The sequence below is a fragment of the Mesoplodon bidens genome (genome assembly GCF_964165515.1).
Source record: "Mesoplodon bidens genome assembly, chromosome: 3".
NCBI lineage: Eukaryota > Metazoa > Chordata > Mammalia > Artiodactyla > Ziphiidae > Mesoplodon > Mesoplodon bidens.
The window spans coordinates 93,467,114-93,585,165 of record NC_138178.1 but is presented as its reverse complement, the minus strand read 5'-3'; the positions used below and the strand labels follow the sequence as shown (position 1 = coordinate 93,585,165).

Sequence of the window (118,052 nt, the reverse complement as noted above, 5' to 3'; positions counted from 1 at the left end):
CCCCAGTCTTGTAATTCTGAGCTAGGAGTTAGTTTCAGCTCTGGTTCCTCGGGTCTATCAAATGCCAACCGTAGCACCCTGGGGGCGTGGTTACCGTTTTGTTGGGGCTCTGGGAAGTGCACTTATCTGGGGGACCGGGCCTGATAATACCATAAAAGGCTTGGTTTTCTCAGTTCTGAAGCCGTGTTCTGCCGACCTTCCTCTAGCTAGGAACCATAGTCGCGACTGCATTGTGCGGAATCCGTGGTTCGCAAGTCCCCTGCCCTCTACTTCCTAGACCCTTTCATTGGCTCCGCCCCTATAAGCAGTACCCGTCCACTCTGGTAACGCCCTCCTGCGTAGAGACCGCTCCCCCTCGCCTCCGCTCCTCCTACCCAGCTCGTAGCTGAGCCCAGGCGATAGTTCGCGTTTTGAGCCGCTCGTGCCACCATAGCTGTTGCTGCCGCTGCCGCCGCGGAGCTGAAATCGCTGAGCGCGATGCCTGAGGGCGCTGCGAGCCGGGCGGCCCGCGCGGCCCGGGGCTGGTGAGGCTGGGCCCGAGTGGGGGCGCTGGCGAGTAGCAGGGGCTTCTGAGGGAGCGGAAAGTGAAAGGTTTAGGGCTCCTGCGGCTGGCCGAGAGCGAGCTCAGGAGGGTCGTGGGTGGGGGAGGGAGGCTCCCGTGGCAGAACGTGTTGCAGGGCCACAGCGAGCCCCGCCACGCTGAGTGTCCCTGCGGCCGCCAGCGCAGGTGCTCAAGAACCCCGTGGGACTCCTCGGTGGCCTCGGCGGCCTCCTTCTTTGGACACTGCAGATGCCATGAGCACAGTTGGGAATTAACGGGAATCAGACCGGCCACTAGCCCTTCTAGGGCCCATCCCATCCTTTCAGTTGAACGCCTCTGGCAGGTGTGGCCCTGCGTTTCTTCTCAGCTCAGGCTTTTTAGACCCCCTTTACATGAGTCTGTCCTTCAGGCGTTGTAAGAAACCGCACTGGGCTTGAAGGTGGGGATGAGGCGAAGGGAGAGGGCAGTACCTAGAGATAAGAGCTGCAGACACGGCTAGGCGGAAGGTAAGGTGGCTTCTGCCATCTCAGGTCAGTGAGAGGGCATACTGGAAGGCCCTGTGGAGTGGGAAAGCAGTGCCGCTGTTGAGACAAGTCCTAAGATTGCGCCAGGAAGTGTCCCAGGGGGCTCCTCATCATGATGGCTGTGGAAGGGTCAACCATTACCAGCCGGATCAAGAACCTTCTGCGATCCCCATCCATCAAATTACGCAGGAGTAAGGCAGGAAACCGGCGAGAGGACCTCAGCTCCAAGGTGAGTCCTAGTATTGGGAGCCAGCCCTTTCCTCCCCTACCCTCCTCTGCTCCATGTACGTCTTTTACCTTACTCTTTCTTGGGAAAGAGGAGAACTAGAAGCTCACTTTGGCTCTAGAGGACCAAGTGTGCCCATCTCTGCCCCTCAAGAAAGCAATGAGCAAGCAGGGATGAGCATGCTGAGATTCATCTATGAAAAGGGAAGAACATGAGGAAGGCAACCCGGGTTCAGTTGTGGCCTCACTACAAACTTAAGTCTGTGCTTGGGGAAGCCAGTTGATATGCTGTGACTCAGTTTTCCTTCTTGGAAGAGGGTAGTGGGACCACATATCCTGTGAAGGGCTAAGCTGCCACTAATGTAGCCACAAGTGTTAGTGTCACAGCTGGGGTTATGTAAGACAGTGGTAGCAGAAAGAAATATGCTAAAACACCTAGTCCGAGGAATCGGCTAGGTAAATGCTCTTCCCTGGTGTCAAAACAAATTTACTTATCTATTCAAGAGACCTGAATTAATTTAACTGGAGTTTCTTGGCTTTTTAGGAATGGTAACATACAAGGGGCCAAATATCTGCCAGCCAAGCAATTCTGGTTTGCCCTTGAACATTGCTTATCTCATTCACTATATCTCACCCTGCTGCAGAAGTTCCTCAGAGACCAAGTCCCTTTCCATCCTCTCCCACGTCTGGGTGTAGATGTTTATGCTTTCTTCAACTTTGTAGAGCTCCACAAGTTTGGGAATACAAAAGTAGACTAATTTATTTAATCCCTGAGGGAACCTGGGGCCTTGTTCCCACAGGATCCGATTAGGCTTTTGTGTCTTATAAGCAGCCTGTAAACACAGTAGCCTTGTGTAGTGCAGGGTTGCTACAGGGAGAGGCATTTGAGACAGCAGCATTTTGTTGCCTTGCTTGTATCTCTTCAGAGATGAGTAAACCCAATGAGGAATGATTTAGAATGCTAATATACAGTATGGCAGAGTTCTGGGAGGACTTAACTCAGATCCCTGTCCCTTAGCAAAACCTTACGTGGATTTGGTCAGAAGGTGAACACCTTTGCTGTATATTTCATTCAACAGGAATCAAAATGGGGCACAAGGTTCCATGGCTGTGGAGATAGTGACTTTTCCGAGGGCTCTCATTAATCATGGTTCTTAGTCTCCAGAGGCAGGAGAATGAGCCTGAAACATAGACACTGTCTTAGATTTGGCTCCGTTCACTCATTTGTTGCGTTGGATCATTCTTAGTACTGTAAGCTCTCATATTCTTGGCTGGTAACTTGGCAATGACCAGCACTATTAGAGCCATCTTCGTGTATCTTTGGCCTCTTTTTCTGAACAAGAATGGTACAGGTAATAGAAATGTATGATGGGAGTTTAGTCTTCAGTATTAATACTTATTGTAATTTTGGTCTGGAATCTGGATTGTACGGTTACCATTCTTTAAAATTTACCATGTCGTTCATCATCAATGCATTCTGCAAACGTTTATTGTGTGCCTGTTATGTGTAGAATCAGCAATGAATAAAACCTTATATCCTTGCCATCAAAGAGCTTGTGGCTCTTCAGACATGTAAACAAGTAATTACAACATGGTGTGGTAAATGCTGTCCTAGAAGTATGTATAAAGGTGTTAATGGCAGCACAGGGGAGGGAAGCTAGATCAGCTTAGGGGGATTAGAAAAAAACTTCACAGAGAAAGGGATGCTTGAACTGTGAGTCTTGAGGCAAGAGAAGAGGAGAAGCTCTCAAGGAAAACCGTGAAAAAGGGAATCCTTGGCATCACCATTAAACATCCCTGCTTCAAATAGGAATTCAGTGCTTCAGACTGCTTTAAATGGCTTTGTTTGTCCTAGAGCTGTGAATGAAGGAAATACTTAGCTGAAGTTGAATGACTCTTGAACAGTCTGACAGAGCAAGAGTGCTGGTGCATATCTTTAGCACCCAAAGTAGTAGCTGCCTTTGTGTGCCTCGGACCTTGCAGATGCCTGTCTCCCCACACTCCTTACAGAAGACTCTACCTGAGATGATTCTAAAAGCCTGCCTTGTGGTAACTAACATTAAGACCTGGTGTACAAGGCTTTGTGAGCTGCTCTAATATGTGGTAGCTGTGGTAACAGTCAGAGAGTTTGTGCTTCATGGATAAATAACTCTGAAAATTTGAAGACCAAAAGACATGTGCCTTTTGTGTGGGGTGGGGACAAAGAAGGGAGCGACAGAGGGCCTTTCTGCAGCTCTTCCCTCATATGGCCTGCTGCTTTGAATCATAACTGTTCCTGCTGTCTAAAGTAGGCTTTTCACCAAATTCTCCACTTATTTTTAGATGCAACTCTATATTTACTGGAGCCACAGGGCCTTCTCTGACTAGCCCTACTACCTTGGAACCAATCTCTAATTGTTCTTTTATGTATGTCTTCATTTCCTAAGGTCAGGGCCATGTTCTTTATTTCCTTTACATCACACTGTGTAGTACAGTGTAAGGAATGCACTAAATACTAAATGAATAAATGAATGAGAACAATTTAAAGATGTCAAATATAGTGGGGATAACCTTGAAATTCCAGAAGAATAGCAAAAATGATAGGGAGGAGCTTGTGACCTCTTTAGAAGAGAAATCAAAATTAGGAAGAATAAAATGTGAAAAAAAGAAATAGAGATGTAGCCTATTTAGGTGTGAAGGGCATTAGAGAGAAAGGAAAGTAGTGCTCATTAAAGGCTTTTTTTTTTTTTTTTTTTTTTTTTTTTTTTTTTTTTTTTTTGCGGTAAGCAAGCCTCTCACTGTTGTGGCCTCTCCCGTTGCGGAGCACAGGCTCCGGACGCACAGGCTCAGCAGCCATGGCCCACGGGCCCAGCCGCTCCGCGGCATGTGGGATCCTCCCAGACCGGGGCACGAACCCGTGTCCCCCGCATCGGCAGGCGGACTCTCAACCACTGCACCACCAGGGAAGCCCTCATTAAAGGCTTTTTAATTCAGGAGAGACCTAGTTAAAAATATGGTTAAAATATGGTTAAAAGCCAAAGTGAGAGCCAGTAGAGATGGGGATTTAAGTTATTAGAGAGAGTAGATGAGAGCTGAGGTTTGTATTAAACTTTCTGTAAGGGAGGGAAGGAAGTCTCTGCAGTGTAACAGAATTGGAAAAGAGTAATTTGAGGTTTTCTGCCAGATCTGCTGAGTCTTGATGAAGTGTAACTCCAAGTTATCAGTTGTAAACACTCTTCAACTTCAAATCCTGTGCAATTGTCAGTTCTTTCTCTCATCTCAGTTGAACTGTGTTTTCCTTAAGAAGCAAATGTGTGTGCTCTTGGTGGCTAACCCTCCCCCTCTTTTCTTAAAGTTTCTGAAAGATTTTTATGTGGAAGGAGCTGGGTTGTTTTTCATTTTAACAAAGGACAGAAATGGACTGAAGCCAAGCAGGCAAGATTTAAATTTAGGGAGACAAAAGGATTGCCTGTGCTGGAGGGTTGTTAGGTTTTGAAAAAGTGAGTGAGGGAGGTTTTGAAATCTTCTTCCTTATTAATAGCCATTAATACAATCCGAGTTATATATTGTCCCTTTGGAAACAATGGACAAGGTGACTGCAACTTTCTTCTAGTTCTCAGTTTTTATGAATATAAGTCTAATTCATATCCTCCCCCCACCCCACCATTTCTTCCCCCAGTGTTTCTCCGGCCTGATTGTATGGTAGTGCTTTGAGCCTTTTAGTATGTGGCTGTAAGAAGAATTCGTGTAGGTGAGTTTCATAGGGAAGAAAAAACTGGATTAGTGTTTGAGCCCAGGTATTAGTACTGAGACTCTTTATTATGCCTATTTGGCAGTGAGGAGTCATATTCATTTTTTTAGTATAAATTTATTTATATACTTATTTATTTTTGGCTGTGTTGGGTCTTCGTTGCTGCGGGTGGGCTTTCTCTAGCTGTGACGAGCCGGGGCTACTCTTCGGTGCACGGGTTTCTCATCGCAGTGGCTTCTTGTGTTGTGGAGCACGGGCTCTAGGCATTGTGGCTCGCGGGCTCTAGAGCGCAGGCTCAGTAGTCGTGGCGCGTGGGCTTATTTGCTCTGCTGCATGTGGGATCTTCCCGGACCAGGGCTCGAACCTGTGTCCCCTGTATTGGCAGGCAGATTCTTAACCAGTGTGCTACCATGGAAATCCTTTTTTCAAAGCATTTATGGATCACTGGCTGGCTCTAGCTTGATGGCGCTCAACTTGGGGGAGAGGTCAGGAGGGCAGTAAGACATGAGAATACCTGTGCAGCTTTCAAAAAAATACGCATTCCTGGGCCCCATCCTATCTATATGGAATCAGAACCTCTGGGGGTAGAGTTTTTTAGTTTTGTATATATTAAGTTCCACCAGAAGCCCGCTGCTGGTTTCAGCCCACCTTGAAATCTGTTGGCTTCATACCCAAGTCCTCACTGAAGCTTCTTGAGAATATATAAAGCTAGCCCAGTAAGTATACTCTTCTCCTTGAGTAGTTTTTTTAATCTCCATTGTATCTTCTGGACTGATTGCTCTGTTAAACTGCTGTATCAGGGATAGATCTGAGAGAATTGCCCTGTTGTAGGGTAAGATGTAAGGAGCTGGTCATTGCCTTACTTAGATCAGCAGAAATTTCCCTTGGGGGCAGAAATAGGAAAACTTTATGATAATATCCCTGAGTCCTAGCCAGTTTTTTTTGTCACCATTCCACTACCCACTGCCCTTGGGACTCATAGCAACCAAGAGTTTTTAGTGTTCAATACATACTCTCTGGGCTCCCCACCTAGAATAGATGACCAAGAGTAGAGGCCTCTGTGGCCAGCAGCCCTGCCCCTCACCTGTCTTTGTGAGTGAACTTCGGCAAGTTCTTGTTGAGTTTTCTGTCTATGATGTAGTCTTCAGTTAAGGCTTGTGAAATGTCTTGAGCTCCTCAGAACAGGTGGTGTACAGGGAAAAGTGTGAGGTGTTCTGGTCTTGTTCCTTTGATCTCCATTTCCTTTTCCTTCCGGTGCCTGCAGCTGCCCTCAGCCTTCAAAGTAAGTCTCACTGGAGAGAGAGGATTCTTCTCTCTGCAGCCCAACACCTCTTGCTTTGCTGTCTAAAATAGCCCAGCCTCTTCAGGCTTTAAGTTGTCTTGCAAAGCCTGCCCTCATCTATTTGGCCTCACTTATTTCGGAGTCTAACAGGACTGCTGCTTTCCAAGTTTCTTTTCCCTCTCTCAGCTTGTAATTTAGGGCAAGTTTCCCCTGTTGGATCTGTTTGAGTCACTGTCTTCTTTCTTGCTAGTATTTTGACTGTCTTTGGGGCCATTGGTATTTCTCTGACTTCACTTCTCTCTTCTGTTTGTTATCTGTGTGTTTTCATTTCTTGACTAATGAAAAAACATTCATAGAAACGAGCCTTCAGCCTGACCTCTATAACCTCTCTGTCAACCCCCTGAGTCTCAAGTTGGACTTGTGGCTGTTATCACTGCCTCTTTGTTTGGAAAACAGTCTAGGGCTTGAAATTTGGGACTATGTTTATTCAAACTAAGCTTCTCTGGGAACATGGTCTGTCCCACTGTTGTTCTCAGAGTATCTGTTGGTTTTTACTTCATGTCCAGACTGCCCTGTTGGTAGGAAAAAAAAGCTACAGTGTTTCCAGTAGGATTTGTTATATTATGAATCACATTCCCACTGCTACAAGCTAAGCCTCTCCTCTGGGCTCTGTTGTTTAATGCAGGACAGGGCCAGGTTTCTGTCAGCTTTCTTTCACATCAGTTCTCAGTAGAGGTGTGGAGTGAGAGCTGCCCATCTGTTTGGAAGTTTACTGAATCAAATCCACATTGTGGATTTTAGTTTAACTTCTGTTACCTCTTTTTAAAAAATGGGGGGTAGGGGGAGGGCAAGAAATAAAGTGAGTGTGGCAGACAGATTGGGCAGTGTAGATCTTTAGGGTTGGTATTTTTGGTTGTTCAGATTTTCCAAATCTTGGTTTCCTTCCTCCTAACTGTTGTATCAGCAAGTTCACAGTGCTTCTTAATTGGCCACAGCATTTTCCTCTGGTTTTGAAGGACGCTTACAGAAGAATGAGTTCATATTATGGATATCTCCTCTTAGACTTCTAGGGAGTGAATTCCACCCTCTCTCATTTTATCACAGAGAATGTTTGTAATGCTCTGTGTGTTGTTTCCCTAGTCTATAAAACAATCTCTTTTTAGGTTAGATTTTTAAATTTATACACTTTATCTTCCCCCCTAAACCTGGAATGGAGCTAAAGATACTTTCCCTTCCCTGCCCCTTCATTCATAGTTGAGATTTAAATGTAGTGAGGGATCTTGGAACAACACTTTGTGAGACCACGTGGCTGTTTTATTTTGGTTTTTTTCCCCACTTTGTCACATTCTCTTTTGGAGGAATCCTGAGAAGGAATTCCTCAGGTTCTTCTGGGTTTGAACATTGCTTCTCACTTGTGCTGAGCTCAGTAAGTTTCTGACTTCCCGTCATACCTCTCCTCTGTCTTTGCTTTCTTTGTTCCTTTAGTGGTGCTTCTGGTCATTTCCCTGTGAGTTCAGCTGACCCATTAAAGGTGCTTGCACTTAAAAATGAAACGTAAAAAAATTGTGAAATATAACAGACATTGAAAAGTTTATGAAATATAATAATATAACCTTGTATTGTGAATACTTATAAAATGATTGCTCACGTAACCACCACCCAAGTCAAGAAATAGAACACTGCCAAGTTTCTGAAGGATGTGATGCTAATGGTGTCATTAAGGTGAGATGAGATTTTTGTCTTATGTAATTAAGATGATTTTATTGTTAAAAATTAAAATACTCAAGGACTTGATCTTGACTATTTGTTCTTTTCAAGTTTCTTCTTCTCTATCCATTATAGATTTGTGCTATTCAACATTTCCAAGTAGTATGCTTATTGGAACCACCCCTTTCCAGCCTTTGTTGTCAGTGCTTCCTGTCTTTATCTTACAATAATAATACTAGAAATAATAATATTTGTAGTGGTAATAATGGCTAACATTTATTGAGTTTTTTGCTGTGTACTGTGCTTAAGCATGTACGTATATTATCTCATTTAAGTTTCACACCACCCTCCTATAAGTACTATTACTACCCCCATTTCGTAAATGAGGAAACTTGATGCTCAGAGAGGTGGTTATATAGCCAGTAGATGACTGAGCTGGGATTCAAATCTTGGCTATCTTAACTCCAAAGCCTGCTCTTAATCTTTAACCTGTACTCCTCCCAGGGAGTCTTCATGTGCAAAACATGACACTGAGCACAGAAGTATGCCCAGTATTGCGATAGCCAAGAGTCACGTCTGCGATCAGCTTGGAAAAGGGCAGTACCTTAAAAAATATACTTTTCCCCCAACATTCCCCATAAAAGTTAATTTAATGAACTTCTTAGAATGTTATTTTAGAACCATCATTCAGTAACCCTTGTCCCTTGCATCCTTGCTCCTCTTCCCACTCCCAACTCCAGTTTCGTGAACTGTATCCCAGCTTCTCATTCTGTGGTACCGTTAGGAACTGTACAGCTCGTGGTTCTGTGGGTACGTGAATGTCAAGTTGACAGGGCACAGCTGTGTGGTTCCAGATGACCATAAGCCACAAGCAGTTGCTGCTTCTCTCTTGGGGTTGGAGTGAGGTGGGGGAGTGAAGTGGAGACCAACAGATGCCTCGGTTGTTTTTGTGTGTGGGTATCATGAGGCTTTAAACTGTTCTGCTCTTAGTTGGCGGTTGATTGTGTAGCTCACACTCCTGACTGCTTGTTAGTGCCACCTCCCCCAAATCTCTCCTTCTTCATCCCCATTCTCCACCTCTTTATTACCTCTGTGGCTGTCCCTACACACAACTGACCTTATCTTTGAAGCTGTGGAGAGTCGCTGAGTTGAGATGCCTGTTTTCTGTGAAAGAAGCTTCATCTAAAATACCCTGTGCCAGGGCTGACCTGGATGATGACAGTTGGGGCTCAGTGAACATGAAAATGAGGTCATTTGCCCACCTGAGTCTGTTTGGCTGGGTGGGCTCTGGGGTTGCTAAGTTCCTTGAGCAAGTGCCTTGCCTCACCTGATCTCAAACTTGTATTATTTTGATTTATTTCCTCAAATAGGCAACAGTGATAACATTATGGTTGCAAAAGCATGGGATCTTAATGCGTGCTTTCCTGCAGCTGCCCCAGTTAGTCCTGAGGAGAGGAAGCCCCAAGCTAGTTTGTGATCATGGGGGAGGAGCTCGGAGCATGCTCAGAAATCTTGACTCTTGCCACCATTCAGCTACTGCCTAGAGAAAAGCAAGCAGCTGCTTGTCAGGACTAAACATGCAATGGACAGGCTGCAGGCTTGCCTCTGGTACCCTGACACTATCGGTCAGCTTCTATTTGGGAAAGCACAGTATCTTTGTACACCATGATGGTTTTCGTATGACATAATAACCTGCTGCTGACTTTTCTGAACATGCCCTTTCTCCTTATGCTGTCCTTCCTTCCCCAGGCTGCTTTGGTCTCCCTTTTGAGGCCTCCACAGCAGCTGTGGTAGAGACTTTCCCTCATAGTTGACTGGTGAACAGGGCTTCTCTGAGTTGAGGTGTAGACAGATTAGTGGGTGGGGGCAAGAGGCCCTGTTAAAATGCAGATTGAGATTCAGACCCACCCCGAGACTCTGCATTACTACCAGGCTCCCAAGTGATGCCCATGCTACTCTTCCTTGGGCCATACTTTAAGTAGCCATGCTGATTGTGTGTGTGTGTGTGTGTGTGTGTGTGTGTGTGTATGATGGCTTTCTCCTAGGGCTGTTGTGAGGATTCAATGAGATTTAATGAATGTGAAAGCACATTGTAAGATCTAAATAAGTTTACAGCTATTAAGGGGTTGCTAATATTATCAGGGTCCACATATTTCTAGAATATCCAGGAATTTTCTTCTAATTTGCTGGCAAGATTTTATTCCTTCAAGTTTCCATTTGTGAGAAGTCCTCTTTTGCAGGTTCAACCTCTTCTGTTCCAACACTGAATCATCCTCCCTGTGCAGCTTTTTATTGTGACCTATCTTCAGCCCCTTTTTCTTGCCAATATTAACTTGTATCAACTATACTTTAACTACTGACCAAAAGAAAGGTTTAGCAAATATTCTTTTTGATACTACCTACTGTGTAATTTATTTCAGGGCTATGGATATGATTTTGGGGAATTAAAAAAGGCAAGCTAGTGAACCAGGAGTGGGGGGAGCCCTAATTTACTGTGTCTGATTGGAAATCACTGGAGTAGTAAGGATGCTTTTTTTTTTTTTTTTTTTTTTTTTTGCGGTACACGGGCCTCTCACTGTTGTGGCCTCTCCCGTTGCGGAGCACAGGCTCCAGACGCGCAGGCTCAGCGGCCATGGCTCACGGGCCCAGCCGCTCCACCACATGTGGGATCTTCCCGGACCTGGGCACGAACCCATGTCCTTTGCATCGGCAGGCGGACTTTCAATCACTGCGCCACCAGGGAAGCCCAGTAAGCATGCTTTTTAACAGCAGTAGCTTCTGTAGAAATAAATATAACTTTTTTCTTCTTTTGGGGCTAATTCATTTATACTGGGAAATAATTTGGGAAGTGAATTAGTCTTACTGCATCCTTTCAGACTAAGAATTTAAAGGCAGAGTGAAAACGCATTAATTTTATGACCCATTGTTTTACGTTTCTAATGTTGGGATGAGAGTGAAATATTCTATTTAAATAATTTTTGCTTAAAGAAAATATATGAAGATGTGGGAAAACAAGTGCACTCATACCCTTCTGCTGTTGGTGAAAGCAGACATTGATCTAACCTTTTTTAGAGGACAACTTGGTAATATCCATTAGAAGAAAAATTTACATATTCATATCTTTTGATTTAACAGTTATAATTATGGGATTTTATTCTATGCAAACACTTACACCACACAAAAGTGTATATAACTGAATTTTTCTGTTGTTGGGGAGCGTTATTCACAGTAGTGAAATCTTTGAAGTAATCCAAGTAACCATCAGTAGGAGATTGGGGTACATCCATAAATGAAATACCTTATACTTGTTGAAAAGAATGAGTTCAATCTATATATACTGATATGAGAGGGTATACAAGATCTATTAAGTGACAAAAAGCAAACTATATAACAGTTTTTATGTTAATGATTATTTATATTTTGTTAAAACATGTATGTTAGTATATGCATAGAAAAAATTGTGAGGCTATAAATACCAAACTGTTGTTAAAATTGGTTACCTCAGGGAGGGATAGTAGATTATGGTGGACATTCACTATCTACATTTCTATATTTCTGTAATGTTGGAATTTTTTACGATGAGTGTGTGTTATTTTTGTAAGTAGAAAAAAAACAGTAAAGATAAAAGTCTCTCCAATTTAAACATGTGTATTTCATATTTAAATCTAAAATGTTTAAACTTAAAAATCTGTATACTCATTTTATTAAAGAAGTTATGTACAAATGTTGGAAAATATATCTGGTATAATAAACTTTGTTTTTTTAGTAATAATAGGACATAAAAATATTTTCTCACAAATTCATCATTAACTTCTTGAATTTGAAATAATTCATTTCTTTTTTTAAAAAAATATTTATTTATTTAGGCTGTGCCAGGTCTTAATTGCGGCATGTGAGATCTTCGTTGCTGCATGCGGGCTCTTTAGTTGCGGCATGAGGAATCTTTAGTTGCGGCATGTATGTGGGATTCTAGTTCCCCGACCAGAGATCGAACCTGGGCCCCCTGCATTGGGAGCGTGGAGTCTTAGCCACTGGACCACCAGGGAAGTCCCAAGATAATTCATTTCTGATACTCAAAAATATTTCCTTGGTTAGCTTTGGTAAATAAAATGTCTTTTTATACTTTCTGAAGTACATGTGCTTTCTGAAAAGATTTTTTTACACCATATAGAGAAACATAAAGAAGAAAACAGGTCATTCATAATTCTAACATCCAGAATAACTACTTATAGCTCCATTCATTTCTGATTAAAAAGGACAGGTAAAGCTCTTTTTAAATAATAGTATTGTTACTTTTATTAAACAAAAATTATCTCAATCTTTTTGGACTTACTCGTTAATTATAATTTAAGTCAGATTTATGAAGAGCCATGCCATGCATGTATTTACTAAAGCCAGGGGTAAAACTGTTTGGTTTGTAATCATGCAAGGCACATGGATTATTCCATTCAGACCTTCCCCAGTCTTTCTGGAAAGGCATTAGAATCCTGCTTCCTGCTTCCTTCTCCAGCTTCTAGGTTTGGCTATGATAGATGGAGAATTCTCTAGGAGGTTAAAGAATTTACTAAGTAAGATGCACCAAAGAATATTCACAAATATTTTTAAAGTATTAAAAATGGATTCAACAAATATACTATATTAAACATTGTGTGTTGTGCTATAAGCATAGAGTTGTATGAGATACAGCCTCTGCTTTACAGGAGATTATAGAGTAGCAGGAGAGATAAGACAGATCCTTAAAGAACTTCTGTACAAGGTACTAAGTAACACGTGCCGTGTGAATGATGAAAATTAAGTGCTGCTGTAAGAATTCCAAGGAGGGAGGAGTCACTTCTGGCCAGGTTGATCACAGAAAGAATCATAGGGGATGTGATATTTGAGCTGGTTCTTGAAGGAAGGGTAGGGTTTCAGTATGGGATGGTGGAAGGGAAGGGCATTCCAGGCAGAAGAATATAAACAAAAGCCCCAGAGCTCCTTTCCAGAATAATGAATAATCCAGATTGACAAAAGCACATCATTCATATGGTGAGTAGAAGGAAATAGAATTAGAAGAACGATAGGGCCCATTGACAGGTGGATGCTAGGCTAAGACATTTATAATTTATTTAGTTGGCATTAAGGAGCCATTGAAAGTTTTTGAGCAGGTGAGGGACATGATCATAGCTGTACTATGGAAAGATTATTCTAATGGGTTGGGGAGGGGAGGGCAGGGTCTACAGTAAGGAGCTTGATTAGAAAGCCATTGCTGTATCCAGGAATATGGTGCCGAAGGCCTCACCCAGGGTGTTGGCGTTAGGAATGGAAAGGAAATGAGAATTTTATAGAGAATAACACATTGAAGAGACCTTCCTACTTCTAGGAGAGTCTCATGGAACAAGTTGGCATGATTGCAGGGACACTGAGAGTCCTCTCCACTCCCCTTGTCCCAGAACACACATTCACGTTGCACACTTAGTCCAGATAAGGAACAGTTAGTATTCTCCCTGGTTACAAAGTTTGGAAACCAAGAGATTAAGCTAAGAAAACTCAGGCATGTAGAGGTGGTGAATGAGGAAGAATTAGACCTTTCTTGATGATCAGATTTTTAGGTCATAAAGCTTTGTGGTTCTGGTCTTGGTATACCAAGGACTGACCTTAAAGAGGAAAAGAAAATTTTTTTTCCTCTATTCTGGTTGCTTAAATTGAGATGTCTCCTATCCTTGCGTTTCTGATAACCGGAAGAGAAAGGGAGGGTAGGAGTACCTGCTCTATACCAGGCACTGTGTTATTCAAGCTGCTGTTTGGACTTGGGTGCCCGCTGTTGGCTGTATTATAATTGAGTCCTTTGGCTAGAGGCTTCTCATTTGTTCCCTACTGGTTTGAGGTCTGATGCCATCCTTACCTCTTCCTCCATCTGCACATGAAATCATAATCCCCTGCTTCTAACACTGTAGTTTTAGTTGCCTTGGAAATGGGTGTCAGCTGTCTGTGTTGACTGTAGGTTCTAATGCCAGTTGGACGTGAACATACTCTGACCAGGTGGGGTACTCTGACATTGGAAGACCCTCTGTTACTCTTTCTCTGCAACCATCTCTGTGAGGAGAGGTCAGAACGCATTTTTAGACCTATTTAAGCTACTGATAAGACTTGCTACTTTTTAAAATACATTAAGGCTAGGAGGAGAGGACCCTGTTGCCCCTCTTCTTCATCCTGTGCCCTTTGCCTTCTACCTTGGTTCTCAGACCTGTCCCTGATGCCTCCATGATGGCATGGTGACTTCCCTGTGTGCTCTTTCAGAAACTGCAACATTCTGGTGGTTTTGGAGAGCCTGAACTCCCTCCTTGGTCACCATGGTTTCTGGAACCAGACAGACTTAGGTTTGAATCCTGGTTCTTCCACTGACTACTTACTTGACTCCGTCATAACTAAAATGGAAATAATACTAGTCCTTCATAAAGTTGTCAAGAGTATTCAATGAGATGGTCTTACAAAGCGTTTAGCACAGTTCTTGGCGCAGAGTACACATTCAATAAATGGTCTCTATTATGGCTGTAGGTCCTCTCTCTGCCCAAGACCTTTTGCAGCCCATGGGTGTGGGTATTCTTGTAAGAATACTCAGAACATTGTTTTCTCCCTAGTCCCAGGAGGGGTTGAAATTTGGAAATAAAAAGGCAAAATGCTTTAATTGAATAGTTCCCCACCTGATTAATCACTAGAACCACCTGGAGAGCTTTAATATGCAGATTCTTGAAGCCTGCTCCATAGCTGTTGATCAAGAATCTTGCAGAGGCAGGGGATGGGTATAGGGTAGGGACTGCTATCTGAAAAAAAAAAAAAACTTGTTAAGCCCTCTGAGTAATTCTATTGATCAGCCGGAATTGGGAACCTCTGTTCTCTAGTCTCCAGGGGCTTATGCTAAAGGATCTCTAAGGTCACCTCTTCCCAAGCAGTGGCAGACTCACCTTCCTTAGAAGCTAAGGCTATTTTAATCTCAGCACAGCAGAATTGGCTCAACTCCAACAAATCTTGATCTCTAGTGAGAGAACTTGGTTTTTCTGTCATACTGGAAGTTATTTGTTTCTGGGAGACTTCATGGTATAGAAAGTAGAACCATAAATCAGCCACAGAAACCAGGAGCAGAGTAGAGAGGCAAGGTCTGTTCTACAGTTTTGGAGTGGCCATTGTGTCTCTTCCTGCCTCTGACCAGATGGCACTTTGGTCTCTGAAGGAGCAGGAGTGAGTGAGCTTGGGCATGATACCCGCTTCCCCCTCCCCCCTCCCAGGGCTGGTCACTGGGTCTCTGCCCAGCTGGCTAAGTCTCTGCACAAAGCCTCCTGGCCTTGGCTTCCTCTGTGGCTTTTGCATAAGTGGCAGTTCTCAGAATCTGGTGGAGAATCTGCTTTGTGAGATTAGAGTGTAGTGTGTGGGCAAGAGGCAGGCATAGTTATTCTTAACCTGCAGGAAGGGAGGGAAAGGCAGAGAGGGCTCTGCCTCGGACAGGTCTGTGACATGCTTGTTTATAGAAATAGCAAGCCCATAGTTTGGCTGGAATGACTTACAACTCAGGTATTTATAACTTGTATTGAGTGGGGTTAAGAAGTAGAGAAGGGGAGAAGGGGGAAGAAAGAAATGGGTGGCAACAAAACATGGCAACCAAAACAGAGATTGGCTTCCTCCCAGTTGCTGGGGTTTCTTTACCAGTTTGAGATCAGCTGAATCCTAGATGACCCTTGGCCTTTTGTGGCTCTGGCCCCTTAGTTTTCTCTCTCGAGGGAGCAGCTGCTTTCTCGCCACTGCAGACTCCCTGTAGTAGTCCCTCGCACTAAGAAAGCAAGAACAGATTCGAATCGCGTATGCTGTGGGCTCAACAAGAAACCCTTCTCTAGCAGTGCTGTTGTCTTATGTGTGTGTTGGCTCCACACACGGGATCTCTCATTGGCTGGTGCCTCTCCTCTAGCTTGTGGGCTGCTCAGATCTAGGGACTGGAGAGAGAGATACCAGAAGAGTTTAGAAGGCCTTGCTTAGAGTTACTGAGATCATGTGTTTAGGGGGTTGGGACTGCTGGGGACCCTGTGCTATGTTGCAGATGGCTTTGGACTCTGGAGAGTCCATTTCTTGCTTCTTCACTTCTTTTTAGCACTTACATTGACTACCCCATCCTTCTGGGAACTCTCCGCTTCACTGGCTTCCTGGTTCTCCTTCTCCCTTTCTAACTGCCTGAGCCCTCATCTTCTCCATATTCTAAAAATAGCTACAACCCCATTTCTGTCCTCAGACTCACTCTCTCTTCCCTCTGTCTTCTCCTGCCTCATTGTACTTTCAGTGGTGGTTTTCATCTCCATGTTGTGAATAATTCTTTTTTAAAAAAAATATTTTATTTATTTTTATTATTATTACTGTTTTGGCTGCATCAGGTCTTGTTGCGGCACACAGGATCTTTCATTGTGGCACGCAGGCTTCTCTCTAGTTGTGGCGCGCAGACTTCAGAGTGCATGGGCTCAGTAGTTGTGGCACGCGGGCTCCCTAGTTGCGGCACACAGGCTCTCAGGTTGTGGTGCGCAGGCTCAGTAGCTGCGGCGCGCAGGCTTAGTTGCCCCATGGCATGTGGGGTCTTAGTTCCCCAACCAGGGATTGAACCCATGTCCCCTGCATTGGAAGATGGACTCTTAACCACTGGACCACCAAGGAAGTTCTGTGAATAATTCTTTTTCTTTCCATAGATTTTTAAAAATTTATTTATTTTATTATTTATTTTATTTTTGGCTGTGTTGGGTATTCATTTGCTGCACTCGGGCTTTTCTCTAGTTGCGGAGAGCGGGGGGGCGCTGCTCTTCATTGTGGTGCATGGGCTTCTCATTGCTGCGGCTTCTCTTGTTGCAGAGCACGGGCTCTAGGCGTGCGGGCTTTAGTAGTCGTGGCACATGGGCTCAGTAGTTGTGGCTCATGGGCTCTAGAGTACAGGCTCAGTAGTGGTGGCGCCCTGGCTCAGTTGCTCCGCAGCATGTGGGATCTTCCTGGACCAGGGCTCAAGCCCGTGTCCCCTGCATTGGCAGGCGGATTCTTAACCACTGTGCCGCCAGGAAAGCCCCCGTGAATAATTCTTAACTATCTATTTCTGGTCCTCACCTCTCTCTCAAGCATCAATTCCATGTGTATGTTGCTAAGTTGAATGTTCTGTGGTTCCTACTAAATATTCCTGAAGCGCCTTAGATTCAACATGTCTAAAACCGACATCATCGGTTCCCATCCTTCCCCCCTTTGTCCGGACCCAGGTCCTCTTTCTGATCATGGCAGCATTTCTTTTCATACCACCTCCTTGTTCCCTGTCTCTGAAGTTCAAAATTTGAGTCTTCTGTCTTTTTCCTCCAGAGTTGTACAGTGCCCCGTCTTGCCAATTCTATTTGCTTCGTCACTTTTTTCTTTGTCATTATTTCTTTTCTACTCTCTCTATCTTCATGCTGGTCTAGATCCTTATTACCTCTCACCTGAACTGTTGTAATAGCCTCCTAATTGGGCTCCCTGCCTGTGCTATGTGTCTTATATACATCATCACCAAACATAGCTTTGATTGTGTCCCTGGTTCGAAACCCTTCAGTGGCTTCCCAGAGCCTCCAGATGACCCCACTTAGTTTGGCAATCAAGGCCCTGCCCGGTCTGGTTATAGTCTACCTCTCCTGACCTAAGTCTCCTACAAAAGATCCTTGCTTTCACCGTTGCTCACCTACTCTGTTGTTTCCTTCTGTCGAACTCATTCATGCAACTTCTTCTACTGAGAATTCCTTTCTCTGTATTTCCACCTGTCAAAATCCTATCCTCACTGCAAGGACCAGGCCACATTCCATCTAGTCTTCCAGGAAAGCTTCATTGTTTCCCTTTCCTTATCCTGTTCAGAAATCATCTCTCTTCCTCCTTTTTGAGTACTTTATATCTTTCTTATGACCCTCATCACATACTGGATTACTTTGTAGTATGTCATTCATCTTCCCTAATGGATTTTGAGGACCCCCATAGCATCCCAGTGACTTTCAAACATTTTTGAGAACAACTCACAGTAAGGAATACACTTTACATTGTGACCCAGGGTACACACACACACACACACACACACACCCCTGAAATAAAGTTTCACGTTCAGTACTTACCATTACTACATGCCATGAGATCTATTTTTTGCTCTATTTTAGTTATTCATAACTTATTAAATCAATTTCAGATCCCATTAATAGGCTGCAGTCTGCGTGTTGGAAAATACTGTTCTATCTAGTATGAACGAGTAGTTCCGTCTGTCGCCTCTGAGCCACCTGTTTTTTCCATCTACTTTAATGAGAGCCAGAAGAGCTCTTAAACAGTTGGCTTTATTCTTTCCTTCTCTCTTGGGAATAGGCTATTATGAAGTTATCCCTTTATCTCATTACAGTGAGGGATGATTTTGCTTTCCTTCTTTCTCTTAGGAGGATACAGTACTGCCCTGCCTAGTGCATGTTGGGAGGGGTGGGTATTCAAGCCTTCCTTTGCAGTGTGTCTGTAGTAATTCTGCCCTCCTGCAGCCTTGCTTCTGGGGAAAGATGACACTCTCTTTCAGGTTGGTGTAGGCTTTCCCCCATCTCAACACTCTCCACCTGTCCAAGGAAAGGCTGGGTAACAACTCGAGTATTCTCCCTGCTTCTAGGCTGTGTTGCAGATGTGGAGGAGATCACTGCAGAGTACAAAGTGGGTGCCCTCTTCTTAATTCTGAGTTTTCATTGTGCATGATGTTCCTAGAACTGTGGATGTATCAGGCTGCCAGCTGCCTGTAGCAGTTGTGTCCCAACTCACCAGCCAGAATCATTTACCTGGTGTGTCTTTTGGGCTATATTTCATTGGCATTTGGGCCATGAGGATTTGGAACTGAAGTTCCTGTCAGAACTTGGGGCCCCATCCCTGACTTTGAGGACAGCTATTTTCTCATAGGGCCTCTTCCCTGCCTCATTTTCCTCAAATGATGCTTGAGGCCAGAACTCTCATACTAGTGGGCTTGCTTCCTTATGAAGAGAGATGCTGTAGTATACAGGAGGGGCTAGGTTATTGGTTGCCAAGGTGTAGTCACAAAATCCCTGGGGTCCCCAAAACCATTTTAGGTGATCTCTGTGATCCCCTCTTCTCCAATTACATATCCAAATGAGGCCAACTTTTTTTTAATCTTCACCTAGAATAACATATCACAACAGATTGAATACAGATGCAGTTATGAGAATCCAGCCGTTTTCTGTTAAGCCAGACTTTAAAGAGATTTGCGAAAATGTTAAACAGTGCCACTCTTCTCACTAAATTTTTTTGGTTTTGTTTTGGAAACTAGAGTTACTTTTCATAAAAGTGTTAACATGTAATGGGTTTATTATTAGTTTTGAATGAATTAAAGTTATTTAAGTATTTCCATTGTAATTTCTAATATAGTAAATATTGATAGATATAACTTGTATAAACGAAAGCTCTTTGAGGTCCTTGATAAATTCTAAAAGTGTTAAGAAACCAAAGAGTGTAAGAGACCAAAAAGTGTGAAAATTGCTGGGCTAGGTCATGCTGTGGTAACAAATCGCCTCAACAACTCCATAACTTAACAGATAGTTTATTTCTTGCTCATACTTTTGTTGCAGTGTGGGTCAGCGCAGGCGCTCTGTTCATCAGAGTTACGCAGGGACCCAGGTTGAGGGAGCCCTATCTCATCCCCTGCTGCCACACTTAGCAGTCAGGAGAAGGGATGTGTGCAGTGGTCCTTGAAAACTTCTGCTGGAGGCAGCGTGTCAGAGCATCATAAACATGTGCAACCTTATAAGCTCTTAATGAGAAACCTAAATCAAATAAAAACAGATTCTTGAGCTCTCTGTACCCCTTCCCCTCACATTGCTGGGTCAACGAGTGTCAACGAAGTGGCTTTAGGATAAAGAGAAGTCAGGGATGTGAACTATAGAAGGATGTTGCTCATGAGGTGCTGAGCCCCACACCACATCCTGGATCATATTTTTTCTCTCTTTTAAACATTCACTGTGCAATATTTAAGACATACAGTAAAGACATGTAGAATAATAGACTGAACCATTGTGTGCCCACTGTCAGCTTAAGAAACAAAATGTTACCGGTACCATTAACCTCCCTTTATGCTTATCCTCATCTGGACGTGGTCTTTCTGTCACAACCAGTTTTATTTTATTTTATTATTATTATTTTTGGCCACATAGCTTGAGGGGATCTTAGTTCCCTCACCAGGGATTGAACCCGGGCCACGGCAGTGAAAACGCCTAACCTCTGGACCTAAGAGTCCTAACCACTGAGCCGTCAGGGAATTCCCACACAACCAGTTTTAGATACTTTGTGGAGAGCAACTTTACTGGCCTGAAATACCCCAGTTTTCTTGTGCTTCCCATCTCTGTCCTTTCACTGTTCCTGAAGCCTCTGCCAGACATTCATTTATTCATCAAATATTTATCAAGTGCCCATTTTGTGCCAGGCACTGTTTAAAGTGCTAGGGATGCATCAGTGAGGGGTAACAACTTAGGCCTTGCCCTCAAGGAGCTCATATTCTGGTAGAGGAGACGGACAGTAAGTATGTGGACAAAGATATAATCAATATTGGGTCACTATCTCACTGTAAGTACAATGAAGAAAAATAAAGCAGGATAAGTTGGGTATAGAGTGATAGCAGTAAAGCCAGTCTGGAAAGCCTTCCCCGTGGAGAAGACCTTTGAGCAAAGACCTGAGTGAATTAGCTGTGCGAGTAGTTGAGGCAAGGGAGTTTTAGTGGGAGGAATAAAAAGCCTATGCAGAGGACCTGAAGCTAGAATCCACTTGAGGTGCTTCAGGCGCCAGGGTGGTTGAGGTGGAGTAAGTGAGGGAGAAGTGTAGGAAACGAGGTCAGAGAGGCAGCCAGAGGCCAGGTGACTTAGGGCCTTCTAAACCGGGGTGAAGAATCTGGATGGGGAGCCGTTGGAGACTTTTGAGCAGCATAATGACATGATCTCCTATATTTCTTGAAAGAATCACTGTGGCCTGCCATGTTGAGAAAAAGAAAAGACTATAGGAAGCAAGGCCTGAAGCAGAGGGAACACATGGGAGTTACAGCCATAGTCCGAGGGAGAGAGAAAAGTTGCTTGAGCTTAGCGGTGCATTGGTAAATGTTTACATGCTCTCTGAGGGGGAGGAAGGGCCCTGATTTGTAGCGTTGTCTGATTTCATGGCGTAAGTGCTCCCGCCATGGTGATTTCAAGCTACCAATGTGCTCTCATTGAATGTGGAGCTGGGAAAAGAGGTGCACAGTCAGCTCTCCTGAGCCAGCGTGAACCAGCTGCAGCACACCGCTACTTGAACTTGGGCACTTTTAGCCCGGGGTGGGTTTGCAAGGAGGTGTCCAGGTTTGTCTCCATTTCTTAGGGTAGATGGAAGCAGTACCACCTTTTTGGAAAGAAGTAATATGGAGAGGGTTATGAAAGGGAGAGAGTCAGTTTATAAAGTCCATCGTGGGGCTTCCCTGGTGGCACAGTGGTTGAGAGTCCGCCTGCCGATGCAGGGGACGCGGGTTCGTGCCCCGGTCCGGGAGGATCCCACATGCCGCGGAGCGGCTGGGCCTGTGAGCCATGGCCGCTGAGCCTGTGCGTCCGGAGCCTGTGCTCCGCAGCGGAGGAGGCCACGACAGTGAGAGGCCCGCATACCGCAAAACAAAAAATAAATAAATAAATAAAAATAAAGTCCATCGTGCAGCAGCCTTGCAGGACAAGCCTAGACATTGAAGGCCTTGCAGGAGCTCTGGACTCTCAGATCCTTTGAAAGTGGAGCTCAGCCCCAAACCTCCCTGCAAACAGGAAGCTGGTTTGAGTTAGAACATAAAATAAAACCCAGCTGATGCCCCTGAATGTTTTTCCCCTGCTCTTCCCCCTCCACAGAGTCAAAGGAAACTGCCTTTTTTTCCCTTGGATAGCTGCTCAGAAATCCAGAGGAAGCCAAAAACCGTAAATCCTTTGAAAATCATCCAAGTTTTGAGCCCAGGCAAACTCCTGTCTGTGGGGTTTCCTAGCCCGGATGTCTGCTCCACTGTGGAGAGTCCTAGGAGGAAACTGACAGACACAAAGATGCCAGGGACCAGAGATGAATCCCATGCCCAGCGGGGAGAGATGGTCCTTAGCAGGGTTTCTCAAACTGCAGCTTCCAGTCCACTTGTAGGTCACGAAATCAATAAAGTGGGCCATGACCAGAATTATTTTTTTAATGAAATAGAATATAATAGAAATTGGAGTTTATCTCATGCAATGAGAGTAAGTATTTTTCTGTGAAACTTTTATTTCAGTTTTATGAGCATGTATGTTTATACTGGATCAAGATATAAAATGTGTCTCTTACGATGGGTTGTGGTCAAAAACGTTTGATAAACACTGATCTTTCGGGTCTGAGTAACTCACATCTCCTTCCTGCTTTAGATTGCTGTCGAAAACTCCAAGCTAGGTCCAGAATTAATTCTCTGTGGAACTGGATCATCTACCCACAAAACACCTACCCAAATTCCTGTCAGAGAGAAGGCAAGCTGAGAACCCACAGACTGATCTGATTCTTTGGGACCAAAGCTGAAGCATAAGGGAGGGATTGATGCAAATATGAATCCAAAGGATTTGCCTGAAATCAGATTAGCTTGAAGAGAACAGAAGTTGAGTTGGCCTTTTAGCTCAGTGCTTGCTTTGGTGACCTTTCTCATCTATGTGGGTAATGTTGGCCTCAGGCTCCTCTTTCTCTCTTCTCTGCAGTAGGCAGTTGGTGCAGCAGGAATGTTCCTGAGTACCCCTCCCTCGGGGATAGCCAGAGGCACAGTGCCAGGATAGGGTGTGGTGCCCTGAACTGAGTATCTCCCGGACTTCTCCAGGGTTAGTTTGTGCTCTCCAGTTAGTGTGCAGTGCTCAGCCCTTTCAGAAAGGTGACTGGATGCCAGAGAAGGGGGAAGGGGTCGTTAAGCTGAGAAAAAGTACGGAAAGAGGCATAAGTTAGGGCAGAATATCAAGAATGTATAGAGTAGGCTAAAGTTAGTTTATCCCCCACTAGGTTTAGTGCCTCAGAAAGGCCCAAGGGTAGCTGGCAAGTTTGGTGCGTGCCAGGTGGTTGTGGGTAGGTGTGGTGCCCTGGAACTAAACTGCCTCTGTCAGTGAGTAGACACTTGTTGGAATTCCTGGTCCACATCCCCAAGAAGCACAGAAGACTCTTGGGGACCTTCCAGGGTAATAGCTTTAACTACAACACCCCAGGGGACTTATTTTGGTCTCTGGCCACCTCAGGGCATTTCTTTCCAACCTAATTCAAACTAAAATGGTCCTTGGAGATAAGAATTTAAACAGGCCCTCTAGAAGCACTTGGAATTCTCCAGTTGGGAGAGTAAGACAGAAGGAGAGATCCTAAAACTACCGTAATTGACTATGGGCTTCCCCTCTCTAGATACCGGCCTGGACTAGGAGCAGACCACAGTGCCACTGATATGAACACCCCTGAAGTGTTTCTGGTTCACATCGCCCTCTTAAGGCCCCCAAGACTCTCTTAGCAGAGTACACTCTAGCCTGTTTACATGGCCATTCTACATTCAGAAGCCCCTCTGTCTGAGCCAGCGAAGGCCGAGGACATCCCTGAGGAGGGCCAGTGCAGGGAGTCCAGACAGTGCTAGAGGAAACTGGGCCAGGAGTGACATGCAAGACATTTTATAGCAGTGGGTGAGGGAGTGATGAGGTTACAGGGCAGTCTGAATCTTACATGGGATCATCTAGCAGAAAGATCAGGGAACTAATTTGAGGTTAGTCCAGTGTGTCCCAGGGCCTGCAGACAGTGTGGGGTAACAACAGTGATGAAGAGAGTGATGGTGAATGTCTCCCATGGCCATGTCCTCTCAGAATCTCTGAGCACTTTACGTATGTTTCCCTTTCATCTCTGTGGGAGTTGTGGCTTAATAATAACAATTAGAGTACTCTGAGCTTCTGTGCTTTGCAAAACACAGCATTAAGCCATGTCTCTGCCTACTAGACTTGGAGTCTGTTTGAACTGGCAGACATCTGATGGAGGGGAAGAGTGTGATGGAATGCATAGATCAGGGATATTATGAGTCACCTAATTGATACCTAACATTCTTCTGGCTCTTGGAGATCAGAGTGGCCTTTGTTTCATGCCTGCCAAGGTAAGAAGATCAGTGACCTCTCCTGAGTCTCATACACCCAAGAGGCCAGTCTGGGGACCCAAGACTTTATCTTGTAAATGGAGCCTTCCTGGATTGGGAGAGTTCTTGTCCCTCTGTGGCCATGAGCTGAGTTTTAACCATTTCATTTTCTTTTCCATGGGCCTAGCAGTTTGATCACTGTTAAAAGCTGGCGATGTATACTGGCTTTTTCCCATGTGATCAGGGGGCCTATGGCCAGATCAGGACCTGGATAAGTCAGAAGACAGGGCCATCAGGAAACAGTCAGCGTGGAAGAAGGTCCCGGCTACCTTCAACTCCTCCTTCCCAGCCCCACTCCATCCATAACATAATACTTCTCTGTCTTGCTCCAACAGGTGACCTTGGAGAAGGTGCTTGGAATAACAGTGTCTGGAGGCAGAGGACTTGCCTGTGATCCCCGATCGGGTTTAGTTGCCTACCCAGCTGGGTAAGTGTCTTGGAAGTGGTCTTATTGCATGGAAGTTTATAGCTATGCTAAACCAGTTGGAGTGGGCAGGGGTTTTCTGGTATCTTCTGGGAGATACATCCAGGTTAATGTTTTGGTGCCATTTTTATAAATGAGGTACGGGGCCACATAAAGGCTCTTTGTTGACTGTTGTCTATGTTGCCATCCTGTCCTGCTTTTTGACCGCCCACACCCACCCACACATACAGATTCACACTTTGTATTCATACAGCTCCCAACACCATCTTCAATATCTTTAATATCTACCTTTTAGTCATTTTTATTTTTATTTTATTTTTTAAAATTAAAAAAATTATTTTATTCTGGAATATAGTTGATTTACAATGTTGTGCTAGTTTCAGGTGTACAGCAAAGTGATTTAGTTATACATATATCTATTCTTTTTCAGATTCTTTCCCCATATAAGTTATTACAGTGTATTGAGTAGAGTTCCCTGTGCTATACAGTAGGTCCTTGTTGATTATCTATTTTATATATAGTAGTATGCGTATGTTGATCCCAACCTCCTAATCTATCCCTCTCTCACTTTTCCCCTTTGGTAACCGTAAGTTGGTTTTCTAAGTCTGTGAGTCTGTTTCTGCTTTATAAACAAGTTCATTTGTATAGTTTTTTAGATTCCATGTATAAGTCATGTCATATGATATTTGTCTTTCTCTGTCTGACTTACTTCACTTAGTATAATAATCTCTAGGTCCATCCCATGTTGCTGCAAATGGCGTTATTTCATTCTTTTTAATGGCTGTGTAATATTCCATTGTATATATGCACACAGCTCCCAACACCATCTTCAGTATCTTTAATATCTACCTTTTAGTTGTTTTTGAAAACAGCTTTATTGAGATGTAAGTCACATACCACGCAATTCACCCATTTAATATGTACAATTCAGGGACTTCCCTGGCAGTCCAGTGGTTAAGACTTCGCCTGCCAATGCAGGGGGTATGGGTTTGATCCCTGGTTGGGGAGCTAAGATCCCACGTGCCTCATGGCCAAAAATCCAAAGCATAAAAAAAAAAAAAAAAAAGAGGGCTTCCCTGGTGGCACAGTGGTTGAGAGTCCGCCTGCCAATGCAGGGGACACGGGTTCGTGCCCCGGTCTGGGAGGATCCCACATGGCGTGGAGTGGCTAGGCCCGTGAGCCATGGCCACTGAGCCTGCGCGTCCGGAGCCTGTGCTCCGCAACGGGAGAGGCCACAACAGTGAGAGGCCTGTGTACTGCAAAAAAAAAAAAAAAGCAATATTGTAATATGTGCAATTCATTGGTTTTTAGTGTATCCACAGAGTTGTGCAGCCATCACTACAATCAATTTTAGAACATTTTCATCACCCCAAAAGGAAACCCCACACCCATTAACAGTCACTCTCTATTTTCCCCCAAGGCTCCCAGCTTTTAGGCAGCCACTAATCTATTTTCTGTCTCTATATATTTGCCTGTTCTGAACATTTTATATACATGGAATCATATTTTTTGTGAATGGCTTTTTTCACTTAGCATAGTGTTTTCAAGGTTCATAACATGTCGTACTGGGTATCAGTACTTCATTCCTTTCTATGGCCGAGTAACATTCCATTGTATGCATATACCACATTTTCTCTGTTAATCAGTTGATGGGCATTCTGGTTGTTTTCACTTTTTGGCTGTTATGGATAATGCTTCTCAGAACATTTGACTACTCTTGTCACGTTGAGAGATGTCAGTGCCATGGAAGAGAGGAAGGGTTCCAGCGCTGGTGTTCTTCTTTCCCTTGCAGCCTTTTCACTCCTCTCCTCCTACTGATGAGGAACCCCCAACCATAGTTGCTTGAAGCTTCTGCAGAAGTGTTTCTTTTGGAGGCTTGGGGCTTTTCCTGCTTCTGGTTCTCCTTCTCTGTCTGTTCTCTCTGGTTCCCCGTTCCTTGCTGCTGGGCACAGGAAAGTGAAAATGGGAAGGCCACTGCTCTGCCTCTTTCCCCACCATCAACTTGGGATGCTGAGTTCCCTAGTGTGATTTGTCACAGCAACTCCTGTAGTTTTTGTATCAGATATACGATTTTTCTTTAGTTTTATCATCCCTACCTTTATCAAGAACCTTTTCTGTGTCAGGCACTTTGTTAAGCACTTTACAGGAATTATTTTATTTAATACTCAGAGCAACCCTGTGAGGTTGGAACTGTTTTCATCCCATATTTTAGAGGAGGGAAACTAAGATTCAAAGAGGGTAAGCAGTTTGCTCTAGGTCACACAGCTAGTACGTGTCTGTATTGGGACTCCAACCCAAGAAGTCTGACTGCAGAGCTCTTACTCTAAAGTGGCATGAGGTGGAGGGAGACCAGACTTGCTGCTTATTTTTAAAAGCTGCTTTTCCCCTAAGCTGTTTACCTGCTCTTTGAATGAGAAGAGCCAATGTACGGGCAGCTCAGTCTATGCCAGGGACCCTTCTGCCCCTAGGTTCTGGGGTCTGTCTCTTCTGAGTGGCTCTTTGGCATTTGACGTCTGTGGTAGAGGACTGTGGAAGCTGCACTGACTTTACCCTGAAGAGGCTGAGCTGGCCTACTTCTCCCCCTCCAGAAGCAAGTTGATGAATGATCTCTGTTGCTGGATACCCTGTGCAGTCTGCCTCCGGGGAATTCCACTCATGCCTGCCTCAGCCCGGGAAAGCCAGGTTCCTTCTTGTTGGAGGTGGGACTGGGGCTGGATGTGGGATGGGCCGGAAAGGCCTGGGCTGCTGCTCTGTGCGTGCTGAGTCCTGTGTCCCTGCTCTGGGGAGTGTGGAACCCTGGTCCCTCTCTTCCCCATCCGCCCCAGACCCCAGACCTGGCGCCTTTAAGGGTGTGTGCTTCTGTTTATGGGCAGGTCCCAGCCTGGCGTTTGTGCCTTGGGGGTCATTATCCTTCCAGGTGGTGTACGGAAGCTTCCCTGCAGTCACCTCTAGTAGGTTTCCTGAGTGTGTTTGGCTTGGGCCAGCCCTGGGCAGTGCCCTGATCCACTTCCTGACCTTTTGATTTCCTAGAACTTGGAGATCTCTCTTTGCAAATGGCCCTTTTCTGGGTGTTTTAGTTTTGCTCTGTGCTAGAGCTCCCTGATGTGCTTCTGCGGTATCTGGGGGCCACCAAAGTCCGTGTGAGCGAAGCAGGCTCTTTCCCTCCCCTCTGTCTTCCTTCTCTTCCTATCTGGTGATCCCAACCCCACCGCCCATCCCCCACTCTCTAGTTCCTACTTCGCTTGTTGCTCTAGGAGCAGTTCAGGTATCCTAGAAACAAGAAGAGAAACAAAGCTCAGAAAATTCTCCCAGAGGCCTAGAGGCAAATATCAAACCAAAACAAAGTTTTCTGAAAGGAAATGAAACAGCTCAGGGAGGGTGGGGTGGAGAAGGATGTGTGTCAGGCAGAGGTGGGTTGAGGTCTCTGGGTAGAGACCCCTCGGTTTTAGCACCTCCTGCATTTCTTCTCCAGAGCTCTCCCTTTGCTGTTGTTTTCCCACAGGAAGCCCACCCTCACCTGTCACATTTTAAGCCCCCTGCCCTAGGAGGCCAAGCTGGTCCCCAGATAGCTTTGAGGCACTCAGTTTAGTTAAACACCCATAATTAACTTGGGCCCCTTCCCTGGCTGGCTCGGTAGAGGGTTCAGGGCCTTTAGAGCCCAGCACAGCCCCTGTTGCCACTGTGGAGTCAGTGAGTTTGGAGAGTGGGTTTCTCTTGACCCCTAACGCCAGGGTGCAGGGCCTGGCCTGAGTGCAGAGCCTCTTTGCAGAGCAGCTACTGGCGTGAGAGGTGCCCTATGCAGCAGCCAAAAGGAGACCTCTTGGTGGTTTAAGCAGGGAGGAGGAGGGGAAACCCATCTCTCCTGAGAAGGCCCTCCATTTACTCAGCGCATATTGGAATTTATGCTGAGATCCAGCTCCAAAGCTTTGGACTGCACGCGAAAGCACAGTCTCCTCCTGGACTGTGTCCTAGTGACATCTGAGCTGAAGGAGCATACAGCTCCCTTCTTCCTCTCTGTGGTAAACGCTGTGTGTGGGGTTGCCGGGGAGTGTGTGGAGTGGTGGACAGACCGGGTGGACCTAAGGGAAGAGGATGCTTGGACTTGGTGCCCTGATGGCTGTGAATCACATGCAAGGGCACTCACAGGCACCAGTCCCCTCAGTGCCTTTTCTCCTGGTTTCCCTACAGATCTCACACCTAAAACTGGGGCCTTGTAGTTCTTCCCAAAACAGCTTGTTCATCGATATAGTCATTCATTTGTTCGGCAGATACTTGTTGAAAATATACTTTGGACCAGACACTGTTCCAGCCGCAGAATATATATATACAGCAGTGAATAAGACAGTGTCACTGCCTCTGTGGGGTTTAAGGAGGGGCAAGCAGACAGTAAGCATGTGAACAAATAAATGAGCAAGGTAATATCAGAGAGTGGTAAGTGTTCTGAAGAAATGAACCGGGGTGATGGAAAAGGAGAGTAAATGAATACCTGGGAGTGGGGTGGGGTGGGGCTACTTTGAGACTGGCTGGTCAGGGCTCAGTGGGAGGTAACATTTGAGCTGGTGTCTGAGTGACAAAGAGGAATCTATGTGTGAAGATCTGCACTTCCAGGTGGAGGAGACCTCAACTACAACGGTTCCAAAGAAAGGAGGAATCAATTCACTTGTTTGAGTAGCTAAACAGCAGCCATGGTGGCTAGACCATAGTGAGTGAGAGGAAGGGGGCTCAGACACTGCTTTTGGACCTGGCTTGTGAGTCTTGCAGCTCACAGACATCCACCTCTTGTCCCAGAAGGGAATATGTTTAGAGTCCTCTGGACAGAGAGAGGTGTACTGGTAGCTCTACACCAGTGACCACATTATTCACTGGGTTATTACTGCCAAGTCTTTTCTCACGCCTTTGATGGGGGGAGGGGTGTGTGTGTCTCATAGAGCATCCCAGAAACAGAGATGCCAGTGGGTCTCATGGGCTGGCCTAAGAGGGTTACTTGTTTGGACGGCATTGGGTTCCATGTGGGTCCTGAAGAGGACCACAACCAAGGATGCCCTAGGAAACGTTCTAGACCCATTATCTCTTAGAATAATTAAAGCTATAAGATTTCCCCTTTGGGAGTGAATCGGGAGGGACAGTTTGTAATTCCACACCTGGAGGAGGACCCTAATGAGTCACTAGTATCCTGCAAGTCCTATATGGATACCGTAGTTGGGGTTCCTGTTGCAACTGCTGAACCCCTGGATAACCCTTTCCTTGTTATTGGTGCCCCAGAGAACCCTTCAAGAAGATGGCTAGGAGCACCCAGCTGGTTACTTTGCATATTATTTTTTTCAGTTCTCACAACAATTCTGAGACATAGATACTATTATTCCTGCTTTATAGATGAGGAAACTGAGGCTCAGAGAAGTTAAGGAATATGCCCAAGATCACACAGTATGTTAGCAGACAGGTCTGCCTGACCCCAGTTTTCTTATTCTTTCTATCATCACAGTGCCCTCGAGCATCAGTGAGTCCTAGAAGTCTAAGGTTGGACAGAACTGTGGACCTGCCGCGGGGCCTGCTACTCAGGAGGTTCCTTGGGAGTTAGGGCTTTGAGATCTGGTAGCTAATGACTTAAAGATTTATTCACAAATATTTACTGGGTGCCAGTTTTCTAGGCCTTTGGATGTAACAGTAAACAAACTCAACAAACACTACTGTTACAGAGCTGGCAGTCTTAGTGATGAATATAGATCATCTCCCCTCCCCAAACGTAAATTATATGGAATATTATAAATTGATGTGTGCTTTGGGAAAAGTATAAGCAAGAAGCAGTGAAAGGGGATAGGGAATGTGGGGATGTGGGGTTATAATGTTAAGTAGGGGTACAGGGTGATGTATGGGCAAGGCTTGAAGGACCTTTGGTGTGCCTCTGTGAGTCACCTTCTGATTTTTCTTGGTCTGAAAGAGGAAATTCTAAGGTGCAGGGTCCCTGCTCAGACCTTCTGTGTCCTGCTCCCTGTGTGTGTTTCTGCATTCTTTGCTCATCCCAGGGTTCATTCGTTTCTGCCTTCTGGAGGATGGAGAGTCATAAGAGGTGGATCCTGTGGGAATGTTGGGCTCTTGGTGATGGTAGCGGGCCTGGACCTGTCCAGGGACGGGGGCTGTCGAGGGCTTGGCCCTTCCTGGTTCAGAGAACTTCCTGGGCAGTGGGCCCAGCACCTGGTATGGGTGCTCCACCACATGACTCCCAGGCTGAGGCCCCGAGGGACTGAGGCCTCACTGCTTCCCTATGAGAGTGAGCAGACTCCCTGTGCCTGTACCCTGGGGTTCTGAATTACGGGACTCAGCCGGTTGGGCCAGCCCAGTCCTATCATATGGAGGATTGCAGCCAGTACTGCTGCAAGGGCACGTGCCAGTGACTGCCTGCTGTGCTGGCCAGGGGTCAAAGGATGTGGAGACCAAGGGCCAAAGATTGGTACAAACTGCACCCCACCCTTCCCTCCCTAGCAGACTGAGAAACTTGCTCAAAGGTCAGAGAAGACTGACGAGGCTCCCACATCAGCGTTTTTGAGGCCTTTTCTCTTGGGAGGACCTCAGCAAGCTGGGCACAGGGGGACCTTGGAGGTCTTTGCCAAGTTCTGCCTTCACCATCTGCGTTGTTGTCCTCACAGTTGGAGCTGTGACCGAGGGTTGGTCTCTTTTTTCCTCTTTCTCTGTGTTGGAAGGTTTCCAAATTTGAATAATTAGAAGTAAAAATTTCAGCTTGCCCTACCTGTGTGTGTTTCCCTCCTCTGCTTAACTCTCCCGTCCCACACATGAGAATTTCCAGGCTACACTGGGAGGTGGGGGTTGGGAGGTGTTAGAGAAGGGAGAGGTTGCCTCATAGCTAGTCATCCTCTGTCTGCATTACCTTTTTACACACACATGCTGCTCTCCCTCCTTCTTCCGCCATGGAGTCCACCCTAGGGGAGACAGGAAACAGAGGATGCTATGGCCCAGCAAGACTCAGAATTTATGTGCGGTGACTTGGGGAGTGTTCTCAGCCACCCTTGAAAGGCCACCATGCTGCTTCGGGTTTAAAGGAGCCCTCATCACCTACTTTTTCTGGATTTGGAATGTGGCTATCGGAATCTGCATCAGTTCATTTCAAGTCAGATCAGCTCTGAGCTGAACCCCTCTGCTGTGGTTTATCTGGAGCTGATCCGAAAGCTAGGTAACCCAGCACCATTCAGACTGGAGGCCATCACCAGAGAGGATGAGCCTGCAGGGGACCACCTTAGCCGGGCGGCACAGATCACAAGAAAACGTCAGCTCTCCCGAAAACTTGGTGGGCTTTGCGTGATGGTGGCAGGCCTGGGGGTTATCATTTTTCATACACTGAATAAAATATTAAAATCTAAATATCTAGATCTATGAACTTTGAACTATAACTGCTATAATTTTCATGTGCCCTGTTATGATTTCCAAAGATTCTGTAGCCAGAATCCTTTTTCCCTCCAAGCGCCCCAGTCTTCTCTGCCTCTTCTCAGAGGCTCCCGCCCTGGTGCTCTGTGCGTTAGGTCAGTGTGCTTTCTGTGTTTGTCTCTCCTTTTCAGCTTCAGTTTTCTCTCCTTTCTCCCACTCACTCCACTCTGCTTTTCTGAGAGCACAGCTTCTGGAATGTTTTGCTTTAGCTGAGAGGCCTTGAATAAGACCTCTGAACTCGTTTCTCCACATTGAAGTGGGGCTGATTGTCCCAGCATCACAAGCTTGTCGTAAGGATTAGCTAAGACCAGACCTCTAAGGTGCTTAGCAGAGTGCCTGCTACACAGAAAGTGCTGGATAAATGGTAACTCTTATTATTGGGCCCACTGTGTGAAGAGCAGTAGATCGGTTATGAAAGGAAGTGAAGGCCTTCGTGCTTAGAGTTCATTGAAACTCTCGTGTGGTGCTTTTTAACTTAGCCAGGAGGTGTCACTTCCATTCTCCTTCTGTGCTTCTGTGCTGCTGTCCTAGTCACTTGAGGTAGTTTCTCCCTCAGCATTTCCCCCATCCCTTCCTTGCTACCTTCCAAGCTTATCATCTCCTAAGTGGATGAAGATGTAGATATTTTCTTTCCCCAGGCTTAACCCAGCTCTCCTTCCTTGGTTGCCTTCCCAGAACTTTAAAGGAAGCCTCCTTTAGAGTTTTTACCATTACTCAGATCCTAACAGGACTCACCTCCGTTTTTCTGAAGAAATAACCTGACACAGTCCCTGAGCACCTTGTTCCCCTCTGCCAGGAGTCCCTTTTGGCTTCCTGTCCATGCTCCAGGGGGAGTAATAGTAAGATTTGCCGTTAGTTTGGCTCCCACTGTGTGTCCAAAAAAAATTATTTGATCTTCACAGAAGTCCTGAGAGCTTGATCCTAGTGGCTCCTTTTTAACAGATAATGAAATAGGCTTGCGACTTACCCAGGGTCACAAAGCTGTACATGGCAGAACAAGGACTCAAACCCTGGTCTCTGACTCAAAAGCTCACAGTGTTCCCACCGTCCCACACTGCCTCTGAGGATTTGGAGATCCTCGGTGCCGCCTTCCATAGAAGACAGGTGGAGCATGCAGTAGGGAGGAGAGCTGGGCCTACAGATACCCCAGTAGACCCAAGCTAGTGGACCAAGGGAGGCATTCATCCATTCAATAAACGGTTCTTGAACAACTGTGATGGGCCAGACTCTGCTAGGCACAGGAGACAAAACAGTGAGCAAAACCAGGCACCGTTCCCACCCTCATGGAAGACACAGTCTGGTGGGGGAGGCAATCAACAATAAATATCCTACTGTATAGCACAGGGAACTATATTCAACATCCTGTGATAAACCATAATGGAAAAGAATATGAAAGAGAATATATATATGTATAATGAGTCATTTTACTGTACAGCAGAAATTAAACACAACACTGTAAATCAAGTACGCTTCAATAAAATACATTTTAAAATTAAAATATTGCAAAATTGCAGTTGTGATAAATGTCACAAAAGATGGATACAACTGTGTCGTGAGAGCATATACTGAGGCCATCTGACCTGAGATCTGAAAGAGGACTATGTGTTAACTGGTTGGACAAGGGAGAGAAGAATACTGTAGACAAGGGAAGGCGCGCTAGCAAAGGCCTGGAGTCAGAGAGCATAGCAAGCTAAAGGGAGTGAAAGGATGTGGTTGCAGCATGGTGCAGGGTGAGGCTGGAGGGTGGGCGGGGCCACAGCACCCAGGGCCTTCATGGTACCTAAGGGGTTGGGTCTTAGAAGCGCCCCAGGGATGTTCAGCAAGGAAGGGGTGACACAGAGCAGAGTTGCGCGTGTTTGATGTAAGGAGGCCTGGACGCTGGAAGCTATGAGCAGAGCCGGCTCTGCTCTTTATAGGAGCCTAGGTTTCCTCACCTCAATATTTTGGAGGGTTGGACCAGGTGATCTTTAAAGTCACCTAGCACAGTGCGTTTAATTCCTTCCATCCTTCCTTCCGACTCTAAGGTTTTATGAATCTTACCTGTTTTGGAGGAAGTAGGCCCCTTGTGTCCTGGACTGCCCCTCACAGAAGCTGGACAAGTGTGCTTGTGTGTGTGTGTTTTGGGATGGGGGAGGGAGAGTGATGGGGCACAGAGTTTCCAAAGCCATCTGATTTGGGTCATATTTTTAAAAACCCTCCTGACGTGGCATTCTAGAAGGGAAGTGTGAGACTGGAAGTTGGCATAAAGAGAGAAGGAGAAAGGAAACAAAGATTAGGAGACGGAGAGAGAAGAAGAAAGAAAACAGTGAGGAGGGATTTGGGGGAGGGGACTAGAGGAAAAGATGATGTGACTCAGGAATTCCAAGGCTGTCCGTCAGCCTGGCAGTTCTGGGCAGAGCTGGTGTCCCTCCGAGATCCCAGTGTCCCCAGTGATTACCTGTGGCGTTGGCATGTGGAAGTGGTTTACTGAGCCTGAGATGCTGAGCCCTCACTAGCGGCTTGTACCTGCCTTCGTTTCAAGTTTCTGGCAAGCGGTGGGTTTCAGATGTGGGGTCTGCAGTGCCTTCCCACTAAACCAGGCTGAGTCTGGAGGACGTAGCCCTCTCATCCTTCTCTCCCCATCCCCTTACCTGGTGTAGCAGGCTCCACGTTTGCTGCTGTCAGCTAGTTACAGTTCTGATGAAGCAATGGGGCAGAAGGGCTGTGGGCCCCTGGGCATGCTGATAGCCGGGGAGCCTGAGGGAGAACACTGCTGTCCATAGCTTCCCGCTTCTTGCCCCCAAGTCCTACCACCTGGCCTCCCCTCTGGAGCTGCCTCTGGAAGGTCAGTCTGAGCCCGATCCCATCCAGCCTCGCCTTCTGGCTGCAGAGGGTGCTCCCAGCCTTCTCCCATTGTCTTCTGGCAGTCCGGAGGGTCCGTCTCAGGTTCCTCGGGGCCAGGGATTCTCGGGGCTGGGCTTCCCCAGGCCCTCTCAGGCTCTCTCTGCCCCTCCTGCTAGTCACTAGTCGTAAGGAGCCTGCTAGCAGTTCTGGTTCCGTGCCTCCTGCCCGCTCTATCACCTGACACATAGAGGGTGTGTGGGGGGGCTGGGGGGGTTGGCTCTTGCCAAGTACACAGGTGGGCACACACGTGCTTGGAGCTCAAACACTTGACACACGTATGGCTCCATGTCACACTGGCTGTATGTATACCTGTGGCCTGCTTTGCCCAAATCACATGAGTTCTTCCCTCCTGCCCCGCTTCCTGGGCTGTGCAAGGATTGTGGGAAGGCCTGGGTCCCTGCTGCCCTTTGTGGCAGAGATGGCGCTGGTGCTTAGGGACCTGGTGGGGCTAGGCTTGGAGAGAGCCCTTTCACCCTCATGAGGCTGCAGAGATGGGCCCTTATGGGTGGGAAAGGAAGTGGGAAGAGCAAATTGCCAGAAGAAAGCGGTCAGTTGCCCTCAGTGGCAAGTGGAGCCCCCTTGAGCTGGCTCACCCCAGCTCCCTGGCCTGGGGGCCTGGAGCTCCTAGGGGAGCTGTGGTTTGGTGCTGAAGTCACTTGTCTCACTCATCTCCCCAGGTGTGTGGTCGTGCTGTTCAATCCCCGGAAACACAAACAGCACCACATCCTCAACAGTTCCAGGTAAATGGGTTTGGGCCCTCAGGGGGCATCTCCTGGAGTCTGTGAGAAGGGCATTGTCTGAGGTCTCTGTGGCTCTGGGGACTGGGACTGGGCCCCAGGGCCAGCTAGGGAAATGTCACATGTGCCGTTGGTGTCTGCTGGTCTTGCCTTTCGAGGGGACTGTGAGGGAGCCGGGCTTAGGCCGGGCTGCCAGTGCCCCTTTGAGCCTGCCTCATTTCTTGCAGGAAGACCATCACGGCCCTTGCCTTCTCCCCTGATGGCAAGTACTTGGTCACTGGAGAGGTGAGTGTGGAAAGGGGGCCGCAGTACTCTGAAGAGGGTGGGTGGCCTGGCCTCAGCAGAGAGCTACAGTCCTGGGCCTGGTTAGGGCTGCTGCCGCTCTGGCTTCCTGAACGGATGCCAAATCCCGGGTTTGGCTGCACCTTAAAACAGTGGTTCTGAAGCCTTAGTGGGCATCAGAATCAGCTGGAGGGCTTGTTAAAGTGCACATTGCTGGGCCTGCTCCCAGAGTTTCTGGTTCTATAGGTTTGGGACGGCGGGGGGACCCCAAAATTTGCATTTCTAGCAAGTTCCCAGATCATGCTGATTCTGCTGGTTTGGGAAGCACACTTTGAAAACCACTGCCGTAAGATATTCCTTGTGCCTGGGGGCCCCCTGCTGGGCACGTGAGGGACACCTCTCCCTTCTCAGTCTCTTACAGGGAGGCACAGGCATGGGTGGTGGTGGTTCTCAACCCTGGCTGCCCATCAGGATCCCTCTAGGAGCTTTGAACAAACACAGAGGCGCAGACCCTCACCCGGAGATACTGAACCAAATCTGGGGGTGTTCTCTCTCTGATAATCGTTGTTATCCTGAGATATTTATCATGTTTCCTCTACACCTTTGCCCTGTGTAGCACTCTGCTTTGGGCCGGGGGCTCATTAGAGAGACTGTGCCCAGTAGCTGGAGAGGTAGGCCCCACCCTGAAAGGCTAGGGGAGGCTGTGTGCCTCTGGCCCTCACTTCCAGTTCTTGTCTCCCTGCAGAGTGGGCACATGCCTGCCGTGCGGGTTTGGGACGTGGCCGAGCACAGCCAGGTGGCGGAGCTGCAGGAGCATAAGTATGGCGTGGCTTGTGTGGCCTTCTCCCCTAGTGCCAAGTACATTGTCTCTGTGGGCTACCAACATGACATGATTGTCAACGTCTGGGCCTGGAAGGTGAGTGGGCCGGGTGGGCCGGCCTCACAGCCTCATGGGGGTCCAAGGGCCAGTTGGGGACCTGAACCCCTTCATTCCACCCTGCTGATGTCAGTTTTATTCTAGAAAATGACCTGAAGCAGAAAAGAGCAACTGTGTAGCCAAGCATGTTGGTAGAAAGAGGCTAGCTTTGTGCCTCCGAGGACCTCCAGAGGCAATGAATCTCTTCAACTCCTCTGGAAAAGAATTCTCCTTCCTCCCTTCTTTTTCTGACCAGTAAATCCTGGAAAGAAACATATTTTAAAGTACAAATCCTATCTAACCCTCCTTCATCCTCTGAGCCTCTTTCATCTTAGCTCCAAGAGGCAGAACTTCGATTCTTCCTTTGGCTTTCCTTCCAGAAAAACATTGTGGTGGCCTCCAATAAGGTGTCCAGTCGGGTCACTGCGGTGTCCTTCTCTGAAGATTGTAGCTACTTTGTCACTGCTGGCAACCGGCACATCAAATTCTGGTACCTTGATGACAGTAAGACCTCAAAGGTGAGGTGCTCAGGCTGGAAGTAGCCCCCAGGGCCAGGGTCTACTCAGCCCACCCCAGGAGACTGCTCCCCTTGGGCCCCTCTGCTTTCTCAACAGCCATCCAGAAGTTCTGGATGAGCCAAATGCCGTCTGGGCTGAGGGGTAGTCTCAGAGGGCAAGGGAGCCTTGCTGCACCTCCTCCCTCCCTCTCCCCAGGGCCTGGTTTCCAGGGCAGCCCCGGGGCGATGGGTGGGTGACAGTGTCCCGTCTCTGCAGGTGAATGCCACCGTGCCCCTGCTGGGCCGCTCCGGGCTGCTGGGGGAGCTGCGGAACAACCTGTTCACCGACGTGGCCTGTGGCCGAGGCAGGAAGGCGGACAGCACCTTCTGCATCACATCCTCAGGGCTGCTGTGCGAGTTCAGTGATCGGAGGCTCTTGGATAAGTGGGTGGAGCTGAGAGTAAGTACCTCTGTCCCGGTGGGTGGGGTGGGTGGGGGCTGCCTGCGTCTCAGCTCAGGGGAGGACTGTCCGTACAGGGGCTGGGCCCTGCATGCAAGAGGGGACCCCAGGAGGAAGAGGCCTGAGGGAGCCAGAGCTTGGCCCAGTTCCAGCCCGAGCAGATCTGTGTAACTGCCTCCTCCCTGCTCTTTCTGTCTTTCTTTCCCCGCTTTCCTCTTCTGCTCAGAACACAGACAGCTTCAGAGTAAGTGGTGCTAGACTCTCCTCTCTTTCTCATGCTGTTCCTTTCTCTTTGCTGGGCTTTTCCTATTTTGTCCTCTTTGCCAAAACCTCTAGTGCCTTAGAGGGCTCCCGGACTCCCATCCCCCATCTGCACGTGGCTGTGAGCCCTCGGCCCGCCTGCTGCTGGAGGGCGGGGCGTCTCTAGATAACAGCTGAGGGGCTCGGGCCAGAGCAGCTGGGCTGCTTTCCCCTCGCCTCCTGCCTTGGCTGGTGTCTCCTCTTGGCAGGTGACTGTTGAGGAGGGGTGGAGCGGGTGGCCATACTGACTTGAGCCCCTCTGCCTGCAGACCACCGTGGCCCACTGCATCTCTGTGAGCCAGGACTACATCTTCTGTGGCTGCGCTGATGGCACCGTGCGCCTCTTCAACCCCTCTAACCTGCACTTCCTCAGCACCCTGCCCCGGCCCCATGCCCTGGGGACAGACATTGCCAGTGTCACAGAGGCCAGGTGAGCTGTGTGGGCCCCCTGCCTCCATTTCAAAGCCTTACTCCACACCCAGCCTTCCTTGCCTGTGCTTCAGAGATTAAGATGAAGGGTGTATCAATACCCCCAAAGATTACAGGAACATCTCTGCACAGACACAAATGTGGCTTTATTGGTACACAGCGCACTGTGGGGGACCATGGAGTGTCTCAGTGTGTAGGCGTTAGGAGGGGCTTAGTGTCAGATTTGGCCTTGTGTTAGATGATTTTAGGATTGGTTCCAGGGACTGAAGTTTTGCTCTGGTTGGGTGCTGTGAGGAAGTGGGGGCAGTTCTACAATTGGACATTTAATTTTATTTGAAAGGTGGAAGGAAAGGTATGGAGCTAAAGCTGTAACTGGTAAAGAAGTTGCAGTCAGTCCTGAAAGGTGGAAAACGGTGATGTTTGGTCATTTTTGTGGTTTGTACAGTGATCTTGTTTTCATCTGTCTCAGACGCCACTACAGAGTGGTCTTGTTTTTGTTTCACTCCGTCATGACCGCAGAGTCACCTTGTCTCACGCTGGTGTTCTGTGATCTCGTTTGTGTTCATCAGGAGAGCACCCTGGCCCAGCAGCTAGTGCTGGGTCAGCTCCCAGCTGAGAGCTGTCAGAGGCAGCTTCTTCCTCTCGAGCAGCTGCTTCCAAGCCTGCGGGTCTGGGGAGGGCTCCCGCGCTCTGCCCCTTCCTTTGTGGGGGGGGCTTCTGTTGTCACTCCCCTCGAGCCCTCGTTCCGTCAGCTCCTCACTCACCAGTTTGCTCTGTCCTCTTCCCCACAGTCGCCTCTTCTCTGGAGTGGCGAATGCCAGGTATCCAGACACCATTGCCTTGACCTTTGATCCTACTAATCAGTGGCTGTCTTGTGTATACAACGACCACAGCATTTATGTTTGGGACGTGAGGGACCCCAAGAAAGTGGGCAAGGTGTACTCGGCTCTGTATCATTCCTCCTGCGTCTGGAGTGTGGAGGTAGGTGGGCTGACTCGAGACTGACCCGGTTTGCCGGGACACCATTGTGAGGACAGAAAGTGGGGATCCCCAGGTAGAACGTTATGTTCCCGCTGCCTCCTCATTTCTCCAGCAACATCCCTGTGTGTCCACATACCTTCAGATGGGTCCTGAGGGTTGAGCTTGAATTTTAGCGCTTATATGTCTCAGGCTTCTTCCAGTGTGTCCCCGTGCATCCTTAGCTTTGCCTTGTCCTGGGCTGGGTGATCTTGGACGAGTTACTGAACTTGACCGAGCCTCATTTCCTCAGTGGTGAAATGATGTACCTGATTCACCTAATTGTTTTAAGAATTAAGTAAAATAATGTGAGTGGGAAACATAGAAGAGTGCCTGGTACATGGTGGAGGCTTGGTTAATGTGCTTTCCCGCAGTGATTTGAAGAGTATCTAGTAGTTACGGCTTGCTTACCATGTGACAGACAGTGGGGCTAAGCCTTGGCCAGCATCAGCTCCTACTGTCATCCCCTTCCATCTCCGTGGGCAGGCACGGGACTCTCCCTAATTGGAGCTCTGACTTCGCTCCCTCTGCCCCTTCAGGTCTACCCCGAAGTGAAGGACAGTAACCAGGCCTGCCTGCCACCCAGTTCCTTTATCACCTGTTCTTCTGACAACACTATCCGCCTGTGGAACACAGAGAGCTCTGGGGTGCATGGCTCCACCCTGCACCGAAACATCCTCAGCAATGTGAGCCATGGGGCCCCCACTCCATGCCTAGCACCCACGTTCCTTCGCCTTCACACCGCCTTCTCAGGAGCTGGGTCCCCAGACCTTGATCTTCCACCTCTTATTTGGCCGGCCCCTGCGAGCCAAGGCTTTGTCTTGTCCAGCATTCCTCTCCCCTTGCCTCTGTACTGGGTCAGGGCTGCCTTATCCACTTCTCCTGACCTGCTCCACTAGGACCTCATTAAGATCATCTATGTGGATGGGAACACTCAGGCCCTGCTGGACACTGAGCTGCCCGGGGGAGACAAAGCTGATGGGTCCCTGATGGATCCCCGAGTGGGCATTCGCTCTGTGTGTATCAGCCCCAATGGACAGCATCTCGCTTCAGGGGACCGTGTGGGCACACTCAGGTAATGCCAGGTCTGGAATGGGTACTGCCTGCCTCTCATGGTCTGGGCTGGGGGAGTTAGTCCGCAGGGATAGAGCTTTTGAAAAGTTTGGCTCTAAAAGATTGGGGAAAAGATATTCATATACAATGGAAGGATAATTATAGTGAAGAAAGCCCAGCAGAAACCATCCTAATCAAGTAATCAGGCTTAACATCCTCATATCAACATCACAAAGCCCATAATGGTGCACTAAGAAGGACATAGCATCTTTTCTGTGGTATTGCCAAAAATGCAGAAAACTCAGTCCTGTCATGAGAAAACAACAGACCAACTCAAATTGAGGTACGTATGACAGAGCATCAGTACTCTTCCAAAGTGTCAAGGTTACGAAAGGTAAGCAAAGACTGAAGAACTGTTACAGACAGGAGACTGAAGAGGAATAACAACTCAGTGCAGTCTGGGCTCTGGGTAGGATCCTGGATCCAGAAAAATGATGTGGCAAAACTGGTGAAATTCAAATACAGCCTTTAGTTCATACTATTGTACCAACGTAAATTTCCTGGTTCTGGCAACTGGACTGTTGTTATGTAAGGCGTTAACATTAGGGAAAGCTGGGTAAGGGAAATATGGAAACCCTCTGTACTCATTGCAACTTTTCTCTAACCTGAAAGTTCAAAAATAAAAAAATAAGCTTTCAAAAAGGTCAGGGGAGGGCTTCCCTAGTGGCGCAGTGGTTGAGAGTCCGCCTGCCGATGCAGGGGACATGAGTTCGTGCCCCGGTCCGGGAGGATCCCACATGCCGCAGAGTGGCTGGGCCCGTGAGCCATGGCCACTGAGCCTGCGCGTCCAGAGCCTGTGCTCCGCAACGGGAGAGGCCACAACAGTGAGAGGCCCGCGTACCGCAAAAAAAAAAAAAAAAAGGTCAGGGGAGAAGATGTAGCAGAGGAAGCGGAGTGAGTCTCTCCTCCTGCAGCCTGGCAGTGACCCCCTCCCTCCTCTCTCATCTTTGCAGGGTGCACGAACTACAGTCCCTAAATGAGATGCTGAAGGTGGAGGCCCATGACTCAGAAATTCTATGCCTGGAGTACTCTAAGCCGGACACAGGTAAAGAGGGATGCCTGGTACCCAGCCCAGAATGGCACAGGGCTCCTCCAGTCCTGCTAGTGCCACTTACATCTATCCTGGCTGTTGGATGTGGGACTGAAAATCCTTTGACTCATTTGGTGTCATTACAGGTTTAGAGGAGGACAGCTCTATCCCTTCTCTGTGGTTCTCTTGGCTTAGGGATATGGGGCTCAGTTCCTTTTTGCTCGACCCAGATAGGGGCCTGCTCTGGGCACTCGTGGGCTGATGGAGTTCTTCCAATCCCAGGTCTGAAGCTCCTAGCATCAGCGAGCCGGGACCGGCTGATCCACGTGTTGGATGCTGGACGGGAGTACAGCCTACAGCAGACGTTGGACGAGCACTCATCCTCCATCACAGCTGTCAAGTTTGCAGGTAGGGGCAGCGCAATTGAGATACATTCTTCCGCCTACTACTGACATCTCCCCTGCCCAAACCCCACTGCCACCTGCGTCCTGCCTCCATGGGAAGGGTATGCCCGTCACAGTGGCATGTGGGACAGCAGCTGGCTGGCCCGGGGCTGGATGGGAAGACAGGTGGAATATAGACTCTTAGTCCAGGGGACCCTGAGCAACCAGGTTGGCTGAGAATGGGGAGAAAGGAAGGCCTAGGTTTGGAGGGAAGCATCCTGATGTAATTGGTTGTCTCAGCCTTGTAGAGTAGCTCCATAGAGGGAACATGGGGAGGGAAGAGGAGGGAAGGCTGGCCTGCTTGTGGTGAGAGCAGTGGGAACAGCTAGGCCCCTTTCCTCCATAGCCAGCGATGGGCAAGTCCGCATGATAAGCTGTGGAGCAGACAAGAGCATCTACTTCCGCACTGCACAGAAGGTGAGGTTACTGGGTGTCCCTGAATGGGGCAGTGGGTTTGTGGGTGGGGCGTGGGGTCGCTACGATTCCCCTACCTGAGGTTACGAGAGGTGAAGGGCGGCAAAAGCAAGGCTCTCTGGGTCTGGTGAGGCATTTGGGCGTGGGGTCTGCCCTCATGCTCCACCCCTGCAGTCTGGAGATGGAGTACAGTTTACACGGACACACCACGTGGTACGGAAGACAACCCTCTATGACATGGATGTGGAGCCCAGCTGGAAGTACACAGCCATCGGCTGCCAGGATCGAAATATTCGGTGGGCATCCCTTTCTCAGGCCATCTGACCACATTCCTTCATGCCCGAGGGGGTCAGCTCTAGGCAGCTCAGCCCTGTGTCTATCTTTTTGTCCAGGACTTTGTGCCCCCTTGAGCCTACAGAATGAGCACTTTGCCTCACCCAAGAGGTGGTAGCCCCTTTGGTGTTGGGGAGTGGCTTCCAGAGAGAGCTGCGGGTGAATGCTGGCTTTGCTGCCACCCAAGTGACCGTGGCCTCCTCCTCATGTGAATGAGTGTGTTTCTTCACAGGATCTTTAACATCAGCAGCGGGAAGCAGAAGAAGCTGTTTAAAGGGTCGCAGGGTGAGGATGGCACTCTGATTAAGGTAAGGGCCCAGTAGGATGGGTGTTGGGCTAGAGAATGGGAGAATGGGGTGCTGGGTGGAGAGAGACTGGTGCTTCCTGTCCTCGTCCAGCTGTATGTCCCACTCCTCAGGTGCAGACAGACCCCTCAGGGATCTACATTGCTACCAGCTGTTCCGACAAGAACCTTTCCATTTTTGACTTCTCCTCAGGCGAGTGTGTGGCTACCATGTTTGGCCACTCAGGTGAGTGTAGCCCTGATACTCTCCCCCTGGAACTTTCCTCTTTCTTCCTTTAGTTTCCTGGGTCCCAGCAAAACTGTCTGTCCCTCCCCTCTAGCTAACCGCCCCTGTGTTGGGACAGACACTTGGCTGGGACTTCAGGGGGGCTCATGGACTCTATTCTTTGTTCTTCACAGAGATTGTCACTGGCATGAAATTTAGTAATGACTGCAAACATCTCATCTCCGTGTCAGGGGACAGGTGAGCAGAAGCCAGCTTCCCTGAGACACAGATTCTTCCTCTGTGCCACAAACACACCCTGTCCCTCCCCTCTCTTCAACTCAGTGATGTCTTGGGAAGTAGGGCTGAACAGGGATATTTCTTGACTGGGCCTGACCTGGCACTGGAGGGTGGCTCTGGTCTCCTTGCCAGCCTGTGGAGAAAGGGGTACTAGAGGTGTTGCCACCCACAGAGACCTACCTACCTACTTCTCCCTCACCCACCTCTGTGGCTCTACCCTAGCTGCATATTTGTGTGGCGCCTGAGCTCTGAGATGACCATCAGCATGAGGCAGCGTCTGGCCGAGCTGCGCCAGCATCAGCGAGGGGGCAAGCAGCAAGGACCATCCTCTCCCCAGAGGGCTGCTGGACCCAACCGGTGAGAACAGAGTGTGGGGTATGGACAAGTGGTGGGTGGGCATCCAGACTGCTCGCTGTGGTGGCACGGCTGCTCCTCCTTGCTCTGGACCCGCCATTCAGAAACTCTGTATCTCCCAATACCTGTTTCCCACATGAACACCCAAGATGTCGGCCTCTTTCCCTATTGAGTCTCCCCTCCCCCTGACCTTCCTTGTCTTGGACTCAGGCACGAGGCCCCATCGATGCTATCTCCTGGACTAGCTCTGTCATCAGACAGTGACAAGGAGGGAGAAGACGAGGGCACTGAAGAAGAAGAACTTCCAGCTCTGCCCATCCTCGCCAAGGGTACCAAGAAAGAGCCAGGTCTGTGGAAGTCTGATGTGGACCAGACAGGCACCAGTTGGTGCAGTGGCTAGATGTGCCCTTTCGGGGGCTGCGGGAATGAGAGCAGTGTGAGCTGAGGAAACTGGAGCATTGTCGTAGCCTCGTAGGGTGTGGGCTGCTGTGGGACCAGCGCTGCACGGTGGGTGGGTGCGAAACTCTCTCTGACTGCCGGTCTCTGTCTAGCCTCGGTGTCCAGCGCTGCCCTGCCCCGAAGCCTGTCCCACTGGGAGATGAGTCGGGTGAGTCACTGTCGTTAAAATGTCCTTGCAAGGTTACAAGAAGTGAAGGATGGTGAAAGCAGGGCCCTCTGCGCCTGGGGAGGCATTTGGGCATGGGGTCCGCCCACGTGCTCCACCCCTTGTGTCCAAGGAAGGGGAGCTCGAGCCCCTGGGCTGGTTCCAGGTGAGGGGTGACGAAGTCTATGTATTTCCTCCCTGTGGCCTGCAAGGATTAGTCACCACTAGGGGAAGTACTCCACTTGTTCAGCCTCCTGGGGGCCTGGGAGTAAACAAAGAACATGTTGAGGTGGGGAGTAGAAAAGGGGTCTAAGCTGAATGGTTACCAGGAAATTTCAAGAAAGTCAAAGGGTCAAAGAACTGAAATCTGGAGAAACTGTAGTTCTAAAGACCCAGGTGAAGAGATAAGCTCAGAACTTCCAGAAGAGTTAGAGGGAAAAGGCCTTAAGAGGACCAATAGCTGAGTGGCAATTTCAGGGTGGCCGGGAGGAGGATGAAGGCTTGCAGAGGCTGCCCAGCCTTCCCTTGTCCCACGTCAGGGTTTCAAGCTCCAGCACCTTTCATCGTCAGCAGCAGTTTCATGGGATGATGGTGGTGTGGTGTCTGGTGCCTTCTGACCAGGCCATGTGTCTCAGGCCGGGGCCATTGGTTTGTCCTTGGTGCTGTGAATGGACATGGGGCTGTCCTCAGAGTGGGGGCCTCTTAGAGACTCCCAGCTCTGAGGTGTCCATGACACCGGTGAAGACGAAGACCAGAAGGTCCTCTAGGGCAGGACACAGAGTGAAGCTGAGAGCCTGAACCCTGGAGCCAGACTACCTGAGCTGTAACCTGCAGGCAGACTGTCTGTGGGACTTGGACAGGTTACTTAAGGCCTCTGTGCTTCAGTTTTCCCATCTGTACATGTGAGGCGAATGGTAGTACCTCCTTCATAAGGTGGTTGTGAGGATTAAATGAACTAATACGTGTAAAGTGCCTGGCACATAGTAGGTGACATGTGAGTGTTTGCTAAGACTGTTGTGTGATTGTTACTGTTATTCCTCTCCCACCCCCTCCCCACACCAGGCACAGGAGACAGAGGAGTTCCTGGATCCAGCTCCTGCAGCCAACCAAGGGCCCAGAAGAAGGGGGCGCTGGGCTCAGCCAGGCGTGGAGCTGAGTGTTCGCTCCATGCTGGACCTGCGGCAGCTGGAGGCGCTGGCCCCAAGTCCTCGGGGCCCTAGCCAGGACTCTCTGGCTGTGAGCCCTTCAGGTCCTGGGAAGCATGGTCGGCAGGCCCCTGAGACCTCACATGCTAGCCAGGTGAGCCCACTTTCTCCCAGCAAACTAGAGATCTCCAGGCAGCTTTAGCCAGCCTTCTGCCAACAGCTGGGGCCTGAGCATTGGTCCAGCTGTGCTTGCTCTGCCTCGGTGGGACATGGGTAACCTGAGCTGCAAAGTCAGGTGGGGCTGGCTAGGCTGTGCGGTACGGTGCTTGGGGTGCAGAAGCAAAGGGTAGCCTTTGTCCTGGGCTGGGTTCCTTGGAGGGCTCATGATACGAAGTGGTGGCTGGAGGTTGGCAGCCCAGAGTGCTAATGTAGTTCTTCCAGAAGCTCAAGAAGGCTAGTTGGAACCCAGCCTGGCTTTTCGGTGTCTGTCCTCAGAGTCGGAGCTTCCCCCAGAATTGGTGCCCACTGGATCCTTGCCCACCTCCACCTCCTCTCCCAGACCCTCACTCATGTCAGCAACCCCAGTGATGTTTCCAGAATGTGTGTTTCCCTTTGTGTGTTTCCAGAATGAAAAGCGCCCCCGGCCTCAGGCTTCCCAACCCTGTTCCTGCCCCCACATTATCCGACTGTTGTCCCAAGATGAAGGGGTCTTTGCCCAAGAACTGGAGCCTACACCCATCGCAGACGGTATTGTCTACCCGGAGCCGAGTGACAGCCCCACCCTGGATACCAGGCAAGGGTCCTGCAGACTTCTGGGGCCATGCACCACCCGCCTCTTCTTCCCTTCCCTCCGAGGGTTCTGTATTTGCGTGGGGGGCTGGCCCCAGGCACTCAGGGCTTGTCCACCACTGCCTCATCCCCAGTCCTGCTCACGGGTGGGGCAGAAGGAAGGCAGGGGTCCAGTGGGGCTGCTGCTCACCATTGCTCACTGCCTCCTCTCTCCCCTCTTGGCCTTTCTGGCAGTGAGTTCCAGGTGCAGGCACCAGCCCGAGGGACCCTGGGAAGAGTGTATGCCGGCAGCAGGGGCTCAGAGAAGCACAGCCCTGACAGCGCCTGCTCCGTGGACTTCAGCAGCAGTCGCCTTTCCAGCCCTGAGCATCCCAATGAAGGTGGGGCTACAGCCCTGAGGGAGGGCCGGGACCACGTGGGTCAGTGGACTGAGGTGGGATTGGAGGCTCTGGCGACAGAGGGGTGCAGTGTGATGCTTCTCTCCCCCTCCCCCACATCCAGACTCCGAGAGCACGGAGCCCCTGAGTGTGGATGGCATTTCCTCAGACCTTGAAGAGCCAGCCGAGGGTGATGAGGAAGAGGAGGAAGAGGAGGGAGGCACTGGCCCCTACGGGGTGCAGGAAGGCAGCCCCCATACCCCGGACCAGGAGCAGTTTCTAAAACAGCACTTTGAGACTCTGGCCAATGGGGCTGCTCCAGGTGTGGTCACATTGGTCACCGCAATCTACCCCTCTTTCCTCCTTGCCCCGATGAGAGGGAGGGTCCAAGGGCAGGCCATGCCCGGGGGCTGCCTTCTAGGGGAGGCAGAGTCTGGGCAAGAGCTTGCTTCAGTCCCTGATTTCTGTCACCCTGGCAGGGGGCCCAGTCCGGGTACCAGAGCGGACAGAGTCTCGGAGCATCTCCTCACGATTCCTGTTGCAAGTGCAGAGCCCCTCACTCAGGTACTGTCCCCACAGCAGCTCACTTTCCTACAAGGAGCTCCAGCTCTCCTAACCTTGCAGTGCTCCCAATAGGGTCAGCCCTGCGCCTGGGGCAGCCTGCAGCCCTCTTCTCTCCAAGGCTCTGTCTTCCATGCCCAGCAGCATTGTGCACTCCAAGTTTTGGGACAGCTGTCCTGGCTGGCTTTGTGCCCGCCCTTCTCTCCTAGTGCCTCTCTAGTGCTGTGAGAGCTTCTCCCCGTCTTGGCAGGGAGGAGCCCTGAGCCTTCTCTGGGCCTTCTTCCACATTTCCTCCCTAGGGAACCATCCCCATCTTCCTCAAGCCTGGCAATGACATCGAGGCCAGCCCAGGTGCCGCAGGCTTCTGGCGAGCAGCTGAGAGGCAGTGGTGCCAATCCTCCAGGAGCACCCCCGGAGGCGGGGCCTTCCCTTGGGAACCCTGGCCCCCAGCAGGCAGCCCCTGTGCTGTTGCCACGACGCCGTCTCAACCCGGACAGTAGCTGGGCCCCCAAGAGAGTGGCCACAGCCAGCGCCTCAGGTGGACCCCAGAAAGCCCAGTCAGTGCAGAGTCTGGTGCCACAGGGTGAGGAGCCTGGGGGGCTCAGCTCTAGGTGTGGGGAGCGTGGAGCCCGTGGGCGTGCTAGAGGAAGGTGGCCTCACGTGGCCCTGATGTGTCACTGTGGTTGCCAGTGGGAACCCCTTAGTGGGTATGTGCAGGGCACAGCAGCTCCTGGAGAGTTGAGCCTTAGCACCCGGGACGCTGTCCTCACCACCTGACCTGTGTATGTCTCTGTCTCCCCTGCAGATGGGGCCCCTCCACCAGGCCCGTTGCTCTTTCAGGAGATGGAGGCCCAGGGGCGCCTGTGTTCCCCGCCCCAGGCTGACAGCCGTCTGTCTCAGCCCCACTCCTACCAGAACCCCACCACCAGTTCCATGGCCAAGATATCCCGCAGCATCTCTGTTGGGGAGAACCTGGGCCTGGCTGCCGAACCTCAAGCTCCTGCCCCCATCCGAGTCTCGCCACTCAGCAAGCTGGCCCTGCCCAGCCGGGCTCACCTGGTCCTGGATATCCCAAAGCCACTGCCTGATCGCCCTACCCTGGCCACATTCTCACCTGCCACCAAGGGCCAGGCCCTTGGTGAGGCAGAACAGCCTGGCCCCCCAGCAGGCCTAGCGAAGGCTCACAGTACATCTGAGAGGCGGGCCTGTTTGGGGGAGGGTGCCACTCCCAAGCCTAGGACCGAGGGCCAGGCTCAGCCTGGGCCCAACAGTCCCCGTGCCCAGCAGCTGCCGGTCAGCAGCCTCCTCCGAGGCCCTGAGAACCTGCAGTCCCCACCCCCTGAGAAGACTCCCAGCCCTGTGGAACGCACCAGGCCGGGGGCAGCCGGGAGCCGGGACTCAGGTGCACACAGCTCCCAGCTCTCATCTCCTGCCCCGTCCTCTCTCTCCCGTGTCTGTTGGCCAGTCTCTGGCTCCATCCCATTTCTATGCGTCCAGCCTCTGGCGTATTTCGTCCTGTCTGCTCCTGTTTCGTTCCATTAAGTCACACCCCTGATGGTGAGACACTCCTGCCGACCTTCATGATCTCCCTATGACCCACTTGCCCCTTCAGTGCCTTCCGGCCCCTGGGACTGGGGCTGGAGCTGGCCCTTTCCTCTGGACCTTGTTTCCTGGGTGGTGTTGGGAGGGTGTCGGGAAGGAAGGAGGCAAGAGGAAGTGACTGAGGGTGTGCGATGCTGGGTGGGGTGGGGGTAGGCCTCTCTTCCTCTGAGTGACCCCTGGGTGGGGAGGCCTGAAGGGGCAGCTTGGCTGGGCCTTACTGAGCTGTCTGTCCCTCCCAGAACCAGCCGTGAGCCTGGAGCAGTGCGAACAGCTTGTGGCAGAGCTTCAGGGCAGTTTGCGCCAGGCCGTGCAGCTCTACCACTTGGTACGTGTTGGGTACCCCCCGGCGGGAAGACAGAGCAGGTCAGGAGTGCTAGCTGAGTATCCGGAACATAATGATAAGGCTCTTCCACCGATGGGTGGGTGGAGCAATTAAGAACATTCTGAATAGGTGAGTGGGTTAGAAGCCAGGCCAGGCCTCGTGAACTGAGCACGTATGGGTCATTTCTGGCTAACAGCTGGAGACATCCTCAGACAGGAGGGTGAGGTGTAGAGAGCCCACGTGTCCTAGTTTGCTTAGGACCATGCAGCTTATGCCTGTTGTCCAAGTATAATTATTAATAGTATCCCTTGTCATATTCAAAACTGACTTGGCCACCCTAAACATAGGGGACAGTCCAGCAGGGGCCAAGATTTGAAAGAGGGGTTGCTAACAAGGTGTAGATGGTTCCAGATCTGACAGTCACCCCCGGGGTCTGCCTCCATCCCCTACCCTCGGGTCATACTTGCTGGTCTTGGAGTGTGGAACTCCCAGCCACACCGAGCAGGGCCTGCAGTCCCTTCTTTGGGGCAGGCTGGACGCCGGCAGGGCCCCTCCCTTTTCTACATCCATTGACAGTCCCCTCCACTGTTCCTCCACCTCACTTCTGGGGTCCTGTTGCAGGTGGCCAGCTGCAAGACACCCTCAGCAGAGCAAAGTCGCATCACCCAGCTCCTCAGAAACACCTTCTCCTCCGTGCGGCAGGAGCTAGAGGCCCTGGCTGGGGCTGTGTTGTCCAGCCCAGGCGGGAGCCCTGGGGCCGCGGGCGCCGAGCAGACACAGGCCCTGCTGGAGCAATACTCAGAGCTGCTGCTTCGAGCCGTGGAGCGGCGCATGGAACGCAGACTTTGAGTTCCAGAAGCCTGTCCCAAGTGAATGCTCCCTCGATTCCAAACTGCAGCCCCTCCTCCACTCACCAAAACCTGTGGGGTTGCTTGGAGTGGATAGCAGGGATCAGTGCTCAGAGGGGGAGCAGCTTTCCCAGCTGTTCCTCATGGGGTCCCTGTATTTATTAATTTATTTCCCTGACTGTTGCCTCACTTTCTTGGAACTCCTGCCTCCACAGCTCCTCCAGCGGCTCACGCAGGGGTAGGTCTTGGGCCTTTGTCATCTTGGTGCTGTGAGGAGTAGGAGGACAGCCTGCCTCATTTAGGGGAAATCGGGAAAGGCTGGCCCTCCCTTCTGAGAAGCCATTTGAAATTACTGCAGGGATCAGCTCCCTGGGGTGGAGCACACACAGGGTATTCAGTGGGGTAGAGGTGAGAGGTGATCTGGTATCCATGCCCTTTAGCCAACAACGGAGCTTCACCTCTACCTCCACTCCCCCCCCCCCCAATACCAGCTGCACTCCCCTGGCTGCCAGAGCAGGGGTTGCTTTCCCCACTTGCTGGCAGTTCAGAAAGGCAGACCCCTCTGGCCCTCTGGAGCACTCCCAGCCATCAGGAGGCTTGAGTTGATATCAAGGCCCGAGTCGCCACATTCCACTCCCGTTCCCCCTCCAAGAGAACCCTAGCATCGTCTCTTCCTGTGCCCCCTCTCTCCTGGCCGGAACTGTGGAGCCAGCTGTGGGACGTTGCTGCAGGACAGTAAAGCCCTCTGCTGGGCAAACATGAAGCCCTGGCCTCCTTCCCTCAGCCCCTTGGCCTTCCCTGTCCTCCAGCCCTGGTCCCCAGTAGGCTCCTGGAGCCAAGGCCACCTTCTCCCTGCATCCTGAGTGATGCTCAGTCAGAAGCCTGTGTTGGAACTTCCCTCATAGTTTACAGGGCGCTGGCCCACCTTCTAAGGACCTTGGCCACAGGTGAAATCTAAACACACACACACACACACAAGTTGAGTGTTCATTGCTAGAGCATTTGGCTGGCTGATGTGTACCTGGTTTCCTCTCACATCCTGCCCTAGCTTCACCAACCTGGCTCTTACCACAGAACATGAAAAGGGAAGGAACACACTAAGCCTGAAATCTGGATTCTTAGTGTCCACAGCCTAGCTGATGTGAGATGGCCTCAGAGGCAGTGCTGGGCCCTCAGGGGTACTGGGTACTGGAGGTTGAAGAGAGGGAGGCACATGGGACTGCAGCAGGGGCCAAGAGACACACTGGAAAGGTGGTAGGTGGGACAGGTAAGTGGCAGAGGTCAGGGGACAGATTAGAATTAGAAGGGCAGTTTTAGGGGTGAGGGGAAGGAGCTAGGGCACAGTGGGCAAGTAGAGTAGGACCAAGTAGTGAAGCACTTATTGAAGAGTTGGGGTGAAGAACATGTGTCTCTAGGCCCTACTGCTTCCTCTGCCTCAGGTAAGTCAGGGCAGCTCTACCACAGCTCCAGGCCACAGAAGTTCATTTCCGTATGGGCTCTGCTGGCTCTGTAGGCAAAGCTTAGCAAGAAATTAGATTCTGAAGGGTGCGCAGCTCTGTTTGCATCAGTCGCCTGAACAGGTGAAACCTATTTCACCCTCTTCTCTACTACCACCACCTGCTTAGCCAACGTGCAAAGAAATCCTGGCCCAAGAACTCTCTCAGCTGAGAGTGGACCCCGGGAGGGCTAGAGCTGCCCTTGTCAGAGTTAGAAATCCACTCCCACCGTACCCCTAACCCGCACACCAGCCGCAATCCACTGCAAATAGGGTTCAGGCCTGGCCCTCTGGGCTGGGTTCTTGGCCATCCTCAGCCAGTCTGTCCCTCACGAGGAAGGAGCTACACTGCTGCCAAGGTTTGTGAGAAGGTGGCCGCCCTTCCCCTACCCCCAGCCCAGCGTGGGGGTGGGGGGGTCTCGTGGCCGGCGCCCGCCCCCTTCTGCATGTCTGAGGCCACCGGCGACTGCCGCCCCCGTTCAGATCTGCCCTGACTCAGTTTTGAAAGCCCCTTATTTATAACTTTTATACTTTGTCCAGGCGCTTCCCTCCTCTCCAGGTCTCACAGGGCAGAGGCTGTTTTTAACATGTCCGTTTGTACTGATGTATGAACTCGTCAATAAACACAATCATTTGCTAACCCTGGGTTGCCAGCGAGTGGGGCAGGCGAGAGGAGGCGCGGCTTCTCGCTTGCCGCGTGGATACAAAATCTGTGGTCTCCTGGGGGTGTATGGGGGTGGCCAGTTGGAAGCTGCGGACTTCAGCGGCAGTGTGGGGGAGGACGAGGCGTGGGGGAGGGCTGGGAGCCCGGGCTTGAGGCCGCAGGGAAGGGCGGGGCCTCGGGCCCGGGGCGGGGTCTTAACAAGGGAGGGAGGGAGGGGCGGCGTCGGTGGCGTCATCATGGCGGACGCGGCTTTGGACGCCGTGCGAAGGGAGTTACGGGAGTTCCCGGCTGCGGCAAGGGGTGAGTGAGGTGGCTCGGCGGCCGCAGAGCAACTGCAAGATGCGGGAGGGGCCTTGGGCTTGCCGAGAACCGGGTCCCGGATCCGGGTGCGCCCTGGTTCTTCCTGGGCTACTGGCACCAGAGTGCACCGTGTTTCTTTTCCTCAAGGGGCGCGGAACCTCGTGCACGTGACTGGTGGCCGGCCCCTCTCTGATCGCGCGTGTGTCGCAGCCCCGTTCCCCAGCCCCCGGGTGGGCCCTCAGCTCCCCTCCTTCCGTGTTCCTGCACTTTCGTGGCTTCTTGGGGTGACTCTTCACATTATTCCCAGTCTTTACTCTTGTGGCGTTCTGTGTTTCCCACCGTCAGCCGGCACCGAATACTCGGGGCATTCTGTTGTTGCTCTCCCCACCCTTCCCTGTTGTGAAATCTTTAAGGTTTCTCCCTCTCTGAACCCCTGCTGGATCGCTTCCTTCAGGAAAAGACTCCTCCAAGATGCGAGCACTGCAGAGCTTTGGGAGAACTGGAGGCAGCTGTACTGGAGATCCCTGGCTCTTCCCCTGCTTGGTTTTTATTTTTCTCCCTCATTCTCTTCCTTTTTTCTTTCTATTTTTAAGCAGTATCTTATCACTGAATAGTGACATGGGCACATGGTTTAAAAAACAGCAGACTTACAATGTAAAGTAAGCTTCCCTCCCATTCCAGGCTCCAGTATGCATCCTTCCAGAAATACTCTGTTAATATCTGCACACAAACCTATGACTGTTACATCTTCTTTTTTATACAAATGGTAGCTTGTAAAGCACACTCTTCTGTACTGTGTATCTTGAAAATCGTTCCATATCTCTCTACTTCAGTCTTTTTCACGCCTCCTGTGTACTAATGCTGTAATTTACTTAATCAGCCCACTATTGGTAGGCATTTAGGCCATTTCCAATCTATTGTTTTCAATACTGCAACCAATACTTAAAACGAATGTTTAACCAATACTTAGTAAGCTCTTCAGGGTGCCAGGCTCCATTCAGTATGTTTAGGATACATCAGCGAACAAAACAAATCTCTATCCTTGTAGAGCTTACGTTCTAAGTGAGGAGACAATTAACCATAGGCACACTAAATGAGTAAATTACATGGTAGAAAAAAATGGGTTAGAAGATAAGTGCTTGGGGTAAAAAAGTAAAGCAGAATGAGGAGGCTCGGGATGTGGGGTGGAGGGCAGGTTACAAGTTGAAACCAGAAGGTCAGGGTAGGCCTCTTCGATAAGGCGACATCTGGGCACTGGCTTGAAGAAGGAGGGGAGCAGGGGAGCCGAGCAGACCTCTGAGAGACAAGAGGTTTCCAGGAGGGGGCACGTGGGTCAGATGCCCTATGGTGGCAGTGTGCCAGGTGTGTTCAGGGATCAGTGAGGAGGCTGGTGTGCCTGGAGCAGAGTCTTTGTGCACATGTGTGTCTTTGTTGGTTAAATTCCTAGCAGAAGAATTGTTGGACCAGAGGAATTGTTTGGATCCTTTTTGAAATTCTCACTTGGAAGCCCCAGGAGGGAATAGTGGCCATTCTCTGAAGGAAATCTATTAAATGGTGAAAAAGTAAAACTGAAATAATTACAGAAAGTACAAAGGGTTAAAAAAAAAAAAAAAGGCAGTGTCCACTTATTTTAAGACTCCTAGTAAGAATAACAGGGAGATTTATTGAGCCCCACGAGGTGACTGCTTAGAGGGGCTGGCATGACTGGGAAGGCCCTTTGCCAGATTCCTCACCCTTGCTCCCTTATCTACCTGGCACGTTCCACCTTGCCTCTTGAGCCAGTGAAGGAAGCATACTTCCTTTTCAGTTTTCCAGGGTCCACCAGGGTCTTCCCACTCAGTTTCAATTTTTGATCTAAAGACATTTCACTTTCCAGCTGATTGCAAGGCCCAGATGACTGGTGTGGAGACACGGTCATGAGAGAGAGCGTGACCTCGGAGGTGAAAATGAGTGCAGTGGCTGTTGGGATAGGATGTAGTAACCACCCACTGGGGACCAAGACATTCAGGCTAGACCGCAAGGATGAAAATAACACAGCAAAGCCTATGCCCTGTATAAAAGCCAGGAGGAAGGCATTCCAGTGTGAGTGAGCAGCAGGAACAACGTTTGGCACCACCTGAGTAGAGTGTGTGCTGAAGGGCAGGCACCAGACAGGAGGAAACCAGACTGGAAAAGTAGGTTGGGCCTCATCACGGAGTGTCTTGAATGTGTGTGCCAAGGCTGACTGTATTTTGTAAGGAGCAGTGGTAAGCCGTCAAAGGACTTTTTACTAGAGGTGTGACAAGATGAGATTGTGTTTTAGGAAGATGACTGGGCCAGGGTGGGGGATGCTTTGAGAAGGAGTGCAATTAAGCCAAGGAAACCAGTTAGTTCACTGCAGCATTCATCCAGCCAGGAGATTTTAGAGACTTATATTCAACCATTAAGCACATATTTACTGAGCACCTGCTGTGTGCTAGGTCCTGGGGGGGTACATCAGTGAATAAGACAAGCATCCCTGCCCTCATGGAGCATACATTCTAGCAAGAGAGATCGATAAACAAATGAAATAAGTAAAATATATAGTGTGCTAGATAGTGAGAAATGATAAAAATAAGAAGGGAAGGGGTATAAAGATTGTTGCGGGCAGGTTACAATTTTAAAAAGGGTGGCCAGAGAGGGAAGCCTCATCAAAGTGACATTTGAGGACCCAAATGAGCTAACTTTGAATGTGGTTACCAGCAGAGGAAAGGGGTATGTGTGGCTTGAGAGACATAGGTGGTAGAATCAACAGGACTTAGAGGTAATCAGTAGGATACCAGGAATGAGGAAGAAGAAAGTCAGAAAGAAGAGATTTTGGGGGCTTCCCTGGTGGCGCGGTGGTTAAGAATCTGCCTGCCAATGCTGGGGACACGGGTTCGAGCCCTGGTCTGGGAAGATCCCACATGCCTCAGAGCAGCTAAGCCCGTGCGCCACAACTACTGAGCCTGCACTCTAGAGCCCGCAAGCCACAACTACTGAGACCGCAAGCCACAACTACGGAGCCCCCGTGCCACAACTACTGAAGCCTGCGCGCCTAGAGCCTGTGTCCTGCAACAAGAGAAGCCACCGCGATGAGAAGCCTACGCACCGCAACAAAGAGTAGCTCCCACTCGCTGCAACTAGAGAAAGCCCGCACGTAGCAACAAAGACCCAGCGCAGCCAAAAATAAATGAATAAATAAGTAAATAAGAAGAGGTTTTTGTTAAGGGTGACACAGGGCCACTATTGACCTCTGCACAGGTGGCGCACCACACGATCTGCCTGAATTCACATGGCAGCCCTGGGTGTCTGAGGATGGTGATGCTGTTCGGTAAGACCAAAAGACAGTTCAGCCCTTACTTTTCTTCCAATGGTTTTGTGTGGCAGCCTGTCTCTCCAGTTAGGTTGTAAGCTTCTTGAGATGATGCTCGGATCATCCCTTAATACCTCCACGATGGCCCAACCAAGTCCTCAACACATTTTAGGTGCTCTCCAGAACCTTGGCCCACCCATACAAGCGTTGGCCTTGGGGCCTCAGCTCTACTCATTCTGGAGCTCCCGACACTGCCTCCATGGCTGCCTTTCCTAATGGATGCCAGGAGATTGGCCACTCCAGAGTAGGAAAGCCAGGGGTTCACTGTGAAGGGCCGGATGTGGCCCCCTGGAGGGTTTGGGTTGTGTGCTGAGCAGCAGCCCATGGCCCTGTGGACTCTTAGGGCCTATCCTGGTGTGTTTATGGGTGTTTCACACTTTCTCCTTTTAATTTCCCTCCTCATTCTTCTATTCCTGGTTGTCCAGGGTCCCTTGGTCACCTATAGGCATTGCCTGGTGACACAGTGAACTGCCCAGAGAGGGCATCTCTTATGCAGGCCGTGGGGCAGCAACTGGGTACTGTTGGCCTCAACCCCCTTCCCCCGCCTCTTTCTCTCAGAGCTCAGCGTGCCTCCTGCTGTGCCCTACCTGGACAAGCCTCCGGGTCCACTTCACTTCTACCGTGACTGGGTCTGCCCCAACAGGCCCTGCATCATTCGAAATGCCCTGCAGCACTGGCCAGCCCTCCAGAAGTGGTCCCTCCCCTACCTCAGGTGGGGGCTGCCCTGGGCGGAGTGTGGGCGGTGCTTTGGGGCATCTGGGCTTGGACTGAACATCCATTCCTCTAGAGCCACAGTGGGGTCCGCGGAGGTGAGTGTGGCGGTGACCCCAGATGGTTACGCGGATGCCGTGCGAGGGGACCGCTTTGTGATGCCTGCCGAGCGCCGCCTGCCCCTGAGCTGTGTGCTGGACGTGCTGGAGGGCCGAGCCCAACACCCCGGGGTCCTCTACGTGCAGAAGCAGTGCTCCAACCTGCTCACTGAGCTGCCCCAGCTGTTGCCTGATCTGGAGCCCCACGTGCCCTGGGCCTCTGAGGCGCTGGGTGAGTGGAGGTGGGGCCCCGGCAGGGAAGAAGTGGGAAGGTGGGAGCCAGCCCCGCTTGCCGCTTCTCTCTCCTTGCTGATGACGGCCCACACTCCTGGCTCCACGGGGTCAGCTCCCTCGGCCTTGACTTCATTTTGATGAACTACTGAAGATGGCTGCCCTTCCTTCTGCTCACCCACTGCTGCCCTTTCTCCCCGCCCAGGTTCTGGCCCAGCGTCACTGTGTGGTGGTAGTTCCCAGCCTGGCCTCTACTAACTCGCCCTCTTTTCTCTGACCCACAGGAAAGATGCCTGATGCTGTGAACTTCTGGCTGGGAGAGGCAGCTGCAGTGACATCGTGTAGGTGTCGGGAATACAAAGGTGGGGAGGAGGTTGTGGGGAGGGAAGACGAGGTGGAGAGTAGAAGGTTGGCCTGCAGGGAAGTCGGACTGATTGATCTCTAAGGTTTCTCCTGGGATTCTGGGGCTCAGGCATAACAGAGGGCCTTCCCCAGCAGCTCAGGTGGGCGAAGGTGCCCGCGGCATTGGGCGCGGGGGACACTGTTTCTTGTAGGTCCCTCGAGAGCACTGAAGGCCAGCTAAGTCATGGGGTAGACTCAGAAGAACCCTGTTTGTGCAAATTCCCCTCCTGGCGAGTGTCAAGCCCCTGGCTGGTAGAGATCTGAGATGCCCGAATGCCTGCCAGACTCCTCTCCTTGGCATCCCCCTGAGCCTCCTCTGACTTTGCGTGCTCTTCTGTCACACCGTAAGCTGTCTTGGGGTGCAGGGCCCCAAGTGTGAGTGTGTGCCCCCTCCTAACCCTGCCCACTGGGCCCTCTGTGTCGGCAGTGCATAAGGACCACTATGAGAACCTCTACTGTGTGGTCTCGGGAGAGAAACACTTCCTGCTGCATCCACCCAGCGACCGGCCCTTCATCCCCTATGGTAGGGGATGCAGCCTGGAGGGGCCGGGGAGCAGGTGGCCCAAAGTAGAGGGAGGGCAGTGGGTAGCCCTGGGTGGGCTGGACCCCAGGCCTGAGGTGTGGACACAGCATCTCCACTGCACTAGGACTCCTGGCTCTCTTGCCCCTGCACCCAGGGAACAAGTGGGAGTGGTGGGCAAGCTCCAGGCCCTTTGAGGGTGCCCACAACTTTCTCCCTCTGGCTTCAGAGCTGTACACACCGGCAACCTACCAGCTAACCGAAGAGGGCTCATTCAAGATGGTGGATGAAGAGGCCATGGAGAAGGTGTCTGCCTTGTTCCTGGGCCCCGGGACGGGGGAGGCAAGGAAGCTGGGCTCTGAGGAACAGGCACAAAAGAGATGGGGAGGTGGTGCTTTGCTCTGAAGAATCCCTACATCTGGGCCTCCCAGTGCCGAGCAGGGCAGGGCCCATGGTGTTTACCTCCAGGGACAGAGCTGGAGGGCCTGGGGGCTGTGGGCCTACCCCCTGGAATCTGCTGTGTTCCCAGGTGCCTTGGATCCCACTGGACCCCTTGGCTCCAGATCTGGCCGAGTACCCCAGTTATAGTCAGGCCCAGGCCCTTCACTGCACCGTGCAGACTGGCGAGATGCTCTACCTGCCCGCCCTGTGGTTCCACCACGTCCAGCAGTCCCATGGCTGCATGGCCGGTGAGGGGCTGCTCAGCTCACCGGGGGGTGGGTGGGGAAGCTTAGGTTAGAAGGGGGACCCTCGTGCTCCTGTCTCCATTCTCTCCACAGTGAATTTCTGGTACGACATGGAGTACGACCTCAAGTACAGTTACTTCCAGCTGCTTGACTCCCTCACTAAGGCCTCGGGCCTCAACTGACCGAATCCTGGTGAACATCGCCAAGGACAGCTTATGGAAAAGGCCGTGCCCCTCCTGAGCCAGTCACCTTGAGAGGCAGCCTGGAGTCAGAGGTGCTGGCTGCTGGCCCAGCTGGGCTTAGGGACAGCTTCAGAGGATCGGGAGGACCAGGAGGCGCCAGGCAGGTCTGGGTGTGGGCTCCCAGGAAGCTGGCGCACAGGTGAGGCCGCAGCCTGTTCGGGAAGCGGAGTTGGGGTTCAGGTGCGGCCCTGCCTCTCACCAGCACCGTGACCTTGGGCAAGTGACTGCCTCACAGCCTCAGTGTGCTGTCTGTGAAACAGAGAGAACGATGGTTCCTACCTCATGGCGTATTGGGGATGGTGTCTGTAAGGATGGCACCAGCCTGACGCGGAGGAAGTGTTTAATAAAAGGCGGCTATGATTCACGTATGTGCTAAGGCTCCCTCGTGGTTGCCTTCCGTGGTCTGGTAAGGGCTGGAAGGTTCAGGTAAACATTTCAGGGTGACCCTGCTTGGGGGTGAGGGCTGGGTCCAGGCCAGGGCCTGAGGAGCTCTCTGCAGCCGAGACCTCTCTGTCCCCGACCGCCGTCACAGCCTCTCTGGGGCAAGCAGGCCGACCTCAGCCTTGCTGTCACTCTGTGGCACGAAACTCGTTGACGCAGGGCCTGTAAAGCTCTCGCTAGCTTCACTCTGGCCTTGTTTGCTCTCCTCCAGCTCCACGGCAGCTGGTGGGGTCTTGTTCCCTAAGGGTCGCCCTTGTTTCCCTCACAGCAGGCACAGATAGGAGGGGACAGAAACCACTGTCCCTCGTGGGTCTCTACACTCGCTGTCCCCACCCCGCCCCCTTGCCCCAACCTGGCCCTGAGGACGGAAGAGCCCCCTTCCCCGGCCGCCACCCAGCATCCAGTTCCAAGGTGGAGGCAGCCCGGCAAGCGGCTTTGAGGGGCTGTTTCACAGAAGAAGCCACAGCCCTGCCGGCTCACGCTGGGGCCCGGGGCGCTCCCCTCAGGTTGGCCAAGCACTTCAGTGAAGACCGGGCGGTTCTGTCACATTGGCACCAGGAGGCTGTGGAAGGCCCTGGGGCTGGGGACGCGGCTCGCGGGTTTGCTGCCGCTCTGGGGCCCGCTCCCTGCCTTCCAGACCTCAGCAGCCCCTTCAGCTGCGACCCTAGCCAGACCCCTGCGGCCTCTTGCTCAGCCGCTGACGGCGAGCTCTTCTGGGGGCCCCTCCTCGAGGTCCAGGCAGGGAGAGCAGGGCTGTGGGGCCCAGCAGGCGGTGGCTGGAGAGGATGGGTCTCTGGGGGTGCTGAGCCCCCATCGCGAGGGTGTCAGTGGCTCTGTGTGGGCCTAAGGTGTCTCGTCTCCTGGACGGGCGGCTGGTCCGGGAGTGGGTGTGGGCCTTGGGTGGAGCGGAAGCAGTGGGCAGGAACCAGGGAGGAGCTTGGGACCTGCTGGGACATCGCTGGCCCTGGGTGAGAAAGCTGACAGTCCTCAGCCCTGCAGGTGCTGCCTGTCATTCCTTCTTTCAGAGGACTCTCTGCCTCATGGCTCTGGTAAGACCTGCTGGGGCACTGGTCCCTGTGGGGCCTGGTTAATGCTGTTTCTTGAGGGAGCTATGGGCTTCTCCAGGTGTTTGCCAGCCTTGGACAGGGCCAGGGAGCAGAAGCCAGGGAAGAGGCAGGGTCTTGGGAAGGAGGATCATTCTGTGTTTTTCCTGCCCTAGAAATGGGCTCCAGGCAGAGCTCTCTGGCACCATGGATTTGGGCCCTGAGAACTCAGGCTCCCAGCTGCCGTCCTGGGGCCCCAGAGGAAGTGGCCGCTCCTGTATTCTTTCTGACTCAGTTGCTTGGGGCGTGGGGGCCCCAGGGCTGATGGTGATGGATGAGCTTTTCCAGCTCTGCCCCTGGACTCCGTTCCATCAGGCCCCTTCTGCAGCAGGGCTGATGACCAAAAGGAAGTATCGATTAGCACAGGGTCTACATCCCCATACCCAGGGTCGTGAGTTTGGATGGGGCCACCTGGGGACCATCTTTAGCCTGACCTTGTAGGACCTGGAAGATTGGACAACCAATGGGTGGTCTGAGCTGATAATTGCTGTCCCTAGCCTAGTGGAGAGCCCATTTCCAGAATTGTCTTGTGGCCAGGGATGCAGAGTACGGGAAGCAGCTCAACCAGGGGGACCAAGGACAACCGGGGCCCTGACATACCTCTTCCCTTCCCTCTGTAGCCTTATATCCACACCCCCTTTGCTGCCCTGGGGTCCCCCCGCCACCCAAGACCAGCCTCAAGCCTGCTTAGTAAAGGGGAGCCAGGGTTGTGGGGTGGAAAGAGTAAGGATGTACTGTACCAGGAACTGGAAGCAGGTAGGTGTGGGAATTGAGAGCACAGCCAACTGCTCCAATCCTGGCCCTGGGTCTCGGGCAAGCGCCTGCTTAGCCTCTCTGTGTCTCTGTTTCCTTGTGAGGTTGGTCATAATCAGTAGTCCTCGTGCATAGGGTGGTTGTATGATGAAATCGAGTTAATCTACATGAAGCGCTTGGACCAGAACTGGTGCAACGTGTTGTGTAAGTGTAGGCAGGCGTCATCAGGAGATACCACAGCCGCCTCTTGGCTCAGGACTCTGGTGGGTGGAGGACAGGCCTGTGGCTGGGCAGGGCTGGTCCTTTCGGTTCAGGATTAGGCCTCAAGGTGTCACCACAGCCTCCCCTTTGGGCCCATCAGCCTGTAGTAAGCCTGTTTCTCTCTCTCCTCTGTAGGCAAAGGTGCCTGGGACCTGCTTGCTCACCATTCATGTCCTGCAGGCCCATGGCCTGCCCTCCAAGGACCTAGGTGAGTGCTGGGCCCAGAGAGGGCAGTGGTTCTGCAGCTGGCTTCAGAGTGGGGCAGGACAGTGGGAAGAGACGCAAGTAGGGCTGGGCGTGCGGCGGGTCCCAGAGAGGGTGCTGAGAGGAGGTAATGGGTGGAACGTCGGGGTCAGGCCTGCACCTCCTGTCTCCCAACCCAACCCCATTCCCTGGGTCTCTAGGTCTCCTGGGGCTGCCTGTGATGGAAGGACGTGGGCTCTGGGCGGCTGGGCTGTGAAGGGCTCTTGGCCAGCACTGGACGCTCCTCCTTCCTTCTCACAGTGACCCCCTCTGACTGCTACGTGACTCTGTGGCTGCCCTCGGCCTCCAGCCAACAGCTCCAGACGCGCGTGGTCAAGAACAGCAGAAACCCCATCTGGAATCAGAGCTTTCACTTCCGAATCCACAGCCAGCTCAAGGTGGGCAGGCGTAAGCCTGGCCCTGCTCCCTGACCCACCCTTGTCCCACCTCATCTTCCTGCAGCCCCCTCACTCTGTTCCCCTTTCAGAACATCGTGCAACTCAAAGTCTTTGACCAGGACCTTCTGACCAAGGATGACCCTCTGTTTTCGGTGCTGTTTGACGTGGGGACTTTGCGGGCTGGGGAGTCCCGGCGTGAGAGCTTCTCACTGAACCCTCAGGCAAGGCTGTGTGAAGGCAGTGGAGGGCTTTAGCCCTGGGGAGGGGGATGCTTTGGAGGGTAGCCAGGTACATGGCTTTCTTCTCCAGTGAGTGGTCCAGACTTCCCTGGCATCCCAGAGGCCTCTGTCAGTGAGGAGCTACTGTCCACCAAAGAGCAGTCCTGTCCCCGACCCTCTGTCTTGTCCCCTAAGCCAAGGGCAGCTTTCTTGGAGCAGTCCAGGGATGGTGGACAGTGGCTCTCCTCACCCCTGGGACTGCAGCTGCCCAGGTGTTTGTGTTGGGACCTACACACACGTACTCCTCACTGTTTCTAACTTGCTTCTTTCTCTCTACAGGGCAAGGAGCAGCTGGAAGTTGAATTTCGGCTGCAGAATCTGTAAGTCGGGCCATGGGGCAGTTCCCGGGTGGGAGTGATTCCTTCTGGGAAGGACAGAGCCCAGCGCACCCAGAGCCGACACCCTTCCCTGGGAGGCATCAGGGTTGGAGGAGGAAAGCCCAGACCTTGGGGGATGGGAACCTGGATTCTCGCTAAGGGTCACTGGGGGCTCTTTCCAGGACCGACTGTGCTGAGCGCCTCGTCAGTAATGGCATCCTGGTGGTGAGTCTGGAACCCCTCCCTCGTGCCCTGTGCTCACCCTTCTCCCCAGGCCTGAAGCTTGGGCCCACCACAGGGGTCGGGTAGCGCTGTTGCTGGCGGGTGGCGGGGGTGGGGGAGCGGGGGCGGCTGGGATTTTAGTTCCAGAGGCTACACCCAAGCAAATGTTTGGTGACTCAGGGCCAAGGTAAAAAGGTGCTGAGGAACAAGAACCAGGGTGTTGGGAGGGTGGCATCTCCAGCAAGGGAGGGGCTCGAGTCTGAGGGGCTCTCTTAATGACCCAGGCCCGGGAGCTCTCCTGCTTGCATGTTCGACTGGAGAAGGCCGGGGGCCAGCAGGGTGAGTCCCCGAACCATTGGGATAGCCGCCGTCTCTCAGCCCTTGTCTTCCCCTTTCTAAGGGGACCCTGGAGGGAACCTTGCACTAGCTGCCCCCAGCTCTCAGCCAGGAGCAGGGGTGAGGGGACGAATCCATGCTGGGGCTTTTTCTTTTAGTCCTCAGAGGGGCTGTGGTGGGACCCCATCTCCCAGCCTAGGTCTGAGCCAGAGCTCCATCTCAGTGGGTGGGGGGGTGGAGTGCCCCGCCCCGCCCCGCCCCCCAGGCCCCTTAGGCAAGACAAGGGGCCTCTGTGGGCTGAGATCCCATTCCCAGCCTCTCTGCTCTGGTTCCTCTTTCCAGGGTCGGAGGGCAGAGTTCAGCTCGCTGTTCCGGGGTCCTATGAGGGTCCGCAGGAGGCCTCCGTGGGCGCCGGCTCCTTCCACTTCCATTGGCCGGCCTGCTGGGAGCAGGAGCTGAGTGTTCAGCTGCAGGTAGTGGGACGTCCTGGGCACTAAGGCCTGCAGAGCCCTCCACCCTGCTTCCCTCGGCACCTCCTGCCAGCCTGTTCCTCTGCTCACCCCGAGCCCCCTCCCCATCACTCCCTGGCAGCGTCAGGCATCCTGGGAAGTGTGGGGTTGACCTCAGCCTCCTGTCCCCCTTCCGGCTACTTCTCTGTCACTCCCGGGGCAATTGGTGAGGCTTTGCTGGAATGGAAGGGTGGAGATTCTTAGGTCCTCTTCATCCTTCCTGCAGGATGCGCCCCAAGAGCAGCTGAAGGTGCCTCTGAGGGCACTGCCCTCTGACCAAGTGGTGAGACTTGTCTTCCCTACATCCCAGGTACTGGTCACCCAGAGGAAGAAAGCCAGATGTATGGGTGGGGCTGGGCCCAGGCCCCAGGCCTTGAAGGGCTGGCCTGCTTCTCTAGCGGCTTCTGTCCTTGGGCCAGGCCCTGGACAAATGCCAGGCCAGGCTCTGGGGAGAGAGGTCCTCTGAGCATCCCTGTCTTCAGGCCTCAGGTCTGGCCCCTGTGGAGATGGCTGGGGCCCAAGGGAGCATGTGGCTGTCATGGGACGTGGCTTGGGCTGGATTGAAGGAAATGGGGTGTCCCACCTTTGTGACTGGGGGCTTCATGGTTTTCAGGAGCCCCTGATGAAGGTGGAGCTGAAAAAAGAAGAAGGGTGAGAGGCCGGCTGGGCATTGGGAAAGGTCACGGGGGACAGCAGTGGGCACTCAGCCTGGAGGAATGAGCAGGCACGGGGCGGCCCCTAGCAGGCTCGGCCACTGTGAATCCTCTCTGAGATGCTCAGGGGTTTGCTCCCAGGGTGGGGCCTGAGGTGCTGGAGCCTTGGCAGATGAAGGCTCTTCCTGTTAACTTTTTACATGCATTCCTGGTTCAGTCAGAGGGGTGTGTGCCTAGCCCAGTGCCTGGCACTTGGGAGGCACTTGATAAATGTTTGGCTGGAAAAGCAGATGGAAGGTGGAACAGTGGTTAGAGGCACAGAGGGGGCAAGGAAACCAAGAGGAGTGCAGTCGCAACCCTTCGGGGCCTCAGTTAACCCTCAGGAGATGGGAGGAACCGCCTACACTGGCCTTGCACATGCCTGGGGGGCACCATTCCTGTCCCCTTTAGAGTCATTTTTGGGTGGGTGAGGGAGAGGCTGAGAGGAGGAAGTGGATCGATGGCGTTGGGTCCCCCACTGGAGCCTCTTCAGTCACCGCTTTCCTGGTCCTGTGAATCCACTGTGCTGCTTCCCCAAGGGTGTCCCCGCCAGGGTCTGGGTTCACCTCCCCCTCATGTCCACACGTCACACGTCAATGAGGACACAGGAGCAGGGGCGAGGGTTGGAGAGAGGAGAGGAGAGGAGAGGAGAGAAGGGTGGCGGCTGGCTTTCTGGGGCAGGCAGGCCGGCCAGCTTCTCTTTCTCCAATGAGGCCAGGAGCTAGCTGCCTCATGGTCCCTTCCTTCCCACCCAGACCGAGTGAGCTGGCGGTGCGGCTGGACTGCGGGCCCTGTGCTGAGGAGCGGGCCTTCCTGAGCAGGAGGAAGCAGGTGGTGGCCAAGGCCCTGAAGCAGGCCCTGCAGCTGGATGGAGACCTGCGGGAGGATGAGGTCTGGGGACTGGGCTGGATTGGGTGGGCGTCCTCGGGTTCAGTGCTGGATGCTGGGACTGGTTGTGCCCTAACCAGACCAGAACTGGTGCCGAGCCAGCCTTGGACCCTGCTCTGCTTCTCTGTCCCTTGCTGTTGTCAGGAGCTTGATCACATCTGACGCAGAGCAGTGCGTGAGGCCTGGGGCATCTCCTAGGGCTTCCACCTCCTAGAAAGAGGGAGAGAGGTGGCCATGTGGGAGACTTTTGAGGTGGCCCTGGGGCTTCAAGAAAGCAATCACCAGACTCCTTAGGGGCTAGAGGTGAGGAGATGAGGCCTGGAACTTGTCCATTTCTCTTGGAGTTCTTAAGACCAAACAAGCCTGACCCTTGCAAGGCTACTTCTGGCTAGACCTTCCTTAGCAGACCTGACTAGAACTGGCCCCAAGAGCCCTGATCAGATCTTGATTAGCCTTAGCTGTGGGTGAGCTGAGTGGGCACTTGGCTTGCTACCTCTTCTTCCTGTGGCTTGGCCTTCCCCTTCCCTAAGGCCTCTCCAAGCCTGGCTGTTCTCTCTTCCAGATCCCAGTGGTAGCTGTTATGGCCACTGGTGGTGGGATCCGGGCCATGACTTCCCTGTATGGGCAGCTGGCTGGCCTGAAGGAGCTGGGCCTCTTGGATTGTATCTCCTGCATCACAGGGGCCTCGGGCTCCACCTGGTGAGCTTGAGTGTAGGAGCCTGGGGGTGGCTAGTTGGGTTATGATAGGAGGGTGTGGTGGTAAGGCTCTCTCAGACTCCACCGGCCTCTCTGAGCAAACTGGAAGGGGTGGGAGAATGCACGTGCCAGAGAGAAAGGTGCTTAAGGGGACCCTGGAAAGTGTCTTTTGGGCCGTTGTCCTAGCAGAGAGAGTGAGCCCAAGGCGTGTGATGGGGGTCCTTGAGTGACAATCCCCCTGGCTTTGGCTTTTCCCAGGGCTTTGGCCAACCTCTACGAGGACCCAGAGTGGTCTCAGAAGGACCTGGCAGGGCCCATCGAGTCACTGAAGACGCAGGTGACCAAGAGCAAGCTGGGCGTGCTGGCCCCCAGCCAGCTGTGGCGGTACCGGCAGGAGCTGGCTGAGCGTGCGTGCCTGGGCCACCCGACCTGCTTCACCACCCTGTGGGCCCTCATCAACGAGGCGCTGTTGCATGACGAGGTGTGGGGAGGGGGGCAGAGTGGGGCTGGTGTGGGGAGATGGGGGCAGCCAAAGCCAGGGCAAGGTCCAGAGATGGGGAGCGGCCCTGGGCCGCAGGGGCTGGGAAAGGCCCCAGGAAGCCCTGGCTTTAGGCTCACACGACCTTCCCTCAGCCTCACGACCACAAACTCTCAGACCAGCGGGAGGCCCTGAGCCGTGGCCAGAACCCTCTGCCCATCTACTGTGCTCTCAATACCAAAGAACGGAACCTGACTACCTTTGAATTTGGGGGTGAGTAGCTCCAGAATCGTGACCTGTGCTCTCACAGTTGTTGGGGTGACAGGTAGCCAGGCCTGTTGTGAAGGTGGGTGTTAACACCCCCCTTTTCTGGGCCAGGTCCCGTGCTTTCCAGAGCCTGTCATCCTGTCCGAGTCACTCAGGCTTTGGGATGGGGGCAAGCGCCGTGGGTCCCACGCTCAGGGTGCCAGCAACAAGGCTGAGCCTCCTGATCACGAGGCTGCCCGACGCGGGGCCCGTGGTGGGTGCCTTGGTGCCTGAGGGGCTCAGGCCGTGGGCCCCGTGGTGAGGCTGTGTGGCTCTTCACAGAGTGGTGTGAGTTCTCCCCCTATGAGGTCGGCTTTCCCAAGTACGGCGCCTTCATCCCCTCTGAGCTCTTCGGCTCCGAGTTCTTCATGGGGCGCCTGACAAAGCGGCTTCCTGAGTCCCGCATCTGCTTCCTGGAAGGTGAGCGGGTCTGGGAGGCGGGAGAAGCCAGGGTTGTGGGGAGAAGGGGCCTGGGGGAGGTGGTGGGCTCGACTGTCCCAGCTCTGTCACTGAGACGTTTCCTGGTCCCAGACGGGCTGTGGGGAAGGGTCTGGGTGTGGTGAGGTGGGGGACTCTCTCCCGCTTGGATCTCCTCCTCAGGCATCTGGAGCAACCTGTACGCAGCCAGCCTCCAGGACAGCTTGTATTGGTCCTCCGAGCCCAGCCAGTTCTGGGACCGCTGGGCACAGGCTCAGGCCAGCCTGGGTAAGCGACCGGGCTCTTCCCCGGGAAGGATGGGAGAGGCAGCCAGTGGGGCTGTATTTGGGGAGTGTGGGGTGGCTCTCTCCTCCTTTGTGAGTCCACAGAGGCTGGAATAAAGGGTCCCTGTTTCCCCCATCCTTGACTGCAGACAAGGAGCAGGTCCCCCTTCTGAATATAGAAGAGCCTCCCACAGTGGCCAGCAGGATAGCTGAGTTCTTCACTGACCTTCTGACATGGCGTCCACTTGCCCAGGCCACCCACAATTTCCTCCGTGGCCTCTCTTTCCACAAGGACTATTTCCAGCATCCTCACTTCTCTGCCTGGAAAGGTATTGCTTTTCTCCCCAGCTCCCAGCTCCCCAAACTCTTCCCATGGCCACCTGAGCCTTGGGTCCCTGGTCCAGACATCTGCACTGTCCAGTCCCTTGGCCCCAATTCGTTGTGGGTTCAGTTCTCTGGGTGGCTTGGAGCGGGAGCCCCTTTTCCTCTCCTTACGTTGGGATCAGGGCCCATCTGTGGAGCCTTGGGAGTTGAGGTGCTGCTTTGGCAGGAGAGGGCAGGAGCCGGATGGCAGAGCCTCCTAAAGCAGCAAGGAGCTGGCATTAGGCTGGAGGGGCTGGTGCCTTTAGCACCAGTGACAGCTACTCTCCCCCCGATCACCCCCCACCTTTCCAGCCACCAAACTGGATGGCCTCCCCAACCAGCTGACACCTGCAGAGCCCTTCCTTTGCCTGTTGGATGTTGGCTACCTTGTCAACACCAGCTGCCCACCCCTCCTGCGGCCCACACGGGACGTGGACCTCATCCTGTCGCTGGATTACAACCTCCAGGGAGCCTTTCAGGTGGGCAGCGGGCAGGCTTGGGAGGCGGGGGCAATGCCAGGCCTGGCCTCAGCTGGCCCGACATCCTGACTCTGGAGAGATCTGCTTTGGAGTCTGGTATCTGGGACAGCTTCCCTTAGGGGCTGTGACAGCGATGCTGTGAATGAAAGGCTGTGGATTCTGTGAACTCTCCTCCAGGGGAACTGGCGTGATGGGAAGCTAGCAGTGTTTTAAAATGTATTTTATTTTAAATGTACCTGTACCCTGTTTGGTCCTGAACCCCTGGGACTCCTTGCTTTGAGTTTCTGTGTTGGTCCCGTGAAGGATTTTTTTCTCCCAGTTGCAGAACCTGGGAGTCGTTAGCAGCCCAGCTCCGTTGACACCCCAGGGGCTGCCATAGAAGGGCTGCCAGGTTTAGAACATTGACCCCAGCCTGGCCTGTTGGGTCCACTAGCGTCTGGCTTGGCATCTGGGCACTCAGTCCCGTGTCTTAGCAGACCTCCACGTTCGGTCAGCCCAGTGTGGAGGACACTGGGAGCCCATGGGCCCATCCCGCTGATGCCTCTTCTGCCCACCCTGCAGCAGCTGCAGCTCCTGGATCGGTTCTGCCAGGAGCAGGGCATCCCATTCCCGTCCATCTCACCCAGCCCCGAGGAGCAGCGCCAGCCCCGGGAGTGCCACCTCTTCTCAGACCCTGCCCGCCCTGATGCCCCTGCCGTGCTGCACTTCCCGCTGGTCAACGCCTCCTTCCGGGAGCACTCAGCCCCAGGTGAGCCACCATCCTCTGGAGCCCTCCTCTATCCTCTAGGCCTCCACCCAGGTGACCCCAAACCTGCCCTCCATCCCCAGCGAGGTTGCCTCCCATGGCCGGCCTGCACTCTCTCCACAGGGGTCCAGCGGACGGCCGAGGCGCAGGAGGCCGGGGAGGTGAACCTGTCTTCATCCGACTCCCCCTACCACTACTTGAAGGTGACTTACAGCCAGGAGGACATGGACAAGCTGCTCCGCCTGACGCACTACAACATCTGCAACAACCAGGAGCAGCTGCTGGAGGCCCTGCGTGAGGCCGTGCGGCGGCGCAAGCAGCGCCGGGCCGAGTGATGGGCGGGAGGATGCCACACCCCAGCCCCACGGCCCCTGACTCTTTTTCAGGCTCCCTTCTTGGCCGCCTTGCTGCTCCGGTTGAGTTGGGGTGGAGACCGTCATCACCAAGTTCAGAGCCTGTGGCGGTTTGGATGACCCAGTTGTGGTCGCCAGCCCTCTGAGGGGCTCACGAAGGTGCCCAGCACCACCCAGATGTGGCACTGAAGCCACCAGCACCTCTACCACAGACACCCTGGGGTAGGTTGAGGGTTTTAAACGGGCTGGGGCCTCGTCTCCATGATGTGGCTGGAGAAGATTCAGAGGTTCTGTGGCAGCCGGGGTAAGTGGGGCAGTCTGGGCCAGATTTGTGTACGCACACAAAACCCCGTGACCTGAGTGTCCTTTCCCTTCCTTGCTACCTTGAGTAGCCGTACAGAGTGAAATAAATAGAGCATTTTTTGTATTACAAAGGCCCGTACAAACGTGAGGCATTATGGAGATCACTGTCATTGCTTCCAAGAAGGGACAGGTCATCCCACCTCTTGGTTACCCATGGCAAGGACTGGTTTAGGAAACAAAACCTCTCCCCAGGCACCTTATAGAGCTGGCAAGTCAGCTTGGGCTTCCCCTGAAGAGCAGGCTGTGAGCTCATGGCAGTGTCTACTCCACTCCGGCCCACTCTCTCCAAGCAGAGAGGTGGCCAGTTTATCCTGGGAGGGGGGCGGGTCTTGCTGCTGCAGCCCTGGCCCTGCCCAGGTGACTCGCAGGCAGTGACAGCCAGCACCCCTGTCTTCCTCACCCAGGGACTCAGGCAAAGGGCTGCTTCCTGTCCCATGATTGATGATAGGGGTGGGCCAGACCTGGGATCAGATGAGCCAAAGACAGACCAGTGCTAACGGTGTGACTTCAGCAAGCTGTGACCTTGGTGGGGCCTGTCTCCTGTCTATTCCAGATGTTGGTCCCAGGGGTCTGATAGCTGGGTCTCCTGGTCCCCTTGAGGGTGTCCTGGCTTGTAGTCCTGAGGTTTGGTGCCACCTGCAGGTTAGCTTCAGGGCCCAGACCTGTTGGGAGAACAGGCAGGTGGAGTGAATTTAGGGCCTAGCTTCCCCAGAATCTTCTCCAAGCACTGGTGCCCCAGGCCTCCGCACCTCCTCCTAACATTGATGTGGGATGTGGCTACTGGGAGGCAGCTGCGGGAGGGACCATGATGTGCGGGGGGGATGGGAGGTGACTGGTTCCCATGATCCAACTCACTACCTCTGTCTGCCCTGGGCATGTGGCTGGAGGCACAGAGCAGAGGAAATGGCTGCTCTGATGACCTTAGAAGCCACCATATCCTGGATAAGGCCTGTTGACTCAGCAGCACATCATCTGAATCATAAATTGGAAGCTGTAGGCCCTGCAGGAGTGGATAATTATACCAGACACCACAACTGGCTGCCACCCCTGCTGTGATGTGAGTGATTCCTCAGGCACAAGGCTGTGTGTGGAGTCTGTGTACTGTGTCACTGTGTGTAGGTCTGTTCTGTGTGGGGGTCTATGGGTGTGTGTCTGGGTGACATCCTGACTTCCGGGCTCTCTGGGATAGTAAGGCTTCCCCCCTTCCCCCCCTGGAGCAGGGACCTAGTCCTTGGACTGGGGAAAAGCTGGGAGGATGGAGACAGACAGCGGGGACAGGAGCAAGGGTGCAGGAGGGGTCTGACTGCCTTGCAAGCAGTGCTGCATCTTGGAGAGGAAGGACAGGAGGAGAGCAAGGAGGGGGAGAGTGTGTGGGCACCCGGGAGGCTTCCTGGCGTTTGCAAAGGGAAGCCTGGTACACTCACCGTGGGTCTGGCCTGAGCAAGACAGCCGGCGGGAGCCTCATGCAGTTTCCTCTGCGGGAGCCCACGGGCCGAGGGTGGCTATCGGTGCAGTCATGTCTCCCTTGGCGAGGAGGGCGGGGGAAGCCGGGGAACCTGGGGGGAAAGGGAGCCTCAGGTCTGGACTCTGTCTTCACTGCTGAGACCGTGACAGGGCGGGGGTGGCCCCACACCTGAGCAGTGTAGTTTGAGTCCCAGGACCTTCCTTGGGCTTAAGAGGGCAGCGTCTGTGCCAGTCATGGGGGCTCGGGACTCCCGCCCACACACCCAGGTGCCCTACCTGAGCGGAGCGGCTGGGCCGGGCACCTCCTCAGCAGAGCGCTCATCTGGGAAGCCCAAGGGTCTGGCTCGGAGCTCTGGGCTCAGACCGGGGGCTGCAGAGCCAAGGAAGAACAGTGGTCAGCCTGGCCCAGTGGTTGGCCACCTGCAGCAGCAGACTCCATGCCTGCTCCTTCCTCCTTGCCATGGCCTGAAATCCTACCCCCAAGCTGATGGTATTAAGAGGAGGGGCCTTGAGGTGACTTCTTAGCCTCCAGAACTGTGAGAGATAAATGTCTGTTGTTCACAACCTACCCAGTCTGTGGTATCTTTGTTATAGCGGCCCAAACGGTCTAAGAGGCGCCTGCTTCTGGCGGCTCCGCACACACCAAGCCTTACCCACGCTGAGAGGCAGCCCAGGCCCAGCGCTCGGGGGCAGGTTCCCCCTCCTGCATCCGGCCTCCTGGAAGACTGAATGCCGATGGGCTCAGGGAGGCTTAGCCTGGAGAAACTTAGGTCCCTTTGGGATTCTGGAAGGACAGCCTCAGGGAGATCCCAGGGGAACAGACACAGTGTAAGGAACAGAGCCAGGAACCCAGAGGGACTCCCAGGTGGGGCCCCTAAACGCTCTCTCCACACGGAGCCTGTCAGACCACAATGATGAAAAATTTCTGGTCCAAGGGGTACTTTCTGTGTATTCCTCCTAGTAGTGGAGCTGGGCTTGGCCACTGTCTATAAGACACCCCAAGGGAGGTGCGTTCAGAGCTGTTTGTTTGAAGACTACAAGGTTAGAAAAGGCCTCATTAGCAGAGCAGAGCACGGGGAAGCCCAGGAAGATCCTTGAGGGAAGGGCTTAGGGGAGTCAGACTCCAAAGTAGGTGGAGCAGAACCGGGAGGCTGTCAGGGCATCAAGCCTGGCTCTGCTTCTACTAATTAGCTGTGTGATCTCTGGCAAGTTGCTTACCCTCTCTGGGCCTTAAATTGAGGAAAAAAAAGAATTCCCACTTACCTCTCAGGCATAGAGATAGTAGATGTGGAACTTCCAAGGACGCATCAAATGCCAGCAGCTTGGGGCCCATGGAATCAAATGCCCCTCACGCCCGCCCCGTTCCCCAGGCTTCCTCTGGAGCCTGCCTGCTGCGCTGCTCGGGGCTCCGTGCCAGCTCTCAGCCTGCCCTTCAGGTGGTGCTGCAAACGGTCTCTGCCGCAGGCAGCCTGCCACCCAGTCACGAGCCCAGCTGTCTCCAGTGCGGGGCACTGCTGACTCCAGCCCCTCAGCTGTGCCTGTCGAGTCAGCGTGTCTCCCCCGACATAGCCCTCACCTTAAGGGGAAAGTGCGTTTTCCATCTTGGTGATCCCTTGGCCTCTCACGCTGGGCTTCTGCGAGGTCAAGGGTGGCTGTGGAAGCCGCGTTCTGAGGAGAAATGAGCGGTAGCGGTTACCATGGCTGTCTCTGCTCTTCCCTGTGGGTCCTTCTTTGTCCTCCGCCCTCCCACCCACTGCCTGGTACCTCAGTTGCCATCCGCTTGTCCTGGAGCAGGCTTGGGCAGCTGCCCCTCGAGGTCCCAGGGCAGCCGTCCCTGGGGCTCACGCCGGGCTGTGGAGAGAAGGCGTAAGGCTGCACCAGCCTTGCCAAAGCCTGACTGTGTGTCTCCAGAGGCTCCCAGGGAAAGGACTGGACTGGACCAAGGTGCCCACGGGGAAGAGGGAGCCACGGGGTAAACTTCCAGGGAACCCAGGAAGAGGAGGATGAGGGGCCTACCCCCACCTGGGCGAGGACAGAAGCTGTGAAGTGGCCCCGGGGAGCCAGACTGTCCAGTTGCCACGGTAGGCACCACAACTCGAGCGTGCCAGGCCCCGCTGCCCTCTGAGGCCTCGAGTGGCTCTGTGGAGGGCAGCTGCTGCGGAAGCAGTTTCTGGGCACTTCCCTGGCTCCTCCCAGGCAGGGGCTCCTGCGTAAGCTCCAAAAGTCCCAATGGCGGGGGCACCCTTTGCATCCTGAAAATGCAAGATGGGGCCCGGGAAACATGACCAGCTTAGAGGCCGGGTCCCCCTCTGGAAGGTGGGCGAGGCATCTAACCCTCCCCAACCTCCTCATCCCTGGTGACCCACTGGTCCCTGGTACTGCAGTGCTGGCTCGGGGTGTGGGCTCCCTACCCTGACGGTCCCTGCCACGCTCTCCAGGGAGACAGTGGTGGCTAAGGGTATGCGAGGCCCGACGGGGACACGTGGCTGCAAGGTCCCTGTCTCGATCAGCTGTGCTCCAGGCCACCAGCTTCCCAAGGGCTCTGCTGGAGGGAGGTCAGCCCACTGCCACCTGTCCTGCCTTTCAGCCCCTTCACCTGCGGCTTCTGTTCCACCTTCGGGAGGGGAGCCAGGGGAGCCAGGCCAGGGCTCTGGGGGCTCCGTGCCCCAGCCTCTCCTCCCCACGTGCCTCCCACCCAGAGAGCCCTCGTGTCCTCACTGTTCTTCATCTTTTCCTGCTCCAGCTCAGGAGACTTCCTTCTCATCCCAGTGCACACGGAGCCCTAGCCTACCTGGAGATGTGGGCGACAGGACGTGACAGCCAGCAAGGGAAAGAATAGGGCTTTCCTGAGGGTCAGATGTGGGCTCAGTGCCTGGAGAGAGCCTGACTCTCGGGCTGAGACCAGGACCGCCCCCACCATGGGCCCCCAGGCCCCTATCTCCCAGTGCACCCTCATTTCAACCTCCACTCACCCCTGCCTTCCTCTGCAGTTGGGCAAACTTCTCCTCCTGGGCAGCCAGCAGCTTTTCTAAGTCCTGGTGTCTGCAGAGCAGCCACTCCACATCTGACACGGAGCGCTGGGGAGAAGCAAGCCAGGGTGTGACCCAGCCCTCGGGGGGTGCAGAGAGCCATTCCCTCACCCTCTGCAACCTGGCCCGGGCCCCAGGGCGCAGGGGAGCAGCAGGATCTGCCCTTGGCTGTAGCTGCCAGATGGTGCAGCCAGCTAAGGGGCAGGGCCTCAGCTCACCCTGCGGTTGGGGTCCAGCAGGAGGTCCTCCCGGCAGGCCAGCCAGGCCTCAGCCTGGCCCAGCCCCTGCTGCAGCTTCTGCAGACGTCAGCTCCCCTCACAGCGCTCCCGGTGCAGGGCCCAGGCCTCCCTGAGTGCCCGCGGCTGACCATCCAGCTCCTGCAGGCACTGTGTCATCTGGGGGGATGGGGTGCTGGGGGTGAGATGCTCAGGCAGAGCCACGGGGTGGGGCAGGGCTGGAGCGCCCAGCAGAGGTGTCGAGGGAAGACCGTGAGGCCTGGACCCTCCCCGTCTCGGCCCCCCTCTCTCCGCCCCCTGCCTGGCCTTCTGCTCCTGCTTAGAGGGTAACTGGGCTGTGTGCCCAGCTCAGCCCCAGACCCATCTCTGTGCTCGTACCTCCAGGGATGTGAAGCAGCCATTGTCCACCAGCTGCTGCCCTTCCTGCTGTACAGCCTGGGCTTGACGGCAGTGCCCCTTGATTTGTTGCCCCAGCTCCTCCAGCAGCTCCAGGAGCCGCTCCGTCCCAGACACATCCCCAGCCAGCTCCTCTGAGGACAGCAGCCCCTGCTTCTCCTGAGCCCATGCTCTGCGGGGCAGGGAGGGGAAGCTGCTGTCAGGGCCAGGAGGGCAGACTGGGGTGGGGGGCAGGGCATGAGCTGCATAGGGAGATGGGGACTATAGCTCTCCAAAGAGCTGGGGTGACCCCCGCCCTGCAGGGGAGAGCTGAGCCAACAGCCGGGGCAGGATGCCACCTACAGCAGTTCCCGACAGCGTCCGAGGAAGGCGTGGCCCTGGGCAGCCTCCTCCAGCTGCCGACCTCGCTCCTGGACCTTCACATTCAGGGTGGCCCAGGCCTCCTGCACCTCAGCCAGTTGCTTGGCCAGGCCCTCCTGAGCCACAGGGTGTAGCTGGCCCAGCTGGCAGGTCTCCATCTGCACCTGGGCCACCTCCTTTTCCGTCGCTGCCAGTTCCCTCTGCAGCCAGAACACAGGATCAGGCCTTACCCCCTGGCAACCCGATGCCTGCTCCTCTTCAGGGAGCACCCATCCTCTGAGAAGTCCACCTCCACAGCCTGGGCATGCAGGCCCTCCCTTCCCACCTCTGGGGTCCCCTTACCCAGGGGAGGAAGTCAGACGGGCAGCCCACGGGGCGTGGACCCTTCCTCCAGGCACCTGTGCTGTTGCTGCAGGGTCTGCAACGGTGCTGGGCTGCGGCCACAGGCATCTCTTGCCACCAGGGCCGCCTTCTCCTGCATCCAGCCCCGGAGCTCAGCTGCAACCTGCTCAAAGCCGCAGACCTCACGGGCCATGGCCAGGTTCTGAGAGAGCGGGGAGGGCCTGCTCCGGCCAGGGTCCTCTCTCCCTGGAGATGTAGCCTCCCGGGCCACTTCCTTTTAAACAAGGAGGTCCATGGGGCTTGGTGACTCGTTCATGACCACCGGGTACAGGAAATGTCCCAGATGTGGCAGCTGCTCTGTGAATGTGTGATGTTACTGATGACGGGGTAGGGCCCTGGAGGATTCTGTGAGGAGAGGGTCTTCAGTGCCCAACTCATGAGAGGGGCAGAGGTGGGGGCTTGGAAGCAGGTGGGAATGAGTCCACAGGAGGGAGGAGGTTGTTTTGGGGGCATCTGGCTGAGATGAAGAGGGTCGCCTCAGGAGCCTGCCTGCCCAGGACGCTCAGAGGCGGCATCTCTGGGCTGCAGGCTCTGTCAGGGGCTCGGGGACCTGGACTGCTTTTCTAGAAACTACCAGCTGTGGCTGAGAGTGAAGGTCGTGGAGAAATGCTGAGAATGTCCTCAGCACACAGATCCACTCAGAGCATTTAGATGAGAAGAGTGAATGGCTGGAGCGATCTTGCCCAGTTAGTGGGTGTGGTGAAGGACAAGAGACCAACGGGGCCTGTGTCTTAATAAACCTGAAGCCTATGTTTGGAGGGGGCTTTGTGGTGGGTCAGGAGCTGGCCAGACATGCTTCCTGTTTCTCCCTGGAGGTGTGAGCTGCACCAGGGGGAAACCAAATCAGTGGAGAGACTCGGAGAGGGCTGGAGGTGGAAGACTTTGTGACTTTTGATCTGCTTGGCACTGGGAGTTGGAGGCAGCCACCTTGCTCCACACAGACACACAGACACACACACACGGCGGGGCTGCCTATCCCTGGCCCAGGCAGATTACACAGCTGTCCCAGCCCCTTGGCTGCCCCTGGCTGAGACTGGGGCACCTACCTGTGTGCGGGCTTTCACTGCCCGGTCCAGTCTGTCCCAAGCGGCCTCGATGTGACTCCACTGCCCTTGAATCTGGGGAGAGCACCTGGGTGCTGCCCATTCCAAGGAGCCTGCCTGCTTCCACAGGGACTGCACATTGGCCTGTCCCAGCCTCTGGACTTCCTTTCTGAAAGCATCGAACTTCTCTTCCAGCACCTGCAGGGTGTAGGGCCAGGGAGGTCACTCTGGAGGTGGCGTCCAGCAGCTCTCAAAGCTACTGAAGGGCTCGGCAGTATCTGCCACTTCTGACGTCCCTTGGCCCTGCCTCTAGGACCACGGGGATCCTCCCAGAGCCCCCCACTTCCTGTGTGGCCCCCTCCCCCTTCTCTGCCCTTGCGGGCCACTCAATCTACGCTCCTCCAGGTTTGCTCAGGAGTGACTCACCTTGACAGCCTCCAGGTCCTGCCTGTAGTCCTGGGACTTGGCAGTGGCCACCTTGCTGGCCAGCCAGGCGTCCAGGAGCAGGGCTTCCCGCTCCAGTTGGTGGAGCTGCAGCTGCTCCCAAAGGCCTTGCCCCCTGCCCTCCGCTCTCTGCAACAGCCCCGAGTGGGTATCCCTCACCGCGAGCATCAGGGCGAGCAACTTGGGGCTATGGCAGAAAGGACAATCCGCCTGGAGCCCTTCCTCTCCAGGCTGGACCGGCCTCATGCCTCTGTAGGGAGAGCCCCTCCCTGCTCCTCCCTATTTGGGCCTGGCTCCAACGCACGTTTCTGGGTTCTGCCCGCTCTCGAGGAGGACTGCTGTCTGCTGCAGCCTCTGGATGCGCATGCTGAACCCCTCCAGGTCTCTCCTGGTGGCCGCCAGCCACCGCAGAAAGGCCTGCGTGGCCTCGGCACTCTGGCCCATATCCTCAATGTCCCGTTCTTGAACACAGCCCCGTTCTTCCAGCCAGGATTCTGCCTCTGGGAGCTGGGGTGACATAGAGGACAGGTTTCCCTGGGCGATGCCCTCCAGGGCTCCCAACTTTTGAGTTTATGGCCTCGAGATTTAGAGCAGTGAGTGGTTCTCAACTTGGCTGATGGGGATCACCTGAGAGTTTTAACAACTCGCTATGCCTGGCTCTCACCCCTTAAGATTCTGATTTGGTCTGGAATAGAGCTGAGTGTCAGCACTTCTTAAAAGGTCCAGGTGATACTGATGTGAATCACTGATTGAGAATCATTGGTTTAGAAAAAACAGCAAAACCAAACCAAACCAAACCCAGTGGGCTGTTTCCTGGGAAACATGCTGAAGGAAGATCTTGGGGGCAGGAGACAACTTAGTGGAGGTGACAGAAGATGCACAGAGAGCCCGGAGCCCCACCTGGGGGTTACCTTCCAGCCCTGCCTACCCTCTGGGTGTCCTCATGACCAACCCCCGCCCTTTCGTGCCCCATCACACCCCCTCACCTCCATCAGGAACTGCTGGGCCTCCTGGCCTGCTGCAGCCACTGTCGCCTCTGCGCAGCCTCTGCCTGCAGGTGGCCCACGGCATCCTCCAGCTGCTGCGCCCGGGCAGCCACGTCGCGGGCAGCAAAGCGCCCAGCCTGCACCAGCTCGTGCCCTGTGCCCACTGCCGCCCGGGTCAGAGCCTCTGGGCTGCTCATCTCAGTCTCCAGGTTCTGCAGAGTCGGAGGAAGACGGGGGATGCTCCTGGGTGCTCCTTGGGGGACCCAGAGTCGCGTCTCAAGCCCGGTGGGATCCCACAGCTGCCCCCAGAGAGAACCCTGCCCCTGTGACCAACAAAGAATCCAGGGAGAAGCTTCCAGCCCGAGGCGACTGACGACGGGGCAGGGGGCACCCTGGTCATCAGGATCAGGGTCACACTATGACCCGCACACCAGCTCACCTGCTCTGTGCCCCTCACCATGGGCAGGGAGGGCCCCGAGGAACCGAGCTGGGGGACAGAGGGGAGGGACGGCTTTACCGCTGAAGTAGCCGCTGGGCTTGCTCTTCCACGTCTTGGGCCAGGCAGTGGCCTTCCCGGACAAAGGCCTGTGCGTGCCTGGCCTGCCTGTCCAGCTCTCCCTGAGCCCCCAGGAGCTCGTCCAGTCCAGGCTGTTCTGGGCCCCCGATGGGGGCTCTCAGTTTGAGCGCCACGGGCTCCAGCCACTTCTCCAGTTCCTCCACGCTCTGCCGGAGACGCAGGGCCTGGGGTAGAATGTGAGGTGGGCACGAGGGGGAGAGTCTAGAGCTGCACCCAGCACGCTCCAGGGCCGCACAGCCTCACCTCACGGGCCTCCTGTAGTTTGGCTGCCTTCCTCTGGCAGTTGGCCTGTAGCTCCTCCCAGAATTCTCTCAGCTCCTGTAGCCGCTCCTGCATGGTCTCTGAGAATGTGAGGCCATCCCGCAGCAGCCTCTGCCCCTCCTACAGCCACACATGGCACACACCTCGTGGACTCAGGACTGCTGGTGTCAGGGCACTCGTGTTGGCTCCAACCACCAGCCCCCCAGCTGCAGAGTCTGTGTGCTAGCTGTGTGATCTTGGGCAAGTTCCTTAACCTCTCTGAGCTCATTTTCCTTATCCATGTAATGGAGATAATAATGGGTATTTTGTTTAAATGAGATCAAACATTTCAAATACTTAGCAGGGTACTTTATATCAGAGAAAGGCAGCCTGGGGTCAGGGCCTGCCCTTTGCAGGTGGAAGAGGGTAAATTTAAAAGGTGCTGTACTTTGACTCCTACATGCACAGGACTGCTGGCTACATACCCTGACTCTGTCCTCTGATGTCTTTCCAAGAGAGCTGTTAAAACCATCACGCCAAAACACCATCTTTAAAATTCTTGAAAAGGCACTATTTTTGGAGAGGGTGCACAGGGAAGCCACCGCGTCTCACGGCCCTTTGGTGCTTAGCACGGCGTTTGAATGCAGAAAGCACTCGAAGGTCAGCCATCCACGGCTGTGATTCAGAGCCAGCTGCCAGGGCTCTGTGGGGTCACCCTCTGCTCTGGCCTGTAAGCCCATCCCTGGTCCCCAAGACCTCACCGTCTGCAACCTTTGCTAGTGGTGTACACTCGTGTCTTGCTCGGCCTGGAGATTCTGCGGCCGCCGCAACTGTGCCTGCAGCCCGGCTGGGTCCTGCCAGCCCTCTTCCAGGACCACCAGGTTCTTCTCCCTCAGCCATGCGGCCACCTGGGCACACCGGGAGGAACAGGCCCTGCTGCCTAGGGCTCTCCTTCACCCTAACCTCTGGGCTGCCCCAAGGAAGAGTGGCTTGTCCCGGGGGCAGCCCCTTCTCTCACCACAACCACTCCCCACACCGGCCAACATCGTAGAAACCCTGCAGGAAAGGCTGCAGCTGCCCGAGCTCCTCCAGCTGGCGGTGACAGGTCCTGGCTTGCTCCAGGAGTGCCTCTTTCCTGCCGGAAGGAGGGTGTCAGGGGCCTCAGGTCTGCTCACTGGGACCTGGAGCTGCTACGTGTGTGTGTGTGCCCACACATGCACACACAGGTGCATAGGTGTGCCCTTCCAGCCCAGGACAGCCTTTCTTGTGTATCAATATACCCTCAGTCTGTCTCCTCCTGCTGGGGCTGCCAAAGGGTGTGGAGGGCAGAGGAGATGCAGAGAGTCTTGATGGAATGAAAACAGCCCCCTGGAGGATGCCAGAAGCCTGAGAGGGAGGGGGTCAAGACGGCACTGTCCTGGGGGACAGCCGGGCCTGCCAGGAACCACCTAAGGGGGCTGGAGCGGGGACAGGGAGTGTTGACAGAGACCAGCAAACCAACATTTTCCATCTGTCAATCAAAGACCTCGGGTACCCAGGTGGGGTCCACCTGCAGGGAAGAGGAGGGGATGGCCACCAGGGTACCAGCTCAGGAGCCACAAACACAGTGGGCCCTGGTGGGCTCTCTGGGAAGGACGGAGACCCCCACCAATCTGGAATCCAGCTTTTGGCCAAATCTGCCTTGATCTAAACGTCTGAGGGGCTGGACGAGGCAGCTGAACCAGATGGGCTTTTATGAGGAAAAAAGGCAGAGACTGGAGTCTCATAGCTGTGCCAGCTTCAGTTAAATGAGCATAAGAAATATGCTCCCTGCATGCAAACCCACTGCGTGCCAGGAACCACACCGGGACATCAAGGATTCCTTTCTCATCCTGACCACAACCCTAAGAGGCAGGTATTTTTATCCCCCCACTGTAGACATGAGACTCTGTGAGGAATCTGCCCTAAGTCCTGCTGTGAAAGGGCAGCGCAGGAACTCAGCGCTGTCTGGCTAACTGCTGTGCTCTGGTATTGCCATTGCATGAGGTCGTCTCTCTTTTGGTTTCTTAAACATGTGCTTCTTTTTAAAAGTCCCCTTTATCTCAGCTGAGTGACCATGTGCTGTTTGACTCCATAACAGGTTGACACACTGCAGGTTCAAGAGCGCTGGGGCCCTGGCATCTGAACTCAGCCCTTGGAAAAGCCTGGTGAGCCCAGGCTAAGGGATACAAGGGCAAGGGAAGAGCCTGATGCCTGTGCCAGCCCACCCACGGCTCCCACAGCCAGAGCCAGAGGTACCTCAGGAGCATGGCCTGGCACCGGCCCAGGGCACCCTGGGCCTCGGGCTGTCCACCCTGGTGCAGGCTGTGGGTGGAGGCTCCCAGCGCGCTGATCTTCTCCGCCTGTGCCTCCAGGTCTCGCTCATGCGTCTTCTGCTTCCACAGCAGCGTTTCCACGTCAAGCAAGGAGTCTTGGGAAGCGATACTGTCTACAGGGATGCCCCCTCCCAGTCCCAAGCTATCTACTTTCCTACCAGACACATCCCCCCAATCCCTCAAGGCTGTATCTGGCTTTAGGGCAGCGATTCTCAACCAGGAAAGGCATGGGGGATAAGGGTCAAGTGTTAGAATTTCCAGGGCAGGTGGAGCTCCTCCACATAACAGGGACACCCTCTCCTCTGCACTCCCAGTAAGGCTACGTCAGCACAGGAAACGGCCCCTGATCATCCTCTGAGGACTCCCATGAGTCCGGCTTGCCTGCCACAGGGGTTGGGACAGTTGTGGGAAAAGCAAATCTCTGGGTGTAAGGAAGTGAGGGGGGCAGAGGAGAGAAGGGTGTTGGGAAAAGGAGGCAAGAATGCGTCAAGGGCCACAGGCTCACCCTCTGAGCCCCCACAGAGGGCCCAGCCCCATTGCCAGCAATGGACGGGTAAGCCACCGCTCAGTGACCGACGGGCTTGAGGGTTGGCAGATGCCCTTGGCCTGGGGAGCTCTGGCAGCACTGGCTGGTTTGATCTCTAATGCTGCCCTGGCAAACACTCCCTCACTCCTGCTGGGCACCTACCCCCAGACCCGCACTGGCTGGGCAGGCTTCCAGGCTGCAGAGCCAACTTTCCACGTGCTCCACAGAGCTCAGAACCAGCTGTTGAGAAAAGAAAAGGCAAGAGGAAGTGAGCAGAGGGTCCAGTCACTGCGGGTGGAGTGACCCTGTTGGTGGCCCATTGGGAAACCATGGACCTGGGGCCTGGCTCAACAGAAGGAGTCCACAGCAGGCAAGATTTGCCGTGGGTGAGCTGAGTGGTAGGTGGTGGGCAAAGCCCCTGGCATGGCAGCCTCTCTGGCTTTGGCTTTGACGACGGGCAGTGGGTTTAGTACAGGCCCCAGGGGTGGGGGCGGGACGGAGGCTGCTACCTGTAGCTCCAAGGCCTGATGCAGGTGGAGCTGGTGCTCCTGCCAGGCCCCTTCCAGGCTGTTCAGACCCTGGTCTAAACCAGCCGGGGCCTGGCGGGTGTCGGGGGTGGATGGGTGCCCGGCGGCAAGCAGTTGTTGCCCAGTGCTTCGGGCCAGGCTGATGCTGTCTGTTCGGGCATCCAGCTTGGCCTGTAAGAGGACTGGGCTCAGATCCCAGAGGCTGAGGCTTCCTGAGTGGAAGGGAAGCGGCCCAGTGGGAGGGAGGAGAGGTGGGGAAGACACCTGAGGGGGTTAGAGGGAAGAGGAGAAAGGCAGAGGTAGCCGATGCAGAAGGAACCCAAGAGAAAAGTGGGATCACAGTAAGGGGGAAGCCAGAGAGGAGGCGAGATCCCAGGAAAGGCCTCAGGGTCTGGGCCGCTCACCTTGCGACCCTGATGTTCCTGCAACATGCTCTGGACATCCGCGAGGCTGCTGGGGGATGCTCTCGGCGTCCATCTCAGCTCGCAGCCTCTGGGCCCAGATCAGCAATTTCTGCAGCGTTGCCTGTCACTTCTGAGCTTGGTGCAAGTCATCCAGCGACTTCTTCCTGCCATAGGGTTCATCAGCTACTCCTAGGGCCTCTGAGCCCCTTTCCCCCGCCACTGCCTTCTGTCCCTGAATCCCCTCAGCCAAAGAAGGGCCCATGGGCTGGGAATTAATAGGGTGGCCATACAGATGGTTATTAGAAGGATGGAGAAAGACTCTTAGGGAAGGGTGGGGATTGAGACGCTGCAGGGGATGGGTCAGTGAGAGCAGTGAGGGAAAGAGGCCTGGGGGTTTGTACCGCTTCTGGGCCCCACTCTGGAGCTGCCACCAGCTGCCCATCATCGCCTGATGCTTGCGGCAAGGGTGTGGGCGGCCTCAGGGCTTCTCTGGCAGAAGCAGCCTACCTCATGCTCTACAGGCTGTGTGGGAAGCCAGGGTCAGCGGCTGGGGCAGGGAGGCAGGTGGTGCTCAGGGGAGCCCAGCCTGTGGTTGTACAGCTCAGTGGACCTGGCTGGCCCCCCGCCCCGCCATGTGCCTGCCCAGGGTCCCACGGAGGAGGTGCCCTGGGCCTGGGGCCACCTCCACACCCAGCTGCACACCTCCCCCTGGGCCTGGATGAGGTCTATTTCCTGCTCCAACTCCTCGTGTTTCTGCCTCAGCCTCTGCATGCTCTCCAGATCTTTCCCACAGTCCAGGGCCTGGACCAGGGTGGCCTGGGGAGAAAGGGGGCGTTATTATCAGCCTTTTCTCCAGCTCCTCCCTCACTGCAGAGGGGTCGCTGGCCACAGGGTTTCTGTGTGGGAAGCAAGCATCCAGCCTGATTCCCTTCCCAGGGCCCTCCGCGGGCTGGAGCAGGCCGCTGGCCCTGACCACAGGTCCCTTCCTTCTGTGAGGGAGGAAGGTTCCCAGGAGAGACTTAGGGCTGGAGTTTCGCTGGTGGTAGGAACCTCCACGGGCGTGCTGCTTCCACATGTGTGGTCTCACTTGACCCTCGTTCCTTTGCAGGGAACTGAGATGGGCTGGCCTGGGTGAGGCAGGGACCAGAGGGGCAGTAAGAACAGAGCCCTCTGCATGCTCAGAACAGGGCGCCACGTGCTTCACAGGGGGCTTCTCAGGCCACGTACAATTTCCCCGCTCCCACCTCTGCCAGCGTCTAGGCCAGGTTTCTCTGTGGCTGCTGACACAATCCCGGGGCAAACCTCCTGCGGGTTCTGGCCTTGCTCGGGGACAACAGAGGAAACGGTGGGGAGCGGGATGCTCTGGCCTCTGGCCTCACAGTGCTTCTGGGAGAGAAAGGCGGCAGGTGAGCCAGCCTCCTAGAAGCAAATGGGGGCTTCTAGGTCCGGAGTTGACCCTGAGAACCGCTGGCAGACCCTCGGACGGCCCCTTGATGGGACCTGCCTCCAGGTACCCAGCTGAAGAGGAGAGGCGGGTGAGGCGGGGGACGCACTGGCTCCCTGGCTGCATCAGCAGTTCCACTGCTTACCTTCTCCCAGATCTGCTGAGTGAGGTCATCCAGCTTTTGGGACAACATGTGTATCTCCAGGGCCCCTTCAAGCTGCCACTGGTAGCAGAGCAGGTTGCCATGGAAACTGTTCCACCTGATGGAGAGGGTGTAAGGCTGAGTCTGAGGTGACCCTCCAGCTCCCTCTCCCAGCCCCACTGCTTCCGGCTCTGAGACTGGCCTGTTGTTGAGCTGTTGTCACTGCTGGCAGGTGGTCTTGAGTTTCTCAGGGTCCTGGTTCTTGAACTGCAGGGACAAGTCATTGATGCTCCTGATGTGTGCATCATCCACCATGTCCTGTGGAGGTGCAGGGGGAGGGCATCTGTGGCACCTGCTCCGAGCCCCTTCTTTGCACTGCATCAACACTTGGAGAGTGTGCTCGGGCCTGAGAGAGCTCGAGGGACTGCACGTTTGGGGAGTGGAGGCAGCTGCTTCCTCTGCCGTGGCCATCCCATCCCATGCCAGGTGCACTGAGCAAGATGCACCTGGGGTCTGTAGCCCAGGGTCATCTCTAAGGCTAGGAAATCTGCTCCCCAGGTCGGGACCAGGCAGGAGCAGGAGGGCAGGCATGCACTGATGAACAGAAGCTTTTAAAGTTAAAATGCAGCTTCTCAGGATAAGAAAAGCAAAGTAAGGGGTTGAATGAAATGGTGAGTGCCAGCCTCCTTAGGTTTGGGTGTCCCTGTCCCTGGGAGTCACTGGGCTGAGGCTGCCACTGCTTAGACACTGGGTGGGGTTCATGGCTACACGGGGCTGGGGACCCTGACAGTGGATGGACTGCAGGTGTCCTGCCCCAGTAAAAGCACCTTGCACTGGTCTACATTTCCAAAGCGCCTCCCAATAGGTGTCTCATAGGTGTGCAGGGAAGGGGGTTTCTCTCTTTTATAGAAGCTGGAGCAGAAATCAGAGACTAACCTGGTGAATTTATGGCAGAGCCAGGACTCAAACCCAACTCCTCAAGTCTATCTAACACTCTTTCTCCTACAGCATCTGGCACAGTGGCTGTGAAATTCCACCGTTAGTAAAGGCCATCTTAGATTGGAGCACTGCAGCCTTTTAAAAAAGTCATATACTTACTTCAGGGGGTGAGGTTAGCATGTCTGGGCTCTTAATACATGATTGTGAATGCACTTGGTCAATTTCTTTCCTCTATACCGCATAAGGGAAATTGATTTTGGTGTGTGTATGAGTAGGGGCTGGGGAGGAGATGCTGAATGAGACTTCTGAGCAACTGCAGTTTATTGATTATCTACTACACCCAGGCATACATGCATCCTTTTTTTTAAATTTTGAAATAATCATAGATGCACAGGAAATTGCACAAGTATATAATGAAGGCCCATGTACCCTTCCCCCAGCTTCCCCTGATGGTAACATCTTACATAACTATAGTGCAGTATGAAAACCAGGACATTGACTTTGGTATAATTGTTAACTAGACTACAGACTTTATTCAGAGTTCAGCAGCTTTTACATGCATGCACCTGTGTGTGTGTGGGAAGGTATAGCTCTAGGCAGTTTTATCACATGTATAGATTCCTGTAACCACCAACATACGTATATGCTCTCTTACCTATGAGATAAGCGGTATCCCCATTTTAAAGATGAAGAAACTAAGGCTTGGTGAGGTGAGGGAGTCTGCCTAAGCGAGTCAGGTCTTAAGCGCGGAGCTGACATGAGGGCCCACATCTGGCTCCACAGCCCATGCACGGTCACTGCTTCCTGATGTGGGATGCACTGGCAGGGTCCCCTTACCCCGGCCCAGACTCCTCGGAGCTTACGGAGCCGCCTGTGGAGCTGCAGGCAGTGCTCAAGGTCCTGGCCCCGGAGAGCCACCCCTGCTTCAGCTTCTCCCAGTGCGTGCAGCCTCTGGGAGACCTCTCCCACCGGAGGGTGGCTCTGTGCTAGGAGAGCCTCGCCCTCCTGGGGAGAGAGGGGACACCAGGAGATGGTGCCTGTCGCTCTCTCTCCTGCTTTTTCTCCATCACAGGCTCCCCCTGCCTCAGACCTTTCCCCTTGGTCATCCTGGTGTCCTCACTTTGGGGCAGGGTGGGGCTGAGGGCCTGGCTGTTACCTTGGCAACAGAGGTTATGATCTCCTCATGGGCCTGGACCTCAGCCTCGAAAGCCTGGTGTTTCTGCACGTGCCTCAACTTATCTTTCAGGTCCCCAGGAGGGACTGGTTCTTTCAGTTGCTGGAGTCACTCCTGGATCCAGTCCTCGGCCTGGTGGGGGAGGGATATGAATCTCATGATGCTGATGCTGCTTCGGTCCACAGAGACGTCCCACAGGCCTGCCCTCAGCTGTGCCCAGGTAGCTGGCTGCTGGCCCAAGGGTGGGGCTGGGCAGTGCCTGGTAAATAAGATCCAATGGTCTGAGCCCAGGAAGACAGCCCCAGGCCCAGATGGCCCCTCAGCCACACGAAGGGGCTGGCCAGGGAGCTTGGGTGGGACCTCATTTTGGAGGTGAGGCTCGCCTGCCCTGGGGCCCTGGACTTCTCTGCCTCTCTTTGCCCCGGCTTTGTGAGAGCTTAGGAAGCAGCGGGGTTTCCACATACAGGGTCTTCAAATCAAATGTCTGGGCTCCAGCATGGCCTCCGGGAAAGCCATTTAACTCTCCAAACTTTAGTATCCTCCTCACAGGGCTGTGGCGAGGCCTGAACGAGCCCGTGAAGGTGGACGTCATCTGTAAACTGGAAAATGTGGCCCACGTGGAAGGTACTGGGCTGGAGAGGCCCTCTGACCTGGATGGCGGCCCTGATGAAGGCAGTCATCAGCAGGGAGGCGTGCAGGGTGTGTCTCCGGCTCTCGTCAGCTCCTCCACCGGAGCCCGGCGCTCCAGCACGCTGTGGGGCAGGTCCTGCGCCCTGGGACCCCCGAGCATCTTCACCTGCTCACACAGAGCCGCCTCTGGTGGGCAGGGTGGGACTGGGGGGAACTCGGCTCTCGGTTCCTCATTCGGGGAGGCTGGAGCAGGGGCTGGCCCACAGGGGAGCCCCGCCTTCAGCCCTGCATGGCCCAAGGCTGGCCGGTCCTCCCAGCAAGCCAGAACCAGCCCCCAGCTCTCCCCCCAATGCCCCCACTCTGCTCCCCTGTGACTACCTGATCTGGAGCCATGTGGCCCCTGTGTCCCTGCAGTGTGGCCCACCCCATCCCAGGCCCTCCCGAGCCACATGTCCTACTCTGCTCAGTCAGCCCCAGCCAGGTGCCCCTAGCCCCCCAGGCCACCCCCAAACATCAGCATTACCTGTGGGTACACACTGAGCACCCACGTCCCCCACTGAGAACTCTCCAAGTTCCCAGACTCCGACCACCCCACCTTGACCACGCCCAGGATCCCCCAAACCCATTACCTTCTCATCCTGGGCAGTCAGCACCTTCTGGAATGTCTCATGCTTGCGAATCAACTGCTCCACCTGTTCCACGGAGCTCCCCAGGGCACTGGTTCTCCGGAAGACCTGGCTCAGCCCACGGAAAAGTCAAAGAGGCCATAAGGCACTGTCCAGACAGCCAGCCCCCCACCCCCATTTGCAGCCGTCTGGGTCGAGGCAGTGCACAGCCTCTGGGTTCCACATCGGGGAAAGGGCCAGAGCCCCAGGAAGCAAGAGAGCCGGTGAGGGAGAGGCCAGAGGGGAGAAGAGGGCGTGCTGGGAGGCTATGGGGTGAGGGCACCTGCCTCCCGGGCCGTGAGGGTCTCGTCCAGGCGGCCGCACTTTCTGAGGAAGAGCTGCCCCCGGTGCATGGCCTGCAGCCTCTCCTGTTTCTGCTCCCAGGCCTGGAACACTTGCTGCTGCTTGTCCCGCAGGACTTGCAGCCTTTCCTGGACCTGGGCATGAGCGTGTGGAGAGCCTGCACTGGGGAGAGCCACGTGGACCAGATGGAAGCGGGTCCCAAGGGAAGTCTCTGAGGAGAGGCTGGCATGGTGCACTGGGGTAGGGGCACAGTGATCAGGCACAGGCTCAGACGGGGTAGGCTGGGGGGGGCACCAGGAAAGGGGGGCCCACCTCCTTGATGGAGGTCCCTGCAGCCAAAAGTGCCCGCTGGCCCACCTGGGCACCCTGCTGGCGCAGCTCCTCCTGGGCCTCCGGCACTGCCCGAAGCTACTGGTGGGCGCTGAGCTTCAGCAGGCCACTGCCGGGCTCCTGGGAGATCTCCTCCACCTGCAGCTCCTGTCACACACAGGTGCCCAGGAGGTGCAGTCCCGCACCTGGATCCCAAGGAGAAGGAGGAAGGGAGTTGGGTGAGGGCTGGGCTGGGCGGCAGAGAACCAGCCTCTGAGGCACAACCGCAGCCTGCCTGGATCCACTCACACACTGAAGCGGCCCCGAGCTGTCCCAGCTCAGAGCCCAGGTGAGGTTCACGAGGCCTGTGGTCACCTCGTTGCTCCGCTGTTGTCCAACCCAATCCCCCCAGGGCTACTAAACTTCCACAGGCGCCAGACCAGCCTCCTCCTTGCCCTGCCCATGACTTCTCTCCACCCTAGGCTTCCCCTTGCCCCTCTTGCTTAGAAGTTCTTCTCCTTCCTTCCATCCCTTCCAAGCTCACGTGTTCATCAGAGGCCAAGGCCCTCTTTGTCTTGTGAAGCCTCCCCTGCCCCCCTGCCCCCCTGCCATCTCACTGCGTGCCTTGTCCTCTGAATCTCCAGTTTAATACTTACACTCTTCTGTTGATTTGTGTACAAACACATGTTAGAGCTGGAGCAGCCTTGGATCCTTGTCCCAACACGTCATTGCACAGATGAAGAAGGGTAAATGGCACATCGTGTGTGAGGGAGTTTTGTAACCTCCAGACGCTCACACACAGCGGGTAACAAGCTAGGGGTAAGTGCCTTGCTCGAGCCCACGCTGCTAGAAAGTGGCAGAGTTGGGTCTCTAAACTCAAGCCTTTTTGCTGTGTCATAGTTTGGGTCTCCCTGTCTATCAGGCACCGGGATAAGGGGACTCCTAGGACACACATAGCCAGGGCCCACTGTCCCAATCTGACTCTCTGGGGTATTAGGCTCATCCCCCCCAGCTAGATAGTCTCCCTGACGGCAGTGATTCCATCTTTCACAGGCTCTATATCACCTTCTCTCCCCACTCACAGCTCCTAGCAGAGAGCTAAACACAGATGTTAAAAAGATGCCAGCTGATCCAGAGGTCACTGTCTAGGACATTCAGATCTCCAGTTCTGGGCTTTCCTGGGCTGTTTCTCCTCCTGAGCTCTGGCTGGGACCCCTGCCTCCTAACTGCACTCTCACTCACCTGGGCTGGTGTTGTAAGGAGTCACCGCTGCGTCCCCCGCGCTCAGCCCTCTGCCTGGCCAGACGGACACCCGCACATGCCCAGTGCTCTTCCTCCTCGTGTCCCACTCGTCTTCCCTCCAGGGTTGGAGGGTCTCATTAGTGCACGCGCACTCATGGTACAACACACACACACACACACACACACACACCCAGAGCCCGGGGAGGGAAGAGCCTTCACCGCTGCACGGAAGCGGACCAGGAGCCATGCCCGCTCCAGCTGGGCCCAGCGCTGCTCCACGTGCAGCTTCAGGGCCTCCCAAGCTTTCAGCAGGGCCCGCTGCCTCTGCTGCACCGCTTGGGCCTGAGGCCCGGGCCCCAGCTTCTGCACCGTTCCTCCAGTCCTGCAGCTCCTGTAGCTGGGGGCAGGGTAGTGATAGGGAGGGAAGGGTCGCGTCCTCCTAGAGGCTGAAGGGCCTGCCTATCCCACGGATCCCTCCTAGGGTCCTGCCCTCCATGCACTATGGGCCTGACTGGCGGCCCCGAGAGCAGGGGAAAAGCTAGAGAGAAGATGGGCAGGCCTGAGGGGGCCTGCGGGGGAGAGGCAGCCAGACCTGGGTTCACCTGCCGCTCAGTGCCCACGAGTTCACGCTCCAGCCCCTCGTGTCTCCTCAGCTGGGCCCCCAGCCCACACAGATCCTGGGCCACACCACAGGGGAGGCTTGTGGCTTTCTCCCGAGGAAAGGAGATGGCCAAGGGGATCAGGACTGGAGGGTGGGGCGCTGATCCACTTCTAGAAAGAACCCCCTTCCTCCTCCTGGGCTCACACCTGGACCTGGGTGAGGGCTTCCAACAGATCTCTGTGAACTTTGAGGGTGATCTCATCATCTCAGAGCAGGTGGCCGCAGGCCTGGGTCAGCGCCCACAGCTCCAACCAGGCAGCCCTGTGCACCGGCGTGCGGGAGACGGGCAGCAGATCAGCTATTCACCTAGCACCTCGTTCTGCCCCCTTTGCTAGGCTGGTCAGCCCTCCTGCTCTGTGGGCTGCATCCAGGACTGGCCCAAATCTCCCCTTCTTAACCCCCTCTCCTGTCTGGCCCTGGCCCTGGAGCCTCTCCTTCTAGCTTTGCTTTGAGTTCAGTCCTTTGCTGTTGTCACGCTCAGCACTTAACTGATTCCTGTGTTCTTTGATACTCCTTACATCTTGTGCCTTCGAGTCTCAGTAAGTCAATCAGATTATAATCGTTCCTCTCCATTCCTCATTTACTCAGTAAACTCTCCCTGAGCTTCTAAGGCTGGGTCAGGCTCCGCGCTAGGGGTTATGAATGAGGATGACCTTGCCTCAAAGCTCACAGGTTGGGGGAGGATCCAAACCAGCCAGTGGGCAGCTAGGCAGTGTTCCCACAGCCCCTCCTCCAAGTCCTGGGAGCCAGAGGTTTGGAAAAGTGCCCCTGGGGGTCTGGGCAGGACTCTCTGACCTGCACCCCTGGCAGGCTCGGCTTCCCTGGAAGCATCCCCCTTTCCTGACACCTCAGGTGCAGACAGAGCCAGTGTGGCCCCGGGAGCATGTGCCCTCTAACAATCCAGGACCTGCCTGCCCAGCACCCTCCCCCAAACCCATGCCCTGGGTCCGCTGGGCACTCACTGCAGATCCTGCTGCATCTGACGGGCCTTGAGGAGCAACACTGTGCCCACATTCTAGCAGGCTCTCTGCCAGCTGCTGGCAGGTTGCCACCCATTGGCCCCCCATCTCTACTTGGTGCTGAAACTTTGCAAACTTGGTGCAGAAGCACTGAGGGGAGAGGGGAGTAGGTGACAGAGTGGCCCCTAGCTGGCGAGACAGCAAGCAGCCTGGGGAGTGAGGCACCTCAGTGACATCTGGACCATGGGGGGTTGGATGGCCGCAGGGCCTGCCTACTCTACCCAGAGGGCCTGTCCTCAGCCAGGGCTCATGACCCAGGGCCCCCTTCGCCACACAGCCCAGCCAGCCCCCTGGCCCCAGCGTCCTGCCTTGGGGCTTCCTCCCTACCCCTGGCCTCTTCTCACCAGAACGACCTCCTCCTCAAGGCTCTCTCCTCCTCTGACTGCCTGCTTCTGGCTGGCCAGCCAGCCCTGCAGGTCCTTGGCCTCCCTCATGAACTCGTGCATCTTCAGGGTCCCCTCCAGCTCCCAGTCCCTGTGGGGATAGCCTGTGGTTCCCCAGAAGTTAGCTGCCCACCCCGCTGGGGACAGCTGGCCCAGCCAAAACAGGTGACCTGAACTGAAGGAGGAGGTTATTCATGGTCTCTGCCCAAGCTTGAGGCTCTGGATTCAGGGAGAAGTAAACATAAGAAGGCCAGGATAGGGCAGGTGAGGGTGTGGATGTGGGGGAGAGATGGGGAGCTAGGAGCTGGGGGTCCAAGTTTCTGCCCAGTGGGCCCTCACTGAGGAATTTACAGAAAGAGGGGAGCAACACACAGCAAGGAACCATCTGCCATCTCTGTGGGCCTGGGGTCACGGGCTCCTTCCAACTCGGGGTTATGGTATGGATACAGCCAACCATGGCTAGGTCCCCTAAACCTGGGGAGGGGTACAGCGCCCCTTACCGTGTGGCTGCCAACTCCTGCAGTGCCCGCAGCCCCTCCCGGAGCCTCTCCTGCACCACGCCCAGCTGCATAGGGGCCTCGGGGTCAGTGAGGGTTTGGGCTCTCTGGTCAAGCTCCTCCATGGAGCTCCAAAAAGAGGCAGTTCCTGTTGCAGAACCTGCCAGCACGCAAGGCTCAGACTGGGTGACTCAGTCATCTATTCATCTACCCACCCTCCTGTCCGTTCATCCACTGATCGCACACCCATCCTTCTCCTCCTCTACTCATCCACCCACCCCAACCCAACCGCTCACTCACGCACACATCATCCACCTACCCTACAGTGATGGGGTTCCTTACTGTTCCATGAAAGTGAAGACACAGTCTGTGCCCACAGAGGGCTCACTATTTAGCAAGGAAGGGTGAATGATGGGTCATCTGGTCCAAGGAAGAGAGGCCACAGGGGGCATGGTACTGACCTCAGCATCGCAGTATAAAGAATGGATGGAGGGGCTTCCCTGGTGGCGCAGTGGTTGAGAATCTGCCTGCTAATGCAGGGGACATGGGTTCGAGTCCTGGTCTGGGAGGATCCTACATGCCACGGAGCAACTAGGCCCGTGAGCCACAACTATTGAGCCTACACGTCTGGAGTCTGTGCTCTGCAACAAGAGAGGCCGCAATAGTGAGAGGCCTGCACACCGCGATGAAGAGTGGCCCCCGCTTGCCACAACTAGAGAAAACCCTCGCACAGAAACAGAGACCCAACACAGCAAAAATAAATAAATTAATTAATAAAAACCTATCCATTGGAGGAACACAAAACAGTTAAAAAAAAAAAAAAAAAAAAGGATGGATTTAAGCAAGCTGCCCAGGATGCCTGGGACACAGAAGCTCCATGAGGCCATGGCTACACGCACGCCCCTTAGGAAAGGCTCCCTGAAAGTCCTCAGTCAGGACCCTGAAACACTGACCACTAGGGCTATGTAGACAAAACGCCCAGACAGCAGGACACTTCAGTGACGAGAGGAACCAGGATTGCTGTGGGGCTCAGGGCTTGTGGTTCTGAGAAACAGATTGCAGGAAGGAGGAGGGGGCTCCAGGCCTCCCTGGCTTTAATCAGGGATGCTTATGAGGTAGGTTTCAGGCATGGTGTTTGGTTAACTCAAAGCATGGTATTCAACGTGTGGGAGGAAGAAGGCTGTGGAAGACGTGGGGAGGGCTGGAACAGGTGACCCCCCCAAGAGAGGAGGAAAGTGCCAGGGGGAGGAGAAGAAGCAAGAAGAGAAGGCAGATAAATCCTGAGGCCACAGCAGTGTGGACCGCTACAGAGATGAAAGAAGGCGGATGGGCTCTTTGAAGGGGTGGTGTCTGAATAAGGGGTGGGGAACTGGGGGTGAGCAGGGGGCCCTGCAGGATTTGGGTGGGGGTGGGGAAGGGGCTGGACAGTCTTCAGGAAGAAAGAGCAGGGCTCTGTGCCTCCGAGAAGCAGGATGTGCCCTTTGGGCGTGTGACAGACCCCTTCCTCATGGCCCATCATCACCCCAGTCCAGACCATGTAGGGAATGCTCAGGACACATTACCTGGTGCTTCTTGATGAGCCTGACCGTGGCTGTCTCGTTCCCGCCACAGTCCTGACTGCTCACCAGAGGCCACTTCTCCTCCACCCAGTCCTCCAGCTCTGATACGTCCAGGAAATACTGTCAAGAATGGTGCCAACTCACCGTGACGATCTCAGATGGGACCCTCCATCACCCCTTGGGGACATCACACCACTGCTCTCCAGCAGGCAGCAAAAAGAGGCTTCTTTGCCGACGGGGACCCAGCAGCTCCGGGCCCAGAGTTCTCACCACTGATCCAGCTCCCTGAGAGTCCCAGGTCCCGCAGACCTCACTCGCAGAGGCTGCCCGACTTTGGCTACTTCCCCTGACCCCATGCCCTCTGCATCCTACCGCGCCTCACAGGCCTGCTCCAGCTCTGCCCAGCGGCCTTCCAGCTTCAGGCACTGCTCCACGATGTGCTGGGCCTGGGGGCGCCCTGAGGCTGCAAGGCTGTGGCCGGAACCCAGCACCCGTCGCACCTGTCCCTGGTGGTCTTTCACCTCTGCGTGGAGCTCCTGCTACAGAACAGCATGAGGGGCTGTCGAATCTGGGCTTCCCTTAGCCATGGGGTGCCCAGAACAGAGCCGTGGATGCAGCTCCAGGGCTCAGTCATGGCAAAACTTGCTGGCAGAGAAGGGCTGGGGGCAATCAGGCACTGCTGAGTAGCGGTGGAGGGCGTCTAGGGTCTGGGAATGGGACATCAGGGATCCTGGGAGAAAATGAGGACCATTACCTGTGCTTGCGGAGAAGACTGTGGGCACCATCCAAGTATTTATCGGAGCCAGCGCTGGGTGCAGGCGTATGCGTTGCCACCCATGTGAGCTCCATGTCGCCCAGGTGGAGGAACTGGTACAGCTCAACGGAGGCCTGCAGCTAGTCGCCGGGCGGCCAGACATCCCTGAAGGGACTCAAACCTGGGTGGAGGGAGAAGATGGGGGATGCTGGGGACAGGTGAGGGGTCACGCGCAGTCCTTTTCTTGGCCCAGCCAGGGACCCATGAAGAAAGAGATGGGGGTTGGGGAAGCCTCATCTGATGATGGGGAGGCAGCTGGAGAGGGCCGAGACCCCAGCTGAGACAGGCTGGGACCTGGGACCCTTTGCTGCAGTGCTGGCACCTGGACAAACGTCTCCTTGCACAACGGAATACAAAGAAACTAAAAGGGACTAAAAATAACTGCGTGCATGTCCCGTTGGGGCAAATTCTGGACAGAAGATATAAAAAGCCCAACAAAGCCCAACTGCCACTTCTGAAGAGCCAGAACAAGAGCAAAAACAGGGTGTCGGGACAGAAGCAGGGTACTGTTCATGCCCTTTGCACTTACCACCACCAGAGTGGGGGGCAGAACACCTAAGCCACCCCAGCCCGACGCCTGGACACACCCCTACCCTCACCCCATATAAGGAACAAGCTCGAGCAGGCAAACAAGGGAACTTGCTGCTTGTTCTCGCTCCCCCCCCTGCTGCAGCAGGGGCCCCAATAAAGCCTTGCCTGAGTTCCTCGTCTGGCCTCTAGTTAATTTCTATTGACGGGAATGACTCTACTCATAAGGGAAGGAGGCTTGGACAACCTCAGGGCCTGTAGGTGCCACCCTGCTGGGCTCCCTGGGTGAAACCACCCTCAGGTTCACATGGTGGCAATTACACACAATGGAGTGGAGACGGAGCGAGCAGGCGAGTACCTCTGGAGGTACTTTTGGGTCTCCTCCACGATGGTCTGGGTATTGACCACCTGGTGGGCCTGGGGAACGAGGGCAACCATCTTGCCGGCCAGTGCCTGGCTCTCGGCCTCCAGCTGACGGTGCTGTCTCTGCAGCCCCTGGCTTGAGCCCAGGTCCTGCCCCATTTCTGCACTCTGCAGGGCCCCCTCTAGCTGCTCCATCTTCTCCTTGGCTTCCTGGGGAGGGAGGCCGGGCGCTGCATTAGGCTCTCCACATACAGGCCGGCAAGTGGCCCTTCTTGGGCTCTGAGGCTGCAGTGCTAGTAACACACCAAATTCACCAACGGCCTTTTGGGGACCCCCCTCCCACTCCTAACCCGCACCTTCTCCCAGAGCTGCATGAACAGCCCCATCCCCTCACACTTCTTCATCTCCGGGGGACTCAAGTTGTGCCGAGCATGCATGGGTACACAGGAGGCAATCCTGGATTGGCCAGTGGTGGGTAAAGCCAGGGTCAACAGGCCGTAGGCCAGAGGCCTCCAAAGGCTGCAGGACTTCCCAGGGCCGCCCCAGAGTCAGAACACCCCGACTCCTCCCCTCTCCTTCCCGTCCTGGCTGCTCCCAGCCCAGCCCAGCTTCGGTCTCCCTCCTGTGTCCCGTCCCTCTCTTCAGCCAACCTGCAGCAGCCCCAGGAGCTGGTCCTGCTGCCGAGCCCACCGGAGCTGCTTCCCATGCTCTGCCATTTGGCGGTTCAACTCATCCCACTTGCTGCTCAGGCCCTGAAGCCCGGCCTGCACGTCCTCCTGGGCACGGGGCCTGCTGCTCAACAGCTCTCTCCCAACCTGCAGTGGACACAAAGGCCCGGGGCGTCTTGTTGAGCTGCTGGTACCAGGAGGGGCGGTGGCGGGCTGGGCCCAGGGGGCAGCAGTGGTGGTGGCTGGCTGCGAGCTGCATGCCACACGCCACAAGGGCTCGAGCTGTTTGCGTAGCCCTAAATCTGTGGGCCGAGGTGGGAAGGCTTTCCTCTGACGCCTGCGAACAGTGTGGGATGAGCAGGCACCAGATGGCTGGTGGGAGGGCTGAGTTCAGGCAGAGGCGGCAGGCTGCCTCTTAGACCCAAGGGGAAGGGGTGACAGAAGTGTTCTGGGCTAGTTTGGGTGCCAAGACCAGGGGGTGCCTGCTGAGTGAAGGGGGAAACTGGGGGATCCTAATTCCACGGAGACTGAGGTTGATTCTTCCTTCAGTGACTGTGCTCCATGCAAACATGCTATGCAGTGGAAACGTGAAGCTGAGCAGGCCCTGCACCCTCTGTCCAGTGTCCTGCACCTGCTGCAGGCCCTCCACGTGCCCCTGGGTGGACACCAGCTCACGCTCAGCTGTTTTGTGCCACCTGAGTTTCTGCAGGATGTTGTCAGGCTCTTGGGATGGCTCATCCGCCAGCATCCGCCACTTCTCCTCCATCCACAGCATCACCTCTGCCACGTCCTGCTTCCATTCCTGCCCAGGAACCAGGGGAGAGTGGGTATCACAGAGTGGGGGTGAGGGCTGGTATGAGGACCTCTAGGGAAAGGGGTCTTAGGGCACCCCGAGGGGAAGAGCAGGATGCAGAGCCAATCCCAGGGTGCAGGAGAGGTGGGACCTGGGGTTACCGCTCCCAAGAATGGACAGGGAAACCAAGATGGGGAGAAAGATGTCTCAGGGAAAACAGCAGAAAGAGGCCTGGAGAATCAGGGTCTGGCTTCACGGTACCCTGTGCCCAGATAGGAGAAGCATCTGGCCGCGTCCCCACTGCTCCAGCCGCATCAAATCATGGACGGTCCTCTGTCTCCAAACAGGCTTAATCTCCGGGAGGCCTGTGAAATAGCCCGGCTCTGAGACCCCATCGTGGGCAGAACAAATGTCTGACAGAGTCAAGATCTGCAGCTGGAGCCCATGGCCCATGCAAGAGCCTGGAGTGTGGCCAGAGGCCATGAGGACAGGGAGCAGCCAGCTGAGGGAGGGTGAGGGGGTTATTCAAGAGGCCAAGGCTTTGGGCCCAGCCCTGCCTTTGAGCAGTGTGGCCTGAGCCTCAGTTTTCCTCATCTGGAAAAATTGGAGCCATAATGCCTATCTCACAAGGGAGAGGTCAATGACATAACGTGTGGGAAAGTGTTTTGTAAACTAGAGTGCTCCAAATAGCACACAGCTGTTAGTGCAGCAGTGGACTCTTAAGCATCCCTCCCAGGGAGGCCTCATGCACCTGGGCCGGCCCCTCCCCTGGAGCTGGAGGGAAGCCAGCAGCTGCCGAACCCAGGCCGCGCTCTCCTGGAGCCTGGTCCACTATGCCTGGACGCGCGGCAGCTGCTCTCAGACCCGGGAGGGCAGGCAGAGTTGGGGAGCATATGGGGAGGCTCCACTCTGCCTGAGGCTCACCCCGAAGGTCGGACACGCCACAGCCCAGGGTGCACCCCACTATCCCCCCACTCCCTGTGTACTCTCCAAGGCTCAGGCAACGGTCTGTGCAGGCTGAGAAAGAAACCTGGACTCTGCAGGTGCTGCCCAGTAAGGCCCAGGCTCACTTGTGTTGGCTCTGAGCCAGCTTCTTGCCACGTGCCCGCAGATCCTCTGCTCGAGGGCCCAGGGCATCCAGGAGCCGCTCAAACTCCTGGTGCCGCTGCAGCAGGCTCTGGGCCTCCCCCACGTCCTCCTGGAGATGCAGAGACTGGGGTCATGCCGGGAGGATGGGGGTCAGCACCATCTCACCCAGCGCTGACCCAGTGGCCTCCCACCCAGCCTGGCTTCTAAGCTCCTACTTCCTGGGGTAGGAGCATCCCAGCTGCACACCCCGAGCTCCATACCGCGAGGCTGTCCAGCTGTAGAAAGGTCTCGTGGTTGGCACAGGTGGCAGTGAAAACATCCGCTTCTCGACCAAACCTCTGCAACTTCAACCCCTCCTGCAGCCGCTGCTGTCTTTGCTCCCAGGAGGCCTTCAACTCCCTGCCTTGCTGGCCCAGGAGCCTCAGGGTACTGGCTGCCCCTCGGGAGTCTGGGGAGTCCAAGGCTGCCATGGGCTGGCCCCGAGCCTCCAGCTGCTGCAGCCAGTCCAGGACGACAGACAGAGGGTGAAACCCCGTCTGCTCCCCTCTCACCTCCACAGATCATTCATCTTGGAGCTCTGATGTAAGGGTAACCAGAAGGGGGTCTGAGGCTGGTGAGCCCAGGGGTCCACTTGTCCTGTGGGACAGCTGTACCCTGGGCCACTAGTGAGACACTGAATGTAACAAGCCCAGCCCAGTACTTGGGACTCACTAGTTCCCGTGCTCCCTGCATGTCGCACCTTTGCTCCAGCTGGCCACGCTGATGACAATGCCCAGGCAAGTGGATGTGCTTAGGCAGCACACCCAGAAAAAGCACTCAGACTGCCTACATGCCTGACTGGGGCCACCACAAGCCTGGGTGGAGCCTGGAGTGATTAGGAAAGGCACCCACTCCTCTCTGCCGGGTTTGCCCCCAGGCTCACAGCTTGGGAACAGGCGACACCTTTGTGTGAATTAGGAAGAGGCTCCACTTCTCTGAGCTGATGCAGCCCAGAAGCGGGTAGTGGAGTCTAGTGAGCAGGGGATGGGCTGGATTTCAGTGCCCACTTGGCCACCCGTCAGGCTCCTTCACGTGGGGCACAGCCTGCAGACTGTACCCACCCCTGTAGGAGGAGAGGAGGCATCACCATACTAAGGAGGTGGGTGTCTTATTCCTGGGGGGCGAGGGGCTGAGCCATTTCACTCCAGGGGTCCGTGGGGTCTGCGTTACCCAGAATAGGTGGGGAGGCTTGACCACCCTGACAATCTACCAGGCTCACCTGCATGGGGTATGGCCAGGCCTGGACTGGATAGAACGTTCCAGGAAGCTCAGACTCTGCCCTAGGTCCCTCCCCAAAGTATGCAAGATGCCTGACCAGTCCTTGGTTAAACCCCTCTTTGTAAACCTGCCTGAAGCACCACTCCCCTGGATGACTGGACACTTCCTGCCTCTCCCTTTCCCGTCCCCACCGGTCGTGGCCAGCCTGAAGGGCGCCCCACCCATGCCCCTGTCCTGACCTCTCCTGCTGCAGGTGAATCTCCTCCATCAGGTCTTGGTGCTCCGCCAGAAGCCGCTGGGCTGAGGCCACGTCCACCACCTCCTCTTCTTCGCTGTGCAGCTGAGCCTGGACACCGCCTGCCCACAGCAGCCACCGGCTCCCCTGCAGGAAGCCCTGGAGGGCCTGCGCCTCAGCCTGGGCCCGGGCCCATCAGGTCACTTGCTCCTGCACTTGCTCCAGCGGCCCCTGCGGCGTCTCCACCTGTCCCTGCAGGGACTGGCTCTCTGTGGGGCCCAGCTCCTCAACCCTGTGAGACAGGGCCCACCGCCTAGTCCGGGCCCCGCCCTGGGCCCAGTGCCTGGGCCTGTGCTCCCCAGGGGCAGTGGTGGTGACTCTAAACTGGCCCCTCACCCTCCACCTAGGGGCAGCAAGCACGTGTGGCTCTCTCTTTCACCATGAGCACGTTCTCATACTGTTCCCCAACCTGTGCCCTGCCCTTCGGACAGCACATCCTGCCCGTCCTCCCCACCTCAATTTCTGTCCTCTTCCCCATTCCACAACCCTGCTCAGGCCTTCACGGTGCTGAACCCAGGCCGTACTTGCTAGCTGCCCTTTGCCTCTATCTTGCACCAGCATCTTCTGCTGGCTCACTTGCAGGACGCGGTGGCTGTCCTCTAAGTGCCCCAGCTCCAGGGTTTCTAGCTGGAGTATCATGTCGTGTAGCTGGACCCATGTGGTTCCACACTCCTGCAGAAAACTGCACACATGTGTGGTGCATGCCAGCTGCGTTTCCTTCTCTTTCTTTAGGGCCTCCAGCTGCTCCCACCTGGGCAGAGGGAGCAGGGCTGTCTCAGGGATGTCACGTCACAGGGACACCACCCCGTCCATCCTGGGGTCTTGGCCGGAGGCTCGCATGACAGAAGCTGCCAGGCTGGCCATCCCCACACCCTCTCCTCTCTGCCTCTGACATGTCCAGTCTTTCTTCCTGGCATCTTGGGGGTCAGGTGAGCAGGCACTCAGGCCCGGGCACTGCATCCAGGCTGCCCCCCGCACCTTGCACTCCTTCCTCATGCTCACCTCCAGCTCAGTTCCTCCTGCTGTCGCTGGATTTTGGGGAAATCACCAGGATATCTCTGCTTCAGCTGCTCAGTGGAGCCGCTAACCTCAGCCCAGAGGCCTCTTCCCACAGCCAGGGCAGTGAGGAATTTCTGGGGGAAAGAGATTCCAGGCCTTGAGGGGACTTTTCTCTTCCCACACTTCCCTTAAGACTAGGAATGACCTCAGATAGGGGCTTCTACAGAGATGTTTGAGCTGCATCCCTCTGGAAGGACAGAGATCTGTGTCCTTAAAGGGCTGGGAGGGCCCTTTAAAAATTCAAGACCAGGCATCCAAATTGGACAGGAAGAAGTAAAACTGTCACTATTTGCAGATGACATGATTTTACATATAGAAAATGCTAAAGACTCCACCAAAAACCTCTTAGAACTAATAAATGAATTCAGTAAAGTAGTATACAAAATCAAGATACAGAAATTTGTTGACTTTCTATACACTAATAACGAACTATCAGAAAGAGGAATTAAAACAGTCCCATTTACAATTACAACAAAAAGAATAAAATACCTAGGAATAAATTTAACCAAGGAGGCAAAAGATTTGTTCACTGAAAACTATAAGACATTGATGAAAAAAATTGAAGAAGACACAAATAAATGGAAAGATATTTTGTGTTCATAGATTGGAAGACTAAAATTTGTATGGAATGACAAAAGATCTCAAATAGCCAAAGCAATCTTGAGAAAGAACAAAGCTGGAGGTATCACGTTACCTTGATTTCAAACTATATTACAAAGGCATAGTAATCAAAACAGTATGGTACTGGCATAAAAACAGACACATAGCTCAATAGGGCAGATAGAGAGCCCAGAAATAAACCCATGCATACTTAATTTATGACAAAGGAGCCAAGACTATACAATGGCAAAAGGACAGTCTCTTACTAAATGGTGTTGGGAAAATTGGACAGCCACCTGCAAAAGAATGAAACTGGAACATTATCTTACACTACACACAAAAATTAACACAAAATGGAGTAAAGCCTTGAATGTAAGACCTGAAATCATAAAACTCCTAGTAGAAAACATAGTGGGGTAAGCTCCAAGACATCAGTCAGATGATAATTTTTTGGATTTAACACCAAAAGCAAAGCAACAAAAGCAAAATAAACAAGTGGTACCACATCAAACTAAAAAGCTTCTGCCTAGAAAAGGAAACCATCAACAAAATGAAAAGGCAACCTATGGAATGGGAGAAAATATTTGCGAATCATATATCTGATAAGGGGTTAATATCCAAAATATAAAAAGAACTCACACAACTCAACTGCAAAAAAAGAAAATAATAATAATATAATTTAAAACTGGGCTGAGGCTCTGAATAGACATTTTTCCAAAGAAGACATACAGATGGCCAAGAGCTACATGAAAAGATGCTCAATATCACCATCATAATGGAAATGCAAACTAAAACCACAATGAGATATCACCTCATACCTGTTAGAATAGCTATTATCAAAAAGCCAAGAAATAACAAGTGTTGTCAAGGATGTGGAGAAAAGGGAACACTTGTGCATTGTTGGTGTGAATGTAAATTGGTGCAACCACTATGAAAAATAGTATGGAGCTTCCTCAAAAAATTAAAAATAGAACTACCATATGATCTAGCAATTCCACTTCTGGGTATTTATCTGAAGGAAATGAAAATACTAACTCAAAAATATATATGCACCCCTATCTTCATTGCAGCATTATTTATAATAGCCAAGACTATGGAAACAATCTAAGTGTCCATCAGTGGATGAATGAACAAAGAAAATGTGATACACACACACATGCGTGTGTGCATGCATGCGTACTTGCACTGGAATACTATTAAGCCATAAAAAAAGAATGAAATCTTGCCATTCAGGACAATATGGATGGACCTTGACAGCATTATGCTAAGTGAAATAAGTCAGATGGAGAAAGACAAATACCATATGATCTTACTTATATGTGGGATCTAAAAAAAAAAACAACAGGCTCAGAGATTCAGAGAACACATTGGTGGTTGCCAAAGCGGAGGAGTAAGGAATGGGTGAAGGGAGTCAAAAGGTACAAACTTCCAGTTATAAAATAAAAAGTCATGGGGATGTAATATACAGCATGGCAACTATAGTTAATAATACTATATTGCATATTTGAAAGATGCTAAGAGAATAAGTCTTAAAAGTTCTCATCACTAGAAAAATAATTCTGTAACTATGTACGTATGGTGATGGTTGTTACCTAGATTTATTGTTGTGGGCATTTTGCAATAACATACAAACATCTAATTATTACGTTGTACACCTGAAATAATATAGTGTTGTATGCCAATTACACCTCAATTTAAAAACATTCAAGGCCAGCTCCCTCCCTCCCTCCTCCCAGAGAGGACCATGGCTACCATGGAGCGCTGAGAGTGGGTAAGGGGGAGGCAGAAGCATGGTGGGGAGAGAGCAGGGCAGGAATAAAGAGGGGCAGCAGGGCCAAGCAGCTAAGACCCCCCACCGGCTCCAAGGGGACTGTACCGCATACCTGAGCTGCATGACCTCCAAGTTGGGGCCTGGGGCTGCAGTGTTCGGAACAGCACTGTCTGGTTTGCCAGCCAGGACTGCAGCTCCCCACAGAGGCCATAGAAGCCAAACAGGGCCACCAACCCCTCCAGTCGGGCCCTGCGGTGCTGAGGAGAGGCCGGCCCAGAGGCTGGGGTGAGGGTCAGTGCCCTCCATGGGGCGCTCAGAGCAGGTCCCCCATCACCTCCCAACCAGCAGAGCCAGGGCCAGAAACGGTCCCTGTCCCACAGCTGGGCTCTGTGCCCTCTGTCAGAGGTGGCACAGGGTAGAGGGCCCCAGCAGAATGTGTGCTCTTGTTCTTGTCCTACTCATGTCCTTTGGCTCTTAGGTACAATCCACGCTTCTCCCATGGGACCTGACCCCGGTCCTGGGCCCCCTCCTCTCCGGGCTCTCTAGCCACTCCTGGGCCTCACCGCTGTGCTCCAGGCACCCTGGCCCTCATTCCTCCATTGGGCCTCTTTCCTGCCTTTGCACAGGTCCTTCCTAGAACATTCCTCCCTGCCATCTCCCCCTGCCCTCCCCCTGGCTCACCTGCTCTCAGCTTCTCATTGTTCAAGTCTCTGCCTAAAAGTCCTTCCCTCAGTGACGCCTTCCCTGACTCCCCATCCTGACCTGGGCTCCCCTCTCACGCTCCCATCACACCCGCGTCTGTCTAATGACTTGTTTCACATCTTCTCTGCCATGACATAAGCTCCCCAAGGCCAGGGAGCAAGTCCAGTCACTGCTCTGTCCCTGGGCTCACGGCTCAGGGTCTAGCCCCCAGTGGGTGCTCCGGGAACGTTTCTTGAACAAGGAGCGTTACCTCTGCCAGGGTCCGCAGGCCCTCATAGTCTGGCTCAAGTGGTCCTGTGTCTGGAGGATGGTGTTGGGGTCAAAGTCAGGGTCAGGCTCATCTGGGAGGGCCATCTTCTGGGTGCCCCGGGGGCCAGAGTAGCAGGAAACCTCACGCGGGGCCCCTGGGTTTCTTGGGCCTTCTTTTGGAGAGCTCAGGGCAGACACCACCTGTGCGGACAGGACAGAGGGCAGCATGTCCGGAGGGGGCTCCCCGCAAGCAGCAGAAGGCTAGGCTGGGTGGGGCCAGTGGTTGTACCTGGGATTCTTGTTCCATGATGTGGCTGATGGGCACCTGGCTGGGCAGCACCCCCAGTCCTTCAGCTCCCAGGTGTCGGGGCTCGTCTGGTGCAGGGGCTGCAGGGTCTCTCCCAGGAGCTGGGTGAAGTGCGTCCCTGTGGGAGCACAGGTTCTGAGGGCTATGCTGGTCCTGCTCCTCTTCTTGACCCAGGAGCTGGCCAGTGGGGATGGGTGGGGAATTATTTATTACTCAGCCCTGTGCCAGCAGCCCTGGGGGCGAGAAGAGGACGAGGGTCAGAGCTTCCTGTTCAGGGCCTTATGATCTTCTCAGGCTTGCAAGCCCACAGACCTAGAGCTGATGGGACACCTCCCAGGACTGTGCACGAATAAGCAGAATGTGCATTGTGTGAAATAAATACTATGGGTGTCTAGGGGGAAAAAATGGCCAGAACAGTCTGGGGCTGTTGGGAAAGATTTCATGGACAAGGTGGGCCTCAGTGGGCCTGGCTGGGGGAGTAGGATTTGCAGAGGGGGAGGCAGAGTGGCTCTGGTGGTAGGAGATGGGGCAGAGAGGGGTGGGGAAAGCACAGGCTGGCCCTCCCGATGGGGGTGGACGAGCATCTGGTCTCTGTCCCTCTGTGCCTCTGGCCCTGGGCAAGGGTAAGACACAGCAGTGGCAGCCAGGCTGAAGAAAAGGAATAGGCACAGAGAAAGACTGGAAAGGGCAAGGAAACAAGGGAAGACTGAGAATTTCGAGCAGCTTCACATCTTTCTTTCTGCTGAGCCCAAAATGGCCTCTTCTTAACTTCCTCCTTTCGGTCTTCAGATGCCCCTGAGAGCCACACAGAATAAATTTATGATGCTCTGTTAAGGTTCCTACATGGGGTCTTGGTCTTATACCTCTGTAGATGAAGCTCATCTGGACCAGAGGGCAGGGGTACTGGCTGCCCGGCAGTGCTAAAATTTGGGTCCCATCCTGAGGTCTCCCAGTCGCATCTCCATCAACTCTGCTCTAGCCTTCAGGGGGCTCCCTCTGTATGGAGGAGGGAAGGCTCTGCTTAGTTGCCAAAGTCATTCCCCACCCCCAGGAGAGGGGGCATTCCTGTATCAACCACCCCCATTGGGCAAAGCAAGGGTCTGGAAATGCCAGAGACTAGGACTAACCTCTCTATCAATGCCAGGGCTGGCTGGGCAGTAGAGGACACAAAAGAAGGATAAGGCACCTCCCATTCATTCATTTAAACAATTAGCTCAGACTGGAGAAGGAGGCCACACAGAACAGGAAAAAGGCAATACCAAAAGCAGTGTGCGTTAATATAACTAAGTGCTGGAGTTAAACCTCATAGCCACACAGGGAAGGATGGGGAGAAACAGCCCTGGACCAGGAGTTGGGAGGCCTCTCCAGCAGCTGTGAGGGCAGTAATTTGGCCTCTGTGAACCTTGGTTACCTCATCTGTAGAGGTAACCAGACAACTGCTAACACACTGTGGATCTATTTTCAAAAATTGTTAATTATGTGGTCCAGGGAATAAATGCAAAGGAAAAGAGATAGCTCGACCTCGGCTAAATTAGAACCATAGACTTTTCAGACCCGGTTAGTCTGGTCCTGGTGGTCAGGACCAGAACCCCAGTCAGCTACCGACTACTCCACCAGGCCCCCTCCTAAGATACGAGGACCTGAGCTGCAGCTGTGCAGGTGAATGGGACATGGCTGGGCAGAGAGAAGGCATCTGGGAAATGGAGCTCCCTTGGGATGAGGGTAGAGGGACCAAATGTGAGTGCAGGGTCTGAGGGCTGTGATTTACGCATCTTGAGCTACATGTATGGCTTCTTGAAAGACAATTGCAAGCCCTCATAGGGTGGACCGAACTACCCACCAGGTAGGTATGTGTTTCTTTTAAAACTGGAGGTTCAATGAACTGGGGCGGGGGGCGGGTTCAGAAAGCAGTCTGATGTAGTGATTAGGCCACCCCAAACCTAAAAAGGCCAAGTCAGGGGAGAGAGCCAAATAGGGCTGAAGGCTGAAGGGTCACCTTAGGCCTGGTGGTGAAAGTAAAGGGACACTCCTGGAGGAAACTGATCAGTGCCTGGCAACTGGTGGGCGAAGTGAGCAACGCCAAACTACACTTCGATGGCCTCCAACCGTGAGCAGACAGGACTCCACTACCTGTGGGCGGGTAGGCAGGGGAGATGATCTGAGGAGGGGTGGGCACCTCCAAGTCCAGGGGAAGGCCAGGTCAGGGGCCACAAATGCCCTCCCATTTCCACCCTCTGTGTGACCATGGGAGAGCGGGCACAGCACGCGCATTTGGTGTCGGAGGCCCGTGGGTCTGGGTCCCTGCCGGGTCAGTGCCCGCGCACCAGGAGCGACGACGCCCGGGCTGCGGCCGCCGGCGCGGGCTCGTCCAATCGCCGCAGCTCGGCCCCAAAGACGCGCACTGCGCGCTCCAGCCGCAGGTGGCGCCACAGCAGGGCCTCAGCGGCCGCCTGGTCCTGCCCAAAGGACATGCTCTCCGGCGCTGACCGCCGCTCCCGGAGCCACAAGGCTCCCCCCGCCACGTCGGCGAAGTACTGAGGAGGGCAGGCTGGGCACGGGCCAACCCCGCACTCCCCGCCCGGCCGCCCATTGCCCACCCGCCGCCCAGCTACCTGCTGGATGAGCAGGGCCGCCTGTAGCCGCGCGCCCCGCCCTGCCGCCCGGGCCCAGAGCTTCTGCCATGCGCCCTGCACCGCCGCGGCCCGTTCCCGGGGATCCGCCGCGATCGGGGCCCGCGTGTGCCCAGGTCGTGTCCCCTCCGCACGAGATCAGTGCACACGGCCTGGTGGCGGCGGAGCTCGGCTTCTAGGGCCTGGCAGAAAGCAGAGCAGGGAGCTGGGTGAGGGGAAGGGCGGGAAGGCAGGGAGAGGGGAACCGGCAGGGCGCAGGGTAGTGGGCACCTTGTGTTGCTGCAGGGCCGCAGCGATCTGGCTGAGATCCGGGCCCAGGGCAGCATCCTCCACCAGCTGTCCCCGCTCCCTCAACCAGGCTTCCTCCTCCTCACAGTTGTGCAGGAGCTCTGCCCGCTGCAGGGTCTGCTCCAGCAAGGCCCGCCTGAGGGACAGCAAGGGCCACAGAGGGGCTTGGGAAGTGATGGGGCTTGGGGAGGGGGTTCCCCAGCAGTCCCAGACACTCCCCCTTAGACAGGAGTTTTCCTTTTCCTGGATGACTCAACAGAGGAGACAGAGGCCTTGGGGGTGAGGGTCAGTGTAGAGGAAGTTGCCAGACAGCACTGTTTTAAGCTGGGCAGGGGGTAATTTGGGTTACAGAAAAGTTATGGAGAGGGTAGGGGAGTTTGCGTGAGCTCTTACCGGGACCTGGCAAGAGACACCAGGCTCTGGTGGAGCTGGGCCAGCACCCTGGCCTTGGCCTGCAGCACTTCCACACTAGTGCCCAGGGAAGAATCCAGCTCCATTGTCTGGTGGGCAGGATGACTCATGTGGGCGCCATGAGCCGAGATCTAGGCCTCCAGCAGGTCATGCCCCTGAAGCAGCTCCACTACCTCTGCCAGCTGCTGCCCACAGGCTGTGGAGCTGGCCAGCACCTGGCCAGGGACAGATGAGTGGTCATTAAAGTCCCAGAGTGCTGGGTCCCTGTGAATGTCAGGGCTGGCGCATTCTGCTGTGTTTCCCAGGAATCTGCTGGTCCAGGGCCCACCTGCAGCTGGTTGAGCTGCTTGGAGGCAGTCTACTTCCTGCAGCAGGGTCAGCACAGCCTGCATGCCTGCCACCTGCTTCCTCTGCCCTTGCAGCCACGGAAGGAGCTGCTCCCAGCACTGAGTGATCTCCAACTGCCTGGGGGATGTGAGAATAAGGGTGGTACCCACTGGGCTGGGGTAAGGAAGCTACCTTGGGGTCCACAGTTGCGGGGTGGGGATTGGCTGTCCTGGAGGAGCCTGAGTACCGTGGCTGGAGCTGTGAGCATCCATCCAGTTGGGGCAGTGTCCCTGCCTTTTAGACACAGGCAGAGAAGCTGGAAGGAGGGCTTGGGAGGTTCAGGCCTTCACGGACCCCCAAGCCTTCTTTCCAGTCCTCATCTCAGGTGATAGCAACTCCATCCTTCCAGGTGCCCTGGCCAAAACCTTGATAACTCACCTTCTCATGCCCCACATCTGATCTGTGTGCAGATCCTGTTGGATTCAAAATATATGCAGGATCCCACCAATTTCTCATGACCTTCACTGCTTCTCTGGTCTGATTATTATCTCCTTCTGACTTTGCCCTTTCAGTCTATTCCTGACATGGCATCCAGAGTTATCATTGTAAAACAAAAGTTAGATTGTGTCACTCCTCTGCTCAAGCCCTGTCATGACTGCTTATCTTTTGCTGAGTACAAACCAAGTCTTTACTGTGCCCTGCAGGGCCCAGCATGATCTTTGCCACCACCTCTCGCCTCCATACCTCCCTGACCTCAACTACAACTTGTTCACTTGGCCAACACTGGCTTCTGTGCTGTATTTCAAATATGCCATGCGTGTGCCCACCTTGGGACACTGCACTAGTAGAGTCTGTCCTCATATCTGTATGGCTTCTCACTTCTTGCTGGTCTTTGCTCAAAAGTAAACCTCCTCTGACCACCCAATATAATTCCCTCCCCCCACCTTGGCACCTCATATTCCCCTATTCTGCTTTATTATTTTTTAAAATCACTATCTCACATACTATATATTTTTTTCTGTTTTCCTTAGTAGTATGTAAGCTCTACGAAGGGAGGGATTTTTGTTTGTCCTCTTCACTGCTAAATCTCTAACACCTAGAATAGTACTTGGGACATAGTAGATACTCAATAAATGTTTAGTGAATGAATTAATAAGAGGCTATCTAGAAAGAACAGTGCTTTACCAAAAGGGATCATTTACGGATGGTGGAATTTCAGATATCAGTGGGAGCTAGATCTTTCTCTTTTTATTTATTTATTTATTTAGGCCACACCTTGCGGCTGGGAGGATCTCAGTTCCCTGACCAGGGACCGAACCTGAGCCCCGGCAGTGAAAGCACTGACTCCTAACGAATGGATTGCCAGGGAATTTCCAGGAGTTAAATCTTTTTAAAGGGAGCCCCAAACCCATAAATCATCCCTGCCTCTGTGTCCAGGAATGGGCTGTGTAAAGACGGGCATGGTAGGAAGGCCCTAGCCTATTTTGAAGACCGTTCGCGTGTCTGCGGCTCACCTGCAGGCCACCTCTGCCCAGCCATGGTAGTGCTCCTGCTGGAGGATGTCTGCAATCTCGGCCAGGGCCTGGAAGCACCCCTCCTGGGGCAGGATGCCGGCATCCAGCATGCGCAGCCTCTGGGCGGCCGCTTCCACTGTGGCTGGGCTGGCTGGTGGGGCTGCGGCCCAGTCCAGCACCTGCTCTGTGTCTGTTAGAAAGCTCTCCTGGAGGGCCGCCTTATGCTGGCAGCACCGGCCCAGGGTTTCCAACCTCTCTAGTTGCAGGAACCTCTGCTGTAGGGCCTGGCTCCATGAGGCCTCTGCCTGCTCCAGGCCTGCCCAGCTCGGGGACAGCTCTGCAGGGCCCAGGCCCTCGTGCGGCAGGAGGTGCCTGCGATTCTGGGCTCGGAGTGCCATCTGCAGCCGGAAGAGCAGTGCCTCCACGGCCCTTCGCTGCTGCAGCCTCGGTGGCTTCTCCTGGGTGTGGAAGGAGGCAAAGGCCACCAGCAGCTGGCACATGCCTGGCAGGGTGTCTGGGAAATCCCGGGCCTCCAGCTGCACCGGCTTCTCCGTGATTCACCACAGGAGGTCGGTCACCAGCTGCTCACACTGGGTCTGCAGCGCCTCTGTCTCCTGGAGCTGAAGCAGGATCTGGCAGAGGGCACGGGAAAGGGTCAGGGCGGCACCTGGGAGCAGGCCCTGGAATCCAGGCTCTGGAGGCCCTCCCCTTTTGGGTGCTGAGTGCCAGCCAGGCTTGCCCAAGTGGGCAGTAGCTCCTGTCCTCAGCTGAGGACACACTAAAGTGGGGCTCCTCCCAGCCCCCAGAGAAGCAGGTCTGCCGCCATTCTACACTCAGACCTGGGAGTATGGGACCCCCTTCGGTCTTCCTCTACCTTATTTTACTCCATTTGGCCTCAACTCTGGGGGGGCTGTTCTTTTTCTGAGCCTTCTTTCCCCTCCCTGAGGCCGCCCCACCCCTAAAGCAGCTCAGAGCCCTTGGCCTGGATCATCTCCCCCATGCCCAGCTGAGACACCAACCCTGAGAACAGGCCTCCCAAGCCTCAGCCTCTGCCATTGTGCCCAGAGGGTAAGAGAGCCCCCAGAAACATGGACTCAGCCCAGCAGAGCTGCGCTGCGCTTGTCCTTGCAGAGCCCAGCTCTCTGAGCCTTTTAATCCCATTAGGAGCTTAGCAACCTAAGAGCAGAGGGGGAGGGGGAGGGGCAGAAAGGGGCATCACCCACCTGGCTTTCCTGTGTGCCAGGCACTGTGCTTATGCTCCCTTGCACACTCATAGCAGCCTTCTATTACCCAGAATTAATTATCTATTGCCCAGGAATCATCATCTCCATTTTACAGGTGGAGTGCAGTAAAGGTAGGTGCCACAGCCAAGGCCACACAGCGAGGAAGGGGCAGAGACAGCCTTCAAACTCGGGTGTGTCTGACTCCGGAGCCCATGTTCACCCCACCTCTCCTCGATGCCACCTTCCCTTTGTTACCAACCTTCGCGAGTCTCCTCTGGACAGTCTGCCCTGGTGCAGGTGGGAGAGGTGGTGGCAGAAGAAGGAGACGTAAGTCATGATGGAGCGCTCATCGGGCTGTAGGGCCACCACGTCCTCGGGGTCCAGCAGCTGAGCGATGCCCAGCTCCTGCTCAGCCACATGGAAAGCACAGTGGAGGTGGTGCAGTGGGCGTTGGGACGCAGGGAGCCGTAGTGAAGCAGATCTGGCCTGGGCAGAGAGCAGGCAGGGCTCTTTACCAGAGTCAGTGACTGCTTGGCTTTAAGTGGACTTGTTAAAAAGGCAAACCAGCTCCTATTGGTCATTCATACCTTGCAGTGCATTAGTTTTCCCCTGATGATTATCTGAGACCCTGGCTGAAGGAATAGGGCTCAGAGAGGGGAGGATGAATTTTGCTCAGGGGTCAGGCTCCTGGGTAGGGGAGGAAGCTCCAAAAGGTCAGGTGCTTGCCAGGGAGAGGAAAGAAAAGAGAATCAGGGGCACAGAGAGTGGAGGAAGGCAGGGTCAAAGGCAAACCTGGCCAATTCCACGGAAGGGGGTAGGGGTATCACAGACCGGGGCCTCAGCTGTTAGCTGTCTTTATCTCTGTGCCCAGCGCAGGGGCCAGAGGGACATGGGAGAATGGGTGGGTTGAGGACCCAAGTCCTGGAGCAGTTGGCTCAGCAGGTAGAGGCCTCCCAGAAGGAAGCCAAGGGCTGCCTCAGGCCAGGGTCCAGAGGCGCTGGGTCCCCTCCCTCATGCACACCTGTGGGTGTGGATGAGGGCACTGAAGCCGAGCCCATCACTCCAGCTGCGGGAGAAGTCAGTGATGTTGGTGTTGGCGTAGCCGGCCATCTTCCACTGGCACCAGAGCAGCAGAGCCTCCTTGGCAGACAGCAGGGCTGTGCTGGCCCCAAACTCCTCCTGGAAGGACAGGGCAGCGGGTCACCATGCAGGGACAGGTGGGGTGGGGCAGCAGAGCCCGCAAGCCATGGGAGAGGCAGGCTGGGCATGCTGTGATCCTGCCCTCCCACCTGGAGCATCTGACTGTACTCGCTTTCACTCGTGCTGGGGAGGGAATGGGGGTGCGAGAGAAAGATTGTCCTTACAAAGAAGTGGAGTGCTTGAAATCTGTCACCTCTGAGCAGCTGGCTTTGAGTCGCAATTGGTGACAACAGCAGCAGTAAGTCCCTTTTCTCCAGCCTTTCTGATGGGCCAGGCACTGTGCTAACCTACCCTGGGATGCACAGAATTGAGTCTGGGCTTCATTAGACCGGCTCCTGGTCAACACGGGTTTTCTGCCAACCAGCCACCGGCCTGCACACGTGGCTCTCCACCCAGCACAGCCCTCAGAGGTAGGCGCTATTAGTATTTACATTCTAAGGATGGCATATGAGGTGCAGTAAGAGAGGTCAGGAAGTTGCCCTGGGTTCCCCAGCTGATAGGGAAGGGTCTCTCTTGATCCAGAAACATCTGACAGAGCCCATCTCTGACATGCGGAGCCCACCTGTCTGCCCCCACAATGCCTCATGTGATGGCTTCTTCAGACTGGGAAATGACCATCTATAACTGGTTTCAGTCTCCTGGATAATTTCCTTTATTCTGCTACTCTCGGCTTCCACCTGCCCCCACTCCCGGCCCCATCCCTCTTCCACTCGGTGCTCCTTTCCCTTCTTCCTGGCTCCACCTCTTTCCCTGCCTTCCATTCCTCGTCCCTGTCCGGCCCTCAGTGGTCCTCCCCTTCCATCCACTCCCTCCCTCGCCCCTCACACCCCAGAGTCCCCATCTCCTTTTCCCTTGACTCTTCCTCTCCTTTTCTCCCCTCTACCAACTCCTGTTTATAAACTCAGAATGTTAAAGCACAGCAGGCTGCATTTCCTTCCCTGCCCTTTGGGCCCCGGAGCTTGGGTAGGAAGGACAAGTGAGCAGCAGCGCAGGGGAGGGGAGGGGGAAAGAGCTTCAGGGCCTGGAGCTGGGCTCTGCCACAGCCAGGCCAGGTCCAGGTCTCCTGAGTGGCTGGGCTAGGCTAGCAGACATGAACCAGGAGAGATTCTGGGGTGAGCACGTGCGGGTGTGAGGTCAGCCTGGTGCCAGACATGTCTGAGTTTTGCAGGGAGCAGAGCCTGCGCTGGCGGCGGACAAGAGAGCCGGTTGGTTGGTTGTTGGCCGGTCAGGGGATGATGTGGACTTGCTGCTCCCAAGGGAAAGGGTGGCAGGGGCACCTGGAACTGGCCTTGGGGGCGGGGGAGGGGAGTGTGGCTTCCTGGAAGGGCTTGAGGTCAGTTAGAAATTCATCCATCCATCCATTCGCCACATACATGCTAGGCTCTGGGGATGTAGCCAGGCAAGGCCCCTGCTCTCCTGGGGCTCACAGTCCCCTCATGAGTGTAAAGGATGCTCCTGGATTTGAGCCAAATCTCTGGCTTCTTTTCATTAGGATTTCATTCTCCAGGTTTGCTTTCCTAACCTACTAGAATCAAGTTTTAGATGGGGTTTTAGAAACCATGAAACTATGAAAATTGATAAATATAAGGACTTAATGTGTTTACTCTTTCTGATCCAGCTGTGGGAAAACAAGAGGTAGAATGGAGGAAGATGGGGGACCATCTCTTTGGTTTTCAGGATCCTGGGGATTTGGAAACCTCCAGGGCTGGGGCTCCTTCTATATGTTTAATTTCCCCCAACAATACATTAAGGGGTAATGAAAATTACAGGATTTCAACGCCCTGTAACAAATTGGGGGTGAAAGATGGGTGGTGGGCACATACCTTGAACCCCTCACTAGTGAATGACTCGTCCCAGATCAGGCTTGAAGCCTGTGAATCTAGTTCTCACTTCAGTATATTACAGTCTCTCTGACATTCTGACTTCTTTGCCCATGGTTGAAGAGTGAATAGTAGTTGTGTGGATGCCAAGGATACGTTGTGGGGATCCTAACAGTTGGGTACAACTACTCTGTCCCCAGGGCCCTGAGGTGAGGCCAGGGCTGGGCACTGGGGGCTGAGACATACCCTGTCCAGGGAGATGTGGGAAATCTGGAAACACAGAATGATGACCCAGATGAGTCCCAGGATGAGCATCTGGTCTCCATCCACGATGTTCTCTGGCTCAATGAGGGGTGCTGGCACCTGTGGGCAAAGTTGACTGGGCTCAGCTGCAAAGCCCATATACCAGAGAAGACTCATAGTAACCAAATGTCCAGGGGGCTGGCTGCTGGATGGGAGGGTTCTGGAGTCTGTCCTGCCCTAGGAGATCCCCAGGGGAGAAGCAGGCAGGCACAAGGCCAGGCAAGTAAAGCCTTTCTAACTGGTTGCAGCTTTGGTCCCAAGCCCCCTTAGGTAAAGTCCCAACATGGTGAGCTGGGCTGGACCACAGGAGCAGGAGGACTCCCCACACATGGGCTACAGGTAAACCCGGGCCAGGATCAGTGGTTCAGCTACGGAGGTTGAAATGAAGAGTCGTAAAAGTCAGTGTATGAGCTCAATAGACAGCATCGACTGTCTGCCTCCACCACCCAGGGCATCTGGGGATCTCCCAGTGAGTGCTTGGGTCCCTGGCTCACATTTGAATCTCAGCCTTCTTCATCAGTGTTCCATCTCCTGTTAAACATTCAGATTCCCAAGCTCCACCCAATCAGACTCTCTTGGACCAGGGCCCAGGGATTTGTATTTGGACGAACACCTCAGTGGTTCTTATGTGCACTGAAGTGGAGAACCTGCTGACCTAGATTTTGCCACTTGGACAGGAAGGGTTGAATCAAGGAGAGAAAGGAACAGAATAAACATGAAAGTCGCATGTGGCTTGGGCCCCTTCACCCCCTGGCTCCATCCTCCTCTTTCAGACCCCATGTCTCTAAGACCCATGGGATTCTTGCAGTTCCCTGAGATTCTAAGCTCAGTCCTTGGGGCTTTTGTACTGGCTATCCCTGTTGTCTGAAAATATTATTCCCCCAGAGAGTTCCATGGCTATTTCCTTCTCTTCCTTTAAGTCTTTACTCAAATGCTACTCTCTCAATGAGGCCTACCCTGGCCACCTTTTAAAAAATCTTCCCGATTTTGTGTTTAGTGACGTCATGGTAGGGGTATGAAGGCCTCAGAAATCAGCAAATGCTACAAACCAGGGATTTTATCTGCCCCCTTCCCCTCAACTCCCCAGCCCAGATAGCTGATTGTTAAACATTTACCAGCATATTGCTGATCTGGGTTCAAATAAACTGTCTCCCCTGAAACCGTAGGGCCCCTATGCTCAGGTCTGGGCTTTGTAACATGCAGTACCCAGCACAGGGCAAGGGCTCCAGAAATGAGTGCACCCCACATTCTGCTACTTATTAACTGTGTGCTGGGGGCCAAAGTTTGACCATAGCTGCCTCATATATATGGTGGAGACAAGGCTGTCACCTTCATAGGTTATGTATCAGTGACATGCTGTGTCTCTAAGCTTGAGGGGAGCTGCATAGCCTCTGACAAGGGCTGTGGGGCTTGCACCCTCCCCAGGTTCCCAAGAGGAGGTGGCTGGCTCACAGGCCAGCTTTCTGCTCTTCTGTGCACCCAGGGACCGCAGTGCTCCTGTCTGTTGCTTTGGCTTCTCACCTTCCTGGCCTCCCTTCAGCAGGCCAGGCTCGCAGAGGGGCTGGCTGTGACCTCCATTCCAGGACTTAGGCTCAGCCCAGACAGTCCCACCTGTGACTTCTTAGCCTCCAGGGGCAGCCACCTCGTGCTTTAGTACCTGAGGCCAGGAGCCCTTGGGCCTCCCAATTCCTGCTTCTCAATATAAATGACCCCTGCACAGCCCCCTGACACTGGCCGTGAGGGTCCCTCTGTGTCCCTGGAGCTCCTGTCTCCTTTTAGAGACTATTTCTTTGGCCTGTCCCTTTCTCTCAGGGTCCCTCCTGTTTGCTTAGGTCCCTCCCTGCTGTCTGGTCCAGCTTCTCCAAGGTAGCCCTGCATCTCCTCCCTCCACTGCCTGGCTCAGTGTCCGAGGCTCTTCCCCTGTGTCTGACCTTCCCTCACCCCTAGGGCCCCCTATCCAGGATCTGCTGGCCAGTTGACTGTGGGTCTGCCTGGTAAATAATTTCCTTACTTATGAAAAGAGGTTAACAGTGCACTGAATCTTTCAGCTTAGACTCCACAATCTCTCATTACAGTCAATGGCATATTCCATTTCCACCCACTGGGGATGATGGCTGTTCCACTTCAGCCAGTGGGTGTTCTCTAAACTGGGAGAACTGTGCAAGGAAGGGCTTTGCTTCCTGGACCTCTGTATTGCAGTTGCTCCTCCTGGATCCCGGCTCCAGATCCTCTGCTCTGCCCTGTGGGCAGCCCAGGAAAGATGATCTAGTCATCCAGTCTGTCCCCACTGCCCACCCCAGCACCATGCTCAGAAGCCCTCTCCCCAGTGCCCACCTTGGCCCTGAGGAAGACCAGAGCTCGGTTGCTGTTCTCTAGGAAGTGTATGCGCATGTGGCCCCAGTTGGGGGGTGGCAGGACATCCCCCGAGATGAGTTCCAGCAGCCACAGCAGGTGGGTGCCATCATCCAGCTCTGTGTACAGGTTCTGAATCTTGATGCCCACCTGGGCATGGAGCAGGCATGGGAGAGGATGGGGAAGGCACAGGGTCAGCCTAACCTCACCTGTCTGCCCCATTCCTGGACCTGGGCTATGCAGCCCAGAGCATCTGCCTTGAGGAAGGAGCATTGGCCTCAGCTGTGCTTCGGGGTCGAAAGAAGTAGCCTCAGCCAGATGACCTCATAGTCGGTCCCCCAGGGTCCACTGGCCAGGGAGCTGGGGAGACAGTAGAGATGGGCTGTGGGGCATGCCCAGCTACACTCACCTGGCCGTGCTGGAAGATATTGTTGATCCACTTGGTGAAGTCTTCTCCTGCATCTGCATGTGCTGTGCCTGCAGCTTGCGAATGTGGCCCATCCTCATACGCAGAGTCCGTGGTGGGACTGGACTGGGAGAGCGGTCCAGGGCTCTGCCCCTGGCCTCCTGCTTCACGTGCCTGTAGCCCCAAGGAACTTCTGGGGCTTGTGGGGCTGACCAGCCATCAGGCCTGGAGCTCTCTGGGGATGAGGGGCCACTGGACATTTCCCTAAGCTGGGGACGTTGGGGGCATGGAGGTTGGGGGAGGACTGTGGATACTGATGACTCCCTGGGAGTGGGGGCCCCTCCATGCCAGACAGTCCCACATTTGGTGGGTGGTTGCAGCTTGGAACCTAGCCAGGTAAGGTCTGATCCTTCTGGCTGGTGTCCTGAACTTGAATGGCCCAGGGCCCCTTTTGTCCCATCCCACTTTCTAAATTCTTCTTCTAGAACTCCTGCTGCCAGAGGTTTCTCCTGGGCCACAGCGTTTGGCTGCTGCTCTTTGGGACGAAAAGGGCAGGTGGAAGGAAAACGGGAAACTACTTACCTTGGTGATGTGCAGGCCCTGGGAGGAGACCTGGCTGGATGGTCGGAGATGGCAGATAGGAGGGGCTGGGCGGGGAGGGAGAGACATCAGGAGAGGCCGAGCCTGGAGCTGGGGCCGCACCATGGCCCTCCTCTTGGGCCAGCAGGGCAGGGGTAACAGCACACAGCCGGCATTGTTCTCCCACCTGCCGCAGGGCACGGCCCAGACCGAGGGGGCGGCTCAGGAATGCTCCAGATCAGTTGCTCCAGGGTTTCCTCCTTCATCATCCCCCGTTGCAAATGCCTTCAGCATCAGGTGGGGGTCCTGGCTCCCAAGACGCAGAGGCCCATGGGATGGTCTCCAGTCGGCTCCAGGTGGGAGCACCATGGGGGCACTGCAGTCCAGGTACAAGGTGCCACAGGGCAGAGCCTCTGGTCAGAGCTTCTGCACCCACTTCCGGCAGGCTGGGGCTGCCCTTCTGCACCCCTGCAGAGCCTCTCCGTGAGCACCCACAGGGGCGGGGATGGGAGCGAGCCCGCTGGGCCATGGCCCTCGCATCCTCTCCTGGGGGACGCACCACAGACACACCACAGACTCGGA

General features: G+C 54.2%; 4 protein-coding genes across 6 annotated transcripts; 3 read left to right on the top strand and 1 right to left on the bottom strand.

The window, feature by feature from the left end:
• Nucleotides 1-433: 433 nt before the first annotated feature.
• MAPKBP1 (mitogen-activated protein kinase binding protein 1) lies at nt 434-52,455 on the top strand. 2 transcript variants are annotated; one of them, XM_081228584.1, is made up of 31 exons: nt 434-524; nt 1,072-1,294; nt 24,534-24,625; nt 35,620-35,682; nt 35,907-35,964; nt 36,707-36,877; nt 37,258-37,395; nt 37,651-37,833; nt 38,403-38,563; nt 39,354-39,543; nt 40,119-40,265; nt 40,479-40,654; nt 41,646-41,737; nt 42,005-42,130; nt 42,512-42,582; nt 42,754-42,875; nt 43,145-43,220; nt 43,331-43,442; nt 43,616-43,679; nt 43,941-44,075; nt 44,283-44,419; nt 44,624-44,679; nt 45,739-45,975; nt 46,448-46,614; nt 46,845-46,990; nt 47,157-47,309; nt 47,467-47,551; nt 47,848-48,131; nt 48,354-48,950; nt 49,390-49,475; nt 50,094-52,455. In XM_081228584.1, exons 2-31 carry the CDS (start codon nt 1,178-1,180, stop codon nt 50,319-50,321), a joined length of 4,470 nt encoding a protein of 1,489 aa, XP_081084710.1. In that variant the 5' UTR covers nt 434-524; nt 1,072-1,177; the 3' UTR covers nt 50,322-52,455. The 2 variants fall into 2 exon arrangements, with proteins under 2 accessions (XP_081084710.1, XP_081084709.1); XM_081228583.1 differs by having other exon boundaries at nt 47,112-47,309.
• Nucleotides 52,456-52,608: 153 nt separating this feature from the next.
• JMJD7 (jumonji domain containing 7) lies at nt 52,609-61,808 on the top strand. Of its 2 annotated transcripts, XR_014015371.1 has the most exons (9): nt 52,609-52,779; nt 56,711-56,864; nt 56,940-57,193; nt 57,477-57,533; nt 58,022-58,117; nt 58,344-58,420; nt 58,644-58,803; nt 58,894-59,142; nt 61,736-61,808. XR_014015371.1 is itself a non-coding variant. In XM_081228586.1 (8 exons), exons 1-8 carry the CDS (start codon nt 52,716-52,718, stop codon nt 58,980-58,982), a joined length of 951 nt encoding a protein of 316 aa, XP_081084712.1. In that variant the 5' UTR covers nt 52,609-52,715; the 3' UTR covers nt 58,983-59,406. The 2 variants fall into 2 exon arrangements, 1 of the variants encoding a protein (XP_081084712.1); XM_081228586.1 differs by lacking the exon at nt 61,736-61,808 and having other exon boundaries at nt 58,894-59,406.
• PLA2G4B (phospholipase A2 group IVB) lies at nt 60,443-70,756 on the top strand. Its single transcript, XM_081228585.1, has 20 exons — nt 60,443-60,532; nt 61,736-61,808; nt 62,105-62,241; nt 62,331-62,462; nt 62,799-62,839; nt 63,019-63,061; nt 63,343-63,397; nt 63,737-63,867; nt 64,130-64,213; nt 64,517-64,554; nt 65,351-65,486; nt 66,046-66,182; nt 66,438-66,660; nt 66,813-66,930; nt 67,246-67,383; nt 67,564-67,668; nt 67,814-67,993; nt 68,340-68,506; nt 69,068-69,254; nt 69,375-70,756. Exons 1-20 carry the CDS (start codon nt 60,524-60,526, stop codon nt 69,584-69,586), a joined length of 2,346 nt encoding a protein of 781 aa, XP_081084711.1. The 5' UTR covers nt 60,443-60,523; the 3' UTR covers nt 69,587-70,756.
• A 650-nt stretch (nt 70,757-71,406) lies between these two features.
• On the bottom strand, nt 71,407-117,739 carry SPTBN5 (spectrin beta, non-erythrocytic 5; the record flags this gene model as incomplete). Its single annotated transcript, XM_081228265.1, is given in 96 exon segments — nt 71,407-71,523; nt 71,708-71,801; nt 73,008-73,099; nt 73,196-73,282; nt 73,454-73,863; nt 74,223-74,277; nt 74,404-74,508; nt 74,679-74,765; nt 74,805-74,855; nt 75,075-75,264; nt 75,435-75,652; nt 75,841-76,068; nt 76,172-76,199; nt 76,851-77,095; nt 77,324-77,528; nt 77,646-77,848; nt 78,328-78,353; nt 78,356-78,696; nt 78,845-79,068; nt 79,148-79,285; nt 79,933-80,095; nt 80,181-80,279; nt 80,558-80,561; nt 81,231-81,652; nt 82,170-82,264; nt 82,534-82,722; nt 82,956-83,041; nt 83,084-83,115; nt 83,357-83,417; nt 83,420-83,477; nt 83,646-83,771; nt 84,545-84,659; nt 84,744-84,760; nt 84,764-84,859; nt 86,318-86,485; nt 86,637-86,762; nt 86,766-86,786; nt 87,305-87,372; nt 87,375-87,450; nt 87,914-88,018; nt 88,237-88,386; nt 88,565-88,660; nt 88,664-88,729; nt 90,023-90,188; nt 90,190-90,200; nt 90,406-90,574; nt 90,609-90,670; nt 90,674-90,725; nt 91,427-91,455; nt 91,457-91,573; nt 91,828-91,957; nt 92,367-92,499; nt 92,502-92,523; nt 93,926-94,042; nt 94,300-94,461; nt 94,757-94,817; nt 94,819-94,857; nt 95,623-95,837; nt 96,278-96,442; nt 96,927-97,097; nt 97,857-97,911; nt 98,159-98,286; nt 98,438-98,723; nt 99,674-99,864; nt 99,868-99,961; nt 100,066-100,072; nt 100,254-100,480; nt 100,732-100,862; nt 103,265-103,296; nt 103,299-103,416; nt 104,112-104,152; nt 104,155-104,311; nt 104,400-104,518; nt 105,281-105,392; nt 105,396-105,413; nt 106,742-106,951; nt 107,030-107,136; nt 107,139-107,229; nt 107,318-107,471; nt 107,729-107,877; nt 107,881-107,961; nt 108,075-108,102; nt 108,104-108,211; nt 109,588-110,144; nt 110,148-110,219; nt 111,070-111,101; nt 111,104-111,262; nt 111,265-111,296; nt 111,832-111,989; nt 114,077-114,193; nt 116,468-116,635; nt 116,895-116,935; nt 116,938-116,986; nt 116,988-117,017; nt 117,474-117,538; nt 117,658-117,739. Coding segments are annotated over 95 exon segments (11,451 nt in total). The 3' UTR covers nt 71,407-71,523; nt 71,708-71,749.
• Between the last annotated feature and the right edge of the window lie 313 nt (nt 117,740-118,052).

Excerpts from the sequence above, each read along its gene's own strand:
- MAPKBP1 (XM_081228583.1), top strand. The coding sequence starts at position 1,178 with ATGATGGCTGTGGAAGGGTCAACCATTACCAGCCGGATCAAGAACCTT. Across the intron at positions 44,420-44,623 it reads GGGTACCAAGAAAGAGCCAG|CCTCGGTGTCCAGCGCTGCC; the intron begins GTCTGTGGAAGT and ends GTCTCTGTCTAG. Across the intron at positions 46,991-47,111 it reads CCCTGAGCATCCCAATGAAG|ACTCCGAGAGCACGGAGCCC; the intron begins GTGGGGCTACAG and ends CCCCACATCCAG.
- JMJD7 (XM_081228586.1), top strand. The coding sequence starts at position 52,716 with ATGGCGGACGCGGCTTTGGACGCCGTGCGAAGGGAGTTACGGGAGTTC. Across the intron at positions 58,421-58,643 it reads ATGAAGAGGCCATGGAGAAG|GTGCCTTGGATCCCACTGGA; the intron begins GTGTCTGCCTTG and ends CTGTGTTCCCAG. Across the intron at positions 58,804-58,893 it reads GTCCCATGGCTGCATGGCCG|TGAATTTCTGGTACGACATG; the intron begins GTGAGGGGCTGC and ends TTCTCTCCACAG.
- PLA2G4B (XM_081228585.1), top strand. Across the intron at positions 62,463-62,798 it reads GCTTCTCACTGAACCCTCAG|GGCAAGGAGCAGCTGGAAGT; the intron begins GCAAGGCTGTGT and ends TTCTCTCTACAG. Across the intron at positions 67,384-67,563 it reads CCGCATCTGCTTCCTGGAAG|GCATCTGGAGCAACCTGTAC; the intron begins GTGAGCGGGTCT and ends TCTCCTCCTCAG.